At 37.7% G+C, this 144179-nt stretch overlaps 6 protein-coding genes across 9 annotated transcripts in view; 5 read left to right on the top strand and 1 right to left on the bottom strand.

The window, feature by feature from the left end:
* The first annotated feature begins 1177 nt into the window (after positions 1-1177).
* BRDT (bromodomain testis associated) lies at positions 1178-25830 on the top strand. 3 transcript variants are annotated; one of them, XM_066325201.1, is made up of 20 exons: positions 1178-1393; positions 3351-3592; positions 5713-5850; positions 6594-6723; positions 7537-7709; positions 8800-9171; positions 10163-10291; positions 10462-10650; positions 11901-12088; positions 12163-12452; positions 12537-12650; positions 14181-14306; positions 15145-15212; positions 16435-16597; positions 17340-17452; positions 18729-18870; positions 20634-20707; positions 21724-21941; positions 24015-24171; positions 24887-25830. In XM_066325201.1, exons 2-20 carry the CDS (start codon positions 3401-3403, stop codon positions 24953-24955), a joined length of 3045 nt encoding a protein of 1014 aa, XP_066181298.1. In that variant the 5' UTR covers positions 1178-1393; positions 3351-3400; the 3' UTR covers positions 24956-25830. The 3 variants fall into 3 exon arrangements, with proteins under 3 accessions (XP_066181298.1, XP_066181295.1, XP_066181297.1); XM_066325198.1 differs by having other exon boundaries at positions 1178-1384; XM_066325200.1 differs by having other exon boundaries at positions 1178-1307.
* A 4420-nt stretch (positions 25831-30250) lies between these two features.
* On the top strand, positions 30251-46754 carry EPHX4 (epoxide hydrolase 4). Its single transcript, XM_066325202.1, has 7 exons — positions 30251-30504; positions 33394-33479; positions 36892-37049; positions 39086-39214; positions 41289-41392; positions 42293-42441; positions 45828-46754. The coding sequence occupies exons 1-7, from the start codon at positions 30262-30264 to the stop codon at positions 46060-46062; spliced, it is 1104 nt and encodes a 367-aa protein (XP_066181299.1). The 5' UTR covers positions 30251-30261; the 3' UTR covers positions 46063-46754.
* Positions 46755-48477: 1723 nt separating this feature from the next.
* BTBD8 (BTB domain containing 8) lies at positions 48478-84389 on the top strand. The gene is made up of 17 exons (XM_066325203.1): positions 48478-48608; positions 56827-57077; positions 57948-58065; positions 61790-61879; positions 63988-64068; positions 65127-65223; positions 65836-65924; positions 66134-66236; positions 70307-70489; positions 71334-71471; positions 72504-72633; positions 75186-75247; positions 76298-76931; positions 77227-77317; positions 77873-78012; positions 79049-81385; positions 82716-84389. Exons 1-17 carry the CDS (start codon positions 48577-48579, stop codon positions 83183-83185), a joined length of 5046 nt encoding a protein of 1681 aa, XP_066181300.1. The 5' UTR covers positions 48478-48576; the 3' UTR covers positions 83186-84389.
* Positions 84390-94495: 10106 nt separating this feature from the next.
* On the top strand, positions 94496-100810 carry C9H1orf146 (chromosome 9 C1orf146 homolog). The gene is made up of 5 exons (XM_066325540.1): positions 94496-94567; positions 95757-95850; positions 96932-97100; positions 100154-100232; positions 100691-100810. The coding sequence occupies exons 1-5, from the start codon at positions 94496-94498 to the stop codon at positions 100808-100810; spliced, it is 534 nt and encodes a 177-aa protein (XP_066181637.1).
* GLMN (glomulin, FKBP associated protein) lies at positions 100807-118702 on the bottom strand. Of its 2 annotated transcripts, none has more exons than XM_066325204.1 (19): positions 118518-118702; positions 117253-117371; positions 116666-116791; positions 115131-115250; positions 114015-114123; positions 112604-112850; positions 112031-112130; positions 110844-111031; positions 110311-110364; positions 109476-109506; positions 109014-109103; positions 108407-108448; positions 108244-108317; positions 107851-107935; positions 106964-107070; positions 105786-105849; positions 103623-103746; positions 102061-102143; positions 100807-101932 (listed from the first exon to the last, which is right to left on the bottom strand). In XM_066325204.1, the coding sequence occupies exons 2-19, from the start codon at positions 117316-117318 to the stop codon at positions 101825-101827; spliced, it is 1818 nt and encodes a 605-aa protein (XP_066181301.1). In that variant the 5' UTR covers positions 117319-117371; positions 118518-118702; the 3' UTR covers positions 100807-101824. The 2 variants fall into 2 exon arrangements, with proteins under 2 accessions (XP_066181301.1, XP_066181302.1); XM_066325205.1 differs by having other exon boundaries at positions 118490-118702.
* Positions 118703-118873: 171 nt separating this feature from the next.
* RPAP2 (RNA polymerase II associated protein 2) overlaps positions 118874-144179 on the top strand; it is a 36414-nt gene continuing 11108 nt past the window's right edge. The window contains exons 1-11 of the mRNA XM_066325206.1: positions 118874-118960; positions 119819-119864; positions 120560-120674; positions 121360-121458; positions 122498-122563; positions 123749-123837; positions 126031-126066; positions 126927-127851; positions 128175-128269; positions 129985-130065; positions 136213-136281. Coding sequence (XP_066181303.1) covers positions 118912-118960; positions 119819-119864; positions 120560-120674; positions 121360-121458; positions 122498-122563; positions 123749-123837; positions 126031-126066; positions 126927-127851; positions 128175-128269; positions 129985-130065; positions 136213-136281 — 1670 coding nt within the window. The 5' untranslated portion in view covers positions 118874-118911. The remainder of the gene's footprint in view (positions 118961-119818; positions 119865-120559; positions 120675-121359; positions 121459-122497; positions 122564-123748; positions 123838-126030; positions 126067-126926; positions 127852-128174; positions 128270-129984; positions 130066-136212; positions 136282-144179) is intronic.

Here is a 144179-nt window from a genome sequence, read left to right on the forward strand (position 1 = left end):
GATGAAAACCTAAGGCAACTCTGTTGAAGTTAGTAGGGTTATTCCAAATTTAGGGAGCTATCAAAGAGCCATATTTGGCCTAGACATAAAGTGGTAATCATTAACTTCAATTTCTATGTCTTACTGTGATACAAAGCTGACTCCTGAAATCACATTTTATTTGTGGGAAGCTCCAGTTCCTGTTACTGTTTCCAGCGGTTCTTTTAGTATTTGTTACTTGCATAGTTAGGGGTCTTGTCATACAGCATTAACTAGGTGAAGCAGTACTTTAACCTCTCACTAATTTTAATATGCTGAAAGTGAATACTTTTTGAAGTACAATTTAACTCTTATAAATCAAAATAAATCAAAGTCTTCAATCACAAGATTTCAATTTTGTTTGTGTTTCATGTGTTTGTGAAGGTGATGCAGCAGTCTCAAAGCAACAGTCTAAAAGTCACCAGGACATCTCGGTGAAAAAAAATAAGGGAAATAAAAAACAATGCAGATTAATTACTTTCATGATAAGAATCCAAGCAGGTTTTGATCCTGAGTTGGGGCATAAACCTGAATGGAACAACAAATTAAATATAAATCTGATTTTTCAGACCTGCCTTGTCTGGCATGCTTGTACTAAAGCATGGTGGAGATGAAGCTTTTTAGGTGTACTGAGAGAAAAAATGCTTAGTCAACAGCCAAAATTCAAAATAAGCTGGCTAAATTCCAAGTATTTGTGGTTTTAATGACAACAAATGAAATTTATTATGAAACAACCTAGTCCTCATTTTTATACTACTGTGCATTTACTAAATAGATTTGGGGTTTAATTTAACTAATGAACCTGTGGGGTGAAGGAAAATATGAATACTGTACCACTCCTAACCAGACATACTATTTATGCACTCTTCTTAGACCATAACCCAATGATAATTGATAAAAAATAAGCAATCCTATCATGTTAAATTTAAGACTTAAAAGTTAAAATAAGAAAATCAAACCAAAATTCACATAAGACCATCCACCCCCCCCTTCTTGCATCCCACTATGCCATCTCATTGGCTACTGAGAGAGCAGGTCTGGCATCTATAACCAACTGGTGTACTTTAGCCCTTAGCAGCTGTTCCTATTTTATGTTGATAACTTCCCAATGAGAACCATTGATAGGGCAGGCTTTTGTTAGGGTTGCAGGTGTTTTGACTGAGTTATTGCTAAAGAATAAGATGAGGGTGTGAGTACGTTATAAAGATCCTGTCTGCCTTTTAAAGCTCTCTTCCTCCTTTACCTTTTGGGAGTGGAGGAAGTGAGTTGTGGCTTTCACTAAAATTAAGGTAAAAAACATGACTGATCTGTGTTGAGGGTGGAAGTTTAGTTCTGAATTGTCCAAGGGTGGTTGGTGTTGGTTATGGTAAGAGCTGTAAGTCAGTGTTTTCTCAACACCTAATATTTATATGGATTGTCTTTAAAACAAACAAAGGTTTGTTTCATGTATTCCAAGACAGGTCCTAAATGTACAGAAATGCTGTTTTCTGTGTCTTTATGAAGACAGTTGTCCTTTTGAAAGAAGAGATGGTATTACTTGCAGTAAGAATGTTGTGCTCTATTCTGTGTAGGCTTAATATAATTACTTAGATGAGGTTCCACTGTTATTTATGACTCTTCAATGTGATTATTGGCTATCACCTAATGTTGTCTCTCTTTGCTCTCTATGTGGTGTGTTAATATGTCTCTAAGCTGCTATTCTTGACTAGTATACGATGTATACAGGTTTTATGCTGGGAGCTGTAATAGTGAGCTAAAACAGGAAGAAATAGATGTCTTTTCAGCCGGCTCTTTAATGCATGCTTTCAGAGAGCACTCACTGATAGCAAATAATCTCACCAAAAAAAAAGGACAAAAATTTGATTCTCATAAGATGTGATATTTTGCCAAAAGCCTTGACTTTTCTAGAAATGTAACTCACGTAAGTTATTTGCTTTTTACTCTTAAACTAAAACCGCATTTCTATCAGGTTAGCTAAAGCTTCAAACTGGGTCTTAAGGAAATACTCAAGGCTTCTCTTTTCAAGACTACTTGGCCTTTGGGACCTGATTCAGCAGCTCAAGGACACATGGGGCTGGGAAGGGGTGGTTTGAAAAATATTAAAACACTTAACTGCTTGGAATCTGATCACACTTTTGCTTCAGTGTGCAAATTTAAGTTTTCTTTTAAGAGAGGGAAGAGTCTTCTGTGACTTTTCTGTGGGGAGATGGGCAGGAGAAAATAAAGGAGAGATTGACCAAAACACAGACTTGTGTCTGTCTTTAGAAGATGTAGTCTTAGCTTTCTTGTTAGCATGAAACTTAGTTTTCACAGCATAAATTAAGGTTTTAAAAGCTAAGTATCTAGGCCTAAGGCAGTGTTATATACACAAAACTTCAGACTCTTGGTTTCCTTGGCCCTCTTGATGCAAAGCTTGAGCTTTTATTCTAGACTCTACTGTACTGATTTACAAAATGTTCAAGAGCTTAGACATGTTCTATTTATGTTCTTATTTAAGTATTAAATGTTGTTATGTTATTTAAGATTTTTTTGCTGTGAGATTTTTTGTACTCTTTTGCTCCTGTCTTCCATTTTTAGCGTTGGAGCTTTGGATGGAGAAGGTGAACAGCTTGAACTTCATATCATCTAGTGTGGGGGTTTTGGAGAAAAAAATTATAGTGTATCCTAACAGATGAAACAGTTGAAAATAGAGTATGATAGGCTTAGCTCGGTAATGAGGTACTTAAAACTACCTCAGAACTTTAGTTCTAAAGCTGGCCAGTTATAGGAGAGTCAGATCCTGTATGTATCTGGATGTTTCCCTTCTAAGATAGATACTTTGGTGAAAGGATTAGCATTTAGCTAATGATATGTTGTGGTACAAATAGTATTCGTTCTTGTTAGCTAAGGTGTAGGCTTCAGAAGCTTAGGAGAGGTATGCTTTGAATGCTGAAATAAACAAATGAAAATATAAGATGTGTGATCAGCAATATCTGCTGGCATGCTACAGTTGTTGTAAGAGTGGGTCTTTTGTACTTTTCTAGCAGTGTGCTGATTACAGTAGATATCTACCTTATTATGACTTTTTTCACATCTCATTAAATTCAAGTATTCATTAAATACTTCGTTCTGTTATGAACAGGAGACTATCATATTTTTTTAGGAGAAAGCTAGTATTTGTCCCTAGACTAGAGGTACAGTATGTCCAAATGTGCATTTTAAAATCATTGTCTTGCTTAGAATATGAAGGTATGCCTGTAGTTACAGTACTGATCTTCCACAAAGAGAAGTGAACATGTAAACAGCATTAAATCTGGATATCTTCACTGAATGCTTTGTTTTGTTACCTTCAGGTTAAATGCGTAATGATCTTTGAGCAAGTGGCTGTAAAAACTCGCTGAAGATGTCTGTTCAAAGCCAGCACCGTTCCATTATTGTTAACCCTCCTCCACCAGAATACATAAATAACAAAAGTAGTGGATGTCAAACAAACCAACTTCAGTACTTACAGAGGGTGGTCATGAGAGCCATGTGGAGACACAACTTTTCCTGGCCATTTCATCAACCTGTAGATGCAGCAGCACTGAATCTGCCTGTAAGAACCATTTTGGAACTGCAGTATTAATATGTAAATTAGCTGAAATAACGTTAAACATGGGGTTTTTTCCTAATGTGACAGATTATGGAAGACTATTTTTGCTATTGAAGTGCTGTCATTAATACAAGTCTACAAGAAACGTGTTTTCTTTCTAGAGAAATGCTGCCTTTTTGCTCATTTTTCTGATCTGAAACTATTAAATCAGTATTTCTTAGGGGTCATAATAATGCTTAAAGAGGCCTCTTAGAGCTTCTGTATATTGGTGTTCAGACCTGTCTTCTGGTTTAGACGTATTTATTAACACTGCACATGATGAGTATTTTCTTTTGCCTTTGAGTATTTTTTTAATATATAGGCAGCCTTAATGTCAAATATCTTGTGATAAAAAATCAGATCTGATTGACTCTGAAGTAAAAGGCAAACCTGGAACCATTTTATTGCAGAGAACTCATTAGTCCTATAGTGTTTGTCAATTTCAAATCATTTTGCTCTGAAGTTTCTAAAGGAAATAAATGTCCCTTCCAAAATAGGGAAATAAAAAGCTGTAGTTCTCATCATACCTTCCATGAAATAGAAGATATTATACTTAAATTTGTTTTCTGTTCTGCTGTGTGCATGCTGTTTATACTACAATTTAATTATAACCAAGTACATGACTATAATGTCTTGTGACACATGGTTTTCCTCTAGGTATTTTTAGACTCCAGTTTTGGATGTTTTTCAGTCAAATGAAAACATAGATGATTTATACAATGGTATTTCAGATAACTTGGAAGATACTACTCTTGGTAGATAAGTAGAAAGGTGTTAAATAAAACCATTATACCTTCCCTTGAGTTATTTTCTTTTTTCCCCCTCCAACAGCTTAGGCATTGATATTTATTTCTCATAATTTTTCAAGACTAATTCTACTAATTCCCTGGTTTTGTTTAGAGCACACAAAAGCCTTTATCTTTGGCTGTTTGTTGTGATAAACTCGTTTGGTCAGTTTGTACAAAAGCACAGTCAAAGTGACAATCTCTCTGTGTCTTTTCTTAACTTTTCTCCTTCTTGGAAGTAGCTGTCACTTAAGGTTAATATTAAGGGGCATTCCATCAGAGTTGTGGCAATATTTGCAGCTGGCTTCAGGCCAGTTCTGCCTCTCTGGATTTCTAAGGCAGCCTCTTGACTTCTCAGAGTGTGTATTAGTTCATCCAATCCACAGTAACAATCAAATGTCTGGCTCTGTGGCAAGGACAATAAAAGTATTTGCCCCCCTTGCATTTCTCCCCCAAATGTTAGAAGATGCAGAATGGACAATACTTAATTATTAATTGCATTTTTGTTTTAAGAAATTAAATAGCCTTCACTCTGATTAGCTTTTCTATTTCACCAAAACAGATTGTTGATATAGTCATAGAACGCTCTAGAAGTAGTTACTTTGTACAATTACCATGTATATGTTACAATGTATATGTGAATTTAGTGAGGATATTTCCATTCAAATTTCTTAAATGCACCATCAGAGAAACATCCTCATGGTCTCACAAGTTTTATCTATGCTACTAAAATAATCATGACAGTTCCCATTCCAGCTACCTTTCAGTCATACTGCCACTTCTTCACTAGGCCAACCCTAAGAGGAGAGCCAGTGTGGCCAGGGATAAAGTATTTGGACAGCAATTGTGAAGACTTGGCAGCTTCTTTTTGTTAGTGACTGAGACTTTGAAAAAGTTTGGCTTCTTTTTTTCTCTGTTCTGTGAACTGGAGTGCTGATTTGTTTAAATGGCTTTGACAAAACAAATGAGAAATGCATATACTTTTAGTAAGTACTACTACTACCAGTAGAGCTCTGGAACATATTGAAATTAATATTCTTTGTGGCTTTGAATGATATATGTTACATGGAAGAGCAAGGACAAAATATAAGGTGAAGACTTCCTGAACACCTACATTTTTTGGTAGGGGAAAACACCTACATTTTTTCCTTCATAGGGGAAGGTTTTCCTTTAAATAAAATGCTACTTCTAGTATAATTAAATTCTCCCTTGCAGTTTGGCTTTCGTAACTAAATGTCTAAAAATCTTCATGTCCTAATATTAAGATATGTTTGGTGACTTAGTCTTTCAATACCACAGGATTATTACACTATTATAAAAAAGCCTATGGATTTGGGCACCATAAAAAAGCGTCTGGAACACAATTACTACACAAGAGCTGCAGAATGTATTGAAGACTTTAAAACAATGTTCTGGAACTGCTACATGTATAACAAGGTATGTGAGGCACCAACACTTACCAGTAACTGGTTCTATTGAATGATACAAACAAGTCTAAAGCAAGCACATGGTTATTAGAATGCACAGTAAGTTAGTTGACATTTTCATTATTATTTTGAAACTATTTTCTCTGAAATGTTGGGGAGGGGATTTTTTTGCTAGGATTGACTGACGACACAAGTGAAATCTTGCTTGCTGTTCCAACAACTGAGTGCATAGTTTTTTCTGCATCCAAAATCTCTGGAGGTTTAGCTGCAGAGCTCATGAACAGCAAGCACTATGTCACCATGTACAAGTCCAAAGCTAGCAATGTTCTAGCCATGAGCCATGCTCTGTTCCTTCAACAAGTTTAACCTAATGAAATGTGAGCATCTCCCCATGCTTGGATATTTATTTGTTGGCTGTGTCTTAGTATCTTTCTGAAGAGCTTCAACAGCTTCTTCAGAACACAGGGGTAAATAAGGGAGTTGCAGATCTGCCCCCTTTGGCCTTTGCTGTACAGTATGCAGAGGTAAAGGAGGAATTTTCAATGGGACAGTGAGAGAAAGAGTATTTCAATGGTGAAGTTTTGCATTAAAGTGAGTTGCAGGGACAGGGATGGCAAAGATTTCTAGACCTCTCTGGTACTGGCAGCTTTTTTCAATCTGTTGAGGCAGGACTCTCTAGCCTGGTTGTTTTATGAGCTAGCTCCCATTATTGCAGGCTCTCCTTTACTGAATGGCACTGACCATATTTTGCAGCCAGGTGATGACATTGTGTTTATGGCCGAAGAACTAGAAAAAGTGTTTATGCAGAAAATAGCCCATATGCCACCAGAAGAAAGACTCGTGAGTCTCAATAAAGGAAGGAGAAAAGGAAAGAAGACAGAAGGTAAGGCCTGTATTATTTGCTGGATTTGTAATGTATTAAGCAAGCAAAACTGGAAAAAGGAAATCCTTTTTGTCACAACCCTGGAACAGTTTGAGTGTTCTTTTTCCAGGACAAGCAGTCAAATAACAATGCTGCTATAAGGCCTTAGAAGGTGTTTTTTTTAATTCAAAGAGTTTTTATTTTTTAGAATAGGAACACTCTTCCAATTCAGAGACTGTCATGTTGTTCAGCACTGTGTTATATAAACTAATAGGTGTGAGGGTCTGTGGGAACTAAACAGAGTAACAGCTGAAAAAGACTTGAATAATCTAATCAGCCAAACCAAACACAGAAAAACATTGGTCTAAACTATTCTCAGAACTCAGTAGAGGGAATCTGTAATATTGCTAAGCAATATATACAGGTATTAACTATGCTTAGGTTGCATGAACCTACATGACTCAGTCTGCACTCTTTGCTGCTTGGTCTTTATGTGTTTGTAAAAAAACATCTTGATGCTTTCGTTGGCAAGAACATTTTTACAATATACAGATTGTAGTATGATGCCTCTTTAATCTTTGGTCTGAAGTTAATCCACACTTTCCTGAAACCAAATAAAATTTAACTCGGCACGATATTCTACCCAAAGCACTACTGGTGCGAGTAGAGGAGGATACCAATGTTGCTTTAACAAACACTCCTGTTTGCATTTATGTATGGCATTCCTGTACAGGAGAGTGGTTATGTTGACAACTGGTCAATTTGACCATGAAAGAAATTAACTGCAACATTTAATACTTAACTCCTAAAACTGTTCTGTATTAAAATAACCAGAAACATGGGAGTCCAAGCCTGGGACTTCAAATGAACAGAGCACAAATGAGAAACAAGCTGAAAGCAGTGAGCAGCCTCCAGTGATGACTCAAGAGCGACAGCAGGTTACACTGGCTCCTCTGTCTGCAGCTCAGCTGACTGCTTTAATGCCAGCTGCAGTCTCTATAACAAAAGTAAGTTTCCTCAAATAACTTTCAGAAGGAAAGATATTGAAATTACTCCTTCAGGCATTGATGGCAAAACTGTAGGAGCCATGGTTATTGCTGTACGTTTTTGAAATTTTTGTTATAATAGAAGATTGTAAGAGATCTCCATTAAATCTTCTACGTCTCTGCTAAATAACTGTGCCAGTACTAATTCTAGAAGGTAAACAGAAATTGGGATGATTGCTTGGCACATATTTTCTTATAAATGTGGTTTTCAAATGTTGTTACCAAAGGAACAAAATTTAAGATCATCATTCTTGAAGTTTATTACTATATACATTTCTGCCAGGCTTCTCCTTGAGGATAATGGGTTTAGTACTGAAATAAAGCTCTAAGTTCTATTTAATAATGTCTCACAGTTTTTATGTAAATCAAATGCTTGATTCTTCAAAAATTAACATGTTTGCTTAAACAATGTGTAACTAGCCTGGAAGGCGTTTGTAGCTCACAAAAGCAAATTCTTCTTACTTCAATTTGAGTTGTATGTGAGCATCTGAAAAACACTCCTGTATTGACTTAGTTTTAGTTTTGCTCTTCCAGTGAGGAATAGGCACTTTTGCCAGGCTCTCTCATAGTGTGTAATTACACTTGACTCATATAGGATCTGAGCACTGATGACAAAGCACACATTATATGGCTTCCAAACCAAATACTACACAAGTTAAAGAAAAACCAAGATAAACAATGTACATAAGGCCCTCAACCAGGCCTAAAATGAGTTGCAGTAGTTTTCCCCCTTCCTGTGGCTGTCAACTTGCAGGTAATTTCATAACCTGCCAGCTTCCTGGAATCTTCACAAATGGCTAAAATCTGACCACAGCCTGACCTATAGTACATCTACTTCTTTCCTTTACATCTGAGATGGAGCTTGGTGTGCTGGTCTTGTAATACCTTGTTGGTTTATAATCTAAGTTTGTGGAATTGCTGCATTCTGCTCTGACTTCAACAGCAGTAAAAGCAGCAGTCCATTTTTTGGACTACACACACACGAGAATAATCTAAAACTGACCATTCTCTTACTGTTCTGGACACTTGTGCATTTATATTTTTTTTTTAGGCAAGAAAAGGTGTGAAAAGGAAGGCTGACACTACAACTCCTACTACTTCAATAGTCACAGCAAGTAGTGAATCTTTTGCAATGTTTAGTGAAAGAAAAGCTGTTAAAGCATATAGAGGTGAAAATGAATGTATGGTAACAAATAAGCTTCTGAAGAAATCCTTTTCAGATTCTCAACAGCCACTTGGAATTATTAAAAAGATTCAGTTGTCAGAACAACTAAAACATTGTAATGCAATACTTAAAGAAATGCTTTCAAAGAAACATGCAGCATATTCATGGCCTTTCATAAAACCTGTAGATGTGGCGTCTTCCTCCACTGGCGTGAACCAAGCCACTGCCAAATGTCCTACAGACCTAGGAACCATTAAAGTAAGTATATTTCTGGGGAAATTGTGTAATTACAAGGTTTTAAAAGTGTTAGCTGAAAAGGTGTCATGAAAGCTGCTTCCTCCATGAAAGATATAATAGGCCTAGAAACCAGATGCATTTCTGTTTCTCAAACTTAGCCAAGGTCACTGGAGAAAGTCTTCTGTGTCTTGTTGTGACACATAGAAGCTGATGTACCTAACTGCTGAAAAAGCTAATACAGATAGCAAGGGAATGATGGTCTCCATGAAGTCCTTCCAAGCATGCCACATGTTAAATATCTCTGTACACACAGTGCTGTTGTTAATGCCCTATAAAACAAAATGCAATTCTGTCAACTTCTGCTTTTTCCTCAATCTCAATATTCTCGGTGAAGTGCCCTAGAACTTCTGCGTTGGATGTTTACATGACACATTTCACCTTTTTTAGTGGAAAGCAACCATTCTAGATGGAGATATGTGGACAGTGCTCTGTGAACACTGGGTGTATTTGTATGGGGTAAAGCATTTAGCCCAGTTAAGCTCCACTTTTTGGGGAATGTTCAATTATAATAGCTTACTGAATTATCTTGAAAGCTGACTTGCACAATACAAAGGTTATTTCTGAATTTCCAGTCTATTAGTTTGACTCCAGCTATTATGGAATAAGCTTTGTGTAAGTACCATGTGTAGAATCAAAAACAGATGCTGAGTTCAGAACCAAATAAAACCACCCAAACATTGTTGTTTTGACCAAGTGCTGAAACTAGTGCTATGAAGTCCTTCCAGCAATTAAAATTAAATCTGTTTAAAAGAGGGAAAAAAAAAATCTTACTTTGTTAAAGAGACAGTGTTGAAATGAGATGCAGGTATTTCCTTAGTATTTTTTATAATATTTACTGTCTTGATACAAGCTGAACCAGCATATAAATGTTAAAGTTCTTTGTCTTCCTTTCTTTCTGCCAGTTCATGGTGATGCTGTCTGCTAAGTGTGCTTTAATTTTTTTTTCCTCTAGAAGAAAATGGATAACTTTGAATATAATAATATACAAGAATTTGCTACAGATGTTAGATTAATGTTCATGAGCTGCTATAAACATAATTCTTCAGACCATGAAATAGTTGCTATGGCAAGAAAACTTCAGGTGAGTTATCTTTTAAGTCAGACTTGAAAAATAATAGTTCATCTCATGCCCTGATGTAAAATCTATTAATATTACTGAACTACTGTGTTACTGTGTAGTTCTACAAGTAGTAGCTGCATAACACTTATAGAAATCTGAAAAATATGCTGTTCCCAAACCTGACTCTTCAGGATGTTTTTGAAATGCACTTTGCTAAAATTCCTGATGAACCTGTTGCAAGTGATCACCTGCCACAGCCTGTGAGAGAAATGACAGAAGCTTATTCCAGTGAAAGTAGTAATGATAACTCTTCAGAAGAAAAATCATCTGAAGACTCTGAAGAGGAGAGAAAAGGACACCTCAAAAAGCTTCAGGAGCAAGTAAGCATTAGTACTTATTGTGTGTGACTAAAGATCTCTCTGGTAATTCCACTTTCAATGGTCTATTCCACGGCTTAGCAACAAAAATCAGTTTTTAAGAGAATCTAGTAACTTGTATTTTTAATACAGAACTTTATTCCCATTGGGAAGTACTGCCAAATGTTAGGTGAGTAGCACTTCAACAAGTAAAAAGTTAGAAATTGTTCTCTATTCTTGCTTACCACTTCTTCAGAGGGCTCTCAAACCCCTTAAAAAATAAAACTGTGTTCCTGTAGTATGAGAACCTTCAGACACTCCACATGTGCTTAGTGGCATATTCTTCCACCAGGATCATTTCTTTCACGTGGTCAAAAAGCATTGTTCTTACTCTCAGTCTCTTTTGAGCCACACAAAACCAAGTCATTAATTTCTTCTCCAGAAAGTACAGTATGAGAGAGAAAAGAGTGTATCTCATGCTAACCAGTGAAGCAAAGCCATGCTTCACTTTAGGAGTAGGGTGGGTTTGCTTCTGCTTGAAAATAACTTTTTAACCTGTTGCAGCTGTATCTATAAACTCTGGAGAAAGTTAGCATTTGTTCTGTTAGTCAAATGAGGGACAAGTTTTGGTCCTTGTCAGGTTAGCATCATCAGTTTATGAACGTCAGCAGAAGGACAAATGCAAGTGTACAAGCCAGCCTTTACAGTAGTGAGGTATTTCAGTGTGTCTAATTTCTAATCTCATCATCTGACCATCTTCCAGTTCCTGAGGTTTAAACAAAGTTGTGTTAAGCTCTTCTCAGAAATTCTTAGTACACCCCAACTGGCCACTTTATATTGCAAAATAAGTTGCATGAGCCCAGTCCCACTTGCCCAATTCAGCAATGCTGTAGAAATATAACCTAATTAGGCATTTGAGTGCATCCCAAATTCCTGAAATTAGAGAGGCTACTGGAAACCCCTACAGTGATTTTTTTTTTTCTTTTTTTGGGGGGAGAGGAGGGCGTGTTTGTATATTTCTGACAGAATGCTAAAAGGCACATGCTGCTAGAAATGTCTGCATAAAATAAACAGTCCTACATCTTCTGGATGCATAATCTGTGACTAAGATACAATATAGTAAAATGTTGGGAAAATAAGTCTCATTTGAAAAGCAGACATCCACTCAGCTGCCACAAATTTCCTGTGATATTTAGGACTAGTTTATTGTTCCTCCTATGTTGTCTAAGATTATCAGCATTTTGGATTTTTTTGATCTTTTTTGGTTTGGGTAGCTTGAAGCTCTTCACCAGCAGTTGTGGGTTTTGACCAAAGCATGCTTATCTAGACCAGAAAAGAAAAAAGGGAAGGCTAAAAGCAAGAAAAGAAAGAACAAGAAAAAAGCTGAAATAAAAAGCTTGATTCAAAAGAAGAAAAATCTGAAATACATGGAGAAATCTAAGAAAAAGCTGTCTTTAAACATGTAAGTGTGGGGAACTTGTGTGGGTGTCAAATTATTTTAAACTGCTGCTACTGCAGTATACTTTTTTCCTGCAGTCAATCAAAGAAAACCATGCAGCAAGCTGTGTTGGCACATAAGTCAGAAGATGAAGATGGTGCCAAACCTATGAATTATGATGAAAAACGACAGTTGAGTTTGGACATAAATAAACTCCCTGGAGATAAGCTTGGGAAAGTAGTCCATATAATACAGTCAAGAGAACCTGCACTGAGGAACTCTAACCCTGATGAGATAGAAATAGACTTTGAAACTTTAAATGCTTCAACACTCAGAGAACTAGAGAAATATGTAGCAACCTGTTTGAGGAGGAAACAAAGAAAGCAGGGTATGTAGCATAAATGACGTTCTAAAAAGCCCATTAGATTTGCTTTGTGGTTTGCTTTCCTGTTAACTTCTGTTTCACATGCAGATAAAAAGCCAACAAAGTCAAGAGAAGAACTTGATTTTGAGAGGAAACAAGAGCTAGAGAAGAGACTACTGGATGTCAATGGTCAACTAAACCCAGAGAAGGAGAGCTTCAAGAGTAATGTGGCTCTTACTGTTACTCATTTGCAACAGAAATAGCTTAGAGTGGAATTCTTTCCTTGGGCTTTAGTCCTGTTAGGTATCTGGGGACTTTCTCCTCAGAATAGATGGGGTCTTAGGCTTTCTACTGCTAGTCTAAAGATTCTTTCTATGCTGACTGAGCTGGAGTCACAGCAGCAAATTTGGTCAGTTACTTGTCCTATCTAAAGCAGCTTTCTTATTCCTGCACCTAATACTTTATTATAGGTGATAAAGATGATAACAGTTTCAGCAATTAAGGGACACTGAAAAATTCCCTTATGCTAATACATGAAAACATATTGGGGATTGTGGAGGGTTACAGAGTTTATTTGTTTGCAATTCGTTTTATGGGGTTTAGAGTCACAAGAATAACCAATTCTAGTAATACTTATGTGACAGTGTCATTAATGCTGTCATGCTAACAAAGCTTGTGTATCAGGCAGGTGTGCTGTGTTATCTTAGACCTAAGGAAGTGTCCTGGGAGAATAATCCAGTTTTTCAGGCAATAAAGCATTTCGAGATCCAAGGCAGAAATTCAGTGCATACTTGAGCTGTGCACATACTGATGGTTCTCATCAGGGGCTGAAAATGGATCAATGCAGCTGATGCTGCTATTATAAGTCAAGTTGTTCCTCATTAAAATAGTGAGTGCTATTATTGCCCTCCACTGGTTATCTATTTAGCTCCTATGTAAAATCAGTTAGCTGTAATGATAGAAGCAGCTCTAGAAGACACAGGGACACTTGTATCTAGCATTAGCTCAGTCAAGTCTTCCTGTCTGATATATGTAATGGCTTGAAAATGTCCTACAAAGAAAAGCTTAAAGGAGCAGCTGAAATCAGTTATGAATTATATGCTGTGAGAAGAGGGAAGAAGCTGGCTAGAAAATCTTTACAACTGGTGTCTGGCTTGTTTACAAGAGCTATATCTGAGCTTGTGTCCAGGGAGATAGGTATCCACGTAACTTCTCATTTTCCAAGCTTCCACAGAGCAAATTCTTTGAAAAAGGTTTGACTGCAAAATCATTATGAGCTAAGTTGAATCAACCCTGCAGATGCAAAATAGTCAGATGGTGGGGAGGTGGCAAAAGCTGGCAATTTGGGAATGCACATGGCTAGGAAAAGAAGAGCTGGCTGTAGATAAAGAACTCTGCAGGCAAGTCTGGCAGCAGCAACATGCACAGAAACAGGCTCTTAACCACAGGAAACTTATGGGGGGGAAATTGCTTGAATTGTGTCTTAGGTCTGTACAGTTTTAATGGACTCCATAATTGTAAATTTTGTGACTACAGCTTCTCCTTGGATTTTTAATTAATTTGACTAGCTTGCTGCTAGTAAATCCCACTCCTCTCTTCTCCAGAGGGAAACCTTTGTTTTCAAGTCCACTGCTAAATGGACAGTAGACAAGGAAGTGATGGGAGAATAGGCCTAACAAGCTTGGTCATAGTCTTATATGTGAAGAATGCTCGATTTCAGGTTGTTCTGAATTTTTTCTTTTTCTCCTGCAGTTGAAAAGAATGCTGAGTCAAGCACAGGGGCAAGCAGACTAAGTGACAGCAGTAGCAGCTCCTCAGATTCTGACAGCAGCTCTAGCAGTGATTCTAGCTCCTCAGATAGCAGTGACTCCGAATCAGGTTAGAAAGCTTATTTTTGTGTTTATGTAGGCAAAATAGCTTCTCTTAGCATCTACTGTTCCATATGCTTACTAAGGATTTGAGTTATCTTTGGTCTGGTTTGCTCCATTTTGAAGGCTCAATTCCAGTGCTCTGAAATGAGGGCCTTAATATTGAGATTCCAGGTAACACAAAACAACTAAACCCCACTGCATCCATTCAACTTACCAGTAAAAATCTTTAGGGACCAAAATAAGCTTGCAAAAGGTCTTTATATCTTACCTGGACATTTGACTATCAAACTATAGCTTACTCTTGCAGCTTTGATCCCTTTTTGAAAGTGTGATTCACTTTATTTTCGTCTTCTGGTCTGATCAGCAAAAGTGCCTACAGCATTAACTGTAGAGCCAAAATCCACCCTGGTGCTTAAACTGTTTCAGTATTACAGCATCAGAACACTGAATGATGTTTCTCTGTACACAGAACTCTTTAGTTTTATAGGACAGAATAGATCTGCCAAACTGGACATTTACAGTGTGGGTCTCCATATGATGTATAAGGTGAGAGGGATGCTCAACCCTCTGCAGTGTGGGGGGAGCAAACACAGTGAATCAATGGTAATGAAGACCTTGATCCTGCAGGAGTCTTTGTGGTCTCTATTTATATGAGAGAGAAGTTCCCTTAACACTTGGACTTGAGCTTGATGTGTTCAAGATAAGAATGTTCCTTTCACTGGGAGGTTTGACTCTAGGTGTAACTTCAACTCACAGCTTGCATGTGTGACTAATGAACTGTGTGTGAATGACTGATGTTGGTTTTTTCCATTCCCTTTTTTCTTCTCACCTCACTGTATTAACAGTTACAGAAACCTGTTCGAAACAGACTGGAGCCAGGCAGAACTGTCCAGCTTCTGTGGAAAACTCTAAGGTAAACTCGGCTTGAATGGATATGATAATTTTTCCCTAAACAAATAACAAAGTTTTTTCACAAATAATTTAGTTAAAGTTTTTTTTTAACATACAATGGTAATAGAAGTGATGCAACTTTATCAGGAAATCATGAATATGGCTTGAATGCTGTTTGTTCTGTAGGACTGATTGGTATGAAGATGTCCCATGAGCTGTTAAAAGTACCATATGCATTTGTATAGAAACAGATGTACTGGGAGAATCCGAGGCTTTCACATTTTATAATTACTGTGATGATTATGTGTTTGATGAAGAAGGGCAGAATGTTCCACATACCCTACCCACCCCCAAAAAAAGGCAAATACTCTCCAAATAGTTTTCTGAGTAGAGAATTGACCTAACAAACAATGTGAGCTCCACTTAAATGTTTTTTAAACTATTAATAACCTCACTTCTACACCTGAAAATAAATAAATTGTGCACTATATCACTTATTTTCAGGATACTTTAAGGTTGCTTATTGTCATGGTATTATTAGAACCTATAGCAATTTTATCTAGAAATAATTCTTAATGCCTCTTAGGTTGACTTGCTCTATTCCTGTATTATACAGTGGGTGTTATTTCTTGTAAGGTTAGCTGCCTTTAACAATTTCCCTTGAAGCTACCAGAGACAGAGACCTTGAATTTCAAAGCAAAATCACAGCCAAACCTTCATTCTTCTTGCAATAGACTGACTTTCCCATAAACTACAGGAAACTAGGCTGCAAATTTATTATTCAGCTACTCCTTCTGCATCTTCATAAGCAAAGATTCAGGGAAGGAATTATGCAACACCCTTTTTTTTTTCCTTAAGAGCTGCAGCCTCTGCAGTGACAGAATGACAGCAATAAACTTGAGAAAATAGGATCCAGGAAATGAGCTTCAGCTTGGTCAGTTGTAACAGCCCCTTCCTGACCTTCTGAGTAGCAACAAACATCTTAATTGAAATCCTCACATTACATTTTGTTCTCAGGGGTTTTCTGTACCTGTCAGACCAAGGCAGTGAGTGCACTTTACCTCATGGCTTTTTGTCAACAAAATGCTTAGAAAATGATGGATCAGTATCACAATACAAGGGGCACTGAATCTGATACAGTGGAAATGGGTAGTGGTGGGGAAAGAGGATCAAATAGCTATTAAAAACTGTTGGCTGTATAAACTACTGCAGTCTCTTTATGGAGAATACCACTTTGTTTACAGAGGACCTCCTGCAATGCTGTTCTGCAAGCACAGCCCTCCTCTCTTACTAGCAACTTGCAAAATCATGGATCATCTGAACTGCAGCAATCACCTCCCAATGTACCGCAAAGGCTTCTGTGTAGATCACTTAATCCATCAGAACAAAATGCTCAGACTCTCTCAGGTAGTACTTTTATAGCTACATTTGACTGCTGAGGAAAGAAGGGTTGTCAGGATGCTCATATTGCCTAACAAGCTTATCTTAGAATTTTAGAGGTTGGCAAGCGGATAACTGAAAAAAGTTCTTGCAGGGTGTGTATTACCAAAGAGCATGATGTAAATTAAAGCATAGCAGCACTGAGGATTGGCTAGGGGTTTCAGCTTACTGGGACTCTTGTGGTGGGGCAGAGTGGTATTAAAACCAGGAGGTGTTCATGCCTCCTTCAGTGAGATGGAGAAGGATACCTTAATGGACTTGGAGTGACAGGAAGCGTTGAACACCTTAAGGCAGGATTAGATGCTTAAACCCATGCCCATTACCCAAGTTCATGTCTGAAATGCCTATTAGCTGAATGTAAGGTTTGGTGCCACAGGTCCTCTGAGCTGATTGCTGTTGTCTAGACACGTCAGATACATGAAATTGCTTAGGAACTTGATCCAAGGAGCTGTTCTTTTCCCTCCCTTATTTCAAAAAGTCTAATGCCATTAGACACTTCTGAGATTTTAGTAGAAGACAGCATGAACTGGTAGCTGATTAACTGAGAAATCAATTAAAAACTAATTAAAAATAACTCCTTAAATCATGAGGTTAGAATACATATCTCCATACTGAGTTACTCCGCAGATCTAAACAGTGACCTAATTTTGAGTTGTAGGACTGCATTTTGCATGATAGAGGAAAAATCATACCCTACCTTCTTTCTCAGGTAAAATCTCATCTGTACTTGCTCTGCATGATGCTCCAGACCAGCAAACTCCTCAGAGCACTTCAAAGACAAATCAGTCTTCTGTCACCCACACCAGAAATGTTCTTCCAGAGGTGAATACCTGCTTCTCTCCAATGAATTAATTTCAAACAGCGTCTGTAAAGCATGTTAAATAACATGTAATATAATACTTCAGGCTTGAATTTGATGTCATGAAGGCCATCTAAGGTTTACAAGAAAGTTTTCTAAAACTTTCAATAATAAAGTGATTCTTATCCTTTAACAGGGTATTACTTCATTGCCTATTGGCTTGCAGCACAAAAGGAAAGTTTGGCTGATCACATTTATAGTATACTATGAAGCCTATTTTATTTCTCTTCAGGGCTGTAGCTTGAACTTAAATAATCCTTGCACACTTACAGGTTAAAAGTCTACCCTGTAACCCAAGCGCTTTACAAAAAAGGCAGATTATATGTTTTTGTTTTGTAAAAATATCAGTTTCACAAACTCAGCAATACTGAGGGTCTAGTGGCTATACTGGGAAAGTGTTGCTTTTTCATACCTTTTCCTAAAGCTATGGAAAGTGGGGCTTTCAGGGACTAGATGAGGTTGTAAAATATTTAATCACTGAGTTCTGTCTTAATGTGTTCTTGGAGATTATCCTGGTTAGAAGGGCCTCTGTGGAACAAAGGAAGTTATTGATGTAACTGCAACATGATCACTTCCATCCTATGATGGTTAATAATCTTTCTGAGTGTGGTTGAAGATTTAGTTGCTTTAATCAGGCTGTAATAGCTTTCTTTTTGGCAACGGATAGAAACTACCTCTTCAATCTATGAACACAAGAATGTGTCCTGCAAGTAAGGATGAAAAGCAGCTGACCCTTTCCTTTTGGTGTCCACTGTCCAAGGTAGTAGGTAATGCAAGTTATGACTCAGGTTTGTGCAGCACTATCCTTAGTTCAAGAGATTACTACACACAGTAATCTTGCACAGAGAAAAGAATACCACTACACTGAAGATCACAGTTACCCTTTACCCTGATCCACAAGCTGGAGTGCAGCACCTGCCTTTATGACAGCTTTATTCTGCAGTACAATATTAAGGGTTAAAGATCTTCTATCAGTTTCTCATGTTCTACCCACTCCATCACTTAGGATGGCTGAGCTGTGCATATTCTAAATCTGGAGTCTCAATGTATGAACTTGCTTTGGTTAACATAATATGAATGAAATCTATTTCTTCCCTGGTGTTTGCAGAAGCTAGAGCTGGAAGAAGTTACTGCTCTAAGCTTCTAAACCTTTAATCCTGTTGCTGTGTAATAAGAATCCTCATATGCTAAACATAAATAATATGAAGAACGTAGTTTGAAGTCTAGCTTCTCTTCCAGGTGTCCAACACCATTTTCCAAGTTGACAGTGCTGACTGGAGTAAACAAACTGAGCAAACAAGACATCTAGACAAATCAAGTAAACTTCAAATTAAGACCAGCATGAGAACTGCTGATTTAATATCCATAAGTCAAGAACAAAGTATGTAATGTCATAATAAAAACTGTAACCATTATTGGGCGGCAAAATTAAAAATGCATATGAAACTGGTTTAAAGAAATAAGCTGAACACTTGTATGTTAATCAGTTTGGAGGATAATGGTGGGTGTACAGTTCTCCCATGCTCTTTTTGATTTGCTGCTTAAAAACAACAAAAATAGTGAAATTAAACAGACGTTTCGTTCTTGTTCTGTGTTAAAATATTGACAGAAAATTACAGATTACTTTTTGTTTTAAGAATTTAGTTTTCTGAATGTAGTACTAGGGCCAAGTAACCCGGTCTTCCATGAAGTCTGAGAATTGATGCTTCCATCTGTTCAACTTCACTGGCCTTTGAACTGTCTTCTGCCAAAGCTTCTGGAAGAAGCTTCCAGATCCTGCTGGAGCTCTTTTCCCAGGGCACTTTGTGATTTTTGAGTTGTTATACTTGGGTCTTGGTGACAAGTATCTGACAGCAAACCAATGTCAAAGAGACTTTGAGTATGGAATAAACTTGCAATTATTATGAGAACACTGGCCCTCTGAAAGCTGCATTCTATATTTCATACATCTTTCAAACTAAAGAATGGACTGAACATCCATGCTTGCTGTGTCTAGTATTACCGAACATGTTATGTTTTGATTTCTCCTTTACTCTTTGCCCTCTAGAACACCTCTACAGGGAAGGAAGAAGCTTCTGAAAACTTGATGAAATTAAAAGGCAGAATCTGTTCACTGATGAACTCTTTTTTTTTTTTTTTTCCAAAGAATAATGCTAAGTAGTTGCAGTGTATTAAAGCAATTCTAAAAAATGGAGATTTAATTCTCCATGAATTTCTATTAATTTTAGGGTCTTAACACACCAGGTCATACCTCTACTGCCCCATTTTGCTTAGACTTGCAGCAGCTGGTACATGGCCTCAGCTAAGGATTTTCACTTAGCAGGTTTTGAGGCTCTGAGGTCTTTCTGAAAAACCCTTTATAATAAAAAACTGGCTGAGGGTTTGATACTTTGAGTCCAGAATTCCAGATTCAAACATTCAAAAACTAATCCTTTGCATAATAATAAAAATAAAGCCTACATGTTATCTGAAGCTTTTTTTATTAAGAATTTACTTCAATAATGAAACATCTCAAACTACAGCAGAGGATTGTCGCTGAATGAGATAAAATGTGTTGTTTATTTCTGGTTTGAAAATAGTGTTTGAGGATTTTTCTCCCCTCAAATAATAAAGAAGGTAACAGCATGGAGTATTTGTCTATCAGTAGGCTATCAGAAATTTGAGGACTAGACCTTGATCGCTGACCTATCTTCTTTTTAAAAAAAGTAAGTAGGGTTGAAAGTTTTAGGTGAAGTGAGTTTGCATTATCAGTCAGGTACTCTTAATGCTGAAATCAAAAGGAAAGAGGACTGGGTGGGTAGGGGAGGAAGTGAGTAAGTGTCGAAGTGCTGCGTTGAGGCTTCCTGATCAAACCTTTCAAGCATTCTGCTGGGACCTCTCCTAGAATTAACCTGGAGTTAATTTCTTATCTATAGTTGAGATAACTATACTTTTTCCTGCCCAAAAGTGGAGAGAAGTGGTCCAGTTCAACTTAAGCTTAGGAAATGTTTGGGAGAGTTTCTGTCATTCTGAACCAAATAATAAACTATGCTGTCAGCTTTTAAGTCAATTCCTTGAATGACTAAAGATTTATAATTTAAATTTGATAAAGGATAGTCTATAAAATTAACATGATAAAAAAGGCCTTTTTTATTCTTCCATTAGGTCACTGTACACCCAATGATAAATCTAATGATAAAAACATACTAGAGCCAATGTCTGAACTTCTTCCAAGAAAGGTAAGTGGTGCTCAAGTTCTATTTGAGAAGAGGCTGAATTTATTTACTAAGCTGAATAACTCCCTGACCTAAGATCTTCTCTAAAACTCTATTCTTTTTTGATTAGGATATTTAGAGTACAATAGGCCTTTGTCATTGTTAAAATCTGTACAGCTTTGTCTCATTTTCAGTGCTAAAACCAAATAAATATATGGACTCTCTTCATTGCAGAAGGCAAAGCATATAAGATACATACATACACTCACATATATATATATATATATATATATATATATATATATATATAATATGCCCATGTTGCCATATTGAAATAGGGCATGTTTCATCTACTTTTAATATTTCAACAAGAAACTAGTGTTCCTTGATCTAGGTCTGATATCCAATGTGCTTTCTCTTACTGATCCAGTAACAAAAATAAGAGTAATGTGGAATATATATAACTAAAACGTTTTGAGGATTTTTCTTTAGGCACTTAGCTTTTAGAAAGCTATTAAGTAACACATTGAATTCACTTCCAAAATATGTATTTCCTTCATAAGCTCATGCTTCTACTAGAAGCAGGATTTCTTAAGAATGCTGGTTTTATTCTGGTTTATGCTGTGAAGAAAATGCCACAGGGGAACAAACAAAACCGACAAGCCTAATATAAAAAGGATTGCATACAGAAATTAGAAGAATGTTCTCTGTTTTAAAATCTTGTCAATTGACCCTGTGTAGACTCAGCTTTGTGAATTCATGTTTTCTGAAAAGAAAAAGTGGAGAGCTCAGAATAGCTACAAAAGCCAACAGTTATTGGCATATTGCCAAAGACTCACAATGTTGATGAGAAAGCACATCAAAATCTGCTCAGATTGCTGTATTTGCACTAATATCCTGCCAAAGGAAGGATATATTGGTGTAGCTATTTCCAAGAGGCCCAGTCAAACAGCATTGTGCTAATGTAAGAACTAAACAGGCAACGTAGTTGCAGAGTATTTTTTTCCTCTTCTGTGTTTTCCTTCTCCTAATACCTTCAGGATACAGAACTGAAGACTGTAGATTCCTGGGTGAGCCTCTGTAAAGCGATGAAGCTTCCGGCTCCAATAAAAGCGTCTGCTGAGAGCTTCAATCAGTTCAGGGACGCAGTATTAAAGAAGAGTGGGCAAGTGCAGGAGCCAAAAAGGGCTCTTGTGCAAGCCGAGAGGGAGCTGCAAAATGTTCCACAAGAAAAAAAAAAGTATGTAACCACTTCTGTGTAAATGTTACTCTGGGTTTTGCCTGTGTGGTACTGGCGGGCTTAGTCATTCAGGAGCAAGGGCTTTGGATTAGGTAATTGCCACATACCAGGTGAAACTGGGTGCCTGTACCATGTGTCTTGGTTTGGGAAGACAGGTATCTTCCGGGCAAAGCTGGAGCTTCCCTTGGAATGGAGAATGTAAACTACTACCACCACCTTTTTTCCAATTATAATTTTTTCAGTTAAAAGCTTTTAGGCAAAAGATTTTGGAAATAGAAATAGCAGTTCTTTACTGGTATGTATAAAAACTAACAAACAAACAACAACAACAACAACAACAACAAAAACCAACTACAGCATTGATAGTAAAAACAGTACCAAGAACTTTGAGGATTTTGTTTCACAAAAACACAGGGCAATTTGGTCTCGGTGCCTTTGTAGGATCCTCAGAGCACCAAGCTGGGAACAGTGGAAAAAAGAGTCTCGGTAGCTATGGAGTGGCAGGATGTCCCGGCAGGGCAGGGGAGGCAGGGTCACTCTGTAGCAAGAGGAGCAGCGCTGATGGAAGCACGACAGTGGGGCAGGGCTGGCCCAGCTCCTGCAGGGTGGCAGAGGAGCTCAGAATCCCAGGGCGAGCAGATGATAGCAGATTTCCCAAGACTGGACTGCAGTGAAATCCTCCAGCAGGAGCACCAACCCAGCCGTGCTTTCTTCCCGAACGCCGAAAACCAGACTGACAGGCTACCTGAAGCTCTGCTCTTTACCTGCCTCAAACCTCCTCCCCCCTCCGAGCTTCGACCACCCTTGTTTTGTTAAATAGTGTTAAGTACGACATTTAGTCTCCTTGGTAACTTATGGAGAAAAAAATTCTTTAGAGTAAAAAGGAACGAAACCTAACCCCCAACACCATGCTAAGCAAAACTGCACATCCAAAATGCACAAAGCAGCTTTTTCTCTTCGAATCAGTATTATTTCAGTGGTCAGAGGAACTTCCCAAATTTCTTTCTTTGTTGTTGCTGTTAGTTTGCTTCTGCATTTGGTGTGTGATTTTTTGGTGGTTGTTGTTGTGTTGTTTTGTTTGTTAGGGGGGGTTGTTTGTTTGGGGGGGTGGGGTTGATGCAGGGGAGTTTGGGATTTTTTGAGGTACTAAGATGAGGGGTTTTGGTCCCCTGGAGCACTCATGACCAGAGTTCACATTTGCCCTATTTTCCTGTACCTGTAGCCAGGAATGTCATCACCTTAGTGCTCTTTTAAGGGGATACAGGATAGTGTAGTGTTTGAGAGCATGGGATTAACATAGCTATACAGGGGTTCCAGGCTGCTCCACTTCACACAGCAGAATTCCTTGCATTGCTGCAGAAAAGCACCTTCAATAAGGCCCTGCTGTAGTATTCTTCCTTAGTTGTTTGCAGCTCCTGCTTCAGGCAGTGCCCTGAGGTCTGTGGTCATGCTGAATGGGATAAGTGACTGCTACTAATTTCTGCATTGCAGTAATATCCTGGAGTTTGTTTGCTACCTTTTGGAAACCCTGCTTGCAATTTTTCCCTCTCCAGTAGTCTGTGTTTTCTTCCTTGCCTGTTTCACCCTGTGAAAGATAAACCTGAGCTAGTTGCTAAATTCTCCTGCACTTGCCCATTGCTGCTTGTATTAGAAAAATTCAATTATTTGGATTGTTTTATTTTAATAAACAGAGCATTTGAGAGACTTAAGAGTATACTCCTGGTTCAGAAGTTAGTGAAATCTACCTCAAATAACTAATTGAAGAGGAAGAGGGTAGGAGAAAAGCATCACAGGCCAAGAAAGTAACAGAAAATAAAGAATTTCAAAGCAAGTGCATGTAAATTTTGTGTAGCATATCTGTAAATCCCACATGCATACAGGTTAGAAATGGGACACAGGAAACATGGACCTACTACAGCCCAACAGTTGTGTGCACATAACTCTTGGGAAGGGAAATCACTATGAAACAATGTGAAAGAGAACCACACTTTAAGTGCTAGGCACTGATTTTAATTATTTGCAGAATTCTATCAGCTTGTTATGAAAAGAAGAACTGTTATCCTATACTGATTTCTTCTCCTGTCTTTAAAGGGGCCATGAAGGCACAGGATTGGATGCCATGGCAGCAACAAACTGTGAGCTTGAAAAAGAAATACATAAGAAACTGCCTGAAGCTCAACAACATACCCTTGATCAAGACCGTAACTTGGCTAGAAAAATGGAACAAGAACGCAGGAGGAAGGAAGCAGTAAGTTTCTGACTCTTGCTACATGATTTTTTTTTCAACTTTACTAGAGAATAAACAAATATTGCATCAGGTCCTTATTTCAAAGGATCTGAAGGATTGAAAACAACAGTACTACCTGAAGAGTTGGTCCAGAAAATGCAATAGGAAACTCACAGTATGCCTTCAAGTGACATCATATGAAAAGCTATCTGATTGGTCCTAATACTCCCATAAACTTAGAATAATTTTGTGGTAAAATAAAGTTCAGAAGAGGAGTCCCTGCCCTCTAAATAATTTCACACCTTGAGTGTTGCAAGCTATCCTTGTTAATGTGTTCCATGTCAACAGAAGTGCTAGTCATACTGTTCTGGTATGAAATACCAGGCCTGAGCCTTTTTAAAACTAACTGGTTTTATTTGTGACAGTAATTAATGTTTTATAATTGCTGCCTTTTCTAGATTAAACATTTTTTTAAAAATTATAGTGTTGTACAATGGAATGCAAGTACCAGTGTGAAACCATGCTGGATTCAGATAAATTCAACTGAATTTTTCATCCTTCAGATCTTTTCTGGGGGCTTCAACAACATGCACTCTCAAACTTGTCATCACAGAGAAGACATACATTTTTTGAGAAGATGCCTTATAGTTTTCTCTGAAATCATTAAGTATTTGACCTGCATAGTATTCATTAATGTCTGACTGCTCTGAAAAGACACTTGTTTGCTTCCTTGCAGACAGCTTGGATAATTGATGTGAATCTGCAGAGAGATATTATGGCATCTTTCGAAGAATACCTTGAATGAAAGCAGTAGTTTATATAGAATTTAACTTCAAACTACTACAAACAGCAGAGTTTTGTACTAGTTAGGATATTAAATGTTAAGACCACTTAAAATATCTTCTCTAAAATGCTTTGTATTAAAATCTTGTTCATTAACACTTGAAGTGTCACAAGGTTTATTTCTTTTCACTGCTTGTTTATAAAATGTAATCTAGTCTGCTACAGTGGAATGGAGTTGTTCCTTTGATTGCAATTTCATCTGTTGTGTATATACGGTATTAAAAAACCACTTTACTGTGACACACCTGCACAAAATTTGGGTTGTGACAAAAAGATCTCTCTAAAAGTGATGCTGTCTAAGGGTTGTGTAATGTTACTTGTAATCTTAAAAAAAAGCTTCCATGAACTCTATAATTTCAGCAGTAAATCTTATGTGCTTGCATGTCTTTTAAGGTCCAGATGTGTTTAATGTTTTATGTTAACACAACATTTAGCTAAGGGTGCAAACGTGTTTGACACATAGTTCTGGTTCTTCTCAAGAAGTAACTATGGCAAACTGGCTCCAGTTTGAAAGATTTTCTGATTGATGCAAGATATTATTAATGTTGAAATATGTCTGAGTAGAAACTGGAATATAAAAACCACACGTTCTTGTTGATTGTATATATACAGCTATGGGAAATCAATATGGGACTAATGAAACATTGGTTTATGGAATGAATACCAAAACACAATGTGTATTACAGAAATTCTGGGTGGAATAGACAATCTAGTTCAGTAGTCTCCAAACCCTTTTTGTCATGTACCCCCATCATTTAAATATTTTAAGCATGGACTCCAAGACATGTATGTTTACTGATTTATAAATTATATAAAATATTCCACTGTAGTAGTATATTTTTATATTACATTATAATATTTTAACCCTGGTTATTTATTATTTTATTTTGTAATTTAAAAAATCATATTCAATATTTTCTTTCCACACTCCACTTTGGTGACTACTGATCTCATTGAGCCTCCCACTCAAAACTCTCTCCCTACAGAGAACTTTGATTTTTCAAGTTCCTGGATGAAAAATGAAGGGAACACTGCCAGTTGTGGTGAGGATTTGGCTAGGACAGGCATTTGGGATGAGAGATGGGTTGCAATGTAAAGTGGTACTGTTAGGATGTCTTTCATATCCACATCAAAAGTGACCTGCCTTCATTTGTAGTTTCTACATTGTTAAGAGATATTTGTCCTGCAATAAAATACTGCAGTTCACATGCAGGACTCTCTACCTTGCTGTCACTTGGATATATTTTCTCTCTGGGTTAATGCAAGCACAAGAGCTCTTGCTTTGGAAATAGGAGATGACAGAGGGAAGGGCAAGAATTCCTTCAGAGCATTTCATCCATTAGATAAAGTTATATGGGCATTGCTGGTATGGACTGGTACTTTTGTTCCTTCAAAAACTAATTCCAGCTTGAGTCTATACTGTCATGATGGCCTAAAGTCACAATGTCAGTGCTGCTAATGCTAATCTGATAAACCCTTTATTTGCAACCTCCAAGTCACTTGGAGAGGATAATCAGTTCCTGTCTCCAGACAGAAGGCTGAATCCAGAGGTAAGGGAGACTGGCTCTGAATGTGAGTAACAAGCCTCTAAGACTTGTTTGCCCAAAGCAATGAACACACTCAAAGATGCAGAAATACCACTTGGGTAGATACCCTCTGCAAACGACAAGCTGCTTAAATAAACTGTTAGCTACCTAACAGTTAAAAGGTGTACTAAGTTCTGTTACACCATTCATTTACCTTTATTATTTGTGAAAACAGCTGCTTTAATGTGCCACTTGCATGTTTGTGTCTATGCTAGTAGATTGTATTTACATATAAATGAAAGGTAAGATATTAGGTCAAGAAGTTCCTCTGTCACTAATAAATGGAATGTGGTAAATTTCTTACTATCAGCTATGAGTTGGTCAGGCTGCAGAGGCAGAATCAGTGATGTGCAAAGTTGTCCTCTTTTGTCTCTCAGAGAACCAGGATTAGTTGAGCTGACAAAAGATAAACAGGCAGATGGCACCTTATGGAGGGCAAAGCACACTGTCAAAGCATGTAAGACCATCTGCCCTGGGGTTTGTTTGGCTTGGCACCCATTAGAACAATAATTTAGAAGTGAGAAATAATTTAGAAGTGAGAAATAATTCAGAAGTGAGAAAACCAAAATATAAAGAAGACAAAAAACTAATAGTCATAATAGTCAGGGCTCTTAATTTTTCTTATTCATATGAGATGTAGAAGATTCTAAGCTTTCTTCTGCAAAATCCTGGAAAATGTATTTGCCTCTACAAACAGGTTTGCCGCATGTATGTGGACAGTGTGGTCCTACAGTACGAAGTGTTCCTAAATAACAGAGGAATTCTACAGCTTCCTTGGAAAACAGCGCAGTTAAGGCAGCACAGGTGGAGGTGCCCAGAGATCCTGCATTAGGGTGTGCAGCAGTTTATTTGTGCAAACACTGCTCAGAACTGCTCAGTCACCAGCAATACCTTCTTCTCAGCTCTGATACCAGATCCGTATCCACTACCTGAAGATGGCATAGCTAAACTCCATAGCCAAAAGGTTTGTATAATTTAGAGGTTTGACATCACTATTGAGGTAGCTAGTGATGAATAAAATAAAAACAGACTTGGTTCTATTTTTGTGAAAAAATTTGCTCTGCTTCTTTCTTTGTACAAGTACTGCATGGCTTGGCCAAACACCTTTGTATACTAAGGCACATCATGGTTCCATCCTTATTCTTTCTTGTATTCTAGATGACTATGGGGATTTTGTGATTGCTGTGCATAAATCTTTCATCAGCCTTTCTTTGAAGGCAAATGAAAGCTTGTGGTCAGTTTCAGGATTTCAAAAGTGTTTTCCAGTTTTTCTTAGGGGATGTTTTCCAGTAATTAACTCTGATTACTGGTTTAGTAGGCAATTTGATGGCTATGTGATATAAACAACAGCTTTGGAAGTTTTGCTCCTGCCAAACTTCCTAATTTATCTAACTGGGTCGCTGGTTTACTGAGGTGCACTTCAGGGAAAATTCTGCTGCTGCTTACTCTGATATTGAGAAGTTGCAAAGACTTCCTCCCTACCAGAAAGGTCATTAGCACCAAGTCTGACGCATAAGAAATGAGCTGTATGCTAATCCCAGGGTTGGCGGTGTGAGTAATCTGAGCACGAAGGGAAAGCTCAGGCTCGGTAGGCGTGATTCATGTAATCCTACTGGAGCCTGCAGAAGTCGGGCTCTGAACTGAATCATCTGCATCTGATGTTCCTTCTCTTCTTGCCCAGGAGAATGAGGGGGCCTTAAACAGCCCTGCACCTTTTTCCCCTGCAGACTGTTAATGCTCCTGACCTTGAGTTTGTAAGGCTTGTGCTCAGACAAGGAGCAGGGATCATGGATAGTGTATTCAGCATTGGCAGCTGATGTAGGTTGCTGGTATTTAATGTGTGTTATTGATAACAGGAAGCTTAGCAGCTTTTTATAGCTACTTAAAATGTTATCTTTAGTAATAGAAAATAAATTCATATTACGGTTGTAGCTTGTTTAAACTTTTAAATTCATAAAAATGCAGTAACAGGCCATTCTTTATAACATTCCTTTCTGCTGCATTAGTTAATTTTATTTTATTTTTCTAAAAACGGAAAAATTTTGACCTTGTTGAAACCAGCATTAATTCTGTCACTGCCTTCAATGGGCCTAGGATTCAGCATCAGTGTCTATATTTGTAAGTCTGAATTTAGAACAAGTAGGAGAAAGCATTTGGTATGTTACAGACAAAAGTCATCTACAAGCTGTAGATGCATAGTGAAAAATTATATATATTCTGTCTGCATACATGCTTATCCAATTTTTTTAAAACTAGCTCGTTGAATTGCATATCTTAGAATTAACAGATGGAGGGTGTCTTTGTACCAGCTTCTACTTGCGCTGCTGGACAGAGCAAAAATATTTCCTGGAATAAATATTTCTTGAGTTCTAATCCTACAGACTCATTTGGACCAAGGACAAATTTTGTCTTTCATTAAATTTGTGAAATTTGGCAACACTGCTCTCTTCAAATGGCAAGAAGCTGTGACTCTCACATGGCCTCCAAAAGTCTTGAACCTGCCCACATCCTCTAGTCTGAGAAGCCAAGGATCTAGGAGAAAAGGTGAGCAGGTCATGCAGTGAGTTAGATCAGGATTTGACGTGCAAGCTCAATTACTATACCTTTCTTGTAGTCAGCAAATACCATGTCCACATTTTGTTATCTTCTAGAGCTATATAACTAATTTCTTATAATGCACTTTTACAACCTGTTAAATCAATTGCTTCATATTGCTTCATACACTTGTACTTACTTACAGTTTTGGAATATGTGAGCCATTCTAGTTTTAAATTACCCTTTACCCTGCATATCAGTAGGTTAACAGGAGACAGACTGGAGATTTTCCTCTTACCCTGGCATCTCTGGCCTTGTATGAGACAGTGACTCCTTGGTGTATGTTTGTAGTGATTTACTAATGGGCAGGCACGGAATTGTTCAACCTCTATCAGCCCTCAGGAGTTGAGATATTGAGACAGACTAAGATAAATTTAGGCAATTTAGCTTTTTAAGAAATATTTACTAGTAATAACATAACTAAAATTGTAAATACGTTTTAAAAATCACCGTTAAATGGGCAAGAGTGAAGTGGCAGTGAAAGAATGAAGTCTTGAAAACCACTACGTTGCGAGCACACAGCCCCATCCATGCCTGTAGTCACCCAGCCCGGCAGGGCAATAAGGTAAGGGCGCTCAAGGGCGCGCTCGGAGCGCGCAGCGCGGTCGCCGCCGGGCCCGGGGCCGGCACGGGTTGGGCAGAGCCCTCCGGCCGCGGCCGCGCCGCTCCCAATGACATTCCGAGCGCGTTCCGATGTGTCGGGCGGCTCTGCTGGAGCGCGCAGGTGACACGGCCGCGCCCCGCCGCCCCAAGGACGGCTTCGGCCTCTTTCGCCAACTATCTGGGGAGCGGAGCCCTCCTTGGCCGAGCCCTGCGCGGGCGGGCGCGACCACGAGGCACCGCCCGGGGCCCGGCGACGTGCGGGCGGCCGGCGCTGTGCCCGGCGCTGTGCCCGGCGCTGTGCCCGGCGCTGTGCCCGGCGCTGTGCCCGGCGCTGTGCCCGGCGCTGTGCCCGGCGGCGGCGCGGGGCGAGGGCCGCGGGGCGGGCGCGCCGCCGCCGCTCCCGGTGCCTCCGCTCGGGCGGCTCCTGGCGGCGGCGGCGCTCCGAGCCCCTCCCGGCCGGCGGGGACGGCGGCGGCGGGGCCCGATGGCGAGACCCGGCGCTGCGTGCCCTCCGCCCGCCCGCCGGGTGATGGTGGCCGCCCGGGCGCTGCTGTTCTGGGCGCTGGTTTACAGCTACTGCGGGGTGTGCGCCTGCATCGCCGGGCTGCGGCTGCTCTGGAGCATCGGCCGGCGGCCGGGCGAGACCTTCCGCTGGATGGTGCGGGAGAACCCCCCCGCCTGCCTGAACGACCCTTCCCTGGGCACCCACTGCTACGTCCGCATCAAGGTGAGGGCGCGGGCGAGGGGAGCGGGTCCCGCTGGGCGCGCAGGCACCCACCCCTGCCCGCCCTGCTGTGTGCCGTGAGCTGTGCACGGCACCCACCCCTGCCCGCCCTGCTGTGTGCGGTGAGCTGTGCACGGCACCCATCCCTGCCCGCCCTGCTGTGTGCGGTGAGCTGTGCACGGCACCCACCCCTGCCCGCCCTGCTGTGTGCGGTGAGCTGTGCACGGCACCCAGCCCTGCCCGCCCTGCTGTGTGCGGGGCGCGGACAGCCCGCTGGCCCTGCCGTGTGTTCTCGCACAGCTGCGCGCACCCAGCGCCTGCCTGCGCTGCCGGGGGAGCGGTGCCGTGGCCGGCCGGGCTGCGGGGCCTCGGGCCGGGAGGACGCGGTGGCCGGCCCGAGCGCGGAGCCCTGGGTGGGCGGTGAGGGGCTCGTCGGCCCTGGGTCTCCCGCAGCCTCCCCGCCCCGCCTCTGCTCTCTCTGCTATTTACGGTTTGCCCAGGGCACCGGGAAGCTCGTTCCGTGCATCACCGTCACAGGGAAAACGTAGAGCAAGAAGCTAATTGCTGTCCCTCAGGTTGTGCAGTTTAACCCAGCAGTTAATTTCTGTACTTGTTTCAGGTCTCTACCTGTGATTTGCTCCTTTACTGAATGCTCTAAATGAAGTTGTATTACCTAGGGTTCTTTTGCAGTTATAGGTGAGCAGAGAATGCACAGCAAGTGCTATTTTTCATAAAATAAGCACGAAAATCTCTGTTCCCAGGGTTCTGTGCAATGTTTTGTGCCAGGCAGTACTAATATAAATTAGTGAGCCTCAGTTTGTCATAATTTGCTTGTTTTCTTTTGCTAACATCATTAGGAGGCATGTGTGGGCTTTTTCACTCATATGACATATGACATGTTCTTTTTTTCCTGTAGCACAAAGCAGTAAATGAACAGGCTGCTGGGGAAGTGAGAGGGGTATGACAGCAATAGAAGAGCATTTGGGGGCAATTCGAATTGCTGTCAATGTGACAGCTGATCACTCATTTCAGGAAATAAGAAGCTCTTGCTGTTGGGTAACAGCAGGCTATGGATTACTTTCCAAACACATATATCCTACAAATCCATTCAGATTTCAATAAAACAGTCAGTGTTGGAAAAGGTGGCAACATCGTGCGTCTGCTCTGGGCAGGTGGAAAGAAGGGAACAGCAGCAACTGAAAAAGTCAAGGATGGGCTTAGTTTGGGCCATGAGATATTTAAACTACTGCTGTACAAGGTAGGGATTAAATGTTCAGGAGTAAAGGGAAGTTCCTTAAAAACAACAAAGAGATTAAAATAAAAAACATGGAGGGTAAATCCCAAGAGGATGCTGACTGAAAGAAGCAGCATGGAGGAGGGCTTACCTGTTAGGCACTAAATGAGAGACTGTGAAAGGAGACTGAGAAACTTCTCCTTTTTATACAAAATATAGTAAAATATATTTTATTAAATATATTTTATATTTTATTATAAAATATATTTTAATATAATTTTATATTAAAAATTATAAAAGGATCAAAGGCAGAGTGACTCTGGAGAATGCCACAGATGATGTAATGACCCCAAAATTTACTAGGAATTTACTTTTACCTCTAGAGACTTCAAGTTCATTGGCATCCCAGAGGTGAAATATCAGTGTAATTAGGGGCAAAACTGAGAAAAAGTTTCTATTATATCCAGAGCAAGCATAAAGAATCCAAATAGTTCCCTCTTCAGAGCCCTTTCAAGAATGAGATTATAAATTAATGGGTTTGCTGCTCATTAGTGACGTATGAGTGTCAAGATATCTCAGAGCATTTGAAGCATCTTTGGCAAGAAAACATTTTTTGTATGTATTTGTGGTCCTTGCCCTGATATTGGCTCTTGATGTGCAGCAAAGGCCATGAGTTTTTCTTTCTTTTTGAAGTAGCAGAGACAGTGAAGGCTTGGACATTTGTTCAGGAACTGTACAACTCTTCTTCCTGTAGTTTCTTTCACATGACTTCTAAACAGTATTTTGCAAGCTAACTCCCAGCTTCTGTACCCACTTCTGTGTCAGAATTCAATAAAACCTCTAGGTCATAATCACAATTTATTTAAATTCTACTGGATTTGACCTTCACTCAGTGTAAGCTTGTGTACATCCATTCAATGGCATTTCAGTGTTCAGCTTCTACAATAAGTAAGTTGCCTGCTTGTAATTCTCATAAGATGCATTTTCTTAAAAGATGCATCAGAAACCGACTATTGACAAGGCAGCAAGATTACAACATTAAAGCTTAATTTTCTGAAGTGAGTCTGAAATGTAGAACGATAAAAACTAGCACTAATGTCTTGCTTTCTAGTTGCTTAATTTTGACTGCTTTGGTTGTAAAGAATCCATGTGTTCCTTTATCGTGCCAGAACGCAATGTGATGGTTTTAAATAGTTGCATAATCTTACCAGCTAACGGAAAGACTGGGAGTGCATTTAAAGTGTACTGCAATTTGAAATCTTTCTGTAAGGCACATGACTGGTGTCTGTGTGGCAGCAGTGTGCTTGCTGTGACAATATCCTGCATTTCCCCTGGCTGTGCCAGGCAGTGCTCTGGCAGAAGTGTTTGTGTGCTCAGGGCAGGGCTGGCCCACGGGCACACAGGCAGGGACTGGGGAGGGTCCCTCCTGGAAGAAGCAGTGGTGGCTGTGCAGGCTGTGGGATACTCAGCATTGCCAGGGTGTAGCAGATACCTATCTCAGAAGCACGGAAGGCTTCAGCTTCAGAACTGATAATTTGAGGGGTTTTTAGGTGTAATAAATTGTTTCTTAGAATATGGTCTGAAACATCATCATTCTCAAATCCCAGAACAGCAGTTCTATGCAGCAATAAACACACTGCTTTTTTCTCTTATTTTAGGATTCAGGGTTACGATTCCACTATGTGGCTGCAGGAGAAAGGGGCAAACCACTCATGTTGCTGCTTCATGGCTTTCCAGAATTCTGGTAAAACTCCCTTCACCATTTTCTATTATAAAAGAGGCTGCATAAGATACCCAAGGACGAACATCTCTACTTAAATGTCCCCAGTGTGATCCCCCTTATATGTATTTATGAATACTAATGGCATGAAGTTTCAGTAGGCAACTAACCATTGAAACATTTTTTTTACTGCAGCATCTGCAAAAAAATTCCTTAAAACTAATACAAACAAACCATCTTTTTTGTACTGTCAATCCATTTTTCCTCAGGTATGTAGTCTTTCCAGCAAACTTTGTGAAGGAACTGCTAATTTTAAACAAATATACTGTTTGGATAGTACTTGTACTATATGGCTAAACTTATGAATTATAGCAGAGGGTGTTAAAATCCATTAAGGATCTATTGTATTTTAAGTGCAATCTGGATTGCTCCATTTATTAAAAATACTATATATTAATTTTTAACTGGGGGAGGGGAAGAACTATGAGTTCTATAGACTATTGTACAGCCTAATTTCAGAATGCTACTCGGGGAAAAAGGTTCTATTATTAGTTCATCACAAGATGAATGATGAATCAAACCCAATCCTAAATGTTTGTTTATAACTATGAAAAGCAGTCACATGTCCAATGATTTAAGCAAATTGCTCGGGCTGTCATTGTCAGGTTTAACTAGTGAAGCATGGCTTACAGAACTTGCACAGGAAAACCAGTAAGAGACTAAGGGAAGTACTAATGCCAGTAATTCAGCAAGGTAAACGATCCTTCTCCTTTCCAAACTCAGCTGTGGGGCTGGAGGCCACTGCTGGAACTGTGAGCTTTCAATCTCTACTCAGGTCATCCCATGCTACACTGACCCAAGTAGAAGAGAGGTCAGTCCTCTTCCCTCAGCAATTTCCCCCAGGTACTGATGCCCTTGAGGCTGATGGAACGGTCACATTTATTTTAAATTTTCAAAGAAGTGCATTATTCTAGTAATGAATTGCCATCTGAAATTATTAAAGCTGCAAACTTTGATTGAAAGGACAGTCAGATGGGCCAGTGATATTCTATTCAAACATTATGCATATAAATACGCACAAAGCATATTCTAACAGTCAGGCAATGAGACTACAGTTATTTTCCCTATGGAGAAATAGTGATGGAGAAATTAGCATTTTATAGACATATTCTACTGAGATCAGGTATATTATCTTTAAAAAGCAGAAAGTCATTCTTACAGTTTAGAATAGTGAGTCATGCTATAAGTGGCAGCTACTGGATTGTATTGCCTGACCATTCAAAAGGGATGAATAAAAAAACCTGTTATGTAGGTCACTGGGACCACCAATAGCATAGTTTCTATCATAGAAGTTCTATCTAACACATTTAGTTCTATCTAAAAAGAACACTAGATGGTAATAGTCTGTAAACCAGTCATATTCCGAATAGCTGTGTCAGGTTGTTATTCACTCAGTGAATAATTTTTCATTCAGGAATAGAGATTGTTCTGAGAGCAAAAGATAAAATAACCAAAATTTAAGAGATGTAAAGCAGCATCAAAATTGTATTGTTTGTCTAGGAAAACAAAAAGGGTATTATCCACAATTACGGTTCTTAATTTTAACAAATCCTCTGCCTACAAATATCTCAAGGTTATAAATAGGGCAAATATAACCAGACAATAGTGACCACTAAGAGTGATAGAGAATGTCTGAGGGTGATGGATCACTAAAGAATGTAATACACCAGAGCCAATGAGTGGTTTAGATGCATAAGAACTTGCAAATAAATAGAGTGTGGAAGGTCAATAATAAAATACTTGAAATTAGGCATAATGTGTGGAGGGAGCTGAGTACTTAAAAGTTGTGTGTGAGCTGCTACATTTTATACTACTTGCCTTTTAGAACGAATGTGATCAGAAAGTCTCAAAATAGATTCAACCTTATGAACATGGAGGCATTCATAACTCAATTTCCAAATTCTGCTTCCAATAGTTATATATCATATGGGATAAAAGGGTTTCTTTGAAAATAAAACCTACCCATTTGATAGGTCAGACATTTGGAGACTGATGGATTGTTGTGAAAACAGAGGATGAGAATAGCTTGTAGACATTTTCTGAAAACAAAAAATAGTCGATTTATTTATTTATGGGCCAGGTTCTTTCTTCTTACTGAAGTATATAGAATAGCTGCAACAGTTACCATGGCAAATTCAGCTTCCAAGTCGTTATGTAACACCGTTAAAAAATTCATTCCTGGAGATCTCAGCTAAACCTTGTCTTAGCATTATACAGCACTGAAATGAAAATGTTCTGACTGTTTTGTTTATATGAATACAGATTTGTGTCACTGAATGTTCCTGTAACATTATTTAAGTTCAAAAAGGCTGGAAGCAAAGTGGAAGAGCCCATGGTCTGATACAGACACTGTTTGGATTAAGGTAGAATTCTGTGCATCGCTCTTACAGCCACCAATGATCCAAATGTTATATATCCTTTAGCTGAAACTCTTGAAATAAGCAGAAGTAAGAGCTAGATCCTAGCACAGAGGGATGCAGTCACTGTTATATATGTCCAGAAGGATCGTGTTTCTCACAGATATTTTTATTACAGTGTGAGATAAGGCCATATCTGTCTTGGTACTGGCTATCCTGAAATTTTTTTGGTTTCAATAACAGCTGGAGGGGAGGTAGTTCTTGCAGGATAAAACTCACAATTTTCTTTTTATTTTTTCCTTCATAATACACATCTAGTCACTACATACAGTTACAGAGTGAGGAATAGCCCAGGCCTTTGCCTGAGCTCTTGTCTTTGTATACCTTTTGATGTATGTAATGCTATCACTCTTTTCCATGGAAACACAAGGATGAAATATTTTGTCCAGTACCAACACACTGAGAGAGCTTGCTCTGCAACAGTTCTGGTACCATGACACAGATGAAAGTGTACACAGGATAAATCTATAAACTTCATCAAGATAATTTGTTATTAACTGGATTTCTTTCTTTGGTTTATTTATGAATTATCTGACATTCTTATTCTGAACAGAAAAAAAAATTGCAGAACATAGCTGCCATGGAGGAGAGAAAGCTTTTCAGACCTTACTTCTTTGATGCTGCTATGGCTCCAAGGATAAAACAGAATAATCCCAGTGCTCTGGTTTATGCCTGCTTCCTTTGCAGCAAAGGGACTATGCCAGACTCCAGGAACTGTTGAAAACCCCTGGCTCTGGCCATGCCCCATTTCTGGCAGCTGCACTTTGTTACTGGGGAATTTAAGAAGCAAGCACTGCAGCCTCAAAGGACCATCAGCACAGCACAGAAAGAATAAAGAATCTCATAGCAAACAATTCATGCTAGTTTACCCTCAAATATTTGGGTGCAAAAGCATTGAGTACATTTTTTGTATCATACTGCTTGACCTTGTAACTCCAACTTTTTTTCCTCTTTGTTAGGTATTCTTGGCGCCATCAATTGAGGGAATTTAAAAGTGAATATCGAGTGGTGGCCCTGGATTTGAGAGGTTATGGAGAAACAGATGCTCCTCCTCACAAAGAAAATTACAAGTTAGATTGCCTGATAGCAGACATAAAGGATATTTTGGAATCTCTAGGTGCGTTAGTAGAGGAAAATCCTACTTGACTCATGAATGACTTGCTTTTCTAGGAAAAAAAAACACGTAAATATCTAGAACTGTTTTTTTTTTAAATATATATGCATTACAAATGTCTATAGATATAAATCTAAGGATACTAATATTTTTTGACAATTATAAATGAAAAATGTTTATTTTCTAATTACAATGTGTATGTCAGTATAAGCAATACGTAAAGATAATTTTTCCATCATGAGTTTTGAGAAGAAAATTCCTATGTGCTGTAAAATCCAGCAGTAAAAACCTATGGTCTTTTTCCCTAAGTTTTTCCTCTTAACCACTTGCACTTAGTGGATAATATTCTGAGTTAGAGTCTTAAAGCACTTGCAGACCAAGGAATTTATATCAGATGACATATATCTTCTTGCACAAACAAAACATAATAAATATAGTGGGCTTTACAGAGATTATGAGAGTACATCTGCTGTATTGAAAAAAAAAAAGAAAACTCTCTGAAAATACTACTCCTGCACAACAGTCAGTTCTCAAGAGCTGAATCACTCTGTCTTACACAAAAGTGAGAGCAGAAGGGAGGATGAGGGCCATGCTGCTCTCTGTGGCAAATACACAGTGCAAGGGTCTAGAGCTGAAGTGCAAAATTTGCCCCCCAAGTTCAGTTTGAAGTGCCCCTGTTTGGGTGATAAATTGGAACCCCTGGTGAAGGGTATTTCCCTTCCACACCAAGAGCAACATAAGGGATTAGACTGTCATTTCTGAATCATTTTAATTCCCTGGACACTCTAGCAATAGTAAAACAACTTACCGCATTTCACATGAAGAAATAATAGAGCAGTGATTCAGGTTCTGAGATTTGAATTTAGGATTTGCTTTGCTTGTGATATTTGAGTATTGGCAAAAGATTGGGCAGGCAGTCCTCACACAGTGTTGACATTTTCCAGCCTTTGCTGGTTGCGTTAATCTCCATGGTAATGCCATGGTTATGCTTGAGAAGTGCTCTCAACATAATTCAGTTTCAGAGGGATTTAAATTTTTTGGAAAAAGCACTTTGGAGCCTTGTTATCTTTGTTTGTCCTAATCCCAAGTTAAATTCTTTTGGAGGACTTGATTACATCAAAAGTGCTCCAAAAGATTTCTATCCAAGAGGATTTATAAGGTTCTTTGACAACTGTGTCCAAATTGATGTCAGAATTCTAAACATCTTGGCTTTTATGTGTTTCATTTGTAGTCTGTGTGCTCAACATTCCAGTCCTCCATGAGGAGGGTGATGGTATCTGACATTATAGTATGTTATTTTCCCGCAGTGGTTCAAGAAGGGGTGGTTAAGCTTTCAAAACACTTGGTCACTCTCCTGCTCATGCCCCTTCCATTGCTGCTAAAATACAATTTTTATTGATGAAAGAATAAGTATGTGAATGTCCAGAACTTTAAAAATTGCCAACAAAACAGCTTATGGAGAAAAGCTATGGGCCTCCTAAGTATATAAATGGGAGTGTTTGCACATGCTATATATATATGGCTATTAAGTGTAATGCCCACTTTTGCATAAGGATGGCATTGGCTTAGATAACCTCTCATGTTCAGAGAAATTCATTAGGATTTATCTTGTTCTGGAGGTGCTCAGGAGATGGCTCAGTCTTCTTGTCTGCAGTTTCCAATTCCAAACTCCCTAAACATGGCAAATGTATGTGTGTTATAATGCCTGCAGACTGAACTGTCTATCTGACCCTGCACTGGCCAAGATGTGAACAGGGTGGCCATCTGCACACTGAGTGACTTCAGGGTGACATGGAGGTTGTATAGCTAAAATTTAATGAAGTCAAATTAAATACTTTGAAGTATTTGTAGATTTTTGAACTGTAACATTGTCCTGTGTTTTTCTGACCATTAGTAATGGAAGCAGTCCAGTATTAAAGTTACATTATTATATGTGCTGAACCACCTATTTAGCTCAATCATGATTTTATTGTATGTGATAATTTCTATGGATGCTAGTTCCTTCGAAATAAAAGCACGTATCTGTGTTTATGTGGTAGGATACAACAAGTGTGTGTTGATTGGCCATGACTGGGGAGGAATGATCGCTTGGTTAGTGGCCATATGTTACCCTGAAATGGTGACTAAGCTGATCGTGGTTAATTTCCCTCATCCTTCTGTATTTACAGGTAAGTTTTACTGTAGTCTTCGTTAATCCAAAGTGTCTGCATTTTGGTCATGACTGTGTTTGCTTTGAGAACCAACAGCCTGCCTCAGTAGATGAGCTGCCAGTGCTCTATGGCTCTCACAGTCTGGACTGTATTTTATGAAACAGTAAGATATCAAGTGTTTATTTGACTTCTGGAAATAAATTTATTGTAGCGAGTGGGAATGCTTGCAACAAAAGTTACAGATTTTTTTTTTTAGTCTTGAGGCTCCACAAACATAATTTTCATATACATTGATCTGTTTTGTTCCACTTGATCAGGAAAAAATTCTCAAAGAGGGATCTATATTGTATTACCCTTTGGTAAAGGCTGCACTGCATTATTAAATCTGCATAACCCTGCCTTTGTATGAATGTGAATCAGACATTAGAATTACATCCTGATTTAGGTGACAAGTGACAATTTATGATCTAGTGCAATAGTCATTGGAAGAAGTCTTTCCAGGCTACTTACTAGATGCTCAGAAATATGCCACTACTTTGCTGAAACAGGACTTGTTTCACTATTTGTTATGTGATAGAGTTGAGTTTGTCTACTACCCAGAATTACAAAACATTTCATAAAATGGAATTATATCAACATTCAGTTATGAAAAGGAACATACTATCTCACTAATTCTAATTTTTTAGTTGCTGGTCTTACCCTATCTCGATTTAAAAAGTCACCCCATTTCCCCATAAATAGCTAAGAATATTCAGCACAGCTTTAATTTTCATTTCAGTTGAATGTAAATCTGACCTTACACTGTGGGATCAGCCACACTATCCACATTTGTTCTCACAGTGTTCTTGGGTACCTTTCTAAGACACTAAAGAACATTTTGCCAGGTAGTTAATCCACACTTACCCATGGAGAGATTTGTTCACCACATGAGCAAGTAGGAGCTTTTTGCAGTGTTTTCACTGAGAGCAGGAGCGAGGCTGTAGAGAAGACAATTGCATTTTATTATAGTTTTTGTTTGCATATTTGTTGAACGACAAAATCTGTTCTGTAGCTTCACAAATTCTCCCTACATCAAATTTATTCTACTGTGGATTAAAACAAAATACACAGTTTGTAAATAGTACAGAAAAGTAAAGTGATGGGTGCTGACAATGGCCCATCAGGAAAAATATAATGGGTAATGTAATTTAAGAATGTCTAAGATATGAAAATTTAGAAGATAGTAAACATTTCAATTTAATTTGGCTTAAAACCCATTTTTATTCATTGCCAGAATTAGTATTTCAGAAATATGTCCTGTGTTGGGAATGCAGTTTTTACATTCCTGAATTTGCATCTGTAAAGGAAAAGTTCTAGACTTCCTAGTACCTGCACACATTGTGTGCTTGCTTTGAGTATTTGAACGTCAGTGTTGGCTCTTGAAACTCACTGGAGACACAAATTTACAATTTAAAAACCAACAACAACAACAACAACCAGTCAATGCAAGTTTGTTATATATAATTTTCTTTTGCTATATATGCTCCTATGTCTTTAAAAATTACTGTAAAAATCTTTAAAAAGTGACTATGTGACCTTGATTACAGTTCTTGAAATTGCTAGAAAGACACTGTTAGAAAAATTCTGTACTTCTATGAACAGGAGTGATGCAGTCTTTAGAATGTCATTGGATCATCATCTACAGATTTCTGTGCATCATACTATTGATGAGAGAAATACCTATTTATGCCTTTTATTCCATATCTGGAAAAAAATGCTTTGGACAAAAAGCATTGTGTCTTTACAAAAGACACAAATACATCTTTAAGTGAAAACCTACCATGCAATTAAACTCTCCAGTGTTGCTGTCCTCACCTAATCTTTGGCAAACTTTTGTTTTGCTGACTGATTCTACTAACATTTATAAAATAAGTATCTTTTAATGGCCCCATCATATGTTTACTCCTGAAACAATAATCATCTTTTGTCACACAGCATAATTTAATGTAATATTTTTAAAACATTCCTTTAAATTTATAAAATAGTAATACTAATAATAATTTTGTTTGAGCCATCAGTTTTCATTTTTAATTCATGGACATTTTTGTTTCAGAATACATTCTACGACATCCATCACAATTGATTAAATCTGGTTACTACTTCTTTTTCCAAATGCCATGGTTTCCTGAATTCATGTTTACACTAAATGATTTCAAGGTGAGCAAAAATGAATGCTCTTGTTTATACATCTAACTGTGAGTAATGGAAGAATTGCCACCTACATTGATCCCTTCTGATGTAGTCATAATTACTCAAAAAATATGGAGCTTTTTTTTTTTTTTTTTTTTTTTTTTTTTTTAAGCTTTATATAAATTAGCATACAAGTACATAGAGTCTCTGAGATTAACTCTTACTTCTGCATTTCTGGGAGGTGCTGAAGGATGTACTTTTAACCTCCAGCACCGCAGTGCATTAGTCCACCTAGTGAGTGAGCTGGTTTTACTTGTGCCCACACCAGTGGGACACAGTTGGTGCCTGGGGAATTCCTGCTGACTCCTCTGAAGTTCCTGTGTGCCGTGGGACACCCTCTGATCTCTGCGCCTGCTACAGGGCAGGCAGTGTGGGAGTCTGGGCATCACATTCTGTCAGGTGATTAATTCTGCCTGAGAAGCCTTGGCCAACACTTTGTATATACTGAAATAGGCAGGAGCAGATAGAAAAGGACGAGGCAGCTGCAGGATACACCCTCCTACACACCACCAGCCGTGTGCAGAGCTCCCAGTGCTGCACAAACAGGGCACAGCCAGCTGGGAGGTCATGAACCATCCTCCCTCCTGCCCTATCATCTGGCCATCCCAAAAAATCTATGTGCCTGCACTTGCCTTGCCTATCCCAGGTAGCAAGTCAGGAGGCAGTAACTTGGTAATACTGGTATTTCTCTGTGCTTGATTTACACATAGCTTTCTAAAAACTCATTTGAACCATTCATTGTACTTTGAACATAAATAGATTTATAAATATGCATTAACAGATTTTAGAAAGATGTGTCCTGTTGAAGGAGAGAAATCCTATTTTCCAGCTATCTTACATAATATCTTTTTCTTCTTGCTTTTGTAGGTTCTGAAAAGTTTATTTACCAGCCAAGCCACTGGAATTGGAAGGAAAGGCTGCAGATTAACTGCAGAAGACATTGAAGCTTATCTCTATGTCTTTTCACAACCTGGAGCATTAACAGGACCCATTAACCATTACAGAACTATTTTCAGGTCAGTACAATATTCCCAAAAGGAAAATATTCTAGAGAGTCCCCTGAAGCCCAGAAGTGTTCCTGCAGCTCCTCTCCTGCTGCTGAACCAGAGAAGAAACCCCAGGTGTGTTCTGAAGCCCCCTTAGGTGGGCACAGGCCTGGTAAAGCAGCGAGAGGCCACGTGTGTTCTGTCAGGTGTCCACACAAAACGGCAAAACAAGCAGAGTGCATGGAAGGAAAATCTGTGTTTCAAATTCTAATAAAGCAAAGACCCTTCTTCATTCACAGCCCCCATGGCAATCCCAAAAATCCACCTCTAAATAATACTTTTAAAATTAACATCAAATAATTGTTTACATTACAATTTATATTATGATAATATCTATCAAGAGGTTATATTATTATATAATACTACTAGATAATGTGGCATCCAAGAATGTTATCCTCACTTGTAACTTTACAAAACCATATCTGGCAGAATTCTATTGTGTTTAGGTGGGGGTTTTTGTTTGTTTGTTTGTTTTTCCAGAAAGGTGGAAGAGGTAACTTTTATAACTAAGCCTCAAACTAACCTGCTTTGGTTTGGGTTTGGGGTTATTTTGTTCCTTTATTTGTCTTAGCAGACTCACTTCATGGAGTAAAACAGAGAGCATCACAATAGGAAATACTTTTGCAAGATTAATATTTATTTTATTTTCTCAAACAGTTTTCTAGTGGTTTTAACTTTGCTGAAAGGAATGGGCTTGGCCTACAGACTGACACCCACTTCTTACCTACCAAAAACAGGGCCAGAAGTGTTAATTCTGCATATATTTGACTTAGAGCACTAACTTGAAGGACTGTATCAAGAAGACTGCTATTGAACTTGTTTTTCCTTTACTGTCTCCAGTCTTCAGCAGTGACAAATGTCCTGCATGCTTCTCTAGCAAAAGACCAACTTCCCAATAGCCTTTAAAATGGCAATTTCCTGCTTTCTCTAAACTCGGGCAGTAGATGTTTGAAGTAGATTAAGTTTTCATTTTCCATGGTCCAAATCTACTACCACTTTCATTGCTCTTTCTGTGCCATCCGTGCTGCCACTGTCAGGAGAGCAATCGGCAGGGAAAGCACTGTGAGGAGAACAGGGATCTGAGCTAGGTGCTGAGACAGAACTGGAAGGAGAGAGCAGAAAGCGAACCCCAGGCATGGTGACACCGGAGAATAGACGAGGTGGCCGTGCTGGTGACAGTACCAGGTTTAAAGCTGTGCAGAGGGCAGGCGATGCCATCGGCTGGGATGTGGCAGGGCTGCCCTGCAGGAGCCCCGGGCAGGGCTGACCAGGGCTGGGCGGCGACAGCGCCCGCGGCACCTTCAGTGCCTGTGCACAGCACCGCGGGCTGCTGGCAGCAGCAGCCACGGGCCGCGGAGAGCTCAATCGCTCTGCGACTCACGTGCGACAGATGGAAGAGTTCCGAATTTTTATTGTTTCAGGCCTTTTCAGACTCAAAAAGAAAGTGTAGTATCAGTTATAAATCAGAAACTATCTCCACAGCGGTTAATTCCTCTGTTCGTGTATGTTTGGGCATTGTTTGCTTTATTCTTCTAATGAAAGTGCCCCTGCACTGTAATTCAGAGGATCTTATCTAGGTGCTATCAGCCACAGTGCAGCAGGCTTGGGACTGCAGTGAAAAGATCAGTCATTCAGTTCTTGTCATCAGTTCTGATGGTCACACCTTACAGGCTGGGAATTGTTAAATATGAAAACTGGGTTGGAATTTTCCCTTCCTGTCATCTAAGTCATTAAGCAGCACTTGGATGCAATTGAATTGCATTCACCATAACTCTCAGTGGGCTGATATTGGTGACCCACGTGTTAAAGGATTCCAACTCATTAATATCCACTTGGAGTTTCATTCTACATAGCTTAATTTTTCTGGAATGTTATTTCCAGAGAGATGATTGAAATAACCTACTTCCACCCATCACTAATGCATCTTTTCATAAGTAGCACAGTAGTCGTTCCCTTCACTATATATTAAATACAAACACTTTGAGAATAAATCCAGAAAGCTTTTCTGTCGTGCTTGGTTAAGAGAGATAGGTAAGAAGCTGGAAGTTTAATTTCTTCTGATATGCCATTTGTTTAGAAAATGGGATTAATTCTCTTAGAACAGTTAAGAAGTACTTCACTGTTTGCAGAAAAGCTGTATAAAAATGCTGTATGAAGGTCTGAGTGTTAGTATTTCATAAATGGAACTTCCCTTTCTAAATGTAAAATCTGTGCATTAGTCGTTATTAAAGGCCATTTCTAGAAACTTCAGGCATGATATAATTTCCCATATTCCAGACTGAACAGAAATATAGTATAGTTCATAGGCAATGAAAAGTGACAAAAAAGCCTGTAAGAAGCCTGATAGAGTTTACCTGAGTGAAGCTACAAATCTTGCAAGGCACGAAACAGTAAACTCTACCGAACTGAAGAAACACACATTAATAGTGAAGAGATCCAGGATACTGGATTAAAAGGTAAAGAGATTAGAGTAAATGCACTGAATCAGAATATCAGATTATCCATTTTTAAAACTGGTACAATGAATAAGGTGTGGTTCAGCGGGTGAGGCCAGGTTGTTTGCAAAATGAGATTTAAATGCACTGGTAAAAAAGGCCATTTTAAGAAATCTTGTAATTCATTGATCAAAATGAAATTATTATCTGAAGTGATCTTTTATTAACATTTCTTGACTCCACATGTAAGTAGGGAGGAAGAATGTCTTCAAAGTCTCAAATTCTTTGTCTTACTTTAAACTAAGACATGTCACCTTCTTTGTCTTGCTCTTTTTACAGAGCATAGTCTCTTAACTAACTCCTAAGTTTAAAACTAGTACTTACATATGTCATAGAAGGTTATTTAGGAAATTTTTTATACATTACTGGTTTAAAATAATTCTATTTTTGCATTAATATAATAAAGATTTGTAGCTGATCAGATGGAATCTGTTTTGAATTGTCACAGCTGGTCTGTTACTGTATGTGGCTAAAAGTAGGCAATTCAAGCTTAGTTAAATTTGCTGGGATAAATTCTCAATAAATTCTGGGTTAATGCTGAAAAGTTTTTCATTCTAGCTACTTGCATCTTTCATAATGGCTCTAATATGAGGTAATATTTATAAAATAATCATTTTATGTATTAAGAATATGTATTTTATGTATTAAGAAAAAAAATTAAAATACTGAAAGTTTAAGTAGGTTATTTTGGTAGAACTTGGACTTACAGGGCGTTTTTTGGTATTGTAGAAGATATTGTGGAACCTAGAAAGTTTTCAGTGAGATTCACTGCATTGATTTCAAAAGCTGTGTTGAATGAAATATGACTTGGTGATTTTTAAATTAAAATAAGACTTAACTAAATGTGTTTTATTTTTAAAGCTGCCTACCTCTGCAGCACCATGAAGTTATCATGCCAACCCTGCTGTTATGGGGAGAAAGAGATGCGTTTATGGAAGTTGAGATGGCAGAAATTACAAGGATTTATGTTAAAAATCATTTCAGATTAACTATTTTGTCCGAAGCCAGTCATTGGCTCCAGCAGGATCAACCTGACATAGTGAACAAGTTGATATGGACCTTTCTTAAGGAAGAGACAAAAAGAAAAAGAGAATGACTGTTTGTACATGTTTTAAGGGGTCTAAATAAAAGCTCTTTGGATTTAAAACCTAATTGTTATCAGGGCCATATTTCCAGCCTGCCTTCTATTTTGAGCTCTGTTAGAGAAAAGTGTTTTCATTGTACTGTACATTTGGACACTAATCGTACAGCTAAAAGAAGTGAGTATGAGAATATATGATACCAACATTGGTTTTACTTGTATACTTGTATTTTGCACATAAAAACACCTGCCTTAAAATACATGTGTATTTGTACAGAAAGAAAATCATGGAAAGTTGCTTGGTTTTGTTTTCTTCCTTGCTTTACAGTTTTAATGTGTGGTGCCTTTTACAAATTTATAATGAAACAATAGAGTGGTGCCATACTGAAGAAAGTCACAAGTTTTCATTCTAGATTTGCCTGAATTTTTTTAATGTATTTTATCATTAAACAGTAATTAACTCTTTTTATCTATATTTTAGCATACTGAACGACTGAAGATTTTCTGGGTACGTTTCTAGTCTTCAAGTGAATAATGAACTGTATCTTGTTGTATTGTTGAATGCAGCTGCTTTGTGCAATGTGTTTTTCTTTCTTGACTAAAAAATTGGGAAACCTGTACACTCCACATGTCTGAACAAGAACAATGGAAAATTAAGATATAACATGTATCAAATCCACCTCTGTCTAATAAAATGCAACTTACACAACTCTCTTTACTGACTCCATCTGAGTTCTTACGGAGAGATTTGCTGAAGCTAAGAACTGTGCCTGAAAAGCTGGAGTGTCTGCTCCAGTAATGAGCCTGGACACTCATGCTATGATTGGTGTCATTTCTTGAAAATAATGTCTCATTGTTGGCATTATCCTTCCTGTGTCAGTAACTACTGTTCTTGTCTCCAAGAACTGCTGCCAGGTTCCTGTGTTTATAGGAGGAAGAGGCACAGTGATTATGGACACAAAGGGTAGAATTAATTTGTGTGTGATGGCAGGGGAGAAGAAAACTGTATGCGAACTACAAAGGGAAAAGAAGCAAAAATAGGAGACCACAGAATAGGTGTCACCTGCCTACCAGGTTTCCAAAGCCTCCCTCCCTGTCCATCTGCAGAGCAAGCACAATCAAAGGTGAACAAGAGCCCACTGGGGGAGGCATCAGGGCCAGGTGAGCCTGAACCAACTGTCGACATCAGAGCAGAAGAGAGCTGAGAGATACTGGGGAGTCCCAACACATCCCCACACTGCCATGGGTGTCATCTCTTTTGAGCCACTGTGTCCCACTCGGGTACTCAGTGCAGTCCCTGCTCAGTGTTACCCTCGCAAGGAAGGACCAAGAGGTGTTGTCTACCCAGCGATAGCTCGTGGCTGGAGACCTGCTTTCATTCCCTTCTCCAAATCCCAGAAGAGTCTCCTCAGGGTCATGACAATAGTGTTGAACTTGCCTCCTTACAGCCACCACTGGTACCTGCCTTTCAAGCAATTTTCCCTGAATACTTTCAGCACTTATCAACTCAAATGGTCATGTGTTTCTCTTACTTACACTATGAAACTGGAAAGGCTCTCCCTTGTCTCAGGAGGTGGCACAGAGAGACTTCTATCACCTGCGCACTAGTTTTGATCTGGCAAGACAGCCAGTGCTGGGGAGAAGGGATTTTCCTGCAGAGCACCGGCCGGCTGGAGGCTGCAGCCCGCTTCCTTCCCTGCGGCCCTGCGGCAGGGGCACAGGGCACAGGGCAGGGGCACAGGGTAGCGGCAGGGGCACAGTGCAGGGACACAGGGCACGGGCAGAGGGCACGGGCACAGCCAGGGCGGCCGGGAACACGGGCCCCGCGCATGAGGGCGCTGCCCTCGAGGGCGAGGCGGGAACGGCCTGCGGCTGGGCGGCAGGGGGCGCCCTCCCGGCGGCACACGCACTCGGCAGACCGGGGCCCCGCCCCATGGGTTAGACCACGCCCCCTCGGGTTGTCTGCCGGGGGCGGGGCCAGTGCCGCGAGCTCTCATTGGCGGAGGCCCCTGCTAGCCCCGCCCCGCGAGCGGAGAGGGGAGGGTACCGCGTTCGCCAGGGCGCGCGTTCCATGTTGTTGTCGCTCCGGGATCGCTTACTGCCCGAGCGCCGTCCCGCTGGTTTCCGGCGGTGCGGCCGCCAAGGCACCGACTGGCAGTGCCGCCCCGCGCGTCTGTCGCCGTGCCGGGCGCGGGGCGGAGTGGCAGCCGGCACATGGCGCGCTGCGGCGGTGGCGCGGCGCCGAAGGGCTCCGGCCCGGCGGCGGCGGAGCGGCAGCGGCTGAAGGAGGCGCTGGCCGAGCAGCTCCGGCAGGACCTCGACAGGTGGGCGCGGGGCGGCGGGCGGCCCCGGGTGGGGCGGGGACTCGCGGTAACGGTGCCGTCCCGCAGGATGCTGGCCGAGGGGACCCACTCCGACGTGACCTTCCAAGTAGGCGACGAGGAGGTGCGGCTGCACCGGGCGGTGCTGCTGGCGCGGGCGCCGCTGCTTTGCGAAGCTCTGGCGGGGAAGCAGCTGCAGCTGGACGGCATGGAACGCGCGGAGTTACGGGAATTCCTGCGGTGAGTGCGCGGCAGGATTGATGGGTTGGCCCCGGCACCGCCTCTGTTGTGTCCTTCCTCTTCATTTTCCCAGTGCTAGCACCTGTTTTAAAGCTTTTCCCATTCAAGGCAGTACCCTCACAGCCTTCTTGCAGAGTTTGCAGAGGACTTTTCTGTAACTTCTTTCTTTTCCTCTGCCTTTGTCCTTCTGCTGGTGGCACATGGCTGTACTCTGCACCTTAGCGTGCGTTTTTATGGTATGTAAAGGACTCGTAATACAAAAAGAAAAAGCCAGCAAAAATCTTTTGAGATTGTGTGTACTAAAACCCCTTTTAGCTAGATGCCCAGATGAAAGCAGCAAATAAAACCTACTCTCTGCTCATGTTTTAAAAAGTTATGGGTATAGGAATCTAGGAGAACTTCGGCAAGCTGGATGAAAATGCACTGAGTTTGGAACTCCTCTCTCAAGTCCTAGTGAACCGTGGGCCAGGCCAAACACAGCATAGCTTTGATGGAGACTGGGATCCCAGAGGAAGATGTGTGGGCTGCCTGCTCCCCAGGGACTAGTGCAAGGGCCGGTATGTTTTTGCACTGCCAGCCTTTTTCCCATTGCCACATATGCAACATCTATGTCTTGCTCCAAACCTTAAGTGAGTTACAAGAGGGGTGTTGGCCGGTCCTGCCACCAGCCCTTGCAATCCTCCTTCTTACAAGCACCTCTAATCCTTTTTTCAAAGAACTGCTTTTCTCTAACAAAGCTGTGGTGGTGCCACCTACTTTCCCTAAAAAAGAGTTGGTGTTAGAGCGGATCGGCACTTACAGGAATGCACCAGGAGCAAAGCGGCAGAAAGAAATCATTCTGGGATTTCACGTGAATTCAGGATGTGCCTAGAAAATGTAGGTACTTGCAGGCTCCTGAGATTGTTGCCAACAGCAACGGGATACTGTTGCAGTTTAAAAGTTTAGTGCCTGAAACACACCCTAATTATGAAAGAAAACTTTCTGAAACCTGAGTAATATCTGAAACATAGAATCCTTGTAGTGGAGTTGATTACCAGGCATTTGTTGGGTTGCTGCCACAGCCTGGTGGGAGCATTAGCAAAACAAGTGGTAAGAAACAAAACAGCATGGATTTTGTCTTGTATTTTCCTCATTCCATTGTTATTATGATATCATTAATTTCTTTCACATTCTTGTAAGTAGTGTTACAGAAAAATTTAATGGAAAAGCATCATAATGCATTTTTTTTAAAAAATCAAATTAATTTTGAAATAATTAGTCTGAATAATTATTTATATACTGTTATATCAGGGGTTTGTATTCCTAATGGTAAGCACTTAATAAGTGGTAAGCACTTAATATGATACTTGCTTTCAATTTTGTCTGTGCTTGCTGCAAGGCAAGGAATGATGTCTGGAGTCCTGCATGTTCTCCAAAAAGCATGGTATTGGAAAACACCTTTAAACTCAGCTCAAATTATTGTAAACCTTGTGTCTTTTCACAGTGAATTTAGAATTTTCAAATGAACCTCCCCAGATGTTCTAAGCTGTGTATGAAGTGTGCTATGCAAGATAATTGCTTTTCTTAACTTAGCCTTTGGTGCTTTTTAACCTAGCACATTCTGTAGAAATTCCTGCTTACAGAGTGCACTGAAGTCTGACAACCATGAACTCATTTGAAGAAAGGATTGGTTGAAAAGAGCCTAGCCTAATCCACTGTTCTGATGATCAAGTAGTATCAACGGCTGCTGAACCTCAGTGTTTTCTTGTTGTTAAGATGCAAATTAGTTAGATCTTCGTAAGTTCAAAACAGTGCCTTAAATTGGAACTTTAGTTTTACTGGAAGCCAGCCTAGTCTTTGGAGCATGTGAACTGCCACGATGAATTGTAACAGAGACCCGTAGCTGCAGCTGAGCCCCTGAGAGGAAGTTACTGTGTTCTACAAAAGTTCTGGTTTCTTGTATATATGGACAGTGGAATACTAGTAATAGTATTGCAGAGTTCATCAAAGCTATGACAAATTCTCATTCTTTTTCCTGTTTGTATTCAGCTTTGCTTATATTTTCCTGAGTAAAAAGTATTTTTCCATGGGGATTTGGGGACTTTATTTTCTCACGAGCTTTATCTGGCCTGTGTCTCAGTGAGGCATGCTTCCTTTGGGCCGCTGTCCCTCCTCATCAGGAGGGATGAAGTGGGCTACGTGTCACTTGTGCTGAAGGCTGTGCAGCTCTTCTTGCCTCCTGTTTTGAGCAGGAGATAGGACATAGAAAAATTCATGCTGATCTTTCTGCATAGCCTCAGCACAAAGTAGATGAGCAACTAAGTGGTGCTTTGTTTCCCTCTGTACATTTGCACTATCTGAGGACACCAGGAAAAAACTTCTGGTCCCCAGATGTGCAGCAACCATCTTGTAGACACTATGTTTTTGCCTGGTGAAGTTAATGTAATATTGACTCTGCCCTCCAATATCCTTCTGTCATTCTTTGGGACACAGCTAGAAAAATGTCAATGGTTGCAAGAACATTGATGGCTGAAGATGATTGCCTAGGCAGGGTTCTGCAGTGTGCCTCAAAAAGAGAAACTTAGCATCCCTGAAGGATGCCTGACTGTCACAGATGATTAGATCATTACCGTCTTGCCTGCCGAGAGGCAAACTGCTGTTTATTTTCTCTTGCAGTTAGACAAAATACTGCTTTAACAATGAAAATCTAGGCATTGTCTCTTAATATTTCTATTAGAGGGGTCTGATACAAGGAAGGATAGAGAAGGCCCTAATGGCAGTGAGATCCAGTTAAACAACAATAAAAACAATAAAATACAAAGGAATACGATTGTCATTGTGGTATTTACTGCCACAGGGTTTAGTTCGCAATACCAGCAGTTGATTCAAAGTCAACCAGCCAAGCCTTCGACCATGTTAGGCTTGTAGAATTCTGTATCAGGCAGGACAAGGATGCTGCATCTTGCTTAAGTGCAGGCAGAAACGTTTTAGAAGGTAAGCTCTAGACAGCATTATGACAATAACTTTTTTCTGTGAAGTCTGTGTATGCACACCATTCCTCTGTATAAAAAATCATTAGCTATAGTAACTGCTATGAGTACAACAGATACCCTAGAGCATTGTTCTGTTTCATCTGCCACCTAGCCACACCTCTTGCAAACTCAGTGTTGCTCATGTCTATCAGATTCTTTTCTGTGTGCAGGGGAAAAGAACCCCAAACCATAAAGTGGGGTACCTGTTAAAACTATACAGCATCATACTGACACTACAGAAGGTGATGGCTTAGCACTATTTCCAGTGTGATATTATCTTGTATGTGAGGTTTTCATAAACGAGTTACACCAAAGTTTGTGAAAATTTGTTCTTTAAATGCAGTCTAACCCAGTTAGAGTTCCACTAGATAACAATGGACTACAAAGTAGTGAAAAAGGGAAATAGTTCTTTAAATAAATTATCTATGAGTTTCTTCCTGATTGCTAAATTATCATAGTCCCTATTGGATAATGGCTGTTTTGGTGACAACAAATCTGAGTTATGCATAGGTATACTGAATTCCTTTATGTTTATTCCTCAGCAATCCTACTGTTTATATATTTGCTTGTGTATTCCCCCAGTGGGTTATGGTTGCAGACCATTTTATTTAAGAATAGCCTACCTCACATGTTGTTGGAATTTTGTCGTTTTTACAGAATATTCCGATACGGGCCTTCCCTTCTATCCTTTTATCAGTCGTGCCTATTGATGTGGTGCAGCCTACCACGTAAAGACTATCTTCTCTAAATGACTGATTCATGGAACTTGAAAACAAATCAGCTGTGAAAAGGGCTTTTTGTGGCACTTGAAGGTGGATTTTTTGGCACAACAGCTATTATTTTCCTGCATTAAGACGTAAGGGAGTCAACAGTACAGCTGAAAAAATCATCCCTCCCAAAACAACTAAAATTAACAAGCCTTGCCCTACAAATGTGGCAATATGGGAGATGTGATGCGACTGTCTTAAACATTGTGAAACAATGATTCCTGAGTTGTGGAAATTAAAATGCTCTGCTAAAAGTTATTTCTACTGTAACAATGAGAAGTGAGAAAGTCAAAATCAAATTACTGTGAAACAAAGTTAAGAGATTAAGGAATCTGCTCATTTTGAAAACTTAAGGTGTTTTAACTTTTCCCTACATTTGTTCTTACAACTGTGTTCTCTGGTCTGTCACTACGGCATCAAGTTCATTTTCTGTAGTTACAAATAGGAGCTAAGTTAGTCATTGAGAAGAATTAGACTTTGTTAAGGAGAACATGAAGCTTGTATCTTAGATTTTGTCCTAGATCCTGTTGGGGAAAGAAAGACTTCACCACGATGACTTGTTTATTTTGATAAAAACGGCTTTAAACACATGCCAGACAATGGCAATCTTCTCTCCCTTCCACATACACAGAAACAATAAGTTTGTCTCTTTTTTTACTGTATTTTTTTGGATCCATGTTTATATCTAATCTCAGCTTCTCAGAGGCAGTTGAGTAGCTGAACTGTCAAGTCACAATATATTCAGTAGGGGTGTAATGCGTTGGAAACATAATATCTTAATGCAATGGATTTATGCCCAAAGGAAGAAAAAAAATTAGTCTGTGAGAAACAGAAACCTTTCACTGGGCCATGACTGTTTAAGGGTCAGATTGTCCTGAAATGCATACCTTTCACATGAAATTAGAAAATTTAATCAGCACCTGTGTGAGGTAGTGAAGGAGATGTTGCATCTCATGAGAAGAAATTCACTGAAACACCTACCTCAAGAAATCCATTAAGTTAACCATCTTGACAAAAAAATCAAGCATACAGTTCTTTTAATAAATCTGAAGGGAAAGGGAAGAAGCATAAGTGGTTAGGGTAGGTTGAAGTTATGAGTATGAAATGCCTAACTTAGACAATGAATATGCTCTGCTTTAGGTGTATTGCTGAAATTTTTTTGCAAGTCTAGAAAGACTAAATGCAGTACATGAGAGTATTTGCTGCAGCTGGGTTTGCTAGATGTGGGTGCATTAAAATTCTGGGCATGCAGTGGTTCAAAGGCTTCCTGTATTGGTTTTATTGTAATTAATAGAAGTAAATAGATTTGGGTTTCATTTTGGCATTTAATTGTGGTAACTGTTTAAATGAAACTGTATAATCTGTATTTCACACATGTGCAGAAGATACTTTGGTGATAATCTGGTTATTATGACATTCTTATTTCTCAGTTTGAGAGGCTTGGATTTGACAGAGGGATCATTTAGTGGATAAGGAATTGGTTGGATGGTCACACTCAGAGTTCTAGTCAGTTGACAAGGTGCTCAGCATGAGCCAGCAGTGTGCACTCACAGCCCAGAAAACCAACCCCATCCTGGGCTGCAGCTGAAGCAGCGTGGCCAGCATGGGCATGGAGGTGACTCTGCCCCTCTGGTCCGCTCTCCTGAGTCTCCACCTGGAGTGCTCATCCAGCTCTGGGAACCCAGCATGAGAAACACTGTTGGAATGAGTCAAGAGAGGGGCAATAAAGCTGGTCAGAGGTCTGGAACACCTCTCCCATGCAGACAGGTTGAGAGAGTTGGAGTTGTTCAGCCTGGAGAAGAAAAGGCTCTGGGGATCACCTTGTCATGATACACCTCTGTCTGATGTAAAGAAGAGATTTATAACCTTATAGAATTGTTGTCTTCTGCTCTTTAGATAATAAAACTAGGATGGCACATTGAATGATGCCTGCTCAAGAGGTTTGGAATAGCTTTAAAAAACTATTCCTAATACAATTCTGCAGTAGCAGTCCTGGATTCTTAAAGCAACTGCTTTGAAGAGGTGGTTTTACATTATAACTAAACCATCTGAGCTCCAAGGTCCAAGGATGCCAGATTTGTCTAGCTCTTATTTATGCAGAAAGGCACCATTTAATACTCTGGAGGAGACAGTCTAGAAAACTTCACTCTGCTTTAGAAGTAAGCCTATAAAATACAGATTTGCAGCCAAGCAAAGTTTTTTAGCAGGTTACAGAAAACTGCAGAATCTTGCATCGTGGAAACATCTAATGGGATTTACTGAGATAAAAGGAAACTTGTAAAAGATGTGCCAAAATCATTTTGTTGTCTGTGAAGCAAAATGATGGGTGCATCCATGACTCTTTCAAAGAAGTAAATTTACAGTCTGTATTAAGCAGAACTCAATATTAAGATAACCCACTGAATTTCCGGAAGTAATAAATCCAGGTATGTCACTGGATTTTAAATGTTAACTGAAAGAGTCAAAGTTTCTTGACTTTTTACAGGAAAAACTTATTTAAAATAGAATTAACTTTTTTAGATCCAGAAACCAGCTATTTAATTCTCATTTAAAATGCCACTTTTTTGTTTTATTTACTGAGTTCCTAGTTGTGGTAAGGATGCTGTTTTTATTGACTGAAGCCTAGTGATAACAAAATTAATCGCATTCCCGAGGTTTCTTAAGTAGATTCTCTGAAAATAGCTTGAGCATTCCCAGGAGATTGTTGCCTCATTTCCTAGCTTATGAGATTCCCTATGGATGTTTTTCTGTTACTGCAGAAAGTAAGAAAGACTATTAAAATAATTAATTTATGCCAAAACACTCTATCTGTTGCTGCTGATTTTCTTTCTCCCTCAAAGTCAACTTGTACTGTCTACATGTTAAATATCCAGAAGCTCTTTAGCAACAGAAAGGTGAATAAGAGAAGTTCCAGTGCAAATTTAGCCTAACATGTTCAATGGCAATTTTTTTTTTTTCCAACAAATCCTTCCTAGGGAACTTCCTGCAGTTTTTAAAATTCAGTACGTGACCAGCGTACTTATGTAATTGTGGTATTAGCTTACATCTGTTGAAGATGGAGGGATAAAGTGCAAATTATTGGATTTTTTTTTTCCTAGTTCTGGCATTGTCTATGTCACTTTAAGTCACAGTTCTTGGACGGTCTAACTTGGACAAAAACTTGAAGACAAAACTTCAGGATACTTCTGTGGAATTTCAAAATCTCCAGCTTAACTGAGTTTCTATTCTGAATTTCTATTCTTGATTCCTACTGCCTTAGAGCTGTAAAACACAGATGTTACCTACTGTGAAGCACAGTGAATGGGGAAAAATGTGTGGAAGTCGTGGTTTTGAATTTTCTAAAGAATTGCTAAGTTTCCCTGCTCCATCAAGCAACTTTTGCTCCCATTCTTGGTAATATGGCATGTTATTACTTGTCTTTCCCTCGTGCTATTACTATGATAGGTTGAAAAGCACTTTATTTCTGAAAAGCAATAGAGGGTCAGTTCACACGTTAGGAGTTCTGAAAGCACATATATACACAACGACCTTAAAATCATACATAAAAAAGGTCCACTGATCTTACTCTTTCCGTGTGAAATCTTACTGTTCCTGTTACATCCTTTCCTGACGCTTGCTTTCAGAATCTGAGAAAATACTAACATTCTCATTCCCTACATTCTTGTCTCTTCTCAAGTGAGAAGACAAAAGAAAAAAATTCTCAGTCCTTTAAATACAGGACTTAGGAAGATGATTTCTTTGTATTTTTTCTCTGCCCTGTCAGTGTTCAAACACACTCAAATGACTGTTCTGTTTTAGCAGAAAAGCCTCTTTGCCATGGAATGAGTGACTAAAGGAGATCTGTGAATATTTCTGTTACATCCAGAGGAACTGTAGCTCTTCTGTTAAACTTTGTTAACTTAATCTAGGATGGTACGAAACCAAGGATAAAACATGTTATCTGTGCTAGAGTGTGGTATGTTTCTAGAAATGTGAGATCTTTGCAGTCACAGACTGCAGGCTTTGTTAGCCTTTCCAGATCCTGAGCCAAAAATAAGCTGGTGAAACAGATGGCAAAGTGGGAAGCTGGAATTACTAGATGGGCAAAGTGAAAGTTCTTGGCTAATCTTTCTTAACTGCAAATTTTTGTGCTTTAAGTGCTTCCTTTGAAATGAAAATTTATTTCTCCAATTCATTTATATCTCTATACAGTTTTTATTACTTTTTTACTGTAGTATTGATGTTAGAAGGTTTTGATACTTTGTGGTGTTTGTTTGTTTTTCAAGCATTTGCAGAAATAGGTTTTCCAGAGATATATTTTCAAAAAGGTTGGTTTTTTAAGCACTGGAGAGTCCAACTCTGTTTTCTGGTTATGAATTTTGTTACAGTTAAAACAAGTAATTTTTAATTTGTTTTCTTCAATTAAAAATTATGGCAGTAAAAATTAGTGTCATCTTCTAGGATTCTGTATTCATCTGATATAAACCTTAAAGAAATTGAGGAGCTGTTAATGAGGAAAATACAAGAAAGCAACACTGCTACTCTTCAGAAGGCTCAAAAAAATGTAAATTGTCTTGGACAAAGCAGAACACCACCAGTTGATCAGAACAGTCCAAGTGGAGCTGTGCAGAAAGAAGTTGTTTGTTTGTCTGGTATTGAGGAAGAAATTCCAGAAGCAGTCGTTGATGCAGAAAGTGACAAAGCCGCTGCAGGTAGGTTTGGAATTACACTTTTTTTCTCTTTTTGTCTTTTAAATAGTTGTTCAAATACTTCTACAGTTGTAAAAATGCAGGCAAAATTAACACTATTGTTACAGTACAGCTGGATTTTCTTTTCTATGGCCCACCTCATTGTCTCATCCTATGAAGAAATGAATTGCTGCAGAAGTTAGGCAGGCACAGTTCCCAGCCAATGTGTGGTATAATAAATCTGGAATTGCCAGGCATCAGGCATGGTCATCACCATGTCCTGTCTTTTCCCTGGAATACAGTGAGCTCTACTCCTCATCACGTGGGACTTGCACACAGCAGAGTATCTCCCTTGTTTTCCTTTCCTAACAAATTGCACTGCTTCCACTGTTGTTTTATGAGGGTTCTGGAAGCTTTCAGAACCTTCCATACTACAGCTCTGAATGAAATAATACAAGGAAATGTTTAACTGTATCTTCCCCAGAGGTGCTGGCTGCTACAACTGTGTCAGTGACAGGGGCTCAAGCAGCAGATCTGCTCAGGTGGGAGCCTGTAGCACAGCATGACCCCAGATTTCCTCAGGGGCTACTCCTTTGAATGCAGAGGTTTGGGACCTCTGCTGAAAAAAATTACCTGTGTGCTTAGTCTTATGGAAGAGTAACTGTAGCACTTCTTCTGTAGATACTAAATAGGGAGCATTGGTCAAGTTTCTGGTAAGTCAAAATAAGAAGTAAAAAGCAATGTTTGGAAAACTTTTCAAGGAAAATCCCAGCTTGAATATGCAGTAATAAAAAATGTAATTATGTCAGATTATTTTCAAATATTTTGTCTGCACTGTCAACAGTCTCTTGTACACCTGACAAAGTGAAAACAGCTTTTTCTCCCTATATGCAGGTAATTCCAAAGTAGAAACTGCGTCTGTCTTAGGAGAAGACTTATTGATGCTCTACAAGAAGTGCTGTTGTCCAGATATTAATATTTGTGTAGAAGGCAAAGATTTTCAAGCTCACAGGTACATAAATATTTACAGTAAAAAGATTTTCAATCAATAACCATCTTGTATAAAATGCTGCTGTTATAAAATGTGTATCTGTAAGAAGTTATTGCTGGTGCTGTTCCCTATCTCTGAATTGTTAAAGCTTTTAGGTCTTATGTGTGGAGTGGCTGTACTGTGATACTAATGAATATAATTTATCATCAACAACAACTATTTTGGAATATAGTTGTTGTTGATGATAATTTATATTCTATATGGAATATAGAATTTAATATCAACAACAACTGCACTTTTAGCACTTCTAGGATTGCCACTGTAAACTCATATATTGAGTATATACTCATGGAAATACTTGTAGATTTTCTCCTAACTTTATATATATATTTATGAAAATACAAAATAATAAAAAATAATCTGTGCTCTGTAAAGAAAATGAGAAGACTACTAATAAACTATGCAGTTAATGCTGAATAAAATTTCCATATAGGCAGAAAATTTATTGAGTATTAATTTTTGTTTTGGCTCTTCAGAATCTGTGCATACAAAATCTGGTTTTACTTTCGTTACTTCAGTTATGTACATGCAAAGATTGTTCAGGAGCCTCTCCTAGATCAAAAGTCCAAGACCGTTTAAGAACTTTGGCTTATTGTGCTCCTGTGGCTTGGGAAAGCAAATTAAAATGCCAGTACCATTCTTTGTATGTTTGATATAAGTCCCTTTGCATAAGAGATAGGAAACTAGACAGCCTGGATTTTGTTCTCTTTGAGTATATTAAGTAACTGAGAGGGACTATAAAAACCCTCCATTACTTTTAGTACTTTCTCAACACAGAACTGGGAGGGAGGTAGTGTTTATTACTGACATTATAATATCTTTATAGAAGATATGTCATAATTGTGTGGGTATTTGGATATATGTTACACTTTCAGAATGAAGTGTAGTAAAAAATGTGTTTCTTTAGGCCTATGTTTTACGTTCTCAGATATGTAAGTTTGAGAAACAAATGCTTTGATGCAGGAAAAATAATGCAATAAGAGCGTCTATCAGCAGAGCTTCTTTAATTTAGGCCACTTACTGCCTGGAGCTATGTATCTAGTTTAACTTGCATCAAAAAACATGGCAGTAAATCATAGAGAAAACAAGGATGTTCTGAAACAGGCACAGGACTTGAGCTCATTTTAGCACTGCGTCATGTGAACAGTAGGAGCTATAAGAGCAATGGAACTTCCAATATCATTGTGGTGAAAGCACCAGAATGATTTACTTACTGTAATGGGGTTTTTTTAAGTTCTCAAACAGGAGACAGGTTAGGCCCCCAGAGTCTCCCACCACTTGTATCAGTATTCCTTACTTTCTTATGAAGTCTTGTGAACTTCTGTTTGATTTAGGTTAGATTTGGGAGGAAACTTTTGAATGGGGTTTTTTGGGGAAGTAAACTTAAATGATCTTATTTTTAGTTGGTTTGGGAAAAATAATTTTTTCAGAGAAAAGTGGAAAAAATTATTTATTTAACAAATAAAATGCTTACGAACATGAGGAATGAAAAAAAATAATTAAACAATAAAACTTCTTGTTGCTTTAAAGAGAGATGGCAAACTGAGGAGGTTCTTGCCAGAAGTTAGTTTTAGTCTTTTTTGGTGCAGGAAAATGCCGAGGTTCAGGCCCCGGTGGGCTACGGATTCTGGATCCCAATCCTCTGAGTTTTCAGTTCAGAGCAGACTTAAACAGTCTCAAGAAAAAGAGAAAAACAGTTCAGGAAGCTTTTTTGCCTTAGTTAGCTAAACTAACTAAAAGGAGAAAAACAACCTCTCCCTGGTTGCTGTCCGACTATCCAACGAACACACCCCGAGGAAGAAGAGAAAAAAAAACCAGAAAAAGGAATGTGGAGGAGTGAACACTTTTAAAAAACAAACTGCGCGCGTCTTCTTCCCTGCTCACCCTCAGAACCACTCTTAAAGGTACAGAACACAGCCTACAGCACACACAGAACAGACGATGGGGGATTGAGAGGCACCATAGTCAACCCAGGACAACTTCCAATAGACTTTAGTGTTGCTGGTTTATGTCTTCCTAGTGTTGCATTCTTACAGAACTCTGCATGAAGCAAGTCAGATTTGTTTGGTAATAAAACTGGCACTAACCATCACTGTTGGAAAGCACAGATTAAGTTATTTCAAAATAATTTGGTATCTCCATATATTTTATAAATATATGCTGATAAAATTTAAATTTAGGTACTGCATACTTGTCCGTATTCTGTTGAGTACCTGTCTTATTTAAAATGACTCTGAAATATCCACTCTAACTACACCCTTGAAGTTGATTGATCACTGTTCATTACTAAAATTTATTTGTAACAGAAGAACAAAATGGAGATAAGTGTATTCCATATCTCTATGATACTGTGTTATTGTATCTTAAAAAAAAAAAAAAGGTTGTGTGTATACCCAGAATTTCATACGCTTCAAGTTAGGATGTAATACTCATTTATATGTGGAAGTATTTCACTGAGTTATGAAATGTTCAGTAAAAGCTTTGTTGTTATTATTTCTGCTGGATGACTCACAGGAGGAATGTGCGAGAAGTTTCTAATTTAAACTATTGAGACTTCTGAAGTAGGAGGAGGGAAGAGAGATGAGAGAATACAGAATATAAAATGACTAGAAAAGAGGCCATAAATAGTATTCTTCATACTTCTTCCTACGCAAAATGAGAGTGTTCAGAAACATTTTAAGAGATGACAAATACATGTAACAGAAAGATATCCATGCCTAGTACAACATTTTGCTTTTTCTACCACAGGAAATACATGACATGAGCTAATTTTATAAATAATAGGAAGCTTAGCAAGTGTCATGAAAAAAATCTATCTATGAGAATATGATCTGTGGCTGTAGTAAGCCAGATAAGATCCATAAAGGCTAACACTCTAACTGGTGTGGATCTGGAAAACTGAAATCACAAAGCAGTTTTCATCCACTATCTTGTCTTCCTCTCTGCCACTCTTTCACCTTAAGAGTCCTGTTGCAAAGGTCTTGTTACCTGTTATTTTGAAGACTGATACTGGTAGAGATACTGAGCTACAGACTGCAGCTCTGGAGTTTCTTTATTGTCTTTTATGGAAGCAGTAGTAAATTGAATTAGCCCTGTTTTATGACCAGTTGTGCCTTTTAAATGTAGAAGGGCAGTAAGTGTAAACAGAAATAACTGACAGCTCTTCTTGTAAAAACACATCATATTGTCTCGGCATATGTTAATAGCAAATTTTTTTTGGCTTTTGGTGGATAGCAAATTCTGAATACAAGACCTTACATACTTACCATTTTGATAAATACACATTTTGTAATACAAGAAGAATTTAAGATGTTCAGGATATAATTATTTATAATGGGGCTGTATAAACTATTTAATAAATCTGTTATTTACTCTTATTTGGTAAATAAAACAGGAGAAATAAATGTGAAATTTAAAATAAAAGGAAGATGCTTGTGGTAATAGATTTCCTCTGTGTGAACCTCAAAGTCATATTAAAACAAGCTTTAACTGAAAAATTTATAGAGTACTGTTTGGTTTTTTCCTGTAGCATATTTTTAAAATCCAAACGTTCTGGGAGAGAAGGCATGCAGTACACAGCTGACACCTTAATGCATAAAGGGCAAAGATTTAAGTCAATGTTATCAAAGAGTCTCATCATGAATATTTGTATGTAGTGGAATAATGTTTACTTTTTCTCTCTCAGGGCCATTTTATGTGCCAGATCTAGTTACTTTGCTGCTATGCTGAGTGGAAGTTGGGCTGAGAGCTCTCAAGAGCACATCACTCTTCAAGGGTAAGTGTTGTCTCTGCAAGTCATGTGGGAGCAAAGGTAGGCAATTTACAATCGCTGCAAATATGTAACAACTGTGCTGTGTACAGAGCGCTGAAGATTAATATGCCTTGACACTTTTCTTCAGCCTGATACATTTCCTGAGTACTGTTTTGACTCCAGGATGAAACTCTGTGTGTTGTGTATTTGTTAATATTGTCAGATGATTCAGAAGTCTTTTTCATCAGCAGAAGGGCACTAATCCTTTTGTGTAGAGTATGTTTTAATATTCACAGTCTACTTGAGAATTTTTTACTTTCACTTCTTGTTGTACATGTAATGAAAAATACTCTGAGTGTCTGAACAATGTAATTTTCATACTTATTTGTACAATAAGTATATTTACAATGTAAAGATAAATAATATTTCTTACATAGTATTTAATTATTTTATTCCAGCAGCATATACTAAAGCAATTTGATCTAGTGGGCTTGTTCACCGTGGCTTTCTGTGTGAGAGTAGTGGAGCTGTCACTGTAGGATGAATACTTAAGACTTCACAAATAAGCTGAGGACTGCTAGGTTAGTTCTTTTCAGAATCAGAAAACTCCATTGAAATACATTCAATTTCCTTTAAAAACAAAGGAGTATTCATCCATATACATGTTGGCTTCTTTTTCAGGCATGATGTTGGCTGACTCAGTTTTCTTCAGAAAGAACTGTGTACCTTACAGTGCTGCAAAGTATAACTGCTTTGTGTTAATACAAACTCTCTTGGCCAAGAGATACTTTCTTAAATGTTCATTTTAGGTTCTTGTCAGTGTAATGATGCTGCACCAAAATCAGAAAGGTTATCTGTTCGTTTGGTTATAACTTTGAAATCCTTATAAAACAATATATTTGCAATTTAATTTATTCCTTCGTTTTTATGGTGTTTTAGAGGCTGATAGTCACCAATTACTCTGGTGTTTACACTTCTCTCTCTAATTGATTTCTCTGTGGTTGAGAAATTTCCACCCTTATTTCTCAGTAGAGGCATTCTCCTGAGAAGTACTGAATCTTTATATGAGACTATTCTCATGCCAATATCTAATAATTTCTGTTATTATGAGTCATATGCATAATTTTATCTTTTCCAGTTAACTTTTCTGCTTAGTGCTGGTTTCTGTGCTGTGTTCTACAGCATTTATAAATAAAGTACATATGGCTTACTCTGCAATAATGAAAATTCTTCTTAAGGTAACAGCTGTCAAGACTGTGGGGAAACTCCTTCTTGCTGACTTTATGTCTGTTGTGTGTACTGCTACACAGGGAGACAGCTGTGCTGATTTTGCTTCTTTGCACATTGCAACACTGGGGTTTTTCCTTTGCTTTTAGTCGTCAATGTCAATTGCTTAAACATGTCTAATGTTTTAAAGGGTCTTAGCTCTGCATGAGTATTCCATTTACACTAATATACACAGCACTTGTGGGTCCTGAAGATTGCCCACAAAAAGGTATGTGCACAAGCACAAGAAAGTGTTGTTCAGATCATGTCCATCATTGAGGCATTCTGAGCCTTTCTGCATTAAGATGTGCATTGAGACTGTGAAAGGATGCAAACACTGCTGTGTAGGACTGCCAGCTTCCTTAATCTGAATAAAGACTTTCTAAATATTCTGAGTAACATTTCTACTTAGCATTGTAATAAAACGACTAAATGTATTTTTAGTGTTGCAAAAACATAAACATGTCAGAAATAAAGACCTAGGGTAATTATAATAAAACAATTTTGAAATATATAGTTACTTAATAGTTGACTTATTGCTAGTAAAGAGCTTGGCTTCCATATTATCAGTGTAAACAATACAGTTTTTAGTATTAGTCTGCTTATTACTTATTTTTAAAGATCTAAAGTGTTAGAAAGTTTCAGCAAGTCCATCCAGTAGCCAAATTCACCCCAAATGTAGTCTGTTTAGGTACTTTTGCATTGCAAAATCTTACTACTTGATTTTATCAGATCATTTGCCTTCCATTCACAGAGCAGCTGGACGATGTGTCAGCTTTCTGGCCAACTTTCTCTGGCTAAGGAATGTGATGCATTTTATTATGGGCATGTCTCTATTTGTATTTTTTCATTCTTCTTTTTTGCAGAATAAGCCATGCAGAAATGAATGTCATCTTGCATTTTATATATGGAGCTATTTTGGACTTCCCAGATGAAGTTGATGTTGGGTATATGTCAAATTCTATTGGTTTTTAATTTTAGTTTGTGCTTGTTTGCTTGTTCTATATTTTCTCAGTTAAAAGTCAAAAGAAGAACTAAAAAAAAAAAAAAAAAAAAAAAAAAAAAAAGCTGTTCAAGAGATATTACTTATTTGACAGCTACCAGAAAAGGTGTGCCAGCTGATTTTGGATTAGTCTATGACGAGATGTGATGTTCTGTACCAAAATAATTCCCAATTATGTACCTTCCTTTCAGTTTTTAGAATAATATATACAATGTGTGATAGTATATAAAAGTTAATATTTTAAATTTATTTTTGAAGACTCACACGAGATGATGAGAAAGCTAAGTAGTTAGTCTTAGATCATGACAGATGGTATATAGGAACCAATGTACATGTTGGCATTTTCTTCCGGGATAGTTTTTAATCACAGGTTTATACATAATCCTGTATTAGGGAAGTAAATTCTGAAATCTGTGAATTACTCTCTGAAACCATTTATATATTAGGTGATGAGCTCTGCCAATGAACATTAAAATGCTACAATTCCCTAAAAATATGCAATTCTTTATAATATGTCCCAATATCAATGTTTAGCTAATTAAGTTATATATAAAATTATTATATTGATTATTATATAAAATAATTAATAATTTGTTCACTCTGCTTTTTAAGAATGCCACCAGTAACATTTTATGTATTTTTTGGGAAAAACCCCACAAAATTCTGGAACTCTGCTGGCACAATTTTTTTTTTTCATTTGCTATCCTTAAAATAGAGAAACTGAGAGTCTTCTAAACAGTTTCTCAGCTAATGACTGAGGCCTGTTTTTATACAGGCTGAACTCAATGGCTTACTGATTAATAAGGGAGATTATTACTAGGTCAATATATGTTTCTGTTTTGAAGATGATTCTTTAGCAAGTGTCACACTTGGTTCTCAACCTCCTCCTGCAGTAAGTTCTGACTGAACCAAGAGGTGAAGTTAGCTTGTGAACTCTCCTGTAAGGAAAAGGCAGATATCACAAGGATTTTTTGATTCCTGTCACTACTGCTTTCTCTTTAGTCGCATGTTGGGCATTGCAGACATGTATGGGCTGGATGGACTAAAAGAAGTTGCTATCTACATTTTGAAAAGAGATTACTGCAATTTTTTCCAAAAGGTAATTCACTTCTCCTACTTTGTGAGCTATAGAGCCTGAGAATTTCAAAACACTAAATCATAGTGACAAGATATGTCAGACCTGTGTGAGCCAAGTGTTGGCTGAAGTCAACAATCCCTGTTCTCAGGTGTGAATCTGGGATAGATGGTGGGAGTGAGGCCTGTGTTATCATCCACTTATGAGCATCTGTTTACAGACATTTGGAAAACCCAACTGATTAAAAGCAATATTCCATGTGATTAATTCAATGTAATAAATTACACTTAGTATAATCTAATATGTGCTATTGTAGATGTAACTGTTCTTGGTGGGCATGTGGAAATGCTGTATACTTGCATATCTTGTTTCATGGGCATCTATTTAGAAAAAAATGTCTGTTCAATTAAAATTTGTTTAAAAACAAACCCCTGCTTAGAGTTGAGCATTTTCATGCATTAGGCTCATGAGGCTGAATGCTACTTTACTGACATGTGGAAATAGGTGACTACATAAAGGCAGACAAGTGCCATGGCAGCTGACATTACTTCTGAATCTTTGAACTGGAGATTTCGTACTTCTGTATGGTTTCTGTAATCCAAATGTACAATAATTGTGATGATTTTCCAACTCTAGCCTGTTCCTGGCAAACCACAACCTGTACTAGAATGCATGGCTATTGCTCATTCATTGGGAGTGGAAAACCTATATACTGCTTGCATGAAGTAAGTAAAATAAAATAAAACTGGTTTTGATTTATCTGCTTTCTGCTGAAATAATTTTATTTTGCAAGATGGGGTTTATTTTGGCACATGAAATGTTTACATTTTAAACGTTTTTTCTTCACAATACTTTAGAGGTATCACTTATGTTAACAAGTGAAGATAGAACATTTTTCATCTTCCTTACCTAAGAATGGTTCTCTTTTCAACAGATGGGTAGGAAAACATTTTGCAAGATGTTTTTCAGAGAAAAGCTTTGCCAGTTTACCTACTGAACTTCAGAACAATTGTCTTGTTATGTTGATTAACTCTTTGGTAAGTAGTGTGCTTTGTATGAAAATAGAGCAATGTAAATTGTTTCCTTATTTAGATGTACAATGTAATTTAAGAGATAATAAATACAGTCTCTTAAATCTGTAGTACATTTATACTATGTAAAAATTCCAATTAAAATAACAATTTTAAAAACTATTTTGATGTGAAATGTCATTGTTATGCTTCATGACACACAGTCTAGTGATCATCACGTCCAAGTCCACCATAATAATAGAAAATATGTTTATGAAACACAACTGTAACATCATAATGCAACATTATGGAAGTGTTCAAGGCCAGATTGGATGGGGCTCTGAGAAACCTGGTCTAGTGGAAAGTGTCCCTGCCTCCAGGGAGGCTGGGATTAGAGGACCTGTAAGGTCCTTTCAACCCAGGCCATCCTATGATTCTCTGATTATGTACTTGGATAGTGAGGAACAGGAAATGACTGTATCAATTTCTGTGTTACATGGTGGCATGCATAATTTCTGATTGCCTTTGTATCTTTACCTGTTTCTAATTTGGAAAAAATTGACTTTTTTTCAGACCTCAGGTGGTCACTGGCTATCAGGGATCACAAGCTATTTGTTTACAGACAGGCTCTTTACAAAAATAAAGTAGCAGTACAGTATCCATATCCTTTACTTCTCAGATAACTGTACTACACTGGTCCCCTAAAAGCTCAGCTTTCATTTTTTGTGGCAGTTACATTGTTCCAATTTAGACCTGCTTAAATTTAAGTGTTTTCTAATTGTATTTCTGTATAAAACTGTGCTCGGAGCTGACTTAAAGTAACTGATTTGAACTAGACCTGTTAACAGAACTTTGGACAAGTACTCACTCAGCCTGTCAATACACTGAATTGTAACAGATATATGAAAAGCATGTAGAAATAAAGGTAAATCTGTAGAGCTGCTGCCAAACATGATTGTCTATGTATGTAGCTGTAATGTGGATTGTCACAGACAAAATGTAATCTAACTAGCTCAGGTGACAGTCACAGCATGGCTTCAGTTCTAGCACACAACTGACAATTTAATATGTGACATCTCATATATCTTATGCTGAAGTCCTTGTCCCCATGTCTGTTACTGTGTTACCCAGCTAAATAGCTCTGGTGTGGCCATGCACACTGTCAAACACAGCACTGGTTCAAGAGTTGCATTCTTGAATGGTTCTGGCCAAGAACTACCCCTTGCAGAAAGGACTGTGAAGCCTTCTTGGGCCTGGATTTTTAAGGACTTCTGTGAGGAAGTTCTTCAAGTGCTGAGGCCAGCAGGTCAGCTAGGAATGGCAGCTGCAACTATGCATATTCAGGTGAAAGCCTACAAAATGACAGATTTCAGAGCTCCATGCCCTTAAGTTGGATATTAGGTAAAGATTCTTCCCCCAGAGGGTGGTTGGGCACTGGAACAGGCTCCCCAGGGCAGTGGGCACAGCACCAGTCTGGCAGAGTTCAAGAAGTGTTTGGACAATGCTCTCAGGCACAGGGTCTGACTCTTGGGGTGTCCTGTGCAGGGCCAGGAGTTGGACTCCATGATCTGTGGGGGTACCTTTCAGCTCAACTGTGATTCTGTGATCAAGAGAAGCTTGAGAATAACCACAGTTATAAACCTGAACATTTCTACCACAATGCATAAATCTAACAGAATAAAGATGGCAGCTATAATACCTCAAGATTATGTGCAGTATCTCAAGATGCTGGGTGTTCTGCCACTATATTATATCAGGATACTGAGCTGTTCTTAGAATATACATGTGTATATAATACATGGTGTAAAATTGGAGAGTTTTAAGTAACATTTTCAGATACAGATCAGTTCATTCTGGCTACATTTGTTTATAGTTAAACCACCACCCACCACTAAACTACCTCAGGTGTGTATTGCAGCTATGAGCACATGTGGACACAGTTCTAGGTTCTTCTCTAGGCCCTTGTGCAATATTGGGAAGCTGAAAGATAGATGTTTAGGCCTTCCTTTCTCTGTGCATATATATAGAATATATACTTTATATTCTAGTATATAAAGATGCTGTGGTTACAGTTTGTGTTGAAATACATGTGCTACCTTGCCAGCATTTGCAGAACAGTCATGGCACTGTGGTACTTGGCACTGCCTGTGTTGTGTACCCAGCTTCTCTGGAAGGTTTTTGCAGTTTCGACTAAAGTGGGTTTTGGTTCCCATATTAATGATTTAAAATTTGTGTTGGTGTGTCTTTGCAAGATTCACTGGTATTTTATGGACTGAAGTCTGAAAGCATCTAGTTACAAAATTAAATAATAAAGCATAGGTCTCTTCTGCCCAGAGAATGGTTCTGGTGAGCATTCATTTCAGCATTTAAGAAAACCATTCCAAAAACTTGTGGAATTCCTAGGGGAGTTTTTCAAAACTGAAAAAATGCTTTAAGCTTGCTTGAGGGATGAAGAAGAGAAGGTCTGACATTAATTTTGCAGGGGTTACTGTATGATTTACAGTCCTTTTACTCTGCTGCTAGAGTTCTCTGCTGTAAAACTTTTACCAGTTACACCCAGTTAAACAGTACAACTCTGCTGATCCTTTCATTTACTGATACTGGAAATGCAAAACCTAGTTAATGCGACAGCCCTTTAGAGAAAAAAATGTTGCAATGAAAAGGGAGATTGTTGATGGGAAAATCCCTGGGAAACCACAATGATGAACACAGAAACATTAAAATGGGAGTGCCATTTAAAGCACTGTCCAGGTGTTTTATGTGTGCCTATCTCTGATGTCTCAACTTCATGCAAGAAAATTACTGGGATTTTAGATAATTATAGTGGACTCCACTTTAAAATGTAAGGAAAAAAGTACAATAAAATTAGTAAAATTCAGTTAGAAACACTTCCACAAAGTGCTGATTTAATTAGAAGTCAATGAAGGCATTTTATATTTCACTGGAAGTGTCTAATGGGAGTCAATGCTTATTGCCTTCTGAACAGGGGTTGAATTCAAGACAATTCAAAAAGCTTGTAATTGAGTCCAGTGGGAGCAAAATCAAACCATAAGCATATATGTAATTCTTAATTTACGTGATCTGCAGAGAAGCAAACTAAGTTTGCCCAGATAAGAGTAAAATATTTTTTAAAATGCATTTTAACAATGGATGGTTGGATTTTATCTTTTAAGTATATTATGCACAAAGAAGGTACTTCCTGCTTTCTAACTTATATAGGACAAATGTGATTGTGATCTGAATTTGCAGTAGGGTTTTTTGTGTCAAATATTTAACTGAATTGTTGCTTTTTCAAGTGTTACTGCATAATTTATCAATGTCCTGCTAAGTCACATTGAATAGAGCTTTGAGGCCATTCTAATGGGATAACCATAAATTCCAAATTCTTTTCTAAGGGCTGTGTGTTAGCCCATAGAAATTGCCCTCAGGTACTGTGCTGATGCAATGCATGGAAGAACCAAAGACACAGGCCAGGATAATAAATATTAGCAAATCTGTTTGCATGTTTGAAATGTAACTAGAAACATAACAGTTACTTTTCTTTGAGAAACTTTAGACAATAAAGAGGGCAAGTTCAGTTAAAACTCCATCTGGGAAGACAAATATTTGTTGTCTGACTCCTTTAAACAAAGCAAAAGGATTCATAATTACAAAAAGGTTTTCTCTGTATCCTGAATGCTAGGCCATCCACCCTCACCTAAAACCTCAACTTAACAATTTTATTCAAGAGCTTATTACATCTTTCAGTGACCTACGATCTTTTTCTCTATTCAGCTTCTCCAGCTAACATTTGCCTTATTTTCTTCAGAACTGCAGTATGTAATGACGCAGTTGAAAAAATATAATAAAAGCTATTGAAAACTTTACTACCTAACTTCAGGCAAAACAGAACCAATAGAGATTTCTTTTCCTGCTGTAGTTTCAAAGTCACATTTAATATTAAGAATTATAAGCCCCAAATTTTATTTAAATGAGGGAAATAATGACATGATTGGATCCCTGTGTAAAAGCTCACTAACTGGACAGACACTACTTTACAATCAGCAATTCTTTAGGTAATTGCTTGGCAACAGGCTAATTTCTGTTTCTGTTTCAAGAACCACAAGAATGCTGCTTTCCGTTTGATGGAGAGTGACCGGCTGATCAATAGCCTTCCGCGAGTGAAATGGACAGAGACAGCTGTGGCCTTGGCATCACGGCTACATGAGGAATGTGTAACCTTTATTGTTACAAACTTCCTACAAGTAGTACAAAGTGAAGGCTTCTCTGTTTTGTTGCAGGTAAAAGAGCCCTGAAGTTCTTATATGCTTCCAAATAAATTGAATTATATCACATTTTGGAAAGTTCAGGCTAAATTATCAAAATAGTTTCAACTTTTGCTTTGAAGTATAGTTCTATGGGAAAAACAAACAAACAAGCAAAAAGCAAAACTAAAAAAACCCAAAAACAACTCAGGAAGAGCTGTGATTTTTGGGGGGTGAGTTTTTTCAGGTTTGTTTTAAAGCATGTAGATGCTCTGATACACAGGGCTAATACTGCATTCAGGGTATATGCTTCAGTTAAGCAAAAGTTCCAGTTGATTTAGTGGGACAGTTTCTGTGTTGCAAAAAGTATAGATATAAGCTTCAAAAAAGCTTTCTGACCCCTGGGATAATGCCCCAGATTTACAGGATTATGAGTATAAGCAGTGTACTTAAACTTCTACTGACTTGTGTTGTGAATTGCACAAATGTGGCAATGCTGCAGGTTCTGGTGAGAACTTACCTAGTCATCCAGTCAGTTCATTTCTCCTGTGAAATATGTTGTTTAATATAGACAGAAGAGTGAAAAAAAAAAAAAAATAGAGGCAGATGGTAAAAAAAATTGCCTTTGGATCCAGAGTTGCATGGGGCTATAAATTCATCACAGTGTGCTTGTTCCTAAAATTTCTGTTAATGAGCGAGGCCTCAGGATAATTTGCTGGAGGCCTGGAGAGGGGTGGGGTTATGGAATGGGTACAAAAGAAGATGCTTCTTTGTAATACCTCCTGCACAGCTTGATAGCAGATCCTCTCTGCTCAGTAATGCCTTTGCATACAAAGTACATGCTTTTGTTTTAAACAACTGCGTTTTGTTGTTTCCTCAGGCACAGGCAATGAGCAGCAAACCTGACCTTCTAGAACTAATTTCCAATGCAATTGAAAAAAGCATTAATAATGAAAATAGCTGCTTTCTTCTTGTAGCAGTGGATATGTTGTTGGACTCTGCAAATGTGAAGGAGATGGTAGGTTCTTCAGTGTGCAGTGTTTGTAGAAAAACTGTTCTGGTACAATTTCATGTCATGGTTCAAATCAGATGATATGGTATGAGCTCAGATGGCTCAGTCATGCAACTGGCATCATACAGAAAAGCATCTGCATAAATCCAGTGTCCTTTTGGAAGTACAGAAAATGTAGGCATTCATTTACTTTAAAGAGAAACCCCATCCTGGCAATCAAAAAGTTCCTGTGTATTATTGCAAATGTAAGTCCTGTGGGCAATACTGCCCTATTGATCTTTACTATCACTTTAAATTTGTGGTAAGAGAAAAACTAAGCAAAATGTTGCATTACCTAAAACTTACAGGGGAAGAGAGCTTATTCTCTTCCATCCCTAATATTTCCCGTGCTTTTTGTGAAGGTCACAGGTACATTTGCTTTTGTTAAAACTGTCCTCTAAAGCAAGGACTGACACTTAATCCAGCATGTGTTTTTTTGATTGTGTGGAGGTGTCAGGCTCCATGTGTGTAACATACCATATATATTCACACAATCTAAATAATGACATTTAAGCTGTGGTTGACTAATTCTGGGAACAATTCATAAATAGTATGACAAAGAATAAAAAAGTAAATGGAACATTAATTACTGCAATCTGGTGCTATTATAGATTTACTTGGCCAAAGCAATGAAAATTTAATCAAATACATTATTTTTCCCTGGAGTATTTGACCTTGTTGTGACACAGCTGACAGTGAAGAGCTATTATGGGGTTCATTATAAAAAAAGAAAAAAAAAAAAAGGAAAAAAAGAGCAATGAGAGCAATGTAGTGTTTACTAGTGCTGTAATTTGTTGGTTTTAAACTATAGAAAAAAATCACTGTGGTGGGCAATAATCCTTCAAAAACAGCATCTCCATCTAGCAGACCGTTATAAAATAATATAAGTGATGACATCATTGATCTAGCTTAGGGAGTAAGTAGATTCTGAAAGGAATAATGACTGGTTGCTATGACAATATGCCCCTCGCCAGCTGCTGATTTGTTACTTGAACACAGGGTTTTACGTGCAAGATCCAGGCGCTGCGTGATAAGCTCTGGGTCTTCCTGGTTCAGTCTTTTTATGCTGTTCGTCACACAGAAGGCTGGAAGCTGATGAGGCCAGACCATCAACAGAAAATACAAGCAGGTATGTCTGGCATCAAACGGCATTGGAATTTTTTAGCAATATCTGTTTAGTGGATGCAATGCAGATAGAATTGTGGAGCCTGATATGAATTAAAGGAAAATTTGTTCTGGTTTGTTTTTTGAAGTGGTGTTTTAGAATAGAAGCATGATGGCATGCTTAGCTAGTTTCAAACATGGGAATCAGTAAGTCATTTTCTGTTTAGAGTCCTCCCTGCTTTTCTTTTTAGGAATATATATGATAGAAAACCCCCACCCCCACCATCATGTAGATGGATTCTGTTCTTATTTACAGCTCCTCTAAATTACTGAAAACACCGCAGTAGGATTAAAAACCTGATCTGCCTCATTTTTAAGGAGATAAGAGCTGTGGATGAATTGAATTTGCACAAAGCAGATTATCCGTTCCGTGAATTCCGTTCCTGTCCTTTATCGTTTTCTCCATGATGTATAAATATTGCTCATCTCTTGCATAATGCTCATCCTGTGCACTGTGAGCAAATGCAGATAGCTGGGCTCCTCGGCTGATTGGCATTGTGAGCTTGTGTGTGCTGCTGCAGAGAGCCCCTAAGGAGCTGCATGGTGTGCTCTCAACATCCTAACAGACAGCACTTCCAACAAAAAGGAGTTTTTGTTCTGAATGCTCCTTTGTTTTGAAGTACACGAGTATTCTGAGGATGTGGAACTGATGATGGAGTTCAGGTTATGGTTTAATATTAGCTTTGACAGTACAGTGTTGCAAAATAAAAGAATGTTAAGTACTTCTCTAAATTCAAATCACTTTTGATTTAAAGGAGACGTGAACATTTTTATATGCTTTTCGTTAAAGACATCAGTAGCAAGGATATAATAGTTATAAAAATGTTTATGCCTAGAGGTAGATGAAAATTTTGTTCTATAAATACATGCTGAAAGATGCAGTGACAGTCTTTCTAAGCATGATTTAGGGATGTAGTCAAATAATATCTCATGCTACTCTGTAAAATAGGGATAGGGTTTCTTCTTGATTATAAAATCCTTCAGAAGCTGAGGAGTTGGCTTTAGAAAAAAGGGTGGGTTGTTCTGATTTGGGGTGGTTTACTTTTAAGATGATCGTGTCTCTATTGTGAATGATGCTTTGGCTACTTTACACTAGTGCTTTCAATAGGAAAAAATATTTAAAATCAAGGTGTGTCTTAATTTTCCAAACTCCATCTTGTCAAAAATTGTTTTGGTTTTTTTTTGGTTAAATTCTGACTGAAGTTGCATACATTTTATATATGAAAAGGCTGAAATGTTTGCATGAATTATCTGGTTTTCATTACAGGCAAAGAAATCGTACAATATTGGTAGACAAATTTTAATCCTCAGGTGAAATATGTCTAGGATAACTTAGATCAACTTTCATCTTCAAGATTTCTGGTGGTGGCTTTTCTTCTAGAAATTTAGCCTATATAGATTTAAAAGGCTATAACAGAGGAGGAAAAATGCCAAAATAGGACAGATGATATTGTGGGGTTTTTTCATTTACAACCTGTCTTGTGTTTTCTTAGGCACAAGTTTATAAGGATTTTGTCTTAATATATTGGTATGTATTAATATGCAGAGTCACTGATAGAAAAAGGATCAGATCCCTGGGGTGCCATTTTCAGCATACCTTTTGTGGGATTTTTAGAGACCTATATAAAAATTATTTTTAGTATTTTTAGTAAGAATTCAGCAGAATGCTTTTATTATACATACAAAAGATGTTTTCATGTACAGTACCTCAGAACATGAGGCACTGAATGCCTAATTTTTTTATATATTTTTTGCAAAACCTTTTTTCCAGCTGAAATATGAATACAGACATAAATGAAACCTATCGATTCTGGGTCTGTACAGTGTCTATAAATATCCCTTCTGTGTTCTACAAGTGCAATTGATTTAAAAGCTTTGTTGAAAACTGCTTTCCTCCCAGAGTACATCAGATAAAAAAAAAAAAAGGCATTCACTGCCTGAAAACTCCACATGACAATCACAGGGATAATTCTCATGACATTACGCTGCATGCTATCTAAAGAGGCACTATGACCTTAGTGTGTACATTTAGGTATTTTGGCTTTGCCAATTTTGAAAACTAATATAATTTACTGTAATGTAATTAATCTTTTCTTTATATAGTATAAATAATTACCTTATAATTAACAATACACTTAAAAGCCATCAGTACTCTAAATTTGAAGGTATCTTTTGTAAATTTTGTACACTTTCAAAGGTCCCAGTGCACTGAGCTTTAAATGAATTGAGCTTGGATAAGCAAAAGTCTTACTATGGACATGGGGAAACAGAAGAGTTAAGTAACTTGCTTATGGCCATGTGATGTCATTACAGATCCCACATTTTTTGTTCCAAACATAAAACCATATTCTTTCCAGTTAACATTTGCTATGTCACCAAAATCAGCCTTTCTAGAGTAAATCAGCACCCAAAGAAGTGCTTTCTGATTTCACATGATGTTAACTGAGTAGGCTGGCTTGAATTCTGTCCCCCTTCTTTCCTGCCAAACAGTGAAGAAACTGCTTGTTCCTTTTACAGCTGCATTTGACAAGGGTGATGACCGAAGACTTGGTAAAAAACCTGTATTCACCAGTTCTCAGGTAAACATTTATATCCAAACATTAAAAACATTCAGATAATTGCAAACAAAACTATTTTCATTATTTGTTTTAAATTAATACTTATTTTCCATACTGCTTAATCAACTTGTTTTTGAAAAATCTGTATTTTCTTGTAAACTGTTTCTGCAGAATCAGTAATGTTGATCACTAGAAGCATCTTAGGACTCAGACTGTGTTGTGCGACATTTTCAAACAGATAAGCTCAAATAAAAGGCAGGAATTTGTGTTCAGAACCTCACATTCCTCTCTTGCTACATAATGAAACTCATCTGTTTCCAGAGCAAATGGTTTGCTACTGAGCTAATGAATCTCTGCTATTATTACAAGCCACCACAACACTGAGTCTTTTACACTCCCTGCTCTGAAAAATACTTATTCGTGCCCTCAACAACTCCTCTATCGAAGCTCACAGTCAAAACTACATTACTAATTGGTAAAAAACCAGTACGAGTTTCCCATGATTTGACAGTCATGCATACATTGACACTGGTATCACAAAGATTCCCTTTCATGCACTTAATTCTCCTTAAAAGAAACTTAAAGAGGTTTGAGTTCCTCTTTACCTGGGAGAATCAGTGTTGGAATTTCTGTGTGGATATGCTGTTGGTAATGATTAAAAACATCACACATAGTAAAATAATTTTTGGCTTTATGTTTGTAATAATGCATAGTCTTTATTCCATTTTGGAAAATATGCACTTATAGGTCAAAAAAATTCTTACTTAAGCAGATATTAATAATATATATAAGTAAATATCACAGAGTAATTTGTCCAAAGTAAAAGTGAAACTCAGATATTTGTCTCCTCTACACAAAGCAGTACTTTAGTATTCTTGAAAGACAGCAGACTGAGCTAAAATATGTCTGTGTGTATGTATTTTTTTTTTAATTTCAATATTGAATCTTGTTGCTTTAGATTCATGTACTACTTTAAAAGTAGATGTGTTTCAGAAACTACAGATTATGGATAGTTTGGTGTTAAAAATGTTTTGTTTGGTGTTTTTTCAGATGCCTTTTTTTTTTTCCTAGCTAAATAAAACTACTACTACATCTCTTGGTATAAGGAACACTTCTTGGGCAGAACACAGCAAGAAAGATTGCTGGGGAGATTCTTCCACTAATCAGGATAAAATGAAATCTGATGGATTAGGAGCATCTGGACATGCATCCACCAATAGAAACACTGTTAATAAGACTTCAAAGCATGAGGATGTAAAGGGGAAAGATGGCAAAAAATTAGTTTCCAAGATTACTAAGGATTCCAAACCTGGGGAAAAAGCTGCTTTGCCAAAGGCTAGAGCTGTTATAAAGACAAAAATAGAAAATAATGGAAATGTGAAGGCTGAAAGCATGCTTACCAAGCAAGATATAGAAAAGACATCATCTGCAAGTGGACAAAAAAATTCAGGAAGCAGCAAAGGACTAAAGAATCATGAAGGGAAAATTGCAGGTGCCAGACCTAAAGTGCTGACAGTAACCTCAAGCATGCAGAACAAAACAAAGCCATTGAAAAAATCCACAGGGAAGGAATCTCCCTCCTTGATGACTGTGGCAGCAACTTCCAGCAAGTCAGCAAATTCAAACATGGATATCCAGACTGTGGGTGAACAGACAGAGGAACCTAAAGAGGATAAATCAGTAGAGGAAGGGAAAAAACAGACTGGTAATTTTTTATAATTATTTCTTTAAAGTCCTCTTCTGATTTGTCTCAGGCTGGTTGTACACTGAAAACTAGCCAGGGAAGCTTTAAGACAATCTACTATAAATTGATAAAAGTTACATTCTTCTCCTGTATATGAGTATAAACTGACTTTATAGTCAATTAATAGCCATCTAAAACAGTAAACATTTTACTTTAGCATGTATGATCTCAATAACTGATCTTCATATATTGGATTTTTTGAGTACGTATGTGCAATGTATTTCCCCCTGTAATTACCTTTGAATTTACTTTACAGTAGTGAAAACAAAGGCATCTGTGAAGGTATCAAATGGAGTCACCACCAAAAAAAAAAAGACTGAACTTGAGGCTAATGTCACAACAAGCAGGTATGTTACAAAGCAATATGCTGCTTTATAGATGTGTGCATGAGTGTATGAGTTTGGGAAGGTTTCAGGTGAGCTGTTAACCTTACCATTGTATGTTCTTTTTACTCTGAGAGTGGTTATCTGTAGGATGTTATTTGCAAAACAGTTTGAGTTAGCTATTGGCAACGTTGCTGTAAAGATAGAATTGGTTTGGCTTTTGTGTTGGACTGTTGCATGCTAATAATTTTTAAATTGTTATAGGTTATTCAGAATTCTGCATACTGGAACCGTTAATGACTACACAAGGTGTTGTAAACTTACCATTTCTGGAATAGTTTAGATTAAACTGGACAGGAGATAGCTGAAGTAAAATTGTGAAATGGGTCATTATATATACATGTTTGTATATAAATTAAAAGTACAAATATATTTTTATTTTCAGAAAGTTTACTTTTTAGGTTGCATTTTTAATGTTTATATATGTGTGCACATTAGAACACATATTTCTTGTTTAAATATAATTTAAAATTGCTAGATCTAAGCCTGGAAATAATGGATGTAATGATTTCTTTGCAGTCTGACAAAAAAACCAACAGGAAAAGGGTGTAATGAGCAAAGTGTACAAGCTGTTCTAAAGAAAAAAGGGAATGTGAGTACGAATTCTGCAGCACAGCAAAAGACTCAAAACACACCTACCAATTCTCCCAAGAACCAAGGTAAAGTTTTATAGAGCAGTTAAACGATCTATTATGCAAAGCTTTGAGGTTTGGTTTTTAGCACAACTACATTGAAAAATCTTCTGGAGAATTCTGGTTTTTTTCCATATTTCACTTTTGGTGACAATCCTAAACTGTAAAATGCAAATTAATGTGTCAACTTCAAAATACTTAAAAGACAGTCTTCAGTGCCAGTCGGTGTTTTCTTCTGCTTGTTTAATCTGCATTGCAGAGTCTTCCATTTGCTGATCCCCTGCACTTCTGCATTTGGAACCATGACTGAGCTCATCAGAAATTCTGTAGGTTGAGTATTTGTAATAAGCCTCTGGGCTGCAGACTGCTTTATGCCTCCCTATCTTGGTGTTTTCTTATTTCCCCCTCACAGTAGCTCTACTGATACTGGCCCCCAAACAAATACTCAATTTCAGCAGCTATTGATAGGGAGTAAGAAATTACACTGTAAAACACAGAGAGGAAACACTGGTTTAGAAGGATACAAAGTGCTAAGGATGGAGCTCCAGTATTCAAGTTACATTAGCTTAAATGCTCTGTGATATAGAAGACACAGGTTCTGTCAATTTGTGGTCATTAAAGATCCTGCAGTATTTTCTGACTGAGCAGGGACATTAACTCTGGTATTCTAATCACATTATAACTAATGTAATTATTTTCTGCCTCTGTTCATTTCCTCTACATTATAAATGGAATACAGTACTCATCACTTCCTGTGCTAAGCTGCTGTGTAGTGTTAGTATGCATTATTAGAGAGCTGCTGCTTTCTACTCCAGGGATGACTACTTCAGTTACAGGCTGAAGTGCTCCCTGTATGTATAGTCTATGAACTGGTTTAAAGGTGCCAAGATGGTATTTTTGACTACTTTGTTATTTCAAATCTTAATCCTTTAACAAGCCTTAAACCCCTTAGTTATGTTAAAAGTTGAGTAACTTGTTTCTTAACATAAATATTAACAAAAAATTGGTGAATACACTGTGACTGGCACATACAACCTTTATAGTCTTTTTTACTGTTTGTTAGGACCTCAGGGGGAATCACCAAATTCACTGAAATCAGGAATGTCTCCAAAACATAATGAAGAAAAAAATGTGTTACAACACCTAGTTCAGACAACACTCCCAGAAAAACATCCTTCAGCCAAGAAGAAGAGCATTAAACAATCACAAGCACCTGTAACAAAAGCCACTTCAAAAATAACACCTAAGACTCTGGCTTCAGCTAAGAATGCTGAGATTACAAATAATAAAGACCCAAAACAGAAAACAGTTGTATTAAAATCTCAGTCCTCTGCCCAAAAGCATTCGAGGAGTGATTCTCCTGTTGTCCAGAAGAATGTGCACACCCCTGAGCACAGAGGTTCAGGACAGAAACTTGAGAAAAACAAGGCTGATGCTGTGGCAGGTCAGCTTCATGACAATAATGAATGCTATTCTGCAAATGAATCTCTAAAACCTGCCACAGAAGGTGGCAGTGACTATAAATTGCTGGAGTCTTGTCAATCCAATAAACAAAAATTACCAGATTCTTCTGAAACTGTGCAATACGAAACACAATCCAAGTCTTCTCCTCAAATTGCAGAAGAAAATACTTACAAATTGAATGTTTCACTACGAAATGACATGGAAACAAGACAAATCTGTGGAGAGCAGACTGGAATTAGAAAGATTGACAACCCAGAGAATGATGGTAATACAGCTGAATTTCACTGTCATGCACAGTCTTCCAATGATGGATATTCAGACTTTTCCAAGGAAACCAATCAAAAGGCTATTGTCTTAGGAGAACTGGTGAAAGATTCAAAAGCGACAAAAGTCTGTAACGAACAGAGTGATAAAATAAACTCTGAGCTAGGTCTTAACTATGGTGAAAATTCTTTGTCAAGCTTTTCCCAAGTAACCAGTAAAGAGGATGAGACATCATCTCCTCAGATTCATGTGGAAGGATTTCTTACAGCTGATGATTTGTGTGATACATCAGCCTTGACTGAATATAAATCAGTTACAACAGATTTAGATGATGTTTCAGAATGTTCCACAGAACAAATAACAGAAAAATATTCACCTAATTACACAGAGCTTATAGAGCCTATGGAAATGCCAGAAAACCATGAAAATGCAGAAATTCCCTTTGTGGACCATTGGAGTACTGGTGCTGTAGATCCAAAAGAGAGTCCTGAATCAGATACTGGCAGTGCAACCACATCCTCTGATGATATAAAACCAAGATCAGAAGATTATGATGCTGGAGGCTCTCAGGATGATGAGGGATCCAATGAAAGAGGGATTTCTAAATGCAGTACTATGTTATGTCATGACTTTCTTGGAAGAAGCAGCAGCGACACAAGTACACCTGAGGAATTAAAAATTTATGATAGCAGCCTAAGAATAGAAGTGAAAATGAAAAAAGAGGGTTCTGATCTCTTCCGTGTTAATTCAACAAGTGATGATGAAATACCAAGAAAAAGACCTGAAATTTGGTCCCATCAAGAGAGTTCACGGACCACTACTAGAGAAAGCAAAAGTTCTGCTTTTGGGAATGCACAGTTTACTCAGGAAGCAGACCAAGTTTCTTCTTCTGCCGATGAAACAGAAGATGACAGATCTGAAGCAGAGAATGTTGCAGTAAACTTTCCCCCAACAAATGTTCCTACTCAACAGTTTCAAGGAATTGATAATTTAGCTTTTGAGGATGCAACAGAAAATGATACTGCAAGTCAGGAGTTTTCTAGAACTAAAAATTTCAAACGATCTGTTTTACTTTCAGTAGATGAATGTGAAGAATTAGGAGCTGACGATAAAGTGGAAACTCACGCCTCACGCCAGCACTCAATAGATTCTCTTACTCCTTCAGAAGTATTTGACAGTGGTTCTCAAGAGCACCATGGAAAGACATTTTATTCAAGATACCCATTGGAAACTGAAGATGGATTCCTGGATGGCAAACAGCACAAGGACAGAGACAACAGATTGGATAAAAGTGGAAGTTCTCTCCTGCATCTTCACGGTACTGAAATCCCAGGAAAGGAGAATCAAGGTGCTTCAATGATTGAACAAAATTCCTCAGAGAAAGTATATTCAGCAGGTAGTCCACTTCCAGTAGAAAACCAGCAAGTAAATACGAAGATTGAGGTGGTTAGTGAATTTCACCAGTGCAATAAGTACTTAGACAATGATGCAAAATCTCAAGAAAGACCATGTCATCTGGATCTTCAGCAAAGAGAAACTAATTCTGATGTGCAAAAGAGCAGCTCTGCAAAACCTGTAGAAGCCAGTAAGAATCAGACGCTGACTCAGGAAAGTCAAGTGAGAGACAGTCAACCAGCAACTACTGAATGCGCTAATACTGATTTACTTCCAGGTAATGTACAGAAATAGAAACATTCAGTCATTCAAAACCAAATTAATAGGGAAAGCTTTGACAATTTGTCTGGGATTGAATCCTGAACTGAAGTAATTTCGGCTGAAACTATATTTAAATATTTTTAAGTATTTCGCTTGGGTAGAGAATGCTTGTCTGTTTGAAATATCCGTCAATATTGCTGTTCAATGAGAAACTTGACTACAAGAAAAGAGAATTTATGTAATGCTAAAAGAAAGATTGGATGCAGTTGTCTGTACTTCAGTTATTTTTGATCCAATCTAACATTGACAGCATCAGCTTTTGATGGAATCTTAGTATTTGTTTTGTCTGCTTGACACATATAGTATGTCTGAATGGGATGTGCAATAACTAAAGTAATAACTAAAGCGCACTGAACTGTTTACCTGAACAGCTATATGCATTATTGTTGTAATTTATTTATTTATATATTATATACAAATTTGGATCATTCTCCCACTGAATATAACTGAATATTTGCCATATACACCAGTGGGAGTAGGTTTGAACTCTGCTTTAGAGCTTATGAGATGTCTAAAATTCTAAATTTTACCAGTAAAAGCTTATTTCCTAAAAGAGAGATTATACTTAGAACTGATGCTTATATACAAAAAAGTTCTAACTTGTTTCATGTAGCTAGATGAATACTTGTCTAGTTTTGTGTTTTGTCTTCTTTATATCAATAATTCAGTCTGTTTATCCCATCAAAAATATACAATAGTGTTGATTACAACTATTGTGTATTCGAGAGTAATGAAACACTGATGATGATCAGTGTTCAGCCAGACCACAGAACAAGAAGACATTAAAAGCTGTACTATTTTTTAAGTTTGCTTGCCCTTGCCTGCAGCTGCCCTTGCATATGCAGTGTAGAAATAAGCCTGTGGATAAACAATTTTGGTTTTAATTCTCTTCCAAGCTGACATAGCTTAAGTCACCATTCAGTAATCATTCTCTAATTCCATCTATGCACCTCCTGGTCTAAATTTAATTTATGTAGTAAATGAGAAATTTCATGTGCATTAAGTGTATATTTACATTGTCATTTTCTGTATCAGAAACTTAATTATGGAGGTTATTGTTAATTACCAGTGGTGATTGCTGCTTTAACTTAATTTATAAATCATACTTTGTTTTTTATATAGGATATAAATGCCTCAAATTTTGTCAATTTTGTATAACCCTCCATCCCCCCTTTTTTAACCTGATTGGATTGTCCTTCCTGAATGAATTAAATTTTGCTCTACACAGCCCTGAGGGGAGGATCATCTACAATTTTTACATTGTACAGTATTGTGAATTATTTCAGGAGACATAGATGATTATGACACAATGGCACAAACCTGCATGTATGAACATCGGCCTTCAAAAACCCTTTCTCCAATATATGAGATGGATGTTGGAGAAGCAATTGAGCAGAGGATGGATTCAGAAACAGCAGTTCTAGAGATGGATTTTGAAGATCAACCGTTTGCAGAACAGGACTGGACTCTACTCAGGCAATTGTTATCTGAGCAGGACTCAAATATAGATTTCAAAAACTCTGTTCCTGAAGACCTTAACTTAGCACAATGTCTTATCAATCAGACACTGTTTCTGGCACGCGATGGTTCGAATCCTCAGGGTACCTCACAAGTTGACACATTCAGTAGGTGGACTGAACTCATGTCTCCACTTGACGATTCCTCAGCAAGCATTACAGTGGCAAGCTTTTCATCTGAAGACTGTTCATCCCCTCAAGGGGAATGGACAATTCTTGAACTGGAAACCCATCATTAAGGTGTCAGCTGTTTGCAACTGAACTCCAACCCATTCCCTAAATCTATTTTTGATGAGTTGTTTCCATACCATAATGAAATACTGCATCAGTCAAGAATGAGCAGTTCTTGATACTGAGGCAATCTTTCTGATAAAATGAGGTAAATGAGGTTAACTTATCATCTAGATTGAATCACAAGTACAATAATTTTTCAAGACTTAAATGTATGTCTTTTCTAAAAATGAACTTTAAGCATGTATTTTCTAGAATTATTAGAAAAACTAGATGACATGAAAGAAAAGTCTGGGTTTTCCACCCTCTCTTTTATCTTCTTTTTTGACATTTAATGTTCTCATTGATCAAAAATTTAAAAGATGAATGCACTAGTAGTAGAACTATTCCTCTCCTTCCCCACCTCCTATATGGTGACTTCATTTTACAACAATAAAGATTCAGAACGGTTGTGTCAAAAGGTGATGTGTGCCAACACTACTTTAACTGACAGAAAAACATACTTACATTCAAAGAGAATGCTTCAATCTGAATCTGCCTTGGTCCTTATAATTATGAGCAGCTTGTTTCATCTGTTTCTTCCAGATTTAATTTTTGTAATTTGGTTTGTTTTGTTTAGAAGTTTCCAATAAATTTTTTAATTGCCTTTTCTTCAAATATAAAGTTTCAGAAGGTCTGTGCTGTATGAAGACCACTGTTTCTTTCATGGAAATGCACATACCTAAATAAATATTTTAAATGGCATAGTGCATGAATTCAAAGGAGTTCAAAGGAGTTCAAAGAATGTTGCTCCTGCTCTAAGAAACAGCATGTCTCCAAAAGTACATCTGAATCTGAAGTTGTGGTCAGTGTTACATCTGAGTCTGATGTTAGCTAGAATTATATTCTTTACCTGCATTAATTAATTACACTTGCATGTTCTCAAGCTAAGGTGTAGCAAGAGTCTCAGGAATTTGGTTTTGTGTGTTTTCATAGATGCCACATTTTTGGGAGTGGTAATAGGATTCTTGCATCTTCATTATTATCTCTAGTGTAGCTTTTATAAATTGAGACTATATGTCACCATAACCTTTCTTTTGATGCAGAGTGAAATAGGATGTACAGATCATTTCACTGCTTTTCTCTCTTTGGGTGCGGATAGGACTGATTATTGTCTTTGCTGATTGACAGGGGAGGAAGGAGTGAGAAACTTCTTGTAATTCTTACCAAGTCAGAACTGAAACATACAGGGGGTTTTTTTCCCTGCAAAGATTGGATCCTCTTAAAATATCTGCATTATGGAAACAGTAGAGCTTGTCTTTCACACAGCTTAAAATCTAAAAAGGAAGTGTTCTACCTCCTCTTAGTCATTAACAGAAGTGCCTTCAGAAGTGGGTGCCACGTAAGAGTAAAAGGCTATAACATTCTATTCTGATTGAAACTATCCAAGTACACAACTTAAGCTGACTGTAACCACTGATAACATGGTCAGTTTTGCAAGGTTTTGCACAATTCTAGCAGTGCACCTTAACTTTCTTGACAAACTTAATTTTTTTTTGTTCATAGTCAGATACTCAGTTCTGTGGAAATATAAACTTGCCCTAGTATATGACTGAAGAAGTTACAACTTTGGATTTGACAGAATAAAAGTCTTTGAGGCAAAATAATTTATCTAGCAAGACACTTTGTTGAATTTCTGTTACAAAAGTAAAAGTAATATTTTATTCTCAAAATGAAGGGAGGAAGAATTTTATCTTTTTCTTTAATATCTTTTAGCAGCAGCATAAGTAATCCGAGATACTGTAATTCAAAATTTTATAAATTTATTACTCCATATTTAACCTAGTCTTCATATTGAGGGAGTTAAAACAACCTTTAGAAGTGCAAAACATCAAGAAAAGCTATTTTTCACCTTCAGCATTTACAAGGTACATCCATAGGTGATAATCTTTTGGATAAAATAAAGAACTATAGTAACTGGCTACAGTAAAAGATGAAGCTCAAAAGAAGCTCTTACAGAAGGCTAAGGAATAGTGCTTTTCAATGTCTGTGTAAAGCACTAAAGTAAAAGTTGTTTACCAAAAAGTTTAATCAACTTTAAAATCCTGATGATATTTCTGACAGTGGGCATTCACATGTTAAAGAAGAGGAAGTGGTGAAAAGGAAAGTGACGGAAAGTGAAAGAAGGGATCCTTTTATCTGTTTTTCACTTTGACCATATTTTTAACTTCTTAATGGATTGATAAGTGACACTGAAAATTGACACAAAATTTCAGGTTTATTGTATGAAATACAATCACATATAGGGGGTTATAATTGTTGTTTTTGTCTTTCCATTTACTTTTTCAGTTGTACCAAAATTAAATTAGCTTCTCTCTTCAAGACCCCGGTGATATTGTTGCAATTTCTTCAACAGTTTTGCAGCAGACCACTGATTAGGATATGGTATTGGTCAGTTGGTACATAGGCAGCCATAGAATTCAGCTTCCCACAGCCTAATAGCATCTGTAGAAGTAGCAGGAATAGAAAGTGGTATTGTTTTTAATTCCCATTACTAGAGTGCCTGTGAGGCTTAATCAGACCAGCATCCCCCTGGCTAGACATTGTGCAAACAAAGAGCAAAAACAAAGACTTCCCACAGAGTGGTTACAATCTAAGATAAGACAAAAGACAAAAAAAATGCACATGAATGGAAAAGTAAAATGAGAGTGCCAATATTTGTCTAGCTGATTAGCAATGGTTTCAGCACATCATCAGTTTAAACAGTCATTTTTTTCTCCTGTATGCATTATGAGAAGGGGAAACTTTAGGGTGAGATTTGAAGGCTGAATAACGAGGGAGCTGGAAGAATGTATATTCCTGACCAGCCTCATGTGCTGCCTAGACTGTTTGACCCTGAGCTCATTCAGGAGAATGTTCAAGCTTTAAGCCAGTTGTGGGTAGCAGTTTGTTTAATTTTATCAGTCACTTGAGTTCTTTGGAGTCCTTCTCATACCTCCTGACAGTGATTTTATCGCTGTATTTGCCTCTTCTCCAAAACACGAGAGAATGGATAAAGGTTTGTTGGAAAACTTCACAGAGAGAAAATCAAAGCCGGTGCCATGGGCTCCAAGTGAATAGTGATTATGAGGTCCTGAAAGACCTTTAAAGCAAAGACAAGGTAGATACATCTGATGAAAGAGTGAAAGGGCATCAGTGAGGAAACTGAAAATATGGCATAGTCAGAATACCACCCTTGCAGTTGTGTTTGGAATAAGAGCAGTGAAATTGCTTTGTCAAAGCCTGAGAAGACCAAGTTGCAGTTAGCAGGTGAAAGTGACAGCTTACCTGAGATTGTTCTGTGAGTGGGCAAAGATGTCTGTTATCCTACAGACAGTAACACCACATTTAGTAAACTGTCAGTGAAATTTAAAGGAGAGGACTTGGAAATCACTCTCAGATACTGACCCTGATTTGGCCTACCTTGAATGACATGTTATGCAAGTGAAAAATAAGGAAATATGTTTTACATGTATGATTGTATTAAGTTTCAAAAAAGACTAGACATCCAAAAGTGATATCTGTAGACACTTTTTTTTTTTTTCCCCACTTGGAAAGTTAGAGTCTAGTCTGAACTGGAGAAGCAGCTCTGCAGGGTTTTTACATACAGATAATAGCTAAAATTGTATTTGTGGAGTAAGTCACCAACAGATATATTACAGACAGAAAATGGAAGGCCAGATGCTTGGAACTGTACAGGCAAGTGAGGAAGGAGGAAGTTCTTCCAAATAATCTATTAAAAAAATAAATTAGGGAAGCAAAGGAAATAAAAAGATGGAGGCAGGAGTCAAACAAGGATGAAAGGATTTAAGGAGAACTGCACCACTGGCTTCATTGAACATAACCCACTAGGCAGATGAGTATAAAATACCAGTTTTGAGGTTGATTAGGAAAGTGCTCCTAGAGGTATGGTCAAAATGAGGGATTGGCCCATGGAGTCAAAGGCAACAGACAGCAGTTTGGTAGAGCCTGACAGAACTGCAGGAAGGAAACTGAGCCTAACCACTGAGAGAGAAACAACAGTTAGAAAAGCAGATCAGTTAATAATATATTTTGGGTTGCTTTTTCAGTGCATGAGATTATACCATGTTTATATAGTGTAGCAAAAGAGATGCAGAGGCTGAGACATACAGTGAAGATCAGAAGAGATAAGTAAGCATGAAATGAGATCAGCAGGCAGTCTGGACTGCTACAAGTGATCAGATAAGTGCATAAAATACCCAGACATCTGCTTTTAGAGTGATGTGGCATAGAGGTAATGGAAAGGACACTTCATAAATTCATAAGCTTTTCCCTTAGAAAAGCTTCTGCTAGAATCAAAGAATTACAGAAAAAAATCAGAAAAATAGCAATACAAGAAAACGCAGGCTTGAACTGACCTCTGAAGGTCTGTAGTCCAGCCTCCCACTAAAAGCAGGGGTAACTTCAAAGATCAGGATCTAAAGCCTCACCAATGTCTATAGCATATAAAATGATAATAAAGTCAGCAGGCACAAACACAATGCTCATGGGAAACAGATATTTGAGATTAAACTATTCTCATTATAATAAAACTACTTGGGATGTCGTTGGAAAATAATAATTGAATACAAGAAATATGGCTAGCTTGCATTGTTAAGTTCTGGACGATATGTGACCTAACTGTATGTGTTTCATAATCTTATTCTATACTTTTTAAGGTTTTTAATTATTTCAAAATTATACTCAATTTTTGAGATGGAAAATTTTATTATTATTTTGGAAGAACTAGGGCAAGAGAACATCCCATGCTTCTCACAAAGACTGTCCATAGGATGTGTTCCCCTAGCATTGTCTATCAGTTTGTTTCAGGGAATATGTTAAAAAAAAAATCACATAGCTGTTCTGGGTACATACTGTAGGAGACTATTTTATATATATTTCAGTATTTCAATATATATTATTGCCACCTGGAAAATAATAAGTAGCATGTTCATTCTACTTTGCTCCAGAAAACCTAAACCTTTGCATGAAGGAGATAAAACTGCTCTTATGCTGTTCATCTGTTGCTCAGAAGCAAGACATTTAGGAATTCATTATTTTGCTTTCACTAATGTCAAAAAAACCTCTTGTTGACTCCAGCTGAATCAGGTTCAGGGCTTGTCTATATTAATGCATGTACTAGAAATGCTATTTTTCCAATATATCTATTTTGTAGTTTTCTAGTTTTACTCTACTAATAACATTGTACAATTGTAGGTATGACAAATTGCAGCTAGAAAGAGTTCAATTTAGGAGTCATAATTGTATGCATTCTGTTAATATTTTATTACTGGGGTGATTTAACATTTGTACATTGATGGATGACGTTCTTGCCAGGGCTACACAGGAACTGAGGACAAAAGATAAAATGAGAAGTATTGCAGTTTTATTACAACAGATGATTCTCTGGAAATGGGCTTTTAGATCCGAAATCAAATATAATTAGAAGCTTTCATCTCTTGCAGAAGAGCCATACTGATTTTCATCTTTCTTGAACAAAAGCTATAAGCAATATTTTTTTAAACTAAGCTTTAATGTTCAACTTTGGAAAAATTACAACTTTGGAAAAATTACAGCTCAAATGTCTTCTTCAGCTAATTTAAAACCTAGCTTCTTCCTATTGACAACTACCGTGTGTTTAAGGAAACTAAACCTGTAACCGAAAAAGTGATTTATCTAAAAGCTGGATATCAACTGGGGAAAAATACTGAGTTTGGTAGTTTCTTTGGTTTTTTACATTTCATAACTAAAACCAGAAGAAGCTATACAGAGCAGGTGTGCACACACACACCTGTTTATTTCTTGCATTTGACCTTCCTTTCATACTCCTCTTTGCAATCTGCACTGTACACTCCATTAAGCCACGGTTCTGCAAATGCAGAAGTGAATCCACAGCCACATCTGCAAATTGGCTTTCAGCTTAACATTCTCTTTTCAGAGAGGGTAATGGAGCTGACACTGGGGGCAGGCACTGTGCATACTTGTGTTTTTATATGGTACTCAGCTTAATGAGGTTCTAATCCTGATGAACCATCTGGATGCAGTTAAAGTATGAAATAATTAATAATGGAATTCCATTAAATTGCTTCTCTATTCTCCTTAAACGATTGCTCAGAAAACTGTCCAGTTAGAGAAATCAAAGGCCTAAGAACCTAACTTTTTGCATTACATGCAACTAGAGTTCTTTCTCTATTGCGCAGTAAAATATAGATACGTATCCTAAATAACTGAAACCTCAATATAAGGAAGGGCTGACTATAACTCAGTAACTAGATACATTTTACAAAGACACTGATGGTCCAAACAGGGTTTGTATACTTAGAGATGATGACCCTTAACTGGACTAGAGTGTGTATTCTGGGGAACCTGAACAGAGGTTCACATGCACAAATTTGGGACTCCGCCCAATTACCCAGGCAGTCCATCACACTTTGTATTTATGCACTCAAGTGACAGTGACGATTCTTTCTCAGCTCCCACTGAAGTTAGTGTGAGTGGTATCAGATGCACATTTATAAAGATCACTTCATTTAAGTGTCTGAACAGAAAGACTAGTTACTGGAGTAAAACTTTTTGTCCATGTACCTTAGATGTATAAAATACTTTTGAGACTGATCTCACCAACTTACTTTAGCCTACAATATCCTTACCTATGCAATCCTTATGAGGGAATTTTTTTCAACTTTCTTATAGTTGTGCTTAATGAAATAGTTTTTGTTCTTTTTTTTTTTTTTAATAACCCTCTTTCAAATATGGCATGACATCCTGCCAGTAGAGTTATATCAGCATGCTTAAGATCAATACAGATAGGACAAACTCTGTGTACATGCCAGATTGAGTAGTTTTCAGTAGGTAGTAAAAGTAGGTAGAAAGTAAAAACTTTCTGTGACCTGCACAGAATGAGTTAATAGCCACAAAGAAGAGACCCACCTTCAAGTCCAACTTCCTGCCTGTAACAAAATCTCCTCCTGTACCTGTAGAGAAAAAACCCCTTCAATCTCTATTTTCTGGATTATCATGTTCTAGTAACCAAGATTAATCCAATATATGTATAATGGGATGCATAAAAAGAAAAGTTTGAGTCAGTACCTGTAGTCCATGGCTTTATGGTCCTAGAATATTTTGATCACTCAATCCTTTGGAGGGGAGGGTGTTAAACTCTCAAACCAAATGCTTGCATGTTTCCCAGCTGCTTGCTTTCCAGACTTAGAGAACGAGCTTGGGCCTAAGTAACCCTCTTTTGGAATGATTCCTTGTCAACATGGTGTTCTGTTTCCAGAATATCTGTATGGTTGCATAGTCCCACAACCTTTCTTCCCATGCTGCATACTGAAGGTTCTTAGTTGATTTCTGTATGACAGAAAATAATAAATCCTATGTGTAAGTTAAATGCTGAGTCACTGTACTTAATTCAACTTGTGAATTGTTGACATCAATTTTTATTTGTGCTCTATAAATGGCAAAAAAAAGAGTTACATTCCTCTTCCATCTGTTTAGTGAACATTCACTCCTTTTTCTCCTTTAAAGGAAAATACTGATTTTTCTTTGTGTCATCAGAGAACAGGACAGGTGATGTGTGTGTGAAGATTGACAATCAGTTTTCATATAAAAATAGATTGAAGAGGAAGATACCTATATAACAGTCACACAAAATGAAACAATGGTGCTGATGTAGAACATAAAGGATATGGGACAGGAGAGCATAGAGAAACACTAATTTGATAATAGATTTTGCCTTGTCATAAATTAGTTATTCATTCAAATGCTTATGCCATTATCTTCATCATAGGGGAGTTCTAGTTCCAAGATCTTTCTCTTCTTGCCTAAGTGGAGTTCTGTACTCTGCTTCCAAGAAATATTTGATATGCTGCCAGACTCAGGCCTGTTTCTTCTCTCTCCTGCGCCTTCACCTGTATGTGAAATGCACCATGTGGGTAGTATGTGGGAAAGAAATGCTTCTGAGTTTTACAGCTAAGACTAGTCAGATGTCAGAAACTGTCACAGCAGAGCTAACAGTAAATAGGAAAATAACTTCAGCTCGTTAGATAGCACAGGATCCATCAAAAGTCCCATGTGGGAAAGGAAATTACTGTGGAGAAGAATGCTCTGAAGAACACACAATTCAGAAAAATCCATTTTCTTTGAGTCCAAGCTCTACTTAATTAGTGTTCTGACATTCAGGCTCAAAGGAAGAGAAAGCCAAGTCATGAAATACTCAAATAGTATTGCAGAACAAACTTCTACCAGAACTGTCCCTTGGGCAGAGTCCCAGGGACTCGGGACTCAACACGTCCCATTACATCAGACTTGTACCAGACAAGCATTAGACCAAGGCAGCTCTCACACAGGAGACAGTGTGGGTCCATTCTACCCAAAACCTGTCTCAGAAAGAGTCCTAGTGTTATTTCAAATACCAGCTATTGTCAAATGTAAGTGACAAGCAGAAATATGTTAAGTTTCTGGTATAAATATTTGCCAACTGTAATTAAGACACATAATGTACGTGAGTAAAAGTATAACAAATGGAGTCAAGATAGGAAGCATTTTCTGTTAAGATCTGAGTTTTTCTTGTTATCCCCCATTTATCAATCATTGTACTTCGATGCTTCTCAAGTGATATTCTGAGTTTGGGGGTGTCCAACTTCATGCACAGTAAGTGGCTATCATGGAAAAAAGATTTCTGCTGGTATCCAGGGAGCCTAAATCCAGTATTTGTATTCCTTTATGATTACAATATATAATAATTCACCTTTTCTTTTATGTACTGCCTATCTCCAGCAGTATCACACCTAAAGAAACTGAAATCTACTCACCTGTTGAAGATATTTACTCAGGGAATCATTCTTTATTCCATTCTATTCCCTACTTTTTTCTCTATCTGAATAGTTGTAGTTCAATTAATGCATGCACATATTAAACATAATCCAAAATATGAATTCAGATCCAGTGTAGTGGTATAGATCAAGTATAACCCTTACAAACAAAGCAATTCCTACTCTTTACCCCTCTCTAGTACTGAAACAAATTTTTTCATCGTGTGCATAAATTCAAAATTCATATTGACAAATGTCAGCAGGATCACCAATCCTCATCATAAAACTGCTCTATTATTCTATAATTGTACTTCAAAGTAATTCCTGATGTTCTTAAGTCCTGATTTTTGTATGTAGTCAGAGCACATGGTTCCAGTTTGTGGGCCCTGTCACTGCTCTCTGGAATACCCAATACATCTGTTATTTTCCTTTAATTTGCTGACTTTCACATTTGTACTCCACAAATACTCAAAAAATCAGTATTAGAAATGTTTTACTTACTATGTAACATAGTGTGACATTTCCACACCCTTGCAGAGCAGGGTTACTCTAACTTGGGTGTGTTTGACCAACAGGAAAGGGAAATCAGATGTGAATCCACATCTTGCCTGGAAGAAAAAGAGTAGTTTTTGAATTATTACAACCCCTAATTATTTCCATGCCAACCAAACAATTTGCTGTATAAATATATATAATTTTAAAATATATAAAAATAAGGTTAGGTTTTATTTTTTCTATTTCAAAATGCCCTAAAAAGTGATTAAAAATAAAAACCTTTTACTAAAATATCTGAATTTTGGTAAAAATACCAGTTTCAGAAGATAGTATGAGAAGCTAGACTCATGCCTGGGTAAACAGCAGAGTTGGATACCAGTGCTTTTAATGGTTCGGCATCCGAGCTCTTCGTGACCATATGGAAGTACCATTTCTTCTTATATGATTATAAAAGAAGCTTCAACACACTCAGTATTTTTTTTCCACCAAAAGCGGTGCCGTGTCATGCTTTCACATTTTTGTCCTGTGAAAATTCCGTGCTTATGTCACTTCTGTGGAAAACAACTCGGCCTGTTCTTGCCCAGAAATAAACAGCCGCCGAGTTCTCCGCCCATCTGGAACATCCCCTCGAGCCTCGGGGACAGCGCCGCACGCCCCGCCTGAGGGCTGAGGGCTGAGGAGTGAGGGCCGAGGAGTGAGGAGTGAGGGCCGAGGCGTGAGGGCTGAGGGCCGAGGAGTGAGGGCTGAGGAGTGAGGGCTGAGGAGTGAGGAGTGAGGGCTGAGGAGTGAGGAGTGAGGGCCGAGGAGTGAGGGCCGAGGGCTGAGGAGTGAGGGCCGAGGAGTGAGGGCCGAGGGCTGAGGAGTGAGGGCTGAGGAGTGAGGGCTGAGGGGTGAGGAGTGAGGGCCGAGGCGTGAGGGCTGAGGGCCGACAGCCGAGGAGTGAGGGCTGAGGGCCGACAGCCGAGGAGTGAGGGCTGAGGGCGGCCCCGCCCTGCCCTGCCCTGCCCTGCCGGCGGCGCCCCGGCCTCCAGCCCCGCTCCAGGCCGGCTCCCAGGGCGGGGAAGGGGCCGGCTGGCACCAAGGGGTGGAGAACGCCCAAGCTCCTGGCTGCCTGTCGCTCCTGCCGGCCCTCCGCTGGTTTTTAACCAGCTCTTTAATGTATCCGTGTGCTTCAAACGTCTCACCTCGTTAACTGGCAGGAAATACTTGTCGCCTCTCTTTTCCCGAACTTTTCAGAAGTGGAACCTGACTGCAGAGCTGTTAAACCACTGAAAAAAATGTCAGAAAGTTGCGGGCAGGAGCAGACAAGGTGGATAACGACGGTGATTATAAGCACAGCTCTGCAGGTAGGGTACCTCTTGTCAAGACCAGCATCTGACTCACTAGGAAAGGCTGAAAGAAGAATCTCCTGTATTCTGTATATGGAAATATTTTACTCAATGTCAATGAATAGTTTTTTTCAGGATAAAACATATAGTCTGAAATAGGATAAAACATATCGTCTGGATATTAGTCTGAAGCTGCTTCTATTAGAATACCCGTTCTTTTTGTGTGCAATTGTATTTTCTCCTAGCTACTTCCATATCTATTTAGTATTCTTGCCACCTGCTATTCTGAGTTACACTGTTTAGGATATTCTCCTGACTCATCGTTTTTGCACTGCACTGATGCCTCTTTCAGTTGCTCTATAAATAATTCCATCGGAAATGTTGCTGAATTTTCTGAATTTCTCCCTATATACTTTACTTTTTCCTATACAGTATCAACATGGGGCAGACAATTACTCTGTAAGTACATAATTCAGTTTAAAATACTGAATCTTAGAGATATTAATATATACTTCTGTCTGTTAACATCAGAAGCCTTAACTCCGTTCTCAAGTAAAGAGAAAGGGTATGTCAAGGAGCTGGTAATTAGCTTCTGCAGCTGAGGCCAATTTCATGCCAGCTGGGGAGAATTTAGAGGCAAGAGAGCTTTGATTCACAAGCAAGGATGTGTTATGCTAGCTTGGCTGACAAGGTTATCACCTCATCTCCGCTCTGTAAATGGGTGAACTGTGCTGAAGTAATTCCTGAATTGCCTCAGTTTAAAGCCTTTACTTTCTTGCCTGCTCATTTTGGAATTTACAGCCTGTAAGCTGTGTGTGCTTGTGCCATAATATGGTGAGAGGTAAAGCATGGCAGTCATTTCATCAGCTATGCCAGCATAACTCACTCACTCCTAACCCCAGCTCTACTCAAAAACTACTACTCTTAGTAAGGGCTCCCATAACCAAAGCAAAGGAGGTAATTGATACAAATCCAAGATGGCTTTCCTGTATTGGTTTTGGTTATCATTTTCATATAGCTGTTATTTATATTTGTACATTAAATAATTCAGCAGTGGCTTTGAAGCTGAGTTTTTTTTTTCCAAAATGTAGCTAAACCTTACAAGCAGTTGCCACTGAATGTTCCCTTTCCAGACCAATTGAAAGCATGACATTTCTAGTTAATGTCTCCTTCAAGGTTCACTTGCAATCCTGATTTTCTGTTGTACTCTTCCACTAAATCATGGCATTTCCCTATATAAGCAGGCCGGCTCTCTTTGGAATGGGTAGGTTAAAGAACATGTTATTAGCTAAAAAGATTCAGTGATTTAACATTTAATATATGTGTGTTCATGCAGCTTTGGTGTAACACACTGCAGAAATGCTTTTTGCAGGCTGAAAAATACATCCACACACATTCCATTCTGTAGATGATTATGCTGCATAGTGCAATGTTCTAGTTTTCCTGTGTGGATTGCATTCTGTCAAAAAGCTTTAAAGAAAATCATGTCCCATACAGAATTTCTGAACGATTTTCCAGCTGAGATGCTGACATCTGTGAAAATAATGCAGCCTAATTAATCAGTCATAGAAACACACTACTGTATGATCTTCAGTTCTGCAAATCCCCCTTTAGCACGTCTTACCAAAACAGACTGTAAAATGTTTGAGCTTCTTTATGCATTATGCAAGAGTTTCTTCAGACAAACTGAATGTACACATACAGAATTGTTATTCAGTGTTTGTAACTTCTAATCAAATACTTCAAAATTTCCTTAATTGATCATGTTTAACATTTTAGTACCTTTTTAATTTTAAGTGGGATAAAAAATACTTTTTGAACAACAGTGCCAAAGGTCTAGCTGTAGTGTTTCTGCTGATGCTTCAAGAATATTTCTAATTTGTTGGCTGAAAACTTTTCAAAATAACCTTTTACAATTTATTTAGGATCATGAAATTTCTACAGTTCTGCAAAAGCAACAACACCGAGTTCGTTACTCAGAATCAGTGGAAACTGGATCTGTGATTTTTCCTCTTTCTGGTACAGTGCTTTAAAGTTCATGCTTTTAAATAATAAAAACCAAAGTATTAAGTCAGGCCAGTCAGTTAATTGTGGGCTATGCTAAACTACATAAAGTCTGCCTTGTTGAGATGTCATGCAGTAGTGGAAGGAGCTATGATTGTATTGTAGAGGATGAAACAGGTAATGCTGGGGATTAAACACTTTCATTGTATTTTATTTTTTTGGACATATTATATACAACAGATGAGATCTGGTGATCTGTTCAGTAAACTCATGTTAGAGCAAACATGCTAAATGCCACTAACATGTAAGCTACCATCAAGATTTATAGTATACATGGCTGTAAATGTAAGAGTGAGCCAATACCTTTGGCTTTCAACTTCCAAGCTGAATTTGCACGGCTGGTGGTAGCACAGGAGGTGGGGAAAGGATTATTTGAATGGATTTGATTAGGAAATCACTGAAACTGTAAACATGAAATAGTTGGTTTTCCTTTTTGGAACAGAAGATATTCTAGACACGTAGATGAGATACTTCAGTTTTCCTGAACTTTAAGGACTAGCACACATTGAGATAGACTTTTGCATGCTCATTTGTTAACCCTCCTAAACCTCAGCCTTCTCAACTTTTCCTTTCCAAACAACTGAAGTTGACAGAGCTGTACATTCATTTTCTATGATAGACACTTTAGCTAACTTTTAAGATTTTACAACTGTTTCTTTCATTTAGAAACAGGACTTCCTGAGCTTTTCAGTCAGCCTTTACATTTGCCCCAAATTCATTCCATTATAGCAGTTGCTTGCTCCTGGACCATATGCTCTGAAAGGCATTCAGATGGGTCTACTTGGAGTGGATCAAATAGATGGTGGTTTTTTGATGTTATGGTAGAAAAATAACCTGAGATAGTTGTAGTTTTACCTTAAAACTCCTAGTTATCACTGGCCAAATCTCCCTGTCAAATATGTGGAAATTCATTCATGTTCTGTTCCACTGCCTTTTAAACTAATGGTTGCTTTAAGACTTGTGCTTCCCAGTTTGTGTTGAGAAGCTAATCCCATTACTGCCATGACCTGTCCACTTACAGCAGTTTCCTCAATAGGCATTGCATTTATCCTGTCAGACACCCAGGACTTGCTTAGAACAGGGGAAGAAGAGTTTTCCAAAAGAATTCAGAAGTTCATAAACATTCATCGGAACAGCTTCTTGGTTTTGTCAGCTGCTCTTCATGGACCAGAAGAATGGAGTGTTATGTTTAGGATTCAGAGAAGGTATGATTTCAACATCAAACTGAACTTTACATTGCTAGGAAGAACAGAAGTAGCAGTCTTGGATTTGGAAATATTATTTTAGGAATAAATAGGAAAAGAGGCGATGGACAGAAACTGATGCACAGGAAATTTCACCTGAATATGAGGAAGAACTTCTTCACTGTGAGGGTGACTGTGCACTGGAACACATTGCCCAGAGATGGTGTGGAGTCTCCCTCACTGGAGATACTCCAGAACCATCTGGATGTAATTCTGTGGAGTCTGCTCTAGGATGACCCTGCTTGAGCAGGGAGGTTGGAGTTGACACACCGTGGTCCCTTCCAACCTTACCCTTTGCAAATTATTTCAGGAATACACAATTTTTATTTTACTAATGCACTGTAAAAAATATATTTAAAGCATTTATTAATAGCAAATAAATAGAATACCAGTGAATCAATCTGACATATCACAGGTAACAAAAGAGGGTACACCTCATAACATAGCAAATAAGATTCCTTTCAATCATTTTAGGGCTGTGTAATATATTTAAAGTTTTCTCTCAAATTGGAAAATTAAACAATTTTCTTAGCTCTGTAACCATATTTTCATGATCATTCTCAAAACAGAATAGGCAAGTTTACATAATGAGAAAAGGCTTTATTGTAAAATGGAGATTTCTTACCAGCTTTTAAAATGTTTACTTGGAACAGCATCTATTACACTGTGCTAGAACAATTAAATAATCAATGTTATTTTACACCAAAAGTATAAAACTATATTAAAACTGGTTTAAAACTTTTATCTCTGATTTCTAATGAAGTCTGAAAGCTTGCATATTTTAATACATACCTGCTGACAACAGTGATCAGATTATGCTCCATGATTGTAGTCAGAATTATTTTCTTGTAGGTACAGTAGCCCTAACTGCAGTTGATTGTCATTCTTGGCCTCAAAGAAGTGACTGTTCTAATGAAGTCTTTGATCTTTACCTCCTTGAGGTGACTAGCACCAGTTTCATTAAATCCTGGGCATACTGCCAAGTGCTGATGAATAAAGAGTGTATGAGATGAAATGTAGGAAACCTATTACCCATTTGTGAAAATGCTGTAAATTTTCATGAGAGGTTTTAAAAGTTCAGCCATCATCCAGCAAGACCATATTATTCAGGTGATGGCAATGCTAATTCTCAAACTATTTTGTGGTTATGTACAAAGGGTGTTGTGCACATGCTGGTCACTAAAATGTGATGTTTTGGAACTGTATTCCATTTAGCAAGTCAGTAATTTTATTAAAATAAAAACATGCTTTTTCATTGTAAGCACTATCAAATTGATGTTGACAAGGGACAATTATATATATATATTTATATTTAAATGCACGTGTTTTTCCCTACCTGGCAGCTTGAAATTCTGCTATTGCTTGTAAATCACTGACTGAGCTGCTCCTGGTGAGGTTGAAACTTGTGCCATGTTCTTTGAAACTACAAGTCATCTGTTGGATTTGTTAAAAAACAAAGCCCTTTAGTACTATCAGGTTGTCTTCTACTACTGCTTCTTTCTGCTTATCTATGGTTTTGCTGAAGCTGGGGAAGGATTATTTTTTATTATTATTAACAAGAAAATTATAGGATTCTTGTTATCAACATGAACACTTTATGTAGAGCTGTGTATAGCATGGGGGACATGGGAGAAAAGTAGTGTTTATCATCACAGCCTAAATGAGCATTCCATAAATAACCTCAGTACATCTGTATGGTAAGTTTTAAACACCTTGGAAGAACGGCCAGATGTGTTAAAATGCCCAGTATTCTGTCCATCAATCAAATTAAAATCCCTAATTTTAGGCTGCTGTTATTGGAAGCAAAACTATTTATAGAAATAGATTTTCATGGATCTAGGTAAGTACATGTAATTGTTTCTCTGTTGCGCTTTGTTCATTCATGCCTTGTTTAGCCATTCTAGTATTAGCAAAATTGCATCAATATATTTCCCTAATCTCTAAATGTAAATCCAACCCCTGTTCCTACATCCCCTTTTAGCAAAACTCACCAGGAACCTGAGTGTTTATGCTTAGGGAAGGACAGTGCCTGCCTGTAACATTTATTTTTGCTAATTAGAAGCGAGGGCAGACAAGTTCAGATGAGTTACCTTACCAGCAGGAGGTCCAAGTCATCAGAGAGATTTCGGGAAAGAACAGGTGGCAGGCACAAGGGGAGGTCACAGGGGACTGTGCAACTGAGCAGCTGGGCACTTCATCTGCATTATTTAAATTCATTTTGGTTATTTAAAATTCCTCATTCTTTGTTGTGAAGTCCCTCTCCTGTTTTACCTCTACAACAGAAAACAGCAGCAAAGGTAATGTCATTGTGACTTACGGTGCAATTCTTAGGGAAAGGCTCTGTGCTTGCCTCAGCTTTGATGTCTCTCTTCCACAACCTCACTGAATGACAACTCAGGCTACTATTTTAAATCCTCAGATCCTCTTCTCAAGAATGGATGCGTATGAATAACGCTATTTATAGAAATAATTCATTTTAGGTTAAAGTATTGAGTGAACAAATCTTTACATGAAAGTAGTAGAATTATCCCACTATCTTAATCGTGTCTGGAATACAGGTTGTTGTATTTATAGTGCACCACAAAGATTTAGTTCAAATTCTGAAGTATTTTTAGCACAGTGTTTTTGGATACTTTGCTGTGTTCTTCCACAGCCATAAAAATAACCCCAATATTTTTTTACTGACACTGAGAAGTCTTCAGCAATATCACAGAAGAGGGTTTAGCCCTCTTTGAATGTACACATGCTTAAGAAGTGCTGATTGATAGTTGAAGAGACCTAGATAAAGAAATGAGCCCTTCCAAATCCCACCTAAATAAGTGGTACAGAAATGGGACAGATGGCTTTACAAACAGCATGAATGCTGCACTTGCCTTTCAAGATAAAAGCAGCCTTTCTCTGTAAAACTGCACACTAGAAAGCTGTTTACATCACGTGGGAATGCTGTTTGAGTTTTATGGCATAACAAATTAAATACATATTCTAAAAGTGACCTTATTTATTTTGATGTGCAGATTCCTGGGCAGCAATTTACGTGTAATACCAGTTCATAATCCTGCTGAAACTGTTAAATTAATGCTAACTATGGCCAAGGTAAGTCCAGTTGCATACACTTAAAAGCGTTAGTGTATTACTCAGGAAAAGCCAAGAACTATAAAATACTTGGTTTTCCTTAATGGAGCTTTTTGTGTTATACTGACCACAATTCATTAATACAGTAAGGTAGGACTGGTACTATGGTGCATTAGCTGAGTCTTTAAACTACTATTAAAGGTAACTTAATAGCATCTAAGAAAAGAAATTAGACATTTTAGAGCTTGTTTGGCTCCTGTTTACCATTGTTAAGCTAGAATGTCTTTGTTTACTGTGAACTCCTGTTGAAACACTGTCACCTCTGTGTACAGCATTCCTGAACACCTACTTCAGAACACACGATTCAGATTTCACTGTTGAGTAATTTTGTATTTCTACTATTGGAAAAATAAAATGTTGAATATTCTATTACTTAATATGAGTAGAACACAGTGACTTTTATTTTTCTTTTCTCAAAGATAACTTCCAAGCCCCAAGCAGATGATACTCGTTGCAAAATGGAAATGACTAAAGCCCAAATAATAGAAAAAAGTCCACTTTGGAAGATGCTTCAGGAGTATCAATCACACTGTAATTAAGTTAATATTTGGGTTTTTATTCATAAATAGAATTGTTACATTTTAAACAAAATATAGAATGTTCTTAAAAATATAGTTACATTTCAAAGACTACATACAACATATGCATTTGGAATGAAAATTCGTATTAAATAGCTGTACAGTGAAAAATATACTTGAGACCAAATGTGCTTTCTAGGGAGGGAAAAAAGTGGTTTGGCTGCACTATAGAAAAGTCATCCTTATTTTTAACTTGGTTCTGACCTTACAGGCTCATCTGTTTATTAATAATTCCCCCAAATATTAACTATATCTTAAGAAAAATGGTATGATTAAAGGATGATAAAAACAATTCCAAAATACAGGTATCCCTAAAAACAGCAGCTGTATATATGCAACCTTACACTGTTTTTTAAACACAAATGTTATCTGGTATGTTACTAACTTCTAACATGCTATTTGGCTCAAAGTTGATGTGTTTTTCTTTAAACCTGGTTTCCTTTGCCCACAGTGTTTTTACTATTTATAGATAGTATATTCTATAATGTTACCTATTTGTACTTTACAGTCCTGTTTGCAAATAGAGATGTTTGTCAACATTAAAATATGCTAATAAAAATATGTTCAAACAGGGCTTTTTAATGAATCAATCACTTGATAAAAATCTTTGTAGTTCACCAGTCAGCAACTATTACCCAACAAATTCTGAAAATTAAAAAAATAATGCCTAACCATACCTCCTTGCCACAGAAGAGAAGAATGCACCCCTGCTTTGGTTTTTAGTTTCTGAACTTAAGAAAAAGCATCAAATTCTGAAGAGGAGTAAATAGGCCATATCTGCAAATCACATGCAACAAGAGCAAAAGAAAATAAAAAAGAACAGCAACAAGACCTATGAAGAGCTGCATTTGCAGTTCTTTTGGAGGCCACTCTAAATTCTCTTCTTTAAAGGGCCGTAGCTTCCCTTGCAACTGAAGTCTCATAGTCCAAATGATCTTGTCAGGAGTATGTTAATTCAAACACTTCAGCTGCACCTTAACTTTTTTCATCCAGTACAGCTTTTGTTTTCACTTCAATGAGTTCTTCTACTCGAGCTAGAACACTTTCTATTAAATCAAATGTGAAGAGAGCTGAGTGTAAAACCTGAAATGACAAGAAAGATAAGTGTTATTTTTATTAGATTTTTTTACCTATTTTACATTTACTTTTATCTCCACATTGAAAAAAACGTGTCAGTGCTTCTGAGTGACTGAAGGGAAGTGCAAACTCACTTGAAGCTGCATTCCAGTAGTCATGGGCATCATCTTTTCCCCACTAACAGTCAGAGAGCAAACTGTATTAGAACTCTGTGCCTCTGCAGAAGAAAACATGAAGAAGCCATCATGACTGTTAGTATTAAAAAAATATTTAAAATATAAGCATTTCATGACAGTAATTGTTAAGAACAGAAATCTAGGAATTGACAGAGGGTGCTGAACATTTAAGAGGAAGACAGCTGGAGTTGGATGGTATCTTTATGCTTTGTATAGCACAAATGCCTACATTACTAAACAGGCAAGATCTGCAACTGGAACCAATTTTATAGAGCTTACATGCTCTTTGAATGGAAAAATAAAATGTTCTCTGGCCCAGTTTTGATACATTTTTAGTATTTCCACATCCAGGGAGATAGTAGGAGGTTCTTAAGCTTGACTTAATGAATCCAGACATTAAATACTTATTTTATTAAGAAAAGGCTGCATGCTTCTCTGTTTTCAGACAGATTACTTGCAGCATGCTGAACTACAAGGACAGCTCTGAAAAATTAGGAGAAAACCTCTTACATTCAGATGACACATTTGAAATTCAATGTAATGCTTACAAAGATTAAACACTAGGGAAGAAAGCTAAACCATTTACTGTTATAATTTAGATGTTCTCTCCCAAACTCAAATCTCTTTCTACTTTTTTGAAAGGCTAGAGAAGTGTAAGAGGGACTTAAGAAAAAGCTTCCTGATTAATTTTGAAGGATTCCCTTTAGAAAGATATCCACAGGTTGTCTTGAGAAAAAAAATCCCCTTCTTTGCCTCATAAGTACATAGTTTGCAAAGGAAGAGGATAGGACCAGGGGCAAAATCTGTATTGACATTTTTAGTAGCAGACACAAATTCTTGGGTTATCTTAATTATACTGGAGACCACAAGGAACAGAGGATCTGACATACAGAGAGATTGCCTAAAGCAGCTACCGCTCTTGTGCCCTGTGCAATGTGTCTGCTTAACCCAGAGCAGAATATGATTCTGTGTGTCAGATTTTAAAAAAATGTATTAAAAGAAAATGAATGTAATGCTTCAGGCTTTAGAAAGCACTATGACTTATTTTTTCTCTTGTTAACCCTCCCACACCTGGTATAAAACCTAAGGGTCATCTGTTCAGAGAAACTCAGTTTCTCCTTTGTAATTATTAAATAAATATTTAAATATTTTAAAATATTAAATATTAGAAGTATATAAATAATACAATAATAATAGAAAATTATATAATAAATAAAATAAATTTAAACATTAAAATCAAAAGTATAAATGGAGAACAAGCTCTGAAGGTCTTCATGTGACAGTTCTATCAGGTTTCCATAAGATTTGCAAATGTGATGACGGGTAAGTTCAGATTTTTCTGATCAATTATGAAAAATTTTAAATCATCAACTACTGAATTATTATTTGAAGTCTGGAATAGTGTCAACAGTTAAATAAAACCTGATATATGCAGCATTCACCAATTCTCCATTTCCAAAGGATTACCAAAATTTCTTGATATGAACAAAGCTAAGAACAAAAAAACAACAAAAACTGACCTTTTCTGTTTTCTTTCTTATTTTTTATTTCTGCTTCATAATGTGCCTTTGACATATTGAGTCCTACACGCAGTGGTTTTAAGAAATTCTGCTCTATCTTGCCAAGCGTGGTCCATACACCAGTCTGGTCAAACAGAACAGAGAAGGTTACAAAACAGTTTTAATGAAGCACTGCAATGTTAAGCTTTTGAGCACAAGTGTTTTGACTAGTCTTTATAACATACGTTCCTGTGGTGGGAGGAAAAGAGAAAAAAATATTTCAGATGCATGCATTTAAGCAAGAACAGCATTGTGATGGATATTTAAGATCCTCTCCCTTACAGTATTTGTTGATTGGCCAATGAAGTAGTCAAAAAAAAAAAAAAAAAAAAAAAAGAAGGTGCAGAGGAAGGGAGGACTTAGTGTGTAGACTGGTAACTACAGCAATGGAAATGCACATTTTCAGCTTCCTCTTTTAAGCAAAGCTGAAAGAATCTGGATGTGTTGGAGAGGAGGTTCTAGGCCCTTTCTCAGGCTAGAATCTCTACAGCAAGTAAATGGCAATTGTAGGCTCCTCTCAGATAATTCAGCAGTAAAGCCGAACAAATATTTAAATTAACATTCCTGAATTAACACTGAATTGCAATGCCAAATGAAAGTTGTGATAAATATGTTTCCCAAATGTCTATATTGCATTCTAAAAGCATTTTAAGAATGTTACTGGATATGCTACTCTCCCATCCTTCAGCACAGCAGATCAGTGACAATGAAATTCTCCCCAGTTTCACAGGGGTAGAAAGAAGGAGTTGACAATAATGGGACTCAGGAAGCAGGAGGTGCAAGAAAAAGATGCTCAAAACCAAGGCTGTTCAGGGTTACAGAGAGGAAAATAAGACTGGGTTTGCTATAGAAGGAAACAAATACAAAGCAGCCTTTGTGTCCTTGGATATAGAAGCCATTTATACAAGTCTTGTCTTCAGGCAGTATCCTGAAAGGGCAGAATAAGGATGATAAAAATAAGAATTTTCAATGTTAAATACAATGAATCCACTATCGACAGTGGAAAATGCACCAAATTTTAATACTAAATAGCACATTTAACAGTTGAAATAAGAAAACCAGTAATTCCTTTCACCAGAATGTGTCTTAAAAAGGAACTTTCTAGAAAAATACTTATTTTTAAACATGATTAATGAAAATGCTTGTTACACAGCAATAAAAATATCTGAACTGACGTGCAAGGAGGCATTTTCTTTCTGCCTCACTTGCACTGTATGAAGAGAGACAGGGAGGAAGTCAAGAAGAACTGACAGAGGCTAAATTGAAGGGAGAATCTTCAGAAGATGCGATACTATTTTTTCCTCAAACTGTATGGACATTCTTTCTGCCAGGTACTAGACAGCACTGTTAGAGCATCTGAGTGCTACTACATGTCATTTTTTATGAAGAATAAAAGAGAAATTCTTACTTTTCTTACAAAGCTATGTATTTGCATGTAACTGAGTAGACCATTATGAATACTTAATAGTAATCACCCCTTAAATATGACAAACAGATATAGTCTACCAATATTAACTAATTACATAAATAGTGAAATAAAAATGCACTGAAAGCTATTTTTGCTTTTCATTTTCATTACTGTTTCAGCAATCAGTACAAGTTATTTCACTGTTATCCGCTTAGATTAGTAACATTATTAGGCACTTAAAAATTTATTCCTAGATCTCAAATTAGCCTAAAAGCAGATGAGAATTTTTTTCTGTATTTTAGAATCCAGAAAATTATATTGCATTATTCTTGCTATAAAGAAATCCAGTTGGAGGTTTGAGGGATACCAGCAAATAAATAAGCAAAAGTAACAACCTTTTCATTTGGGAATACTTGTTGGGTATGTGATTTTCTGGTGACATACTCTAATGTTATGGACATAGATCACAGTTCAACAGGCAAAGTGAAAGGATTGGTTTGTTTATAGAACAGTATATGTGCAAATGATTTCATAAAAACAAAGCAACGTATTTCCTAATGTCTTAATAAAAGCATCACTTCTGGGCAACTAACCATTGCAAAGAAAAATGCAAACGCCACATTTTTTGAATCAAAGATAACAGTGTTCATGTGAATCCACCTCTCAGCTAATCAACCTCTCAGCTAATCAAAATTTTCAAATCAAATAGTACGTACTTGATAGTCACTTTCACAATCCTTAATGACTAAGTATCTCAGCAGATTTAATGATGCCATAATCCTGTGAATTAAAAACATACAAAGACTTACTACCACGATAGTAATTTTAATTAGCCAGACATGCTAGCAATATCCATTTATACAAAAAGCAACCACCCATCTGTTGAGCAGTATAGCTCCACCTAGAGCACCAGTGTGCAGTGCTGGCCGTACAACAGTGCACACTGCAAGTCAAACAAACGGCCATCAGACTGGAGAGGGCTGGTGCTGCTGAGGGAAAGAGTTCTCTCAAGAGACAGAACCTTATGACAGAATTTATGGTATGTATCACTGCCGATCCAAAGTTGTTTTGAAACTATTGTGACAACTTTCTTTATTACTGTACTGAATTTTTACTTTTGAGCATGCTTTTTAAAATAATTAGGTTTTGCTTTTGTTTTACCATATTTTTGAGTAGAAATTTATTGGTTTTTTCCAGGAAACAAGTATAGTTAAACATCATACTTCTGAGCTTTTTTTAGCAAGTATATGTCCATCTGGACATTATCTCCCCAGTGATTTACAAGGCCAAGCATCATCATATTATTTATCACATGGGAAGACTTACCCTATATACACAAGATTTTTCAGACACATTTCAATTTTGGTTTTGGGCTGGTTTTTTAATGCAATTATTTACTCTTCAGGTGGATCTGTAATCCTACTCATGAGATACTGGATTCCCAGTAGCAATCTGTGAAACTGCCTCAAAGATGCCTTGCACCATAGGTTGCATCTGATAATTGCTACTCCCCCATATCATTAGACATCACACCACATTGCTCTTACTCCTCCAACTGCTTCTGCAGAGAGCTGACAAACTCAACATTCCTGAGGAAATAATGCTTTACCCATTATTTATGGCATTTCACATCTGAAGTCTTACATCCTCGGGGAATGGAGGAGGACATCCTTTTTTATTGTTAAAAATCAACATAATGACATTGTGACATTCTTCTACACAAAGCTGGTTAAAATAAGTGACCATTTCCATTTCTAGTTCCAAAACCTTAAAATACATTGCTGTTGTCACCTCATTAATTACATGACAGCATACACCATTGTAGCAAGGTAGTTTAAAGTCTTTTTTAATAATGAAGAAAGGAGAAAAGCTTTTAACTGTGATTACAACTCACCTGTCTGAGTTTTGCAGAAGATCAGTCTCAGCACCTTCTGGAAGTGAAAGTACTAAATCCAGAAGGGAGATCAGGTGGTGTCCTGTAAACCAAATGTTGTCATATTCCTGGAAAAAAAAATACAAAAAGTTAAGCTGAGTGCAAAATTTAGGTTTTAAATAACATAACAACAACTTGCATAAAACAGAAATGTTTTAGAAAAATAAACACTGGAAGAAATGTTTTCTATTATTGACCTGTGAGTGGAGTACACAAATCGGCCTCTTCATAATTTTAAAATTGTCTTTTTGACAGCCAGGAAAAAAAATGGAAGAAATATAGTAAGAGAATTCTGAAGCTACATAGTACAAAGTTAATTATTTAGTTTTAATTAATTTTCCCAACTTTCTGGCATAATTATTATAAAATATGAGATTAAAAGGGCTTTGATCTAGCTGAGCCCTTCCTGATGGATTTATCATTTGCAAAGCACTCATAATAAAATGCTGACTCTCATCATAAAAGCAAAGAAAAAATTAATAATGCTATATAGACTGTAATATTTGAATTATATTTTAAAAACTTCGAACTGTGGAGATAAAACACTATACTGAGCAGTTCCACTTTAAGAAAGAAATGTATTTTCAAGCACAGAAAAGGTAATAACTTCTTAGCAAAATACAGTAAGATAATGCAATTAAAAATACAACTGTATAATTATAACCTAAATATGCACAGACAGAAAAAGCGAAAGTAATGTTTTTAATAAAAATTCCTTATCTTATATATCTTTTCAAAGTGGATTTCTTTGAATGCATGACTCAAAGTTTAAGTTGGTGATATTTTCTCAACATCATACTGACAGAATTTTGAGAAGGCAACTTGGTTTTTATTGGTAACAGCCTCACCGTTGAAGCTAAGTGAATCTGATCTTTTATATTTTTAATTATGTATCCTTCCACGCCAGCATGGTTGCTTGTCTTCAGTAAACACCTTCAAACAAACAAAACAAAGATATTATCTCTTTAAAGCTGCCCAAAGAGTTAGCTCAAAACATAGATAACGTTCCCTAAGTGGGAGTTTTACCACAGAACAGTATGACTATGTAACCTTTAAACACCAGCTTACATAAGACTGCTAATTTTATATGAGGCAATTGAAATTCATTATTTATCAAAAAATTAACACAGTAAAATTAATGTGGCTTCTCAGATGGAAATTATGTCAAAAATTATTGTATTGATGCACGTAAGCTGCACTAGGGCTGATATTACACAGTCTACAGTAACTTGGATGCATACCTGAATAATGTGTATTTTCCCTCTGTATCAAACTTGTCTATGAACAACTGCAAAATGTTTAAACTCTTCTTTCTCTAGAGAAAACAGATGTTTATCAGATGAATTCTAAAAAAAATAATTCAGCATTCAGAATCCAACTGATTCTGTAGGCCACTTAACATACCATATGCTCCATGGGACAAAGGGTCATAATTTTCACCAAATCCTGCAGTCAGAAAAAGGAAACACAATTTATAATTGCATACAGATTATTACATTACAACACACTGACTAAAATCTGCTCAAGACTTTAAAAATATGAACCAAACAAAAAACGCACAGCACACTTCAGAATGTCTAGGTGATTCTAGAAGATTCTCATCAGAGAAATTCATGCTGCTTCAGGGGTCAAAATCCCAGGGCTGATCCACAAGAACACTACTCCTGCACTCTTGGTTCCAGTTAAGAATGTAGCCAAGCAGCAGATAGGCACGGAGGAGACAAAAACAAGCAAACACCCCTTTTCGGCTAAGATCTGTTCCCACCTGCTTCTGTACCTACACTGAAGCACCACCTGATCTGTACCTACACTGGGTGTATTTCAATTGTCACTGAAACTTCATACAGCAGCAGGTAGAAAAGAATCAATTCTGTATATAGGACACTGAAGGTTTCAATTTAACAACACAGTGTATAAAGGTCCAGTAAGAGCCCTCTCTCAAACACCTAGAGGACAGCTAGGTGTAATTTCTAATCAAACTTTGAACCTCCTGTACACTGTTTCTTATTACCTGAGGTACATTAATAAAGTCTCTGAATTCTAAATAGTGATGGAGAAGGCTGTTGTCTTCCATTCTCAATAAACAGCTCTCAAACAGATCCTGCAGGTGGGGAAAAGAAAATAAAGATGATAATAGTATGCACAAATACAGGACATTAATCTATCAGCTTAACATTTCATGGCTAAAACAGGCTTCACTCATAAATCCTCATTCAGATATTGCAAGTTCCAAACAGCTGCAATTATAAGTAATAACTGTAATTTAAACATTTATGCAGGACTGTAAAGTCCAATAAAAACAAGTATTTGTAACACTGAGGAATACTAAATTAAGTCTCAAAATATTTCTGGAACTATTATCTGAACTGTCAGTTATACCTCTCTGAGAAGGGAAAACAAAGATTTACCATTCCTTAAACTGAAAAATTAAAACTTTTGAACATTAAAAATTTGATTTAAGAAAACAACTTACAAGTCCTTTAGATAATACAGATTCTTCTGTTCTAGAAAAAAATCAAATTTAAGTTGTTAATTTAAATGACAGTTGATATTTTAGAAGAAATAGTAGAACAGAGGTCAACAAGAACTTTTCCCTCCACAATTTTCCTTCTTTTTTTAAAATATTGAATCTCCATTACTCTTCACAAATTTTTTTAAAAAAACTTGCTGATCAGAAACTGAGCATTAGACTCATCTCTTCAGAGTCAAAAATGACTTTTTTTCCCTCATTTGAGTATTTATACATGCTCAAAAGCAGTGTCATCTCTCTCAGGTATTGAGACACTGATTACCAGAGAAAATGAAATGGTGAGCAGTCAGAATAGGAAACTTGCTTTCCACAGCAGTGCTAGAAGCTACTTGGTAACACTGCTGCTTATGGAAGGTGAAATAATCACAATGTATAGAAAAGTCTGGTTTCCTTTAAAAGTCTGACCTTTAATTATTTTGCATATCATGTCAGAACACATTCAAATAAATATTTTCACAACAGTTGCCTTTGGTAATAATTGTTATAGAAGGGCAAGTAAGTATACATTCTAATTATTCCACATGTGTATAAACTACTAATTTTACATTTTCAGAATAAAGTTTCTAAAGATGGTATCAGAATACACAATGAAAACAATACATAAATGTTTAGACAACTTCTGCTTCTTAGTAAGAGAAGCCATCTTGTAGTGGAACTTGCCATTTTAATGCTAGTTTATAAACCTCCTCTGAACTTACCTATATTTCAAATTAGTTTTTATGAATTACTGTAAAAGATCACACCCACTTCCTAGACCTGCAAATTCCACAAACCCTACCTTTTCAGCAGCACTTCAATATGTGTCATATTGCACAGCAGAAGGTATGAAGGACTAGAAGAGAAGAATCAGGCTACATTAAGCTGCATAAGCCATATACATTTGCACGTAATTAATATATTTGACAGGATTAGTATTCTTTTAAAAAGTTCAAGTTTCTTTCTAAAGTTACAGATTTTTAAATAGACAAAAAGACTCTAAGTCAAATCACTGTAAAGAACTCTTACAGGGAAACTGTCTATAGATATGTAAATGAACAATTAATACACATTAATTTTCAGCATGTGACTAATCGTAATAGTTTCTTTTAGAGGACAGCTCATCTAAAATTAAACTACAATAGACTAATCTGCAGGAGTATGTTCTTTGTATAACATGAATTATATAAAATGTAAATGCGTAAATGTTGACATATAATTAATACTACTGAAATACAGTTTTCATTCATAACTATTCACAAAGAAAGTTCTTTTCCACTCAGAAAGAATCTTCAAAGTACAGACTGACAATAACCAAAAAAGAACCATTCTTACCTAAAAACCACTGGAAAGCATTTGACACCAAAGTGCTGAACAAAGATCAGATATGACAGACAGGCCAAAGAATCAGCAGAATTCTTTTGTTCCATCTCTGCAAACTCCTGATCCTCCCAGAGTGGACTTTTGCCTTTATGATGTACAAACATTAATGGTATCAATTCTCCCATATTCCACAATATGTCCTAAAAAGTAAAAGCAGATTTCCTATAGTTGCCTTTAAAATACCTGTATACCAATTAAGTTTTAAAGTTTGAACTGTCTTTACATACATTCTCTTGTATGGCATGCATATAAATTAATATAAATGTTACATTTTTAATATACAAATTAATATAAATATGTGATATTTGTGATATATACACAAACACACACAAAAAAATCCTGGAGAAAAAATAACTAGTGTTAGAAAAATGTTACTAAGACAGTAAAGTCAAGCACACAAAAGTTAGCAAAAGACAGAATGAAGACCATCTGCAAACTCCTAGTTCAGCTCCTTCATTCCCAATGCTATGAGTAAAAACAGATTCATGGAAACATTATGTCACAAAATCTCTGTGTTTTTCAGATCACAGAATATACTCAGTTCTTGGTTTTTTCTCACTAATCAATATAGAAGGTTTAGCTGCTAAAGGCAAGCCCTGATTTAAAGTAAGATTTGCTTTGCATGGCCTTTCTTTCCCATGATGCACAACACAAGAAACACCTGCCATGTGTACATCAGAAAGGCCACAGCGGTTATCCCCTCATGCCCTTCATGAGGCTGAGGACATGGTGTTAACTTCTCTTGTACATATTAAAGAAAAATGGGGAGTTCAAGGTCAGCTCACTATTCTGCAGTTGTCCAAACCCAACATCCAGGATGGCACATTTTGGAAAATGAGGATTATGCAAGACGTCATGCAGTCAAAGCATGACTTCCTGACCGTAGCTTCAGCTCTCACTACCTAATGCCATAAACAGAAGTTTATTGAAAAAGAGAAGAAAAGGTAACTCATGATTAGTACTAAAAACATGGTTTCAGACTGTGCCCAACAGGAAAGGCAGGATATATCTTAAACAGCCAAGTAAGTCACCCCACCAACCAGTGCAGAAATCAAAATGAGCACTAGAACAAATTACAGGCAGCTGTGAACTAGACCACTGGTTCTGCACACACTGTAATTAGTTTGGACTGCACTCACTATAATTTCAGTTGCAAATTGCCGAAAAGGATGTTCCTCAATGCCCTCAAGTTGTTCAACCTGAGCTGTCAATAATGGGTATTTCAGGCTTTTCATACAGCTGAAAAAGAAAGGGGTGGAATAAATCACCAATACAGTCATAAATACAGACTATGACAGTGTCATTGATGACAAGAATAATGCCTACATTCGTATCAGCTGCTTCTATTCAAGGTATTCCAAGGAGAATAAAAAAATAAAAACCCAACATCTCCTGTAGAAGCAATTCTCAGATTCCATACTATGATTATTCTCACTTTTGTAAATTTGAGGAACAGAGGAATACCAACTCAGCTTCACAAAGCAGCAACTAATAGGTCTTCATCATTTCCCTCTACTAAAACAGAAAGCATAAATAGGATTATTTTGTAAGGACTATTTTGGGGTTCTTTGTCAAAATACCACATTAGTTAGATATATGTTGGCAGATTTATAAAATACTAAAAGATTATTTATATGCTCCCTATATAATAAATGCCAACTGTTCATTTTGTTAAATTATAGGAATATATAACACAGACATAAAATGCTCACAATTTTATTAATTCTTCTTTCAACTCCATGTTATTGTATTCTGATGACTTTTCCATATTTTTAACAACTTCATTCACAAAAGGTTGAGCAAAGTCCACCACTGCATTACAACATCGACAGAGACCAAGTTTATCTTCTTGTATTTGTTGTTTTGTATAAGGTACAGGTAAGGGAGTGAGCTGATTCATAATCATAGCCAATGACAAACCCACTGAGTAGGCCTTCTTGTTCTGAAGTTTCAAAAGCACTGAGGGAAAGAAAATAAAAAAGGGGAGAAGAGAGAACATTTTGAGACATTAAATTCTTACTTAATAGAGGAAAACATGAAGAGGAACAACATTTTGTTTCCAGGGAAGGAGAGGGACCCATACCTGAAATCACATGAGCACATCCAGCAAGACTAAACATCATCACTTAGTTTAATACAATGCAGTCAACATGGCCATATATTTGCAAATAATAAATACTAAATCTGTCACACATTTCAATGTTCTTCCTTTCTCCACAGCACCAGGATGCGGACCTAAAAAAATCTGCTTTGCTAGAACTGGGCTAAGTGAAATGATACATACCTGAAAATGCATTTATTACTTGACTCCTTTTGAGCTTGGCAAAAACAGAGACAACAGCCCAGCTTTTCTGCTGAGAACTGACCCTGGTTTTTACTCTGTGACAAAAATAACACCCTCCCAGACTGAGGAAGCAGCACCAGAGGCTCTCCACTTGAACTGGACTCAGTGCAGACTAGTTGCAGATTGTCTATCCAAAAAACTACATATTTCTGTTGTTAAATTCTAACATAATAAAATAACATGTCCTGAAGATTGCTACAATCAGACTTCAACTTGATACACAATATTTAATTTCATCTCACATAACAGAACAGAAACTTCTCGTTACCTACTTAGAAGGTGGGCAAAATCAACACTTTGAATTTTCATATGTAAGCCAGAATAACACTCCCCCCTCACTAATAAAGTATTTCAACATGCTCTAATCAAAAAAACAGTTTTATACTATAAAAATAAAAATTGCATGTTTTAAAAGCCCAGTAACGAAGAATTTCACAAATCCATGTGATTCCCTATTTCTGCAACAACAGTAGGAGTGCTTTACACCTCTAAATATAACTGTCTTAGGACCACATTCTTGCAAATGATGAAAAATAGCTGAATATTGCTTTTTCAACTGAGGCTATTCTATCTAAAATCTTATTCCATCTAAAATCTTTTTCTAACAGGCCCATCTAAGCATGAAATTTATGCCTTGTGTTATCTTACAGAATATAAGAGACTGTAAAGCTTGTCAGGACAGACGTATTCTGAAACCATTCTGGCAAAAGCTAAACTAAATTGATAAATAAATAAGAAAATAATTTAATTCAGAAATCACACAATAAACTGAATCCCACCTGTCTGCAAAGGCTGAAGCAACAACATGACAGTTTGACACACTTGCTCTCCAGAGGTCTGCTCAATCTGCTCAAGTAAACCCAAAAAAAGTTCCTTTGGATTGCAGAGCTGCAAGAGATGAACAATGCATATCTTTAAATAACCACAACCATAACTAAAAAAATTAATCACATGCAAACTTCAATACAAAAGTTCCTGATTGTCAAGAGAGAAGATCTGAACATCCAAGATAAATTTTAAGAAACAAACAATTCTGAAACAAGAAGTACATGCCTACAATTAACATCTACTGAAGAGCATACCTGTGTGTACCCTTTCATATGAGCTGAAAACATATAATAGTAAAAACTGACACTAAACCTGATTGTTATGGGCTGTAAAAACAGTGCCTTTGCAAAGTAACCCTCAGGAGCAGAGAGAAGTATAATTTGAGTGTGAATTTAACTCAAGCTATAAAGCTTGCGAGTTGTTTTTGGAGAGCATAAATGAAAGAAAAGGAGTTTTATACAGGTTAAAATATTTTTCTGCTCCTACTCCATCAGAATTACCAGGTAAGGATACTCATATTGAAGAAGGGTGAATGATTTAAGGAAAAGACTTTGCAGAGTGAATCTCAGGGAAAGAGAGAAAATAAATACTATTCAGACAGATAACTGGAAAATGGCAAGGTCTTGCAGAATGGTTTTGAAAAAACTGATGAGAGAACATGAACAGAGAGGCCCTGAACTAGATACTAGAAAACACATTTCACAAAATACTTTAAGTTTTACTCAAGCTAGCTAAGCTAGATAAGATTGCGTCCTTTAGATCAACTTAGCTCATTTTAATGTGAAAAACACATTTCTGACACTGAGCCTACCACTTCCAAAGAGCACTACCCACTGAACATGCACCACAAATTTAGAATTCTCTGTACCTTTAAACTGAGGCGAGGGAACATTAAACTAAAAGCAGCCTATCCAAGTAGTGATGTAGATTCATTATGCAAATATTGTCAGAATCAAATTGTATAAATGTTTCTGTAATTGGCCTTTGGTGTACTAGCTTTGTGGATTAATGATCTAGCACCCCTTTTTTGTGCAGAGCTTCCCTAATGGTGTATTTCAAAACCATACCTGTGCCAACTGATCTAATATCCTCAGGCAGTGTTCTCGCTTATCGTCATCTTCTTTATACATGAAAATACATCTAACAAGAGGAGAAATAAGATTCCAGCCCATATTCTTGATGATAACCTAAAAAACAGATTTTCAGAGAATAAACCAAAACTGGATGTCTTCTAAACCCAGAAAGGTTGTACATATAAAGACCAAAAGCAACAATAGATCAATGTCCTGGATGTAACCATTACTATCACTGTCATGGAATATTTAGCCACTGCTACCATAATTTGACATACATTGTATTCTCTCCCCATACCTATAAACACAGCTGCATATTTTGTATAGTTTTCCTCTAATTACTAATGTTGATATGTCAATATATACTCCTAAATATCTATGAAAATACATTTAAAACAGGACTGAGCAGAGTCATGCTGAAAGAACACTTGGACAAATTATTCATGATGGGATTGAGACTTTCAGTTGTTACTCCAAACTCACAAAATTTAAAAACAGATTGTGAACCTCACGTAACAGATTGTGAACCCCATGTAACATTGCTAAAATATTCCACCCTTCACTTCCTTTCTGAACTTCCTATTTATCTCTGTTCAATTTGGTATATTGTCCCAGCATCCCTAACGCCCACAGACATTAGTATTTCAAATTAGCATCGGCCTAATTGGCTCCTACAGTTGGCCAGTATTATTATATTCACTTGTGGTAGGCTGACCCCTGACAGCAACTAAGCACGCCTCTGCTGTTTGCTTGCTCTTGTGCCTCTGTGGGATGGGGGTGAGAGCCAAATAACCAAAACAGAGTCACTCTGAAGATGAGATAAGGACAGTGTAATAAATGAAAGACAAAAAACAGCAGGGCACAACAGGAGGGATAATGCAGATCAATTCCCACAAGGAGACCAATGCCCAGCCAGCCTCCAAGAACAGCTACTTTGGAATGGGTCCCCATCCACATGTCTCTACTGCTGAGCACAATGTTGTAGGGTGTGGAACATCTCACTGCTTTGGGCCAGCTGTCCCAGCTGTGTCTCCTCACAAGTTCCCTGTTTACTGGGGGCAGAGTGAGAAACAGAGAAGCCCTTGATGCTGCACAAGCACTGATCAGCAGTAGTTGAAACACTGGTATATTATCAGCACCTTTCTGGTCACAAATCTAAAACACAGTGCTATGCAGGCTGCCATGAAGAAAGCCAACTTCATGACAGCCAGACCCAGTACAGTATCTGAAATCCCTGTCCTGCTGAAGTGGGACACTGTCACTTTCTCCTAATTATGCTTTTCTGCTTCCTTTTCTGTTTGCTTCACTCACAGAAGAAGAGTTATTAATGGCTTCGTTAAGATTACTGTGACTTGGGTTTCTGTAAGCTACCTAAATACAGAATAATGTGCACTCAACACAGGGCAACTTATTAGCTATTCATATGTACAGCCTTGCTCCACAGGGAAAGCAGCTCTCCCCTCTTAATAAGCAGTTTTATATTTAATGATGTTAATAAACACTAATACGTAATGCAAACTTAATCTCACCTTGTTTTTCTCATTTTGAATTACTTCTAATAACTGAGCTGCATATCCATCTTCCAAACATTTCTGACCTGCTACCTGAAACAGGTTAAAATCTTCTCCTTTGAAATCAGCTTCTTCCAGAATTTGCTAGAAAGAAAATATGAATGTTTAACTCCATACTTATTGAAATCAAATAAGAAATAAGAAAATCCATGCTTTCATTTCAAAATTAAATGTAGTATGTAACTTCAATACATTTTTCCCATATTAAAAAAGCTACCAAGTTACTATAGAAGACAAGGCAGTATTTCAATAGCACTAAGTCTAGACTACAGCCTTCTGTTTGGAAGATGTGTTTTCTACAACAACCAGCTTTTGATCCTAGGTACAAGAACACTTCCTTCTCCAAGAAACAGAAATAATCAAACATCTGGGGATAAGCACCATAGAGAAGTCAACAAAACATGGAGGCTGAACTCAGCTGCCCCATGAGAAGTTCTACTAACAGCTGACTTGTCTTTTGAGGTCATTTTGGCTTCAATTATAATATCTGGAGAAAAACTCACACTTCTTACACTTGTTACTTCCAAGGAAAGAAAACTACTTACGCATCTTTGTATTATGGCTTGAAGTTCCTCAACTGCCATTATAGTGTGACTGTGTTCTTCTGGCATGAAAATTAATTATAAAGAGGGCAGTATTATATCCCACAAATTTAAAACAGAGGCTGAAAAATAATCACATTATCAAAAATTGTTACTAGAGGAATAAGAACAATCTAGATAAATATTAAGAGTACATAATTAGAAAATAGGGAAAATACATTTTTAGGAAGTGTATCTATATTATTCTACTCCCCACATTTGAAGAAAACAGTACTACAGACAGGAAACAACCTGCATTCTATGTAGAGGGAAATAGTGACTACTGTGGGAACATACACAGAAAACTGCAGCTAACACAGATCAGGTCTGGCCTCACTGCACACCCATGACATTTTCTGTGACTATTCTGACCAGAGGAGCTTCTGCTCAGCCCTCACTGGAACACACTAACCCCATGTCTGGCATGTGAAGGTACTGATCCAAACACCATGCCAGTTCATATCAACAGTCCAGTCAAGATTACATATACAGTTTCATTTAGTTCTTTCTAGTGTCTAGATTGGACTAGTTCAGTGGCCTTTTACCTTTAGGTATTAAAATTTTCTTGCTAAAAACAAAGTTATACACTTGAGTAATGTCAAGTACGTATCAAGTTTTACACAGCCAGGACCATGAATTACAAACACAACCAAGCCTGGTTATCCCATGTGATGTACCATAGCAGCAATCGTAATTTTTATGGGTTTAAGTACTGCCTAAACCTGGTTGTACGACCACTATGAGTGTCGATTACCCCTACACACAGTAAATTAGGTAACTATTCATCACAACAGACATCTCCATACAATGTCCTCAGCCTTGCCTCTCATGTTTGACTTAATGTGGTTGGGTTGACCCTGGCCAAACACCAGTGCACCTACATGAGACAACACGGAGAGAACCAACCTATCTGGATGCTCACAAAAGCTTATAAGGCATCTATGTGTGACTACCTTTATTCAAAGAACGAACAACTCATTTTCTATTCTTCATGGCCGATTCTGACATCTGCATGTCACTGAAACCTATCCTTCCTAGTTTGCCATTTTAACCAGGTCATTACCACATACTTTCTTACCACACGTTGTACTATTTAAGCTTTTCATTTTACAGAATGTTACTAATCCCGCCAAAACAATTTAACATACTTTCGAACCCCAGTACTGCTTTCTAACTCTCAATAATTCCACAATGCACCTACAGCCTTGAAACGCGCCGCAAGCACCCACCGTGTTGCTCCAGGGATTTGCGGGCTGAGCTCGCAGATGGTCTCCGGCCTTAATACTTAATCCGGATTCCAAGGGAATCTTTTAGGAGGTTTCAGCGGCAAGTGGACAGCATCTGAATCACGTGAAACGTTCTATTAATACTCACCAAACTCCCTCCTAATAAACAGACACCCCAGCCCCTTGTCTGGGAGGTACAACACCCTGGCTGGACTTAGGAGCTGCCAGCCTCAGCCTGTAACACACGGCTGAATTAAAAACCACAAGGGCACGGCGGCACGGCACCACCTCACCTGCTCACCTCGGCACCAGACGAACCCCCCGGCTCGGCTCGGCTCCGCCGCCTCTCGGCAGCGGCCCCGCCCCGGGTGAGAGGTCGGCGGGCGGAGCGGCGGCCATGGCGATGATGGCGGCCGGGACGGGCAAGTCCCGCCGGCGGCGCGCAGGTGGGCGCCGGGATTCGCGTGCCGGCACTGCACCCCCCCGCCTGGCGCTTTGGGCTCTTCCTGTGCCCCCAGGCCGGCACGGCGGCGGACTCGCCCAACCCGCCGTGCCGAGGGGAGCGGCGGGCCGAGCACGGCCGGCTCTGTGGGCCTGTGCCGGGCAGCGTGCGGGGCCGTGATGAGCGGAGTGCCGTGCGAGGCGAGGCCGGGACCCGCCGTCCCCTCACACTGTGAGGGGCCAGCCCCGGCCCGCTCTGAGCGTCGGAGACGGGCTGTGACCGCGGCCGTGGCCCTGGTCGGAGCGCTGTGCCCTTCCTAGAGCGCTGCGTTCCTCCTAGGGTAATAGCCCGGTATCTCCCGCGCCTGGTGCCCTCGTCGTAGGGAAGCGGCTGCCCGGGGCCCCGTGTCGGAAGCTGGGCCAGGGCAGCGAGGGCAGCAGTAGCGGCTCTGTGTGAGGGTGCCGGCCTTGGGCCTGGCCCGGAGCAAACCCCGCGGTGGGGCAGCTGTGGGGTGCCGGGGTAAAGCTGGGCTCCAGGGACGGGGGGTGTGGCGGCACGAAATTATTGTCCGAATTGTTTTTTCCCTTAGCTTTTTGGCGTATACAGAACATGGTGAATGGGAGTATGAGAAGAGTTGGCCCTGTTTTCACACTTTAAAAAGTGTGTCTAACTGGTTGCTGAATACCAGCTTAGCAGCTATCAAAAGCAAGTTACTAAGCAAAATCACAGCTATCAAAAGCAAGTTACTAAGCAATTATCTTGATCGTGCTTACAGTTTAGAGGTTTTAGTATTCTCCATGTTCCAACACTTCTGCAGTTAGGAAAGTACACTAATTTCTATATTTGAATGTTTAATTTCTAGGAAGTAAGCATTCAGCTGCTCAGAAAAATGAAGATGCTGCTCAAAGGTATGATTTCGGAGGAACAGTATGTGTTGTTATTTGTGTTGTTTTGCCTTACTTTGAAATTGCAATCTCTGCGTTGCAGAGGCTTTGCTTTCTCAGAGTACCGCAACTAACTTCAGTAAATCACCAGCATCAATGCTGTGTAATATACTAAAAGTCTGTAATCTAACATCCAAATTTGTGTTTCCTTAGTCTGTAGTACTTGCTTCTTGCTATCTTACTTCTTTACATACCTGCTATTTAAAATTATTTACATCAAAAAACGCTTAAGAAGTGATATTTCTTTTATTCCTTCCTTTACTTTGTAACCTCACACTCAGTCATGTCCTAGTTCTTTTTTCTTCCCATTCTTCATGTCTTACACAGTTCCTTTTTTCCTGACAGCATTCCATAAATTGTCCCAGGTTCTTTGTCCAGCCAGTTCTGGATTTCCTTCTTGTGAGAAAATTTGGGGAGTGTGTTGCAATACAGTAAGAGTAAATACTTTCCTCGACCAGCAAATAAAGCCAACCAATATAAAATATTGGTTGGCTTTGTAGTTATAACAGACTTGCTAGTCCAGTTACTGGTTCCTTTGGCCAGCATGGTGTGATGCAGAAAAATGAAAGCTGTATTTCAGAAAAAAAGATAAAAATACAATTGGAAAATTGTTTATGGAAATCTGCCCTCTTTATCATTCAGTGTCTGTTCTGTTACAGGAAGGCAGCTCTGGAGGCTGCACTGAGAAAGAAAATTGAATGTGAGAAAAAAGCATTGTCTATTGTTGAACAGCTCCTGGAAGAGGACATTACAGAAGAGTTCCTTCTAAATTGTGTAGGCATTGCAAGTTTTTATACTGTTTTGTATTTTGGTGTGGTACTTTTTTCTAAAGTTTTTGGAACACTTTGCTGCAGTTTAAAATAGCCAAACCATTAATTCCTTCTTATACCAACTCTGATAACAATTTCCATATTTTGAAGGGTTCTGCAGTGAAAACATGCCCTAATTTTGCAGGACTGTGTACAGTAATGAATCCTCACTTTTTTATCACAGCCTTTGTTTATTCCTCTGTGGTTCGGGACTCACAGATGAGTTGTAAAAATTTAGGTTTACATCATACCATCTGTACATTTAGTCGAAGTCTTTATAATGCACCAGTTATCTGGCAGCAGAGGTTTGCTAGAATGGTGTGAGGATTTCTCATGTTAAGATTCTAAATAGGTTGATTAACAGGTGTACAAAACATGTAGATGGAGGAAAATTACAGAAGTGGGTGCCACACGAGGCAAAATTATGAAGGTCTTGTATATATAGAAAATAAATGCCTATGTCTGTTTTCCTTCTCTGTTTACCCTTTTACCTTTTCTATGTGTATGTTCTCAATGTTTTTTAAGTTTATTAAACTTAATTGATAACTGCTATAAAATTTAAGATATTTATATGCTTAAGAGATGTTTTGAGTACAAAAACTGACAAGTTTTCTAGTGTCTGTTGTTGAACTATTTTCTTGTCATTTTAGGGAAAATGTATTACTCCATCTCACTACAAAGACATTGTTGATGAACGGTCTATCATCAAACTGTGTGGTTATCCTCTATGTCAGAACAAACTGGAAAATGTAAGTTGCTTTTCCTTAATGCTGTTATCAAAGGAATCTTTTCACAATTTTTATTCTCTTGCATTTGTTTTTAATTCTATACTTAGAATATTAAGCACAGATTACTTCCAAGTAACAAGCCAGGCATTATGTAATTCCATTTCAGTGTAGTCCTTCTGAAGTGAAAGGTAAAATTTGATTAGTAAACAGCAGTTATTGTATGACAGAATGAGTTCCTGTATGATCAGAATCACAGTCTGTGCATTTGTTTTGACAGTGATAAAGATGAATGAGTTGTGGCTTCATGGCCTTCCTTTGTGAATGAAAAAGCTTTGAAATCTTATTCTTCTGTCAGCGTAGCAACAGATGTCTGTGAGAAGGACTGAAGTGAAAGGACAATACAATGCAGGGGTATTATTATGTGAATGAATATTTATCTGTTATGAAAGTGTATGTCAGCTGTGTCAAGAGGAGTTACCCCAGTTGAGGTGTGATGCATGAGAGCTTAAGCAGAACTCTGAGGTCAGTTAGATAACCTGTGATGTAATACCAGTGCTGCACATGATTATCTGAAAACAATCTAGTCACGTTTATGATTTTGGGCTTCATATATTTGCACATATGTTCATTTCAGAACTGTTACACTTTACATAAGTTCCTCTGGGTTTGTCTGGGTAGTGGTGGGGGTCTGACAGTACAGTCTCACACACATATAAATAGATCTGGATTAAGGAAGGACTGTCCGTAATTGCTCAACGCTTACACATGAGAAAAGCTTCTGCCATGGTAGTTCCATTGCTTTTTGTTCAGCACTGGTTTTCTTATAGCTATGGAGCTGCCTTTTAATGATTAATGAGATGTATATGACTAAAGATGAATTGCCATTCTTACATCTGAGAAAGGGCAACATCAGAAGAATTGAGAGAAGAGGTGGTTGTAGGATGCAATTCACTTAAATAGAATATATTGCACATACCCAAATATGTGAATTAAGAATGAAGTTTTCTGTGTAGCCACGATGGAATTGACAGTCTTGCTGATGAAAAGTATGTTGTTTTAGGTGCCAAAGCAGAAGTATAGAATTTCAACAAAAACGAACAGAGTTTATGATATCACTGAAAGAAAGGTATGGTAACAAGTTGTATTTCTGGGGTGTGTCTAATGGCGACATCAAAATTGCATTTTGTAGCAGCATTCATATAGTGGCTTGATTCAGAGGCAAATATGTCTGGGATCCTTATGAAAATAGTTTTCACAAACTTTGAGCATGGAAAACGTGAACCATTTGAACAAGGAAAGTTTTACTTGGATAGCTGTTTGAATGTGGCATAGCTGATCTGTTAAAGGCATTTATGAGGAAGTATTCTTTATTTTGCTCCAGCATAGTCAGTGAATTTTAGTAGGGTCAAAGTGCACATCTTTTTCAATCACTGAAGTTTGCAGTAATGTAGTACCAGTTACATCTTATATATTCCTTAGTGTTGTTTTTTGGGGAACATTTAGGTTTCTTTTTTGAGGTCTTTTCAATGTAAAACCTAACTCTTCACAAAATGTTTCTTTCTGGAAGCATATTCACACGTGGTTGCTTAAAAGTCATCTTTGCCAGTTCACAGGATACACAGTCACCTACAGGTGCTTAGACACTAAATTGTAAGATAAATGTTTCCTGTTACAGAACAAATTTCTTCAGTGTCATTAGTATGCATTCCTTTCCTTTGACAAAAACTCTGGGACACACAAAGTTTTAGGAATTGCTTTCTTGAGCAATCAGGCAAGACTCCCACAAGAAGTGGGATGCTTTGTCTTCTTCCCTTGTGATGCAAGTTTGCAAATAAATTTTTCAAAGATGCCACAGATTTCTTGGTGATGTTCCAAGTATTCCAAAATACCAGGTTCTGTTACTAACCAAAATTTTCACTATTAACCATCTGAATTTTATAGTATGTCTTCCAAACTGTATGAACAGCATACTGGGTTACGGGTTGCTCTTTAAACCGTTTGGTTGGTTGGGGTTTTTGTAAAATTATTGTCATATAGACTCCAACACTGATTTGCTTCTCAGCAAAGTGTAATTAAAGTGCAGAAAGCAGAAAAATGGGGAAGAAAGAAGCAGCTAAATGTAGCTTGTGCAGAATGGGATAGATTATTTGATAGGTTGGGTTTCTCAGGTGAACTAAAAATCTGGCTATAGGCTTGAAAAGAAACATGTATTGGTACTTAATTTTATAAGCATTAAAGGCAAATACTTTTGTACCTTTCTGTGTATTAAAGTTGGCCTTAGCCTTGTGTTCTTGCTTTCTCTCATTGCCAGTGCTTTTGCAGCAACTTTTGCTATAGAGCATCTAAATATTTCGAAGCTCAAATTTCCAAAAGTCCAGTGTGGATGAGAGAGGAAGAAAAGTAAGTATAATCTTATACATTCCCTGCACCTTTTGAGAATATTATCTCTCTGTGTATCCGCAGTGGTAATTACGTAGCTGCAGCACATCAGAATGATTTCTGCAGCACAGGTAGCTGATATTAACATGTTGGTTTAGCATGATGTTTGTTTTAAAAGTGTTGTAGCTGTATGGATTACAGTAATTGACATGGTTCAGTGCTACTCACATCTACTTAGCACACATGATCATGTTAGTTTAGAGGGCAGACTAGTCAGAAATAACAGATAACTCGCCTTAACTTTAAAATGGACTGACTAGTACTGAATTTTCACAAACGGTATAATGTACAGGAAGAAATAATCTTACTCTGTTACAAGAGATTTTCTAATTTTAGCACAGGACTTGGCATTGATCTTAAGCTTAGACAGTGAATGCTTGCATCTGAAAGCAGTCTATAACATGAAGAGGAAAGAGGTTGTTCATCCAATCTAAATGTCTGATTGCTCAATTCTGGTTCTTCCTACAATACACATTTTGGAACAGTGTATGCAGCCCGGTTTCCCAGCTTTGGAAATAATGAGTGCAGGCTTGCAAATAATGAGTGGAGCCAATGGGTGTCACTGTTGAACAATAAAGACTTGCATAGAGAATGTTCAGCAAATTTACTCAGCTTTCATTCTCCAAGACACCACTTCTCACAGTCTCCTGGTTTTCAACAAAAGAAACTAGCTGCAGTGTCTTATGAAATATATGTTTATATGTGTCTTATAAAATATATGATCAATGAGAGAAGAGCTTTAGAGCAACTTAATCAGATCTGAGGTATTCTAGTAGGTAAAACTAGACTCTTCATTAAACGTTTAGGTTTTTCAGTGATTTTGAGGTATTGTGTTGCTGTCTTTAAGAAAAGCATTTCTAAAATTTCCTTTTACTCATCATATCAAAAGTGTATAGTTCTGTTATGCCTGATACAGTAATTATTTGTTCTGGTGGAGAGGGGGTATTTTCAACAAACAAACAAAGAAACTCCCAGATAGTTCTTGGCTAGCTACACCTCTGCACAACCACATACATGTGCACACACCAATACACAGTGACACTAGAATAACTGAAATTCCTCTGACAGAAAAGACTATAACCTCCACTTAAAACTCCAAAGAAGAGTTATATGGACCTAATAATTTAAATCATTCTATGTTATCATCTTTAGTTTATTGATATGAGTGGTGTAGCTTTCCTGCAAGGTCTTTTGCGTATTGAAGGGTGTTAGCACACTGACCTGCATTTAGTGCCTGTTTAAAAGGTTTTCTCCCTGTCATAGAATACATGAGATTTTTAACATTTGGTATTGGATAAGAGGAATAGGACTGTGATGCTGCCTCATAACTGAATTGAAGTAAATTAATTGCAAGTAGAGCTTTGGAAATAAGCTCATCAGAATTTGTTTAGTAATATTTTTAGTTTCTGGAAAAATTTGAAAATCAATTTCTTAAAAAAATATAACTTGATAGCCTAATTTTTAACCAAGTAAAATTTAAGATTACTAGAAAATATTCTGAATATTTATATTTTGACATTATTGGAACATTTTCCTATAAATAGCCCAGGATTGTCTTTACTACAGGAGCCTTATGACCTAGGAGGATCTTGGTATGTTCAGTTGTTTGAAGAAGAGACCAAAGGGTGATCTGAAAGCAGCTGAGAAAACTTAGAAGGATTACAGAGCCAAACTATTCTTGGTTGATGTCCACAGATAATCGCATGAGTGGTTAAGGTTAGACATTTGAAAAAATACTGTACTAAGGTTATGGTGGAATGAAACAGGGTACTCAGCAATGCTTTGAAATTTCCATCTTTGGAGGTTTTCAAGATTTAAACTTCATGAATCTGTGGCTGACCTAACCTAGGGCTGGTGACAGTTGCATTTCAAGCAGATCAGACTAGAGCCTTGCAGAGGTCCTTTCTGACAAACCTGTGTGAGACTTGGTGACTGGGTTAAATTCTGTTCACTGTAACAGCATTATACTGCTGACACGAGTCACACCCCCTGAACACTTGCACAAACCTGCTCTTGTTAGCCTTGCTTTGAACAGAGGGTGTTGGACTAGAAGATCCTCAGATATCCCTTCCAGACTCAACTATTTTTGTATTTATGTGTATTTCAAGAGAATAGATTTTACAGGAAAATGTTCATTTTGTTTTCTTTTTCCAGACCACCAGACATAGAGCTGCTGAAGGAGGGACGGAGGTACTATGAACAATTCTTCTTTGTTAGGTGCACCTATAGCTAGAAATTTTAGCATCATAGCAGATGAAGAGGGAATCTTTGATTTGTTGTGTTATAAAAAAGACCTTAGTAGACTGTGCAAACGTTGGGGCTTTTTTGTGATTCTAACCCAGCATATTTGATGTGTATGATTTAGTGTACAGCTGCTCTTGGATTGTGTGTCTTAATTGAGCCTGTTGAAATCTAAAACAAATACACTGTTTGTACTTTGAGTATTTTATGCCATCTATTCTTTATAAAGAAAATGGTGCCAATTATATATGATGACAGCTTCTGTACTTCATAATCTAAAAGATCTATATCAGGCAAAATGAAATCACACTACTCTGTCATCTCACTGTACTTCACTGTGTATTGTGCAGCTTTGTTTGTTTTCTTTTGCAATGCATTGCCATTAGGTGGCAAACTTACATATGCTGAAACAACTCAGCTGTCCCCCTGATTGGGGGGTGCTATGTTCCTATTAATGTTAGCATGCCTGTCTTCATTTTAGAATGCACTACTCATGATGCTAAGTCTGACACTGTACTGCTGTCTTTAACAGTATCTTGTTTATATTGTTCTTTCCTAACTACCAATAATCAGTCAAGAACTCACTTCTCTAAATATTCTCTGTACTTGTCATTTTGATTGTAGAATATTACAACTCTTAGAGTTTCAAGAAGACTTTTAGAAGAGCACTTATGATTCTTTAAGCAAAAAATTACACTTCTGCTATAAGGAGGAAAATGCTTTGTTTATCGTTCTTACATGAGAAAGAAAAGCTATTGCAGGTAAAAGCCATTTGTTATTTCCCTGATGATTTGTGTTTTCTGTTGTAGTGGACAGTCTGGAGAAGAGGTGAAACTACGTGATGAAGTAATTAAAGCATCTGAGATTGAAAATCCTAGGATATCTTCAGATCCATGTGAATCTGGTTCTCATGACACAGCCAGTGACAGCAGTACTGATACTGAACAAGGATTTATTTCTTCTGTCCTACCAGGAAGTCAGTCAAGTTCAGCCAGTTTTGCACAGCAATTGCACAGAAAAAGCATCCTCAAAAAGAAACGTGCTCAGAAAGTTCATGCCAGCCCTAAAAGTGAAGATGCAGATGTGGTAGAAGCTACTGAACAATTCTCTCATTGTAAATTAGACACTCAGGAAGGAGGAGATGCTTGCTCTGTTCATAATGAAGTAACTGCACCACCTTCAAACAATACTGCTCCTGGGAAATCAAGTGCTTCAGACATCTTTGGATCACAGATAGTTTTTCTAGGTGTGAGCAAAAGAGGAGCAGAACATCTGAAAAGAGCACTAGCTAACTCAACAGAACATAAAACCCCTGAACTAAGGCATCCAGTTAATTCCAAAGGCAGTTTACTGGAAGTGCTTAGGCAGACACTTATGGAATGGAGAACTGAGGAAACTTTAAAATTTCTCCATGGCCCTAACTATACTTCTTTGTGCTCATCAGAGTGCATAGCATCTGTCAACCAGGAGACTGAAGAACTTGATGAAGATGACTTAGATACAGCTGATGATCTCGACACTGTTGCTGTAGGGGAGTCTGAAAACAGTTTGAACTACTCTTTGCCTTTCACAAGCTCAGGTGGAATAGTTAAGCCTGTGCCTAGTTATGAAAAGTTAAAAGAAGAAACAGAGTTCCTAGAACTTCGAGTCAAAGAGTTCTATAAAGGAAGGTGCATCTTGGCTGAAGAGGCAGTGACACAAGCACAAGGAGGGGAATGTCCAAGCAAAGGCAAAGTAAGTGTCTGGTGGAACAGTGTGGAGGTTGTATGAAGCTGGAATAGACCTTCAAAGAACAGCACTTTGTTTCTGCTATCCTAAGTGGATAAGTATCTCACGTGGAGAAAGAGAAAATTCCAGTAGCTGCATACTGTATGTTGAATCAGATTATGGAAGTGTCTGCATGTATAAAAGTAGTTTGGGGTTTGTTTGGGTTTTTTTATTCAGATATTAGAGCTATTTAATGCTTAAATATTTATTGATTATCTGTGACTTCTTTGATGTACTGACTTTAATTAAACACTTAAGTTATGCCTGTTAAAGTTTCTTGTCTAATACAGGATGATCAACAGGAAGATTTCACCTTCCCACTTGTTGATTCAAATGCACAAATGCAGATTAGGAAGCGAATCGTCCTTGAAAAACTGAGAAAAGCGTAAGTAGCCTTTACTTTGGTGAACGTCAGTGTGAAGTTGGTGCTCATTCATCATTGCTTTAAGTAACAAATACACTGTCCAAGGATGGGCCTGGCTATTTCTAGGTGACTCTGGCCATAACTCAAGCCCATTATGCCCTAGAGGACTTACTTATTTCTGCAACAGTCAGCTGTAGTACAGTTGCAGGTGTCAGTTTGCACAGTCTTTAGGTACCAACTGCTTAAGTTTGAACTGAAGAACTTGGAATTGATTGAGAGGAGTGCAAATATTTGTCTTGTACATTAAGCATAATGTTACTTGTAAACAAATCTTTGTTTAAACATAGAAACTCTCTCTTTGGAAGATCTAATGTATGTGTGGATGGCTGGTATCAGTATGCCCCTAGCTACAATCACTAAAGGCCCTCAGAATTGGATCTTAGAACTTTCCAAACATCAGACCTTCTTTACATACATAAAAGGGTTTTACACACACATACACAAAAGAAATTAAGGCATTTCTGATGTAGCTGTTAGAATTATTAAATTGTCAGAGATGGGAGGACATGGAAAACACTCTCCTTGTCAAGGCAGTGCAGATAAATGAGTGTTTGAAGGTCATGATTCTTTCGGGTTTTGGTAGGGGTATTTACTTTCCTGTCATTGTAATTTGTGTTGCCCAACCAAACTAGGTTTTGCAGAAGCTGGTGGTTTTTTTTAACTTAAAAACCTCACAACTAACCTCCCCATCCCTGCCAAAACAAAAAGAAAATCCTTTCTGTTTTTCTCTATCTGCTCTATGTGTGGATAGCCACAAATACAGAATCAAACCATCCCCCAAATGTCTTGTTTGTAAGTGTCAATTGTTTTAAATTTCCTGAGCTGATGCAGTTGTCATGTCACAATCGAGATAATTTTCATTGTGATAAAGCAGTGAATATGCCCAGCATCATGAGTCCCGTGTTCGGTTTTTGTAAAACACGCAGTCTTCCAGAACACTGATGCACTACGTGTTATGTGCATATAAGTGCAAATCACTGGATATTCAAATTCCAGAGAATTTTAACTATTAAACAAATAAATAGAGGCAAAAGTTTAATCCTAAATGTGAAAAACAAGGATGTTATTTCCATCATCTGAGAATCCTGACAACTAGTTAAAGAGTACGTGCAGGTTTTGTGGTCTATCTGATAAGTAAGGAGGACACCTGTTTTTTTCTCTCTTTTGAAATTTTCTGATAACTATCATCTGGATTTCAACTATCAAGCTCACAGTGGACTGACATTTCTGTTGCATCTGTGTGAGTCTGAGGTTAGCAGGTATACTATGTGTGAATACCTCATTTAGACATGCAGTTTCCTTTTGTATTGTTATTTTTGAGCCAAGTAAATATAAACCTTCAAAAAATTTATAAGGCCTGTAGTTCTCATAATTGCAAGGATATTTTTTCAGGACTGAAAGGTGAAATTAGTAAGTATATGTACAAAGAACTATATTTAAGCTTCACATTCACCCTGAACTAGAGCTTCTTATTTTTAAAAACAAGCAGTTGTGAAGATGTTGGCCCAAACAGCGCACAGAGAGAGCTGAAAGAAAAACTACAGGCCTGATCTGCTGCACAAAAGTCAATCTCTTTTCCTTTTTACTGACTTTGATAAGCTTTGGTGGAAGTCCTACTTGAGAAAAACTGAGAAAGAAAGGAAAATGTATATTGACTGGTGTCTTTTGCCTTCTAGATTATCTGCAGTTTTGGGCCCTCTTCAGATTGCTTCAAATGATGTTTACACAGAGCTAAAAAATCTGGTCAAAACTTTCCGGTGAGTATTGGTCTTCACTTAGAGATTCTTATAAATGGATCAATTAAACATGCTGTTGAATGATTTGTGATTTGGGCACAGAGAGGGCCCTATTGCAGATCTGCCCTTCCCTAGCTGTGTGTTCATGTAGGTAATGTCACATTCCCTGTGGACTGACAAGTCAGCCCTCTGCCTGCTCCTGACAGTGGCTAGGTCACCAGGAGTATTTGTAGATTTTTTAAAACTAGGCCAGTGGTCTCTGGAGGATGCTGGTGAGTCTTTTAAAGGTTCTGCTACCTCGTCACCTCCTATTAAGCATGAGTTTCTGAGATCTGTCCCTTTCTTTTGCTCTGGCTCCCTGCAGCTGGGCTAAATGGTTTTAATCTAATTAATAATTTTTACCACTAACTTCTAGAGTCAGTCAGTTGGATCTGTCTTGTTCCTGATTTAAAAGGGAAATAGATCTAGTGGGCATTTATATCACCACAGGTGAAGCTGCTTCTTCAGTCAGTAGGACTAACAACAGTATTTGGAAACAGTGAGATAAAGGAGGGAAAACAGAATGGTCACTTCTCTGAACATTTTTAGGTTTTCTTTGGGAGACAACTCTCATAACCTGGACCTAGATTGTATCCTGCATCCTCAAGTATTGTCAAAAAAAGAGCAACAGAAGTTGCTAACTGTATGTACATTGTCACTCTTGAAATTGATGTCCTTCACACATCCTCCTTCTGCATTTACATGTTAATTTTCCAAAACTTACTCATGTTGCATTTGCCACAAGGAATCTAGACTGTAGTGAGTAGAAACCCAGCTCTGCCCAATTCCTTATGATTTATCCCATGTCTGGAAGGATGCTACTAAAACACAGCTGTCTCTGCAAGATTTCTTACTGTGGAAGATTCTCTCTTTCTTTCTGGTAACTCTGTGCATGATCTCTCTTAAATAAAAACATCATACTATTTGAATTTGATTCTGTGATTGTGGTCTTTTAATTTCTGAATCACCTTTTAACAACACCACTGAAGTGAAATTATTTTTGTATACAGTGTATAGATACCTATTGCTTGAGTAAGATCTTTCTGTCTTAAAACAGTTTTGTTGCTCTGTAGTTTAAATGCTTAATAGTCACTTTAGTTTATGGATTGATAAAACTGGAGAAACTACATTTGGTGTCTTTCAAACTACTTTTTTATGATTGATTATCTAAGAAGGCCTGGAGGTTCTCAAAAACAGAGCTTCTATTTTAAGTAACTTTTCCTATTGAAAGACGATGGGGCATGAATATAGTCTTCAGTGGTTTATAGCAAATGAGACTCGAAACCAAAATAGATCTGTAAAACACATACATGTATATATATGTATATACACACACACTTGTGGGTTTACAGAATAGAACCAAATCCAGTTTATTTCGATTTTAACCCAATACCTGGTTCAAGTAGCAGTAATTCATCTTAATTTAAAGGTCTCCCCTAATCTGTTTGATCTCTTAGATAACACTATCTGAGTTTATTTTTTGTCTTTTTTGTTAGGCAGTAAGTTGAAGGTAATGGTAGCAACTTCTTGGAGTTCTCTCACTGTGAAGATTCCAGATCAGCTGCTTAGAAATTTAGGATTCTGGGTGAGGGGTGGTTAAAGACAATTGTGGGCACTAAACAAGAACTTTAAAAGCCTTAATATAATTAATATCTCAAAATAACTGGAGTTTTGTAGTCACTGATAGCAAAATAATACAAAAATGCAGGAAATAGAGAAGCAATAAAAACCTTTGGGCCCTTTTTCTGTCTTGAGTTACTGATGTGGAAGGGCTGTTGGCACACAAGAGCTAGTTCATGGATATTAAGATGAAGGCATAGACTTGAATCCCCAGTTTGGTATGTAGGTTTATTTAATATTAATAGTCTCTTAAGTTTGGATTTGAATGCTTTACAGGGAGACTTCAGATAAATTTTAAACAGCATTTGTATTTACAGGATATAGAAATTCAAATGTTACTTTCTTAGTTAATGTGGTTCAAATGCTTAATGACGATGGAGGAGCACTGATAAATGCTCGTGGTCTTTCCTGCTTTTTGTACTGAAGATGTTTCAGGCTGAAGAGCTTGCCAGAGAGGGTAGTAGATAAAACACATGGCTGTAGTAGAGCTTAGCTGAAGAAGGGTAAAAGAGCATGTGGTGAACTAAGCAACAACGATTTTCAGCTCCATTGGTTTTTAAAGGAACACTTGCAGTTCAGCCTCCTTTGGGCAGCATTTTATTCAATCACCACTGCTAAGAAACACACTAGAGAGATCTCAAGAGACATTTTAGAATGGTTAGAGCTCTTCCCAAACAAAGTCCCTCAGTGCCTGTAAGCTTTTGTTACGAAAACTGAGATGTCAAATAATTCTCCAGAGTGTGTAAGGGCACTTTGTTAAAAGATGAAGAGAAAATCAGCTTCTTATATATAAATTGGGGATAAATGATTTTGAATGTATGGTTGGGTTTCTTTAAGGCATAATACTTTGCTTTGAAAATAGGATCCCATCTGTATTTTGTGGTTGCAAGTATTTTAATTCCCATTATGGAGCTTATCATTGACATTGAACTCTATGAATGAATCAGACATGAGATGTGTTCAAGACTTCATGTTACAACTTGGTTTTATCATGTGTCCAAGACAGTCTTTTAGCTTTTAAGTATGTATCATGAATATATGTTATCTGGTATATACATTTATTAATACCTATTTTACCTGTTACCCTTGTTCAGTGGAATTTTAAGTTCTGGGTTTCATGTCAATCAGTAGTACTTGGTTATAAACAAAGTTCTGTGTGGAAATAGGGGAGTATCAGGATGTTAATGACTTTTTCTCAAGTAATTAAGCTTCTCTCAAAGCCTAAAGTTAAATAGTAACTTATTTTTGCTGCTTGTCATCAAATGAAATTATATTACAGAATGTAAATATATTGCTGTTTTCCATGAGGTAGAAAAACTGTCTTTTTATAGTTGAATTGACCTAGTTGAAACCTAAAGAAAAACAATATATATACTTCACTATTTGCCTATGCTGCCCTGTGTTTGTTAAACTTCACTCATCTTAGTGCAAGTTTTGGAAAAAATACAGGTGTATTTTTTGGAAAGAATACAGTTGTGGCTGAGGTCCCCTCAAGTCACAACTTTGCATCCTGCAAACAATCCCATGAAGTCAGTTTCCTGATTTGCGGAATGGGCAGATTCTTGAACTGCAGTTATACATGCCCAAACCTGGGAATCTGGATGTAGGAAGGAAAGGCTGCTGCATTTGCAAAGATGCTGGGTTTACTTTTTTTATTTACTCTGGATTCCTGCAATTTCCCTATTGGAGTTCCCTTGCTTTGCAGGCTGGGCATTAGTCAATTATCAGGAGGTCATTTGAAATGGAATTTTTATGCATCTTAGTCTTTAGTCCTTTATCCTGGAAGCATCTGCCTCTTGAATTCATGTGCTCAGTCAGGCTCCCTGACAGAGTGTGGAAACCACGTGGCTCCTGCTGGGTGGCTGCAGTTTGTCTTGCTGGAGAGAACCACAAGACCCACAAACCAGCAGCTAAGCAACAAACACAGCTATTTGGGATCATCCAGCACTCCTGGCTTGTGTATCCTGACCTACACAAGCCAAGAAGGTGGGCACATCCCGTTTTGGGAAGTCGCATGTTGTTTTCTTTCTCCAGGTTGGTGAGGGAGAATTTGGCCAAACTCTTTAACAGAAAAGATTTCGCTGCAAAACTCAAATCACACAAAGTTTTGTACAGTTTGTACAGCTTTAACATTTCCACATTCTATTTTTTGGACAGAAATCTAGTGACCTCTTTCATGGATTGTTCTGAAGTAACTTTTGGCTAGCAGGAAGACAAAAAATTATTGAACCATTTTTACAGAGGCCCTGTAGTTCCCTGTTTTCTGAAAGCTTTGCTCTTCAGAGGACTTGGTGTTGACGCAGAGCTTGTTTGAAAGTGACTGCCCTTCCACTGCTCTTTATTATTTAAGGCTTTACACCTGTAGGTTGCTTGCTTTACTCTGATCTCTCTGAAATTTTTTTTTCCACCTGCACAAGTGTTTTAGGACAGGTGTTGTACTGAGAGGTTACTCAGTTGCAGAACCTGACTGTTCATGCAGTGCAGTGACTGTAGTACATCAGCAGATCCATACTGCTCTGTCCTGCTGGTTATCTGTGTCTTTTGACTACCTCCTTCAGAAATAGCATATTGATGGCAATGACTAGTGTTCAGACCTTGCCAATCAATACTAACATTGAATAAGAGTTAATTGACACAAATAACTGCATCTCTCAGTTTGTGTACAAGAATGACACCTTCCTGTGCTCTAATCAATAATAACTCCTTGTAAAGCATTGAAATAAAGCTACTTTCTCTATTTGACAGAGTTTCCCCAGGTGGCTCCGAGCTGTCTCTTTCATTGTGTCTCATCATAACAGATTAACTGGAATGTTACATATGAATTGCCTGTCAAGATGATTCCATCAGGCATTTCTTGGTAGTGTTTATCACTGTCATCAGTATTGAGTCAAGATGTTCAGCCTTTGTTTTGTCTCTTATTTTGTAGCCAGAAAAATGTAACAGTTTACCAGGCACAAACTTTGTTGCCAGCTAAATCATTAGCTATTTCAAATAATAATTGCTCAAGTGAACCTTTTAATAACAAATATAATCAGTATTTGCCAGAACTGTTGGTTCTGGTTTGATGTGACAGTTCCTGTGTATGTAGTGCAAAACATTGTTTTTCCTTTCATAATTGAGCAAAACTGAGATTGTTGAGACACTACTTGAGTAATTACTGCTTCAGTATCTCATTTTGGTTTGAAGACTTGGAGATTTGAGGAGAAAAATGGGATAATATTGCTATGATCATTACAAATGTATTTTATTAATTTTTAATACCTTTCTGAAATAGAGAAATGCAAACAAATACTATAAAAGATCTTACTGATAACTACATTTTTAATGACCATTTGAAAATAATTTTGGGGAATTATCAGAATTTGAATTTTAACTATGACAAGTACAAATACTTCTGCTTTCTCAAATATTAGCCTTTCTTTGGTTTTTTTGGGGGTAACTATATACTTGCCCAAAGTAATTTCTTTTTTTTAAGTAATCTTACTGAGGAAGAAAACCTTGGATTTGAATTTGTTGCCAGATAGGAGCTTACTGAAAATGAACTATCTTCACCAGTGCCTGTAGGAGTGGGTATGAGTGACAGGGTATCTTCATTCTGAATTTGTAAGAGGTCATGGAAGGGAAACTGAAAGCAAGAAGGAAGCAAGCATAGGGAGGCACTTGCCCGTCAATTTATCTGTTGGATGGTGCCATCTTTCTGAATACAATTAATTCTGCTGGCTCTTTTGGGTGCCTGCATAGCCACAGCTTCGTTTTTGACTGTGACTTTTCCATGAAATTGCTTGTTTTGAGCACCAAGGGTCTTTGCTAAATTGAGACAGCAATTCACAGATGAATTGTTCTAACACAGATTAGTACTTGACTTAAAGCAGATCTGGTTTTTTAGTCAGTTCAGCTGAAGGGGTCAGCTGATATTCAGTGCAGCAGCACTTTAGTTGAACACCCATGTGGTTCTTTATTCACACTTCATTTATATTTATATGGCTCTTATACTTGCTCTGGCTCCCACTGCATAAGTTAGAATTCTGTATTTCCATTTTAAAAACAAGACTCATCAGAGGATTGTCACTGCCACCTTATAACACTCAGTCTGTGTCCACATCAGCTTTTACAGCAAATCTGGATCTGAAGCCAGCAGGAGGGAAACTAAGTGTAAGAATAAGAAGGTCCATCTTTTCAGAAATTCCTGTGCAGTTCTGGAGAATTTCCCAGTGGGTGTGAGTGAGACCTGGTCCCTCACAGCAGCCAGGACTATTTGTGAGCAACTTCAAAGAAATAGCTTCTGTTCAGTCTTCCACATCCCACTTTCATATCAAAAAGGGGATATTGGAAATTCTGCAGTTCCTCCATTAGAGGATGACAGAAGCTTGAGAGCTGGTGAATTTCTCAGATACAGCTGTAATTATGTCTTTATAACTCAGTGTATTAATGATAGACCTAAAATTCAGCTGTTAAATTCTGCTTACTTTTACTCTGAAATGTACTGATCTTTTTTAAATTATTTTTCAGGTTAACAAACAGAAATATTATTCACAAAATGCCTGAATGGACTCTCATTGCTATTGTTTTGTTATCTGTGTAAGTACCCTTAAATGTCAAATATTATTATGTGCAACTGTCTTGTTAGCCTATTGGAACAAAATGTAATTTTGAGGTAAAAGAAAGATTACATGGAACTGACTGTGGAATCAACAGAAATACTTCTTTCAAGCAAATGAATGAAATTTTCTTGACAAAACAGAATTGTTCCCCTTGCATCAAATGTTATCAATGGACAAATTTATGTTAAAAAAGAAAAGCTATGCTTTAGGGGTTTTAAAGAGGCCTTGCAGGATGAAGTAGGAGTATAATTCACTCTCTTCCATTTGCTGCTGACATACATTCTTCCTCTTTTTGACATTAAGACAAAATTACATGTATATTGCATTATTTGGATTTGGCATAACTGTTAGGCTTTTCATTTCTCATTTTGCTTCTAATTTCTTAAAAGGTTTCACTTCTGTGATTAAAATTATAAAGATATGTGTGCTTCTAAATAGGTATAAATATTCTAGCAAACTTATTTTATAGGGGAAATCTCTTTTAGCAGGAGAATTCCTCCTGAGGAATACTGGGACCTAGTATTTTATTTTTATGAGGATTAGCTTTGTTGGTTAACATTACAATGCTACAGTGCCTACAGTCCTCTTTACAGTGATTTCCTTAATGGGAAGCTTTCAGTAAAGTTCAGTAATGTGTCTTTCAGTAAACTTCTACACAGAAGCATGATCTATAACAGCGGTATTCATATGCATCAATGAGTTGCTTATTTTGTATTTTGCAAATTCATACGCATTTCCGAAGTTAGAGACACACTTTGCACCCTGTTAAACAGACACAAATTTGTATTAAAAGGTGAACTAATGTTAAATGTTGAAGAAATCACTGGCGGTTTCACAGTGTCAGGCTCTGCATTCCATTAGGGTTAAACCATCAACCATTCTTTGTATGTCTTGAGCTTGAATTACGAGATGGCAAAAATCTTTATTCTGGAGTCTGTTCATTACTGTGCTGCTGCTGCTGCTGCTTCTTTTGGGCTTCCTGGGTCACTGGAGCCTGTAGGACAGAAAGGTACTTACACACATTCACAGGTCAGGAAGTATTGTGGGCCAGCCTCATGGCATGCCCAGCACTGCACTTATTTCCTTGATATTACTGCAGTCTGACACATTGTTCTGGCTCTGGTGTCCCAAGGAAGACAGTACCACCAGGCATTAGAGCAGGCTTCAGCGAGCCTTACATCTGTGTCACCCAGCCACAGCCCGCTCAAATGAGTCATTAAATCAGAACACAGAAAGTAACTTTACTTGAATGCCTTGGCATAAATTTTTTATCAACTATAAGAACAAATCTTTTGTCATTTTTACTATATATTCTTATGGTTGAATTGGTAATTTGTGAAACAGATCTTATGAATTTTTCAAGTCGTTTCTGTACAGTTAAGGAAATGGTGTCTCTTTTTGATCAGAAGTTAAAATATGTAGCTGGTCTCGGCATATGATGAGCTGTAAATGTTTACATAAGTAATGATTGTTTTACAGCTGCTTTACAATGTTATACAAGTAGTAAGCAGTCCTGGTAGCAGTCAGTTTAAGCAGAGAACTCTTTGTACCTTTACTTAGTAAAGGTCCATCCATAAAGAAAGAAATTACATTTGATAAAAAAAGAGTAGATTTTTATTTATAATATTAGTGAAATCATAAATAAAACCTCTGCTGATTTCTGCTTACTGTAAGGTTCTTGCACGCTCATGATACTGAGATTTTTAACTTCTCTCAGCTGCCTCTTAGGAGAGAATGTGAAAGAATGTGAGTGGGATAGATAGAATGAGTGTTGAGATTCCTCTAATAAGATTATGCATGTTGCATTATTTCCAGAAAGATTAAAGTAGAAAACTTAATTATTTGGAAATTCTAATCAAGCTTGAGTATTTAGTGGAAGTCAGGTCTGGGCAGGAAAAGGCTGCTGAGGACCTGGACAACCTCTCGCAGGTCCTCACTCAGGCCCTTTCTCACCTCCTGCAGTCTGCTAAGGAACCTTCATATATTGCTAATAATTATCATAAAAAGACTTGCACCCTATTTAACTATTCTCCCTTAATTGTACTGAGACATGCATATTGTAGCACATCCAGTGTTATTTAGATCATGGAGTTGTGTGGGGCCTGAGTCAGAGTGGGTCTTTAGTAGCTTCAGTCACACTTTCACATTTATTCACAGTTCTTGACCTGGTTTCAGACATAGGACGACCATTTTACTGCCAACACTAACCAGTAAAGCTGCATAAGCAACATCCTGGTAGAGGATAATGCTTCCTCTTCCCAGGTGGGTGCCAGACCATACTACAGGTATCCATCCCATGGTGCAGGGATTGCAGAAGGCAGAGTGAGCATGGGTTCAAGGTTTACCTCAAAAAATCTAAGACTTCAAATATTTTTGTTTTGTATTAAAGGGGGCAAGGTTGTTTTGTTTCAAGTAGCAACTGTTGGACTTTGCCCGCACTCTATTTTGTGCATCAGTGTTGTGGCTCACCACTTCCTTCTCAAACATACATGGCTAGTGACTGCTGAAGCCTTGATGTACTTAACTTCCCAGTGCACTTTTGGAGTGCCCCAACCCTTTTTGTGATAAGGTACTGGACAGAATAACTGTTAGCATTACTGCTGTATTGAATTCTAGTGTACTATGGTATGATCATGCTCTCCTCTCTTTGAGTGTGCATATTAACTCTCTGTAGGATAGACCATGATGGATATCATTAATGCCTAATTTTGGAGCTTAAATTAGACCCTGGGCACACTTCATAGTCTGCAGGTCCTTGAAAAGCTGCTGAAAGTACTTTTATGCCCTTGAGTCTACTGACTACTAAAGAAACCTGGGCTCCTCATTCATTGAAATAAAGTGCCTGGAACTGGACAGTGTGGCATGTCTCAAAGTACGAAATGTTGGAGATTTAAACAGTGGAGTATTTCATGTTCCTAGTGAAGAGCTGGATTTATTCAATCAAATTATTGTATAAAATATGAACACAGCCAGTCTCTCCCTTTATTGAAAATCTAGCCTGAGGCACTCCTATGAATATAGCACATTCAGCAATGCTGGATTGACCTTGTTAGAGTACACTTTGACAGCCAGAGATTTATGTTCAAACAATAGTATTCATGCCTGTCATGGAGTGGATGACTCCTAAAAATTATCTGTACATCAAATTTCTTAATTATTTGTAATTTGTAATAATTTTGGCATTGGTAGATTTTGGTTTCTTCCTATTACATTCTTTAGTATGTTAAATAGAATTTTTTGTTCTAGTAATAGCTGCTTTATAATGTATTGTAAACTAGAATGCAGAAGTTGCATCTTTTTCTGCCAAAGAACTTTGCAAGATACCAAATGAAGCAGATAAATAGATATAAATACAGTAGTTCAAGAAAGAATGGAGAAAGCAGTGGGAAGATACAAGCGTGGGCACTTTCTGTTTTTAGTGTATACCCCTGGCACAGACTAATGGAAAGCTTTCAAGATATTTTCAGGAAATGTCTGCTTTCATCTTACTTATCTGAGCTGGCTGGTTCCAGTGAACTGTGGTCAGCTTCATCTGCAAAGCCTATGCAAGAGGTTCCCCCGCTAAAAGCTTTGAAGCATTTCAAAATGTTCTGGGATTAGTTTATAAGCATTTGGCTGCAGTATTTAAACAAACTCAAAATGACCATGATCACTAAACAAAAGCCATCATTATATGTGTGCAGCCACTTTAGATAAATGTGTCATGTGGAGATGTACTCTAGAGGTTTACTCTCTTGGACATAACAGTTCAGGAGCTGGAGAATCTTGGGTTCAAGTATGTGTTTTTACTCCTCTGCACACGAGAGCACAGCTGTAGCTCAGCACTGACATTTCTGAATCACTTTAAGAGGAATTTAGATGTTTCTGATATCACGACTGTGTTCTTATCTGAAAGTGTGAATGTTTGAAATGTATGAATCTAATGTACAAATACATATAGGATATGAATCAGACTTGCAGAGTGACTCTTTTTCCTACAGAAACCACATACAAGTTTGCTGGATGATATTTTATTTAGCATGCCTGATGTTGGAAGTTTGGTTTCAGATGAGAAAAATAATTTCTTATTAACCTATAAATATAACTGTTTCCCATTTTGAAACAGAGCTGAGCTTGCAGGATCAAGAATCCAAAGAGTCTTTTTATAAAAGCATTTGAATGTGGTTATAGTGTTGTGTTTATCTGTAGAGTTATATAATTGTGTGAAATAGAGAAAAGTCAACTTTGTCTTAATGCATTAAAACATATCTTCTTTTAATTTTCTCTTAATTCTAAGCTGTCATTTGGTAAGTGTGAATTCAAATAGGTTCTCTGTTAAGCAGTTCTTAAGCCTTTTAAGCAGTTTTTTCTGTTAAGCTTGCTTACTTATCAGTGATTTCTAAGCAAACTTGAAGCTGCTTACTTGGCATATTGTGGACATGATCAATATTATCTTAGTCTTTCTGGCATGTATTATTTAGGAAATACACAGAACAACAGTACCATGAGGGATTTCAGTGTTGTTAACTGGGATATTAGTCAGTGCCAACTTTAAAATTACTTAAATATCTTCCTCTTTCACAAGGGAGAAAATAGAAGAAACCTTAACAGTTTCCAAGAAGGAAAAACTTTCTCCTGGAACAAAAAAACCCCACTGTTGCTGCAGTGATGTTATTCAGGAAGTGACACCATGAATCTCATTGCAGCCCATACAGCTGCAGCCTTTTCCATGCTGGTATTCTCATGGGTAGCCTTCTAAATGGGATATTTGGATGGGCTGTGTAACTTTCATGTGTGCCCAGCACAAACTCTCTGAGTCCAGGATAATTAGTTCCTCTTTACAGTGCTGGAGCTTGGCTTCATCAGCAGGAGTGGAGCCTTAGCACACGCTGTGTCTTGGACTCCTGCATGGATTGAGGAGGATTGGCTCAGAAAGCTGCATCTCTGCACCTGCCAGCTCTGCTGCCCAGTGCAGGGGAAGAGCAGGGGCATGGCTGTCTGCCAAGTGTCTTGGAAATCCCTCCAAGAGATAGAAATCCGCATGTTCCCAGCAGCAGTGTGTGTGGGCATTCAGATTTGACATCATGCACAACCTGCTGTAAATTGTCCTTCATCGTGGTGTTCTGACAAATCTTCTTGTTAAAATCTAGAAAGACTTTTATGTGAAACATCATTTTGGGTGATCTGCTCCACTCTGTTGGCAACTTCATATTCCAAATATACTTGTGAATTAAGATTATGGTAGTAGGGAAAGTGCTTTCTTTCAACACTTCATTTTAGCCTTTTGAGTGAGTGAGTTATTGCCACTTGTGTTTCAAGCTCTGACACAGCGTGCTAGATTTCAGAAAGCTGCTTCAGCATGTTGACTCATTGGGGAGCTGACTTGGGTAGTGGAGTTCATGTCCCATTGAACTTTATGCCACAACTATGATCAAACAGATGGCAAAAACTGCCCAGAGAGACAACTGTTTTAAATTGATGGTTTTTCAAAAGGTATACATTTAGAAGATTTCTTTTGTAATGTCATGTTTTTCCACTTTCCATAATCAGCACTTTACTTACTGGCAGTCGTGTCATAAGTAGTACACTGGCATAGAATAGCTGCACAGAAAAAGTTGTACAGTAGTAGTAATATAGACAGCTCTGATGCTGCAGGTAAGACATTAGTAATTCACATTAACAGCTGCCCTAAACTTAGTTTTAAACTAAATGTGTTTTAACTTCATCCACTGAGCAAACTGAAATGTTCATGTTTCAACTGAATCCTGCAACTATAGCCCTATGAAAATATACTCCTTCCTCATTAATAATTAATCTTAATACATTCAATGCAAACATTTTTTATCACGAAAGACTACCCATCTGTTAAAAGAAAAACATGACTGGCACACACTTGAATCTTTTCTATTCAGAGTTTTAATTTTATGTTAGTTAACTTTGTAAAGAATAGCCTACTTTAGTGAGGATATAACATGTAAGCAGTGTTTTTGACTAACAGAAAACTTCATTGTAAGGCAAAAATCCATGTTAATTTGGCTTGTTTCTGAAACAAACAAACAAAAAAAAAACCCCAAACCCAACAACAACAAAAAAGTAGAGATGCCTATCTCTGGAAAGGCTAGTATAGCTTCCTGTCATGTGATCCCCAGATACTTAGTACCAGCAGAGTTTTTAGCATGGATTCTGGATTAATGCGTTTGGTTCCATACAGGCAGTCATAATGATACCTCTAGTAGACTGAATGGTGCATCCTGTTCTTCTTTAGCACTGAAATAAATTGTGCCCAAAGTAGAAGTACTGTATTCCTTAATTCTTCTGGAATACTATAACAGAAAAACATTTAAAAATCCCTGTGAAAAAGCAGTATTGTTTGAAGATCTAATCACTCCTCTCTTATGGTGCTTGATGCAGATTTTGGAATGTAAAACCTTACAACACTAAGCAGTAAGAGTGTCAAGAAAGGCACTATTTCATTCCAGAGATTGTCATTTCCTTTGTCATACTACTGTTGAAAATGTCAGGCTTGATATGATAGATTGTCTTTTTCTGTGAAGTGTATAATGGTTTTTAAGGAAGAAGAATCCTAAAGGTGATTAAAAACCATGAAAGCCCTTAAAATGCTACGTTATTATTTAATTATGTCTTAGAAAATAAACTTATTTGAATGATTGGGCTATTATAATTTGCTTGGATTTACAGTGCTTCACACACCTACCTGAAGATCCAACTGTCTATGTCAGTTGGAGGAAATAGATGCATTTTATTTTTCATATCAATAATGTTAGATTGGAGAATATTAGTAGTGATATAGTATTCCACAGTGATGAGGAATAAACTAAAAATTACTCAGGTGCATGAAAATTTTGAGGGCAGATTAACTTAGAGAGGACCCTAATTATTTTTATCTGATAATTGATAGTGGGCAGTACACTGATGGAGACTTCGTTTTGTGTCCTGATACTGTAGGAATCAAATGGAAAAGGAGTTTGTACTTCTCATTACTTCTTGAGATACAAAGTATTTTGACACCCAGTGGCACTCATCCAGTCTGGCAATTAAGTTCTGACCTGAAGTGAGATGTTAACAGTGAAGGCAAAAATGTACAGTATTTTCTGAAATGTTTTCTTTTCATGTTTATGAAAACAGAAAAATACATCTTCTTTTGGGAGGGAAGGAAGGAAATGTATCACCCAAAGATGATGTATAAAGTGTTTCTCTAGACAGTGAACTATGATAAAGCTCTCAGAATTTACAGACAGTCCAAGCCAGTGGATTTAGCATCAGGGCAGGTGGCTCTTTTTACACATGTATAATTAAAATAAATACTCAGGATAAGAAGACTACAACCAGTCAGTTAACCAGAATGTTGTGTAAGTAAACAAAATCATATCTCCATAAAATTTTTCCTGGCACAATAAAAAGAATCTAGACCAATCTAGATTGTTTTGCAGAACATGTCTGCAGCAGTACATGTTCACTTCTCTTTCCTCCCTACCAGAGAAAGTGTGCTCTAATTGGCTGGTAGCAAACATAACCAACCAGCATGTGGAAGCTTATTGCAGAAACTGAAAAGTGTATATGTGTAATTGCATCCTATAGGTGCAAAACCAGCAGCAGTGCAAAAAGTGCAGATGCTTGGTTGTTTAGAGGCTTGAGATGCCAGCACGTTTCATTTTGACGTATACCACACTTACACCCTGTGTTCCACAGAAATGCACATTTCGCTTTCTCTTCCACCTTCTGTCCATTTGAACATCTTAAGAAGCCACTGAATAGATTTAATAAATTCATCATAAAACTCAGTATTTCTGAGATGAGGTACTATGGTTTTTAAAAAGTTAAAGAATAGTTGAGATTTGTTTGACTCTCTGTATTTGTTCCCTCCATACATATTAT

The sequence above is a fragment of the Sylvia atricapilla genome, chromosome 9 (assembly GCF_009819655.1).
Source record: "Sylvia atricapilla isolate bSylAtr1 chromosome 9, bSylAtr1.pri, whole genome shotgun sequence".
Lineage (NCBI taxonomy): Eukaryota > Metazoa > Chordata > Aves > Passeriformes > Sylviidae > Sylvia > Sylvia atricapilla.

Bases quoted from the DNA above. Each gene is read 5' to 3' on its own strand.
- BRDT (XM_066325201.1), top strand. From the start codon at position 3,401: ATGTCTGTTCAAAGCCAGCACCGTTCCATTATTGTTAACCCTCCTCCA. The intron at 3,593-5,712 runs GTAAGAACCATT...TCAATACCACAG, and splicing joins CAGCAGCACTGAATCTGCCT to GATTATTACACTATTATAAA. The intron at 6,724-7,536 runs GTAAGGCCTGTA...TAAAATAACCAG, and splicing joins AAAAGGAAAGAAGACAGAAG to AAACATGGGAGTCCAAGCCT.
- EPHX4 (XM_066325202.1), top strand. From the start codon at position 30,262: ATGGCGAGACCCGGCGCTGCGTGCCCTCCGCCCGCCCGCCGGGTGATG. The intron at 41,393-42,292 runs GTGAGCAAAAAT...TTGCTTTTGTAG, and splicing joins TTACACTAAATGATTTCAAG to GTTCTGAAAAGTTTATTTAC. The intron at 42,442-45,827 runs GTCAGTACAATA...TTATTTTTAAAG, and splicing joins CATTACAGAACTATTTTCAG to CTGCCTACCTCTGCAGCACC.
- C9H1orf146 (XM_066325540.1), top strand. From the start codon at position 94,496: ATGTGTTATGCTAGCTTGGCTGACAAGGTTATCACCTCATCTCCGCTC. The intron at 97,101-100,153 runs GTATGATTTCAA...TTTGATGTGCAG, and splicing joins ATGTTTAGGATTCAGAGAAG to ATTCCTGGGCAGCAATTTAC. The intron at 100,233-100,690 runs GTAAGTCCAGTT...CTTTTCTCAAAG, and splicing joins TAATGCTAACTATGGCCAAG to ATAACTTCCAAGCCCCAAGC.
- BTBD8 (XM_066325203.1), top strand. From the start codon at position 48,577: ATGGAACGCGCGGAGTTACGGGAATTCCTGCG. The intron at 57,078-57,947 runs GTAGGTTTGGAA...CCCTATATGCAG, and splicing joins AAGTGACAAAGCCGCTGCAG to GTAATTCCAAAGTAGAAACT. The intron at 65,224-65,835 runs GTAATTCACTTC...TTCCAACTCTAG, and splicing joins ACTGCAATTTTTTCCAAAAG to CCTGTTCCTGGCAAACCACA.
- GLMN (XM_066325204.1), bottom strand. From the start codon at position 117,318: ATGCCAGAAGAACACAGTCACACTATAATGGCAGTTGAGGAACTTCAA. The intron at 116,792-117,252 runs GTAAGTAGTTTT...TTTTCTTTCTAG, and splicing joins AAGCCATAATACAAAGATGC to CAAATTCTGGAAGAAGCTGA. The intron at 102,144-103,622 runs GTCAGTTTTTGT...TTTCTTCTGCAG, and splicing joins TAAGAAAGAAAACAGAAAAG to AGGCACAGAGTTCTAATACA.